The 144179-nt window shown below is 47.4% G+C and overlaps 8 protein-coding genes across 11 annotated transcripts in view; 3 read left to right on the top strand and 5 right to left on the bottom strand.

Annotated features, from left to right (window-relative positions):
• LOC122945742 (sulfotransferase 1C1-like) overlaps positions 1 to 13826 on the bottom strand; it is a 19318-nt gene extending 5492 nt beyond the window's left edge. Inside the window, exon 1 of the mRNA XM_044304911.1 lies at positions 13475 to 13826. The gene's annotated coding sequence lies outside the window, so the exon portion shown is untranslated. The remainder of the gene's footprint in view (positions 1 to 13474) is intronic.
• A 12374-nt stretch (positions 13827 to 26200) lies between these two features.
• On the bottom strand, positions 26201 to 31905 carry LOC122945741 (sulfotransferase 1C2-like). The gene is made up of 8 exons (XM_044304910.1): positions 31813 to 31905; positions 31510 to 31682; positions 30102 to 30227; positions 29898 to 29995; positions 29531 to 29657; positions 27150 to 27244; positions 26890 to 27070; positions 26201 to 26803 (listed from the first exon to the last, which is right to left on the bottom strand). Exons 2-8 carry the CDS (start codon positions 31679 to 31681, stop codon positions 26691 to 26693), a joined length of 912 nt encoding a protein of 303 aa, XP_044160845.1. The 5' UTR covers position 31682; positions 31813 to 31905; the 3' UTR covers positions 26201 to 26690.
• A 2486-nt stretch (positions 31906 to 34391) lies between these two features.
• LOC122944397 (sulfotransferase 1C1-like) lies at positions 34392 to 67443 on the top strand. 2 transcript variants are annotated; one of them, XM_044302607.1, is made up of 8 exons: positions 34392 to 34544; positions 38025 to 38205; positions 60524 to 60652; positions 61027 to 61124; positions 65757 to 65883; positions 66170 to 66264; positions 66347 to 66527; positions 66981 to 67443. In XM_044302607.1, exons 1-8 carry the CDS (start codon positions 34407 to 34409, stop codon positions 67091 to 67093), a joined length of 1062 nt encoding a protein of 353 aa, XP_044158542.1. In that variant the 5' UTR covers positions 34392 to 34406; the 3' UTR covers positions 67094 to 67443. The 2 variants fall into 2 exon arrangements, with proteins under 2 accessions (XP_044158542.1, XP_044158540.1); XM_044302605.1 differs by lacking the exons at positions 34392 to 34544; positions 38025 to 38205 and adding exons at positions 56591 to 56881; positions 57973 to 58153.
• Positions 40535 to 54000, bottom strand: LOC122944398 (sulfotransferase 1C2-like). 2 transcript variants are annotated; one of them, XM_044302609.1, is made up of 8 exons: positions 53909 to 54000; positions 53636 to 53811; positions 48073 to 48198; positions 47869 to 47966; positions 47454 to 47580; positions 41995 to 42089; positions 41735 to 41915; positions 40535 to 41648 (listed from the first exon to the last, which is right to left on the bottom strand). In XM_044302609.1, exons 2-8 carry the CDS (start codon positions 53805 to 53807, stop codon positions 41536 to 41538), a joined length of 912 nt encoding a protein of 303 aa, XP_044158544.1. In that variant the 5' UTR covers positions 53808 to 53811; positions 53909 to 54000; the 3' UTR covers positions 40535 to 41535. The 2 variants fall into 2 exon arrangements, with proteins under 2 accessions (XP_044158544.1, XP_044158543.1); XM_044302608.1 differs by having other exon boundaries at positions 53636 to 53959.
• A 12772-nt stretch (positions 67444 to 80215) lies between the features above and the next one.
• On the top strand, positions 80216 to 89479 carry LOC122944846 (phosphatidylinositol transfer protein beta isoform-like). The gene is made up of 12 exons (XM_044303527.1): positions 80216 to 80344; positions 80790 to 80820; positions 80982 to 81127; positions 81531 to 81622; positions 81731 to 81738; positions 87327 to 87401; positions 87486 to 87569; positions 87649 to 87726; positions 87959 to 88069; positions 88232 to 88354; positions 88444 to 88518; positions 88658 to 89479. Exons 1-11 carry the CDS (start codon positions 80325 to 80327, stop codon positions 88489 to 88491), a joined length of 816 nt encoding a protein of 271 aa, XP_044159462.1. The 5' UTR covers positions 80216 to 80324; the 3' UTR covers positions 88492 to 88518; positions 88658 to 89479.
• Positions 89304 to 102792, bottom strand: LOC122944845 (large neutral amino acids transporter small subunit 4-like). Its single transcript, XM_044303526.1, has 14 exons — positions 102076 to 102792; positions 101934 to 101999; positions 100572 to 100761; positions 100413 to 100468; positions 97198 to 97274; positions 94891 to 94983; positions 93705 to 93838; positions 93406 to 93566; positions 92967 to 93122; positions 92760 to 92886; positions 92563 to 92677; positions 92286 to 92359; positions 92090 to 92213; positions 89304 to 89657 (listed from the first exon to the last, which is right to left on the bottom strand). The coding sequence occupies exons 1-14, from the start codon at positions 102212 to 102214 to the stop codon at positions 89511 to 89513; spliced, it is 1659 nt and encodes a 552-aa protein (XP_044159461.1). The 5' UTR covers positions 102215 to 102792; the 3' UTR covers positions 89304 to 89510.
• A 31376-nt stretch (positions 102793 to 134168) lies between these two features.
• Positions 134169 to 144179, top strand: part of LOC122944670 (interleukin-27 subunit alpha-like) — a 15411-nt gene continuing 5400 nt past the window's right edge. Inside the window, exons 1-5 of one of the 2 annotated variants that reach the window (XM_044303205.1) lie at positions 134169 to 134227; positions 134970 to 135148; positions 135800 to 135898; positions 135986 to 136162; positions 136352 to 136483. In XM_044303205.1, coding sequence (XP_044159140.1) covers positions 134209 to 134227; positions 134970 to 135148; positions 135800 to 135898; positions 135986 to 136162; positions 136352 to 136483 — 606 coding nt within the window. In that variant the 5' untranslated portion in view covers positions 134169 to 134208. Of the gene's footprint in view, positions 134228 to 134969; positions 135149 to 135799; positions 135899 to 135985; positions 136163 to 136351; positions 136811 to 144179 lie in introns of those variants that run through there. The other variant, XM_044303204.1, reaches the window with a different exon arrangement.
• LOC122944669 overlaps positions 140655 to 144179 on the bottom strand; it is a 15242-nt gene continuing 11717 nt past the window's right edge. Inside the window, exons 4-6 of the mRNA XM_044303202.1 lie at positions 142285 to 144179; positions 141847 to 142154; positions 140655 to 140805 (exon numbers count right to left, since the gene is read on the bottom strand). The exon at positions 142285 to 144179 is cut by the window's right edge and continues 3738 nt beyond it. Of these exons, the coding sequence (XP_044159137.1) occupies positions 140733 to 140805; positions 141847 to 142154; positions 142285 to 144179 (2276 nt within the window). The 3' untranslated portion in view covers positions 140655 to 140732. The remainder of the gene's footprint in view (positions 140806 to 141846; positions 142155 to 142284) is intronic.

Raw genomic sequence — 144179 nt, 5'->3', positions numbered from 1 at the left:
CGCATCAATGCGCATTTCACCTGCACGGGAAAAAAAACGCAATCACAGACAAAACTCACTGAACTTGCTTGCGAAGTGGTACGAGTTTCCCTGAACGCATCCGGACCTAATCCGTCAGACTCGTGTGAAAGGGGCCTAACTGGAGAGAGCAGAGGACAGAGGACCACCGGATACAATGGCTGCTGTTCAAGGACTGAGGCGAAGCAAAGACCGTCAGGACTCCAAAACTAAACCAGTCACTGTTCTCAGCAAGACATATACATTACTTATCCCTGAGTTACATCCTGTATTATACTCCAGAGCTGCACTCATTATTCTGCTGGTGCAGTCACTGTGTACATACATTACTTATCCTGTACTGATCCTGAGTTACATCCTGTATTATACTCCAGAGCTGCACTCACTATTCTGCTGGTGTAGTCACTGTGTACATACATTACTTATCCTGTACTGATCCTGAGTGACATCCTGTATTATACTCCAGAGCTGCACTCACTATTCTGCTGGTGCAGTCACTGTGTACATACATTACTTATCCTGTACTGATCCTGAGTTACATCCTGTATTATACTCCAGAGCTGCACTCACTATTCTGCTGGTGCAGTCACTGTGTACATACATTACTTATCCTGTACTGATCCTGAGTTACATCCTGCATTATACTCCAGAGCTGCACTCACTATTCTGCTGGTGCAGTCACTGTGTACATACATTACTTATCCTGTACTGATCCTGAGTTACATCCTGTATTATACTCCAGAGCTGCACTCACTATTCTGCGGGTGCAGTCACTGTGTACATACATTACTTATCCTGTACTGATCCTGTATTATACTCCAGAGCTGCACTCACTATTCTGCTGGTGCAGTCACTGTGTACATACATTACTTATCCTGTACTGATCCTGAGTTACATCCTGTATTATACTCCAGAGCTGCACTCACTATTCTGCTGGTGCAGTCACTGTGTACATACATTACTTATCCTGTACTGATCCTGAGTTACATCCTGCATTATACTCCAGAGCTGCACTCACTATTCTGCTGGTGCAGTCACTGTGTACATACATTACTTATCCTGTACTGATCCTGAGTTACATCCTGTATTATACTCCAGAGCTGCACTCACTATTCTGCGGGTGCAGTCACTGTGTACATACATTACTTATCCTGTACTGATCCTGTATTATACTCCAGAGCTGCACTCACTATTCTGCTGGTGCAGTCACTGTGTACATACATTACTTATCCTGTACTGACCCTGAGTTACATCCTGTATTATACTCCAGAGCTGCACTCACTATTCTGCTGGTGCAGTCACTGTGTGATATGATTAGAGCTCATCAGACAGTATCACACAGGGCAGGATTAGATACACAGCTCAGCAGACAGTATCACACAGGATAGGATTAGATACACAGCTCAGCAGACAGTATCACACAGGACAGGATTAGATACACGGCTCAGCAGACAGTATCACACAGGACAGGATTAGATACACAGCTCAGCAGACAGTATCACACAGGACAGGATTAGATACACGGGTCAGGACACAGTATCACACAGGATAGGATTAGATATACAGCTCAGCAGACAGTATCACACAGGATAGGATTAGATACACAGCTCAGTAGACAGTATCACACAGGACAGGATTAGATACACAGCTCAGCAGACAGTATCACACAGGATAGGATTAGATACACAGCTCTGCAGATAGTATCACACAGGAGAGGATTAGATACACAGCTCAGCAGACAGTATCACACAGGAGAGGATTAGATACACAGCTCAGCAGACAGTATCACACAGGATAGGATTAGATACACAGCTCAGCAGACAGTATCACACAGGATAGGATTAGATACACAGCTCAGCAGACAGTATCACACAGGATAGGATTAGATACACAGCTCAGCAGACAGTATCACACAGGATAGGATTAGATACACAGCTCAGCAGACAGTATCACACAGGATAGGATTAGATACACAGCTCAGCAGACAGTATCACACAGGATAGGATTAGATACACAGCTCAGCAGACAGTATCACACAGGAGAGGATTAGATACACAGCTCAGCAGACAGTATCACACAGGAGAGGATTAGATACACAGCTCAGCAGACAGTATCACACAGGAGAGGATTAGATACACAGCTCAGCAGACAGTATCACACAGGAGAGGATTAGATACACAGCTCAGCAGACAGTATCACACAGGAGAGGATTAGATACACAGCTCAGCAGACAGTATCACACAGGAGAGGATTAGATACACAGCTCAGCAGACAGTATCACACAGGATAGGATTAGATACACAGCTCAGCAGATCAGTATCACACAGGAGAGGATTAGATACACAGCTCAGCAGACAGTATCACACAGGATAGGATTAGATACACAGCTCAGCAGACAGTATCACACAGGAGAGGATTAGATACACAGCTCAGCAGACAGTATCACACAGGATAGGATTAGATACACAGCTCAGCAGACAGTATCACACAGGATAGGATTAGATACACAGCTCAGCAGACAGTATCACACAGGATAGGATTAGATACACAGCTCAGCAGACAGTATCACACAGGATAGGATTAGATACACAGCTCAGCAGACAGTATCACACAGGATAGGATTAGATACACAGCTCAGCAGACAGTATCACACAGGAGAGGATTAGATACACAGCTCAGCAGACAGTATCACACAGGAGAGGATTAGATACACAGCTCAGCAGACAGTATCACACAGGATAGGATTAGATACACAGCTCAGCAGACAGTATCACACAGGATAGGATTAGATACACAGCTCAGCAGACAGTATCACACAGGATAGGATTAGATACACAGCTCAGCAGACAGTATCACACAGGAGAGGATTAGATACACAGCTCAGCAGACAGTATCACACAGGAGAGGATTAGATACACAGCTCAGCAGACAGTATCACACAGGAGAGGATTAGATACACAGCTCAGCAGACAGTATCACACAGGATAGGATTAGATACACAGCTCAGCAGACAGTATCACACAGGATAGGATTAGATACACAGCTCAGCAGACAGTATCACACAGGATAGGATTAGATACACAGCTCAGCAGACAGTATCACACAGGATAGGATTAGATACACAGCTCAGCAGACAGTATCACACAGGATAGGATTAGATACACAGCTCAGCAGACAGTATCACACAGGATAGGATTAGATACACAGCTCAGCAGACAGTATCACACAGGATAGGATTAGATACACAGCTCAGCAGACAGTATCACACAGGATAGGATTAGATACACAGCTCAGCAGACAGTATCACACAGGATAGGATTAGATACACAGCTCAGCAGACAGTATCACACAGGATAGGATTAGATACACAGCTCAGCAGACAGTATCACACAGGATAGGATTAGATACACAGCTCAGCAGACAGTATCACACAGGATAGGATTAGATACACAGCTCAGCAGACAGTATCACACAGGATAGGATTAGATACACAGCTCAGCAGACAGTATCACACAGGATAGGATTAGATACACAGCTCAGCAGACAGTATCACACAGGATAGGATTAGATACACAGCTCAGCAGACAGTATCACACAGGATAGGATTAGATACACAGCTCAGCAGACAGTATCACACAGGATAGGATTAGATACACAGCTCAGCAGACAGTATCACACAGGATAGGATTAGATACACAGCTCAGCAGACAGTATCACACAGGATAGGATTAGATACACAGCTCAGCAGACAGTATCACACAGGATAGGATTAGATACACAGCTCAGCAGACAGTATCACACAGGATAGGATTAGATACACAGCTCAGCAGACAGTATCACACAGGATAGGATTAGATACACAGCTCAGCAGACAGTATCACACAGGATAGGATTAGATACACAGCTCAGCAGACAGTATCACACAGGAGAGGATTAGATACACAGCTCAGCAGACAGTATCACACAGGATAGGATTAGATACACAGCTCAGCAGACAGTATCACACAGGATAGGATTAGATACACAGCTCAGCAGACAGTATCACACAGGAGAGGATTAGATACACAGCTCAGCAGACAGTATCACACAGGATAGGATTAGATACACAGCTCAGCAGACAGTATCACACAGGATAGGATTAGATACACAGCTCAGCAGACAGTATCACACAGGATAGGATTAGATACACAGCTCAGCAGACAGTATCACACAGGATAGGATTAGATACACAGCTCAGCAGACAGTATCACACAGGATAGGATTAGATACACGGCTCAGCAGACAGTATCACACAGGATAGGATTAGATACACAGCTCAGCAGACAGTATCACACAGGATAGGATTAGATACACAGCTCAGCAGACAGTATCACACAGGATAGGATTAGATACACAGCTCAGCAGACAGTATCACACAGGAGAGGATTAGATACACAGCTCAGCAGACAGTATCACACAGGATAGGATTAGATACACAGCTCAGCAGACAGTATCACACAGGATAGGATTAGATACACAGCTCAGCAGACAGTATCACACAGGAGAGGATTAGATACACAGCTCAGCAGACAGTATCACACAGGATAGGATTAGATACACAGCTCAGCAGACAGTATCACACAGGATAGGATTAGATACACAGCTCAGCAGACAGTATCACACAGGATAGGATTAGATACACAGCTCAGCAGACAGTATCACACAGGATAGGATTAGATACACAGCTCAGCAGACAGTATCACACAGGATAGGATTAGATACACAGCTCAGCAGACAGTATCACACAGGATAGGATTAGATACACAGCTCAGCAGACAGTATCACACAGGAGAGGATTAGATACACAGCTCAGCAGACAGTATCACACAGGATAGGATTAGATACACAGCTCAGCAGACAGTATCACACAGGATAGGATTAGATACACAGCTCAGCAGACAGTATCACACAGGATAGGATTAGATACACAGCTCAGCAGACAGTATCACACAGGATAGGATTAGATACACAGCTCAGCAGACAGTATCACACAGGAGAGGATTAGATACACAGCTCAGCAGACAGTATCACACAGGATAGGATTAGATACACAGCTCAGCAGACAGTATCACACAGGATAGGATTAGATACACAGCTCAGCAGACAGTATCACACAGGAGAGGATTAGATACACAGCTCAGCAGACAGTATCACACAGGAGAGGATTAGATACACAGCTCAGCAGACAGTATCACACAGGATAGGATTAGATACACAGCTCAGCAGACAGTATCACACAGGATAGGATTAGATACACAGCTCAGCAGACAGTATCACACAGGAGAGGATTAGATACACAGCTCAGCAGACAGTATCACACAGGATAGGATTAGATACACAGCTCAGCAGACAGTATCACACAGGAGAGGATTAGATACACAGCTCAGCAGACAGTATCACACAGGAGAGGATTAGATACACAGCTCAGCAGACAGTATCACACAGGAGAGGATTAGATACACGGCTCAGCAGACAGTATCACACAGGAGAGGATTAGATACACAGCTCAGCAGACAGTATCACACAGGATAGGATTAGATACACAGCTCAGCAGACAGTATCACACAGGCTAGGATTAGATACACAGCTCAGCAGACAGTATCACACAGGATAGGATTAGATACACAGCTCAGCAGACAGTATCACACAGGAGAGGATTAGATACACAGCTCAGCAGACAGTATCACACAGGATAGGATTAGATACACAGATCAGCAGACAGTATCACATAGGAGAGGATTAGATACACGGCTCAGCAGACAGTATCACACAGGAGAGGATTAGATACACAGCTCAGCAGACAGTATCACACAGGAGAGGATTAGATACACAGCTCAGCAGACAGTATCACACAGGAGAGGATTAGATACACGGCTCAGCAGACAGTATCACACAGGACAGGATTAGATACACAGCTCAGCAGACAGTATCACACAGGACAGGATTAGATACATACACAGCTCAGCAGACAGTATCACACAGGACAGGATTAGATACACAGCTCAGCAGACAGTATCACACAGGATAGGATTAGATACACAGCTCAGCAGACAGTATCACACAGGAGAGGATTAGATACACAGCTCAGCAGACTGTATCACACAGGACAGGATTAGATACACAGCTCAGCAGACAGTATCACACAGGAGAGGATTAGATACACAGATCAGCAGACAGTATCACACAGGATAGGATTAGATACACAGCTCAGCAGACAGTACCACACAGGAGAGGATTAGATACACAGCTCAGCAGACTGTATCACACACAAATGCGCCTAAAGCTCTTGTTTTTCCCTCTGGGGCCCTTTTCTTTGGTTGGGGCCCCTATCGCTCTTCATGTGTATGTGGATACAAGCAGTGTCGGACTGGGGTGCCCAGGGCCCACCGTACGGACACACACAGGAGCAAGATGCTACCAGATGACTGAATGTGAGAAGGTAGGTCGTGGGGAGAAGAGGACACTGGTGGCTTTCCTAGAAGTCGTCTCCGCTCTGAACACATGTATGTGGTGCCGTACACTGAACACATGTATGTGGTGCCGTACACTGAACACATGTATGTGGTGCCGTACACTGAACACATGTATGTGGTGCCGTACACTGAACACATGTATGTGGTGCCGTACACTGAACACATGTATGTGGTGCCGTACACTGAACACATGTATGTGGTGCCGTACACTGAACACATGTATGTGGCGCCGTACACTGAACACATGTATGTGGTGCCGTACACTGAACGCATGTATGTGGCGCCGTACACTGAACGCATGTATGAGGCGCCGTACACTAAACACATGTATGTGGCGCCGTACACTGAACACATGTATGTGGTGCCGTACACTGAACGCATGTATGAGGTGCCGTACACTGAACGCATGTATGAGGTGCCGTACACTGAACACATGTATGTGGTGCCGTACACTGAACGCATGTATGCGGTGCCGTACACTGAACACATGTATGAGGTGCCGTACACTGAACGCGTGTATGTGGCGCCGTACACTGAACACATGTATGTGGCGCCGTACACTGAACACATGTATGTGGTGCCGTACACTGAACACATGTATGTGGTGCCGTACACTGAACACATGTATGTGGTGCCGTACACTGAACACACGTATGTGGTGCCGTACACTGAACGCACGTATGTGGTGCCGTACACTGAACGCATGTATGTGGTGCCGTACACTGAACGCATGTATGAGGCGCCGTACACTGAACACATGTATGTGGTGCCGTACACTGAACGCATGTATGTAGTGCCGTACACTGAACGCATGTATGAGGCGCCGTACACTGAACACATGTATGTGGTGCCGTACACTGAACACAGGTATGTGGTGCCGTACACTGAACACACGTATGTGGTGCCGTACACTGAACACATGTATGTGGTGCCGTACACTGAACACAGGTATGTGGTGCCGTACACTGAACACACGTATGTGGTGCCGTACACTGAACGCATGTATGAGGTGCCGTACACTGAACGCATGTATGAGGTGCCGTACACTGAACGCATGTATGTAGTGCCGTACACTGAACGCATGTATGAGGTGCCGTACACTGAACGCATGTATGAGGTGCCGTACACTGAACGCATGTATGTGGTGCCGTACACTGAACGCATGTATGTAGTGCTGTACACTGAACGCATGTATGTGGTGCCGTACACTGAACACAGGTATGTGGTGCCGTACACTGAACACACGTATGTGGTGCCGTACACTGAACGCATGTATGAGGTGCCGTACACTGAACGCATGTATGAGGTGCCGTACACTGAACGCATGTATGTAGTGCCGTACACTGAACGCATGTATGAGGTGCCGTACACTGAACGCATGTATGAGGTGCCGTACACTGAACGCATGTATGTGGTGCTGTACACTGAACGCATGTATGTAGTGCCGTACACTGAACGCATGTATGAGGTGCCGTACACTGAACACATGTATGTGGCGCCGTACACTGAACGCATGTATGTAGTGCCTTACACTGAACTCATGTATGTGGTGCCGTACACTGAACACATGTATGTGGCGCCGTACACTGAACGCATGTATGTGGTGCCGTACACCGAACGCATGTATGTGGTGCCGTACACTGAACGCATGTATGAGGTGCCGTACACTGAACACACGTATGTGGTGCCGTACACTGAACACACGTATGTGGTGCCGTACACTGAACACATGTATGCGGTGCCGTACACTGAACACACGTATGTGGTGCCGTACACTGAACGCATGTATGAGGTGCCGTACACTGAACGCATGTATGTGGTGCCGTACACTGAACGCATGTATGAGGTGCCGTACACTGAACACACGTATGTGGTGCCGTACACTGAACGCATGTATGTGGTGCCGTACACTGAACTCATGTATATAGTGCAGTAAGTCTACTGTGTAACCTGCCACCTGTGCAGGGGGTGGGAGACTAGGGGCCCACCTTGCTCAGGGGCCCACCAGGGGATTCACCTGTGCCCCTATAGGCCAGTCTGAGCTTGGATACAAGCTCCTCAGGTATATAATCTGTGATACAGTCACCACCTGCATCCAGTGCTCTTAGATAAGGTGTTTTCAGCTCTGACTTCTGTCTATAATATCCCTGATCCATCATAAGCGTCCTAATAATGTCAGCCCGCGGTGCCCGCCATAGCACACTGCCAGCAGAGCGCCCCTTTACTACCAGCAGCTGCTGATCCCTTCCATTCTTGTTACCTGCAGCTGCCACCAGGTGGCGCTCACTACATTCCGGTCTTACCAGTTCCCATTGAAGTAAATGGTAATATTATAACGACATGTGCAGCAGCTCCCCCCAGTGGTGAATGCTGGCAGTGCGTGTGGGAGCTTTGCCAGTTCTTCCAGAAGGCAGTGGCGTGGCGTAGCGTGGCTGGAGGCCGTTGTCCCGGGCGCCAATTTTTTTAGGGGGCACCACAGGGCCGCACCACCAATTGGACAAAGTGCCTGCAGCCTATCAGAGGTCGATGCAGGTGGCGCGATGATGTCATCACACCGCCTGAGCCGTACAGCGCGGGACACAGGCCGGAAGAGGCTGCATCGCATCGCTGCCAAGGAGGTAAGTATAAGTGTTTATTTTTTTATATGGTACAATACTGGCTACTGGCACATGACTGGGGGCATCTACTGAGGCCACAAAGAAGGGGTATTTTATACTGGGGCACATTATGGTGGGTACTATGGAGAAGGGGGGACAGGAGCACTATGGGGTCATCTACGGGGGCACTGAGAAGGGGTATTTTATACCTTCAAATTATGGGGGACACTGAGGGCATCTACTGGGGCACTTTATACTGGTACATTATGGGGGCACTAGGAGGAAGAGGGGAGAGGAGCATTTACTGGGGGCACTATATAGGGGTATTTTATACTGGAACATTATGGGGGCACTATGGGGACATTAGCTCACTGTCACATTATAATGAGAATTATTACTACTGGGGGCATTATGGTGGGCTTTATTACTACTGGGGGTCTATGGGGAACATGACTACTAGTATGGGCGCTATGGGAGCATTATTACTTCTGGGGCACAGCGGGGACATGTCGGGGGCACTGTAGGAGCACTATTACTGTGGGGGCACCTGGCACAGTATCAGCTGACCACAGTTATTTTGGGGGACGTTATGTTTACACTATCAGTGTCGGGGGCGCTGTTTTCTGGGCGCAGTTACTTTAGGGCACCGTGTGCTGATAATTATTGGAGGGCACTATCTGCGTGGTACTACTATTACCAGGGGGTTTACCTGTTTCCGCAGTATAGTATTGGGGGGCACAGCGGCGCAGTATTGGGGGTGGTAGGAGGATTTGTTCAGAAGATGGGAGGATGATGGAAAGGTAGTAATCTAAGAATTTTTTTGTCAAACAGCAGAGACGAGAAATGGCTGAAAAATGGTCGTCTGTATTACCCTGGATGTAAGAGGTATGAGGCGCTGTATTACCCTGGATGTAAGAGGTATGAGGCGCTGTATTACCCTGGATGCAAGAGGTATGGGGCGCTGTATTACCCTGGATGTAAGAGGTATGAGGCGCTGTATTACCCTGGATGTAAGAGGTATGAGGCGCTGTATTACCCTGGATATAAGAGGTATGAGGCGCTGTATTACCCTGGATGTAAGAGGTATGGGGCGCTGTATTACCCTGGATGTAAGAGGTATGAGGCGCTGTATTACCCTGGATGTAAGAGGTATGGGGCGCTGTATTACCCTGGATGTAAGAGGTATGAGGCGCTGTATTACCCTGGATGTAAGAGGTATGGGGCGCTGTATTACCCTGGATGTAAGAGGTATGAGGCGCTGTATTACCCTGGATGTAAGAGGTATGAGGCGCTGTATTACCCTGGATGTAAGAGGTATGAGGTGCTGTATTACCCTGGATGTAAGAGGTATGAGGCGCTGTATTACCCTGGATGTAAGAGGTATGAGGCGCTGTATTACCCTGGATGTAAGAGGTATGAGGCGCTGTATTACCCTGGATGTAAGAGGTATGAGGCACTGTATTACCCTGGATGTAAGAGATATGAGGTGCTGTATTACCCTGGATGTAAGAGGTATGAGGCGCTGTATTAACCTGGATGTAGGAGGTATGAGGCGCTGTATTACCCTGGATGTAAGAGGTATGAGGCGCTGTATTAACCTGGATGTAGGAGGTATGAGGCGCTGTATTACCCTGGATGTAAGAGGTATGAGGTACTGTATTACCCTGGATGTAAGAGGTATGAGGCGCTGTATTACCCTGGATGTAAGAGGTATGGGGCGCTGTATTACCCTGGATGTAAGAGGTATGAGGCGCTGTATTACCCTGGATGTAAGAGATATGAGGTGCTGTATTACCCTGGATGTAAGAGGTATGAGGCGCTGTATTACCCTGGATGTAAGAGGTATGAGGCACTGTATTACCCTGGATGTAAGAGATATGAGGTGCTGTATTACCCTGGATGTAAGAGGTATGAGGCGCTGTATTAACCTGGATGTAGGAGGTATGAGGCGCTGTATTACCCTGGATGTAAGAGGTATGAGGCGCTGTATTACCCTGGATGTAAGAGGTATGAGGCGCTGTATTACCCTGTATGTAAGAGGTATGAGGTGCTGTATTACCCTGGATGTAAGAGGTATGAGGCGCTGTATTACCCTGGATGTAAGAGGTATGAGGCGCTGTATTACCCTGGATGTAAGAGGTATGGGGCGCTGTATGACCTTGTATGTAAGAGGTATGGGGTGCTGTATTACCCTGGATGTAGGAGGTATGAGGCGCTGTATTACCCTGGATGTAGGAGGTATGAGGCGCTGTATTACCCTGGATGTAAGAGGTATGGGGCGCTGTATGACCTTGCATGTAAGAGGTATGGGACGCTGTATTACCCTGGATGTAAGAGATATGAGGTGCTGTATGACCTTGTATGTAAGAGGTATGAGGCTCTGTATTACCCTGGATGTAAGAGGTATGGGGCGCTGTATTATCCTGGATGTAAGAGGTATGAGGCGCTGTATTAACCTGGATGTAGGAGGTATGAGGCGCTGTATTACCCTGGATGTAAGAGGTATGAGGCGCTGTATTACCCTGGATGTAAGAGGTATGAGGCGCTGTATTACCCTGGATGTAAGAGGTATGAGGCGCTGTATTACCCTGTATGTAAGAGGTATGAGGCGCTGTATTACCCTGGATGTAAGAGGTATGAGGCGCTGTATTACCCTGTATGTAAGAGGTATGAGGTGCTGTATTACCCTGGATGTAAGAGGTATGAGGCGCTGTATTACCCTGGATGTAGGAGGTATGAGGCGCTGTATTACCCTGGATGTAAGAGGTATGAGGCGCTGTATTACCCTGGATGTAAGAGGTATGGGGCGCTGTATGACCTTGTATGTAAGAGGTATGGGGTGCTGTATTACCCTGGATGTAGGAGGTATGAGGCGCTGTATTACCCTGGATGTAGGAGGTATGAGGCGCTGTATTACCCTGGATGTAAGAAGTATGGGGCGCTGTATGACCTTGCATGTAAGAGGTATGGGGCGCTGTATTACCCTGGATGTAAGAGATATGAGGTGCTGTATGACCTTGTATGTAAGAGGTATGAGGCTCTGTATTACCCTGGATGTAAGAGGTATGGGGCGCTGTATTACCCTGGATGTAAGAGGTATGGGGCGCTGTATGACCTTGTATGTAAGAGGTATGGGGTGCTGTATTACCCTGGATGTAAGAGGTATGGGGCGCTGTATTACCCTGGATGTAAGAGGTATGGGGCGCTGTATGACCTTGTATGTAAGAGGTATGAGGTGCTGTATTACCCTGGATGTAAGAGGTATGAGGCGCTGTATTACCCTGGATGTAAGAGGTATGAGGCTCTGTATTACCCTGGATGTAAGAGGTATGAGGCGCTGTATTACCCTGGATGTAAGAGGTATGAGGCGCTGTATTACCCTGGATGTAAGAGGTATGAGGTGCTGTATTACCCTGGATGTAAGCGGTATGGGGCGCTGTATGACCTTGTATGTAAGAGGTATGAGGTGCTGTATTACCCTGGATGTAAGAGGTATGGGGCGCTGTATTACCCTGGATGTAAGAGGTATGAGGCGCTGTATTACCCTGGATGTAAGAGGTATGAGGCGCTGTATTACCCTGGATGTAAGAGGTACGGGGCGCTGTATTACCCTGGATGTAAGAGGTATGAGGCGCTGTATTACCCTGGATGTAAGAGGTATGAGGCGCTGTATTACCCTGGATGTAAGAGGTATGACGCGCTGTATAACCCTGGATGTAAGAGGTATGAGGCGCTGTATTACCCTGGATGTAAGAGGTATGAGGCGCTGTATTACCCTGGATGTCAGAGGTATGGGGCGCTGTATTACCCTGGATGTAAGAGGTATGGGGCGCTGTATGACCTTGTATGTTCTGTAGTGATGGGTGGGGCGGATATAGAATTTGGCCCACACTGTAGCAGCTCTGTACTACATTATCTGCACTCAGAGAGTTATCACTGTGTTATCTGTGGTGTTACATAGGACTGCAGGTGACATCCACTACATTATCTGTACTCAGAGAGTTATCACCATGTTATCTGTGGTGTTACATAGGACTGCAGGTGACATCCACTACATTATCTGTACTCAGAGAGTTATCACCATGTTATCTGTGGTGTTACATAGGACTGCAGGTGACATCTACTACATTATCTGTACTCAGAGAGTTATCACTGTGTTATCTGTGGTGTTACATAGGACTGCAGGTGATCTGTACTACATTGTCTGTATAAAGGGGAGGCGCAGTACTTGGCTTCCTCCGGGTGCTGGTAACCCACGCGACGCCACTGCCAAGAAGCTCTGCTATTGTGAGGCTCCTGCAGAAATCTCTAGGACAGTACGGGGCCACTGCGGGGGCATCCACTTACCTGCAGCGGTTGGTCGTGTCTGGGTCCTGAGCTGTGAACGGTCCTGAGATCACAGAGAGATGGGCGTGGACTGAGTTACTTATGAATTCTGGACTGAGGTCAGTTTGAGGACGGCCTCCTGGGTGCGGGGGGGGGGGGGGGGGGGTTCTTTCTAGGAAGCTGAAGAAGACCAGCGTTCAGCAGAGTTCAGTCAGCGCACACACCGCGGTGCCTTAAATGATTTGGCGGATTCTTTTTCTCTTCCTTTTGTTGACTCCTGTAAACACATTCTCCTTCCCGGTGCTGGTGGAGAGGGTTGGATCCCCCGGTGGGATGCAGACGCTCGGTCTCCTCCAGCTGCTCCCTCCTCCCCTCTCACAGCAGGAAGCCTCACAGAGACTCTGCAGCTGCATCTCCCTCTTTATGTCTGAGGAGGTTTGTGAATGTCTCACTGGCCGGTGATAGGATGTATTACGAGATTGTATGTAGTCACATGCACGAATCAGGATCGGTTTGAAAGGGTGTGCCAGTATCTGATTGGGAGGGTCCGACACCCCGGACCCCCACCGATCAGCTGTTTGAGAAGGCAGCAGCACCAAGCACAGCGCCGTCCATTGTATAGTGGTTGTGCTTGGTATCGCGCTCAGCCTCATTCACTTCAATGGAGGCTACGAGACCGATGAACGTGGCGTCACTGGCCCAGGAGAAGCTGTGAGCACTGCTGCCTTCTCAAACAGATGATTGGCGGGGGTCCTGGGTGTCGGAGCCCATCCATCAGATACTGATGAACTATCCTAGGTTATCAGTAGTAAAATCCCGGAAAACCCCTTTAATAATGGCATCACCTGACTGGAGGCTGGACAAGGATAGGAGCACATGGAGAGGAGGGGCCACAGGGAGTGGAGGAGCCAGAGATAGAGGAGGAGCCACAGATAGAAGAGGGGTCACAGAGAGAGGAGGAGCCAGAGATAGGGGAGGAGCCACCGATAGCAGAGGGGTCACAGAGAGAGGAGGAGCCTGAGATAGGGTAAGAGCCACCGATAGCAGAGGGGTCACAGAGAGGAGGAGTCAGAGATAGGGGAGGGGCCACTCATAGAAGAGGGGCCACAGGAAGCGGAGGAGCCACAGATAGGGGAGGGGCCACTGATAGAAGAGGGGTCACAGAGAAAGGAGGAGCCAGAGATAGGGGAGGAGCCACCGATAGCAGAGGGGCCACAGAGAGAGGAGGAGCCCGACAGCGTCAGAGCCACAGGCAGAAGAGAAGCCACAAACAGAGGTGTCACAAATAGTGGAGCGGCCACAGAGGAAGGGCCATAGACAGAGATGGGGCAAAAGACAGAAGAAGATCCAAGGGCAGATGAAGAGCCAGAGATAGAGGAGGTGACAGAAACAGAGTATTCACAGACAGAGGAAAAACAGAGACAGAGGAGGAGCCACACATAGAGGAGGAGCCACTGATAGTGGTGGGGCCACAGAGAGAGGAAGAGCTAGAGACAAAAAAAGAACCACAGATAGAGGTGGAGCCACAGGTAGCAGATGGGCCACAGAGGAGGAGTCAGGGACAGAGGAAGGACCACAGACACAGAAGGGGCCAAAGACAGAGGTGAAGGCAGAGACAGAGAAGGGGAAACAGATCGAGGAGGAGGTGACAGAGGAGAAGTCAGTGGCAAAGGACAAGTCAGAAACAGAGGAGCAACAGTTAAAAAAAGAGTCAGAGAGGGGCGGAGCCTGACCACGCTGCGTGGCAGATGTGAGACGCCACTGCTGCCGGACGCCTAAATAAGTTATAAAATAGACCCCAGGGCAAAAATTCTGAAGAATTCTGGGAGAGAGAAGTATAGAGAGGGCCCGGGGACCCCCAAACCACTTCAGTTGCAGTAAAATATGGAGAAATAGGAGGTAGAGCGGAAAACCTGGAACAAGCGCAGCAGGCCTTACTCACCTACACAATGGCGGCCGGGGAGAAGTTCTCCATGCCAAATTAAACCAAGCATGTCTATCTCTGAAGGACCAGGAAACCCCAGGGATCCCCGAAACAGGGAACCCTGATACTATTCCAGAGACGCATATTTGAGGACTTGCTAGGCCCAGAACCAGTGGCTAAAGTTATTATCGAGCGGGCGCACACAGGACTTAAACCTAAGCCACCCTAGAGACATCATATGTGAGCTTTGAAGCCATCTAGACACTGGCTCTGTTCTTACTGCTGCTCCAGCACTCCACGACTTACATTTTCAGGTGGCCCGAGTCCAGTTGTTCCAAGATCTCGCCCCATCTACTCTCCAGAAGAGGCGCATACTTAAGCCAATCACGGACCAGGAAAACACCATATCGATGGCTCTTCCCGTTTGGCCTTCAATTTGTTGTCAACCGGAAAGCCAGAGGAGCTTGAATCCATATGGTCACTACTGCAGATGGATCCAATGCCTATTGATTCCTGGATGCCGTTCCTGGAAGGCCTGGACTTGACTGAACTACCAAGACCAGAAGCCTGGTCTCCAGTGAAGAAACAAAGATCGGCAAAGCCGAAGGGCCACCAGACCCTGGATTCACTTCAGTGACTCTATATTTAATACCCTTTTCTTGTTATGTACCTTTTTAGAGGGGATGACGGATGGTGGGAGCGGCCCACTAATATGACACGACCTTTCAGAAGCTTCCCAGATCAGGCGGTGCCCGTCATCCATCCCTCCTCCCATGGTTTCATGGGGTATTAACACATAATGTGAAAATTGTCACCATGAGGCGTTCTCCGATCGGGGCTACTATACCACCAAAAGAAATCCCCCCTCCACAATCCCTCGCGAGACCCTATACCTGTTGGTATTCAGTAACTTTTTTCATATTTAGAATTTACTAGCTGAAGGAGCCCCTGTCTGTGTGTGTCGTTAAAAGATATCAACACTATCCAATATAACAGTGACATCTACAGCACCCCACCCCCGAAACAGTGACCTCCACAGTGGCCTGCCCCCTTAACACTGACACCCCCCCCCCCCCACAGTGCCCAGTCCCTTAAAATTAGACCTCCACAGCAGCCCACCCCCTTAGCTTTGCCCTTTACAGCAGCCTTCCCCTTTACTAGTGAGTTTCACAGCACACCACCCCCAAAACAGTGACCTCCACAGTGGCCTTTACAGCAATCTGCCCCTTAACACTGACCTCTATAGCGGACCATCCCCTTAACTGTGACCTCCATAGCAGCCTGCCCCTAGGGTGGCCAGATGACCAGTTTTAGGGCGGACAGTCCGGCTTTCAGACTCCCTGTCCTGGGCCTGGACGGACACAAGGATGTCCTTTTGAACAGCTCACTCTCAGACAGCAGCACTGTGCTGTCTGAGTGTGAGCTGCAGGCAGAAAGTCACCCTCCCTCCCACCCCTGCAGCCGACAGAAGTAGATTTTTACCTTCATTTTTCTCAATCCCCGTCGGCTGAGAAGTGGAAGGGGGCGTGGCCCAACCGGATCAGGGGCGTGGATACGCGGGACCTGGGGGCGGGTTTTAAGTTAGTCTTTTGAGGGTGGACGCATTGTGGCAGGGGGCGTGTCTGGGCTCCTTCCTGCAAGAGTGACGCCCCTCTGGGCACCTTACTGGCTCATTTGCATACCAAATAAACTGGATTTTCAGAGGATAAAAACATCTATTGCTGGAACAAAGGCACATCTGGAAATAAGGTACTAAGTGCTATTAGGCCACGGCTTTACTGCAATAGCGATTATCCTGGTGACAGATTTCCTTTAAAGCTCTCCTACAGCAGTGAAGAGAAATGGCTGGGTTGTTATGGAAACCTGGAGTAAAACTGTGTATGTGGAGGCTGGAGGACCTGCGAGCTTCTATTGGCTGATAAGGGTCATGTGACCAGGCTTCTATTGGCTAATGCATTATTTTGGGAATATCTCAGGAACGGTATGTGCTAGAGAGCTGAGACCTGGTCTAAAACCTTCCCGGACACCTGATGTACCTGTGTGCCAAATTTCGTGATTGTAAATGCGACAGTGCGGATTCCTTTAGCGGACACACATACACTCAGCTTTATATATTAGATTATTTATATATGTCTTCACTTTAGTCTAATACCGGGGTCCCACTTATCAATTGGAGCTTTCATGCTGCTTGTGATCTTCTGAGCTGTCCTTTAATATACACGGGGGCAACTCGCCCGCTAAAAGGAGCCAGATATGGGCCGATATCCTGATGCTGCAGGAGACACACCTCCGGTCAGGGCATGTGCCATCTCTTTCCCGTGACTGCTACCGGTTGTGGTATCATGCCCCTATCCCCAGCGGAGCATCCAAAGGAGTTAGCATAGGCTTCCATAGTAAAGTGCCCTTTAAGTTGAGGGATATGATTGCTGATCCACAGGGCAGGTGCCTTCTGTTGAAGGGCTCCATAGGTTCTAGGATGTTTACCATATGTAATATTTACTCCCCCAACACTAAAACAGATCTTCCAAAACATATCCCTTTTCCAAAAGGGTCTCCTTCTGATTGGGGGGGGGGGGGGGGTTTAAATGTCTTTCGAAACCCTATTGTTGATTCCTCCTCCACTAAAAGCACTTCTCATACAGAGCACTAGATGGACTACACCGAGCTATAGAGGACCTTGGGATAGTAGATATCTGGAGATTGCTACAACCTGCTGAAAAAGATTATTCTTTCTACTGTCTGACCACAGACTAGACTTCTTCCTGGTTTCTCACCGAGGCATTCCCATGACACATAAAACATTTATAGGGCAGATCTCGGTCTCTGACCATGCCCCACCCAGTACACTTAGTACTGCAACTTTCCCATCGGAATTCTCTTGAATGGACTTGGAAACTCAACCCGATAGCCTCACGTTCAAGTTGAAAGGCATATTTTGACATTAATGCTAAGTGTAGTTGATCACTGGTCATCCATACCAGTGATCAACTAGATCCATCAGAAAGATGTTCCTCTCCAAGGTGAATGATTTCCCCTTAGTCGGACGTTAGGCAGTAGAAGGGGTCCTAGTGGTTGGGGTGGGGGGTCATTATTCCACCCGCCTAACACATGATAAAAACCTTTGTGTCAGTGCAGCCATTTTAGTTGTCTCAGCTCGGTGTAGAAGTTCAGCCTGCTCCCCTCCATCATCTTCTGGTATTCCTCATCAAATACAATATTTTGGGCCACCAAGAAATAATTCTTACAGTCTCCAACTTTACTTAAAATGAAAATTGAGACCACAAGGGGTTAATAACGAGCATTTAAAGGTATATCCATGTATAAAATGAAATAAAAATGGATAGAACAAAAATCTTACATTTCCTCATAAAGGGAGCGATGGACTGGTCAAATACATATGAGGACAGGAAACTGTAGTTGGCCATTGAGTTTTCCTTCGTGGAGCTGAATGACGTGTGGTGTTGGATGGTGTCCAAAACTTCTTCTCTCAGCTCCTTCCCCAGAAAATTGGATATTTTTCTTATTTCTGTGGGTTCTGATGACAGAATTCTGAGAAAACTATGAGACACTGAGCCAAGTGTCCATGTACAATGTGAGGAAGTCACTTTAAATATATCTTTGCAGAAGACATAGAGGATCTGCTGCTTGTCTTTTGTTTAACACTATCCAATGACATGGAAACATTAAGGAACATGGTAATGAAACATGGTGAGGAAAGTGCAAGGAATATGGTGAAGAAACACTGAGGAACATGATGAGAAAACACTGAGGAAAGTGGTAAGGAAACACTCAAGAACATTATGAAGAAACACTGAGTAAAATGGTGAAGAAACCCTGAGGAACATGGTGAATAAACACTGAAGAACATGGTGAGCAAACTCTGAAGAACATAGTGAGGTAACAGGAACATGGTGAGTAAACAGTGAGGAACATGGTGAAGAACAGTGGAACATTGTCAAGAAACAGAACACTTAAGACATAGTGCGGAAACACAGCGGAACATGGTAAGGAAAGAGTCAGGATCATGGTGAAGAAACACTGAGGAACATGATGAGAAAACACTGATGAGCGTGATGGAAAAACACTGAAGAACATGGGGAAATATGGAGGAACGTGGTGTGGAAACACAGAGGAACATGGTGAGGTAACACCGAGGTACATAGTGAGAAAAACTGAGAAATATAGTGAGAAACCATTGAGGATCATGGTGAAGAAACACAGAAGAATATGGTGAAGAAACAATGAGGAACATGGAGAGGAAATACAGAAACAGAAAGAAACAAGGTTAGGAAACAATGAGAAACATGGTGAGGAAATACTAAGGAACATGGAGAGGAAATTCTGAAGAAACACTGAGGAATATGATGAGGAAACACTGAGAAATGTGATGAGGAAACACTGAGAAATATGGCAAACAAAACTCTGAGGAACATAGTGAAGAAACACGAAAATCATGGGATGGGGAGGAAACAATGAGGGACATGGAGAGGAAATATTGAGGAACATGCTGAAGAAACACTGTGGAGTATGGAGAGGAAACAATGAGGAACATGGTGGGAATAAGCTGAAAAACATGGGGAAAAAACAGGAACATGCTGAGGGTATGGTGAGGAGTTTGTAGCGGAAATAGTGAGAGACATGGTAAGGAAATATTGAGGAACATGATGAGGAAACACTGAGGAACGTGGGGAAATACTGAGGAACTTGGTTAGGTAAGGGTGAAGAATATGGTGAGAAAAAACTGAGGAACATGGCTTTGAAACAATGAGGAACATGCTGGAGAAGCAAGAAAGAACATAGGACAATTTGTGAACATATTCCGTCTCTTTCACTATTTACAGCCATCAATATGGAGAAATATCTATTTCAGGTCCCCTTATTTATTTTCTGAAAAAAGAAGTAGGAGACCATACAGACTTTGGCACTCTGAACAACGGAAATTACCTGTTGGAAGGATGGTAATCCCTGAGTTAGAAACCAAGACAATACATTGCCCAAAAAGGACATCCTCAGGTCATTCCTTAGCTTCATTCCACTAATCTAGAAGGACATGTTAGAAAACCCATTTAAAGCCCCAAAACGAATGTAGTACACGGTGGAATCTTCAACCAGACTTGTTGGAATACCCCTTTAAAAGCTCTTTCTATTTTATTTTCAGATACTGGAGTCAGATCTGTGGAGTTCCCTTTAATTCTCACTATCTTTATGTTCACCTTGACGTTCTTCTCTCTAAAACTTGGTGGCAGAAGTTGTGTTGGTAAATTAGTTTTTAGGAGACATGGTGACTCCATGGCGTTCGTGGCCTTCACTCATGAGGTCAGAGAACAGTCATGTTTTAGTTGCAGTTTTGCAGCAATAGAACCTGCTCGCTTTATGTTCACAGCGTCTTACAGTGATGGCAGCGGCTTTGGATGGAGGTCTATGAACGGCCCCTTTACAAGGAAAGAACTTTTATACCATATCCTACATTTTCTTTTATTTATTTTTTTCAACTTTGTATTTATAATTTTTTTTGGGATATATATGTATAACCGTCTACATTACAATGTCTCCACGGTAGATATAAAGTACATAAAACAAAGAAAGAAAAAAAAAAAACGCAATAAAAAATAATCCTGCATCAGCTTATATAGCCAAAAAGTCTGGTATACATCGCGTGTAGATATCTAAGACTATGAGGAAAGGAACATAGTATCAAAGAAAAAAGGGTAGGGGAGAAGGAAAAGGGAAAAAGAAAAACAGATCTCTCCTTCGCTCTATATATGAAGATCAGTATGGTGAAGATCCCAAAGGGACCAGATCTTCAAGAACTTATCTACATTCCCCTGTGACAAAGCTGTATAGTATTCCAAAGAGCGTATGTCTTGAATACAGGAGTAATAATCCGCTTTGGATAGGGGAGCAGTTTTTTTCCAGAAAAGCGCTATAAGGCATTGCGCCGCAGTAAGTAAATGGAGGAGCAGCCTGGAGACATGACCACCCATGCCCCTAGGGGAAATATTTAGTAAATATGTGAGCGGGTCCAACGTCACCGAGCATCTCGGAACTTCCTGTACCACAGAAGCCAGCATAGTCCAGAATGGCAGTATGAAAGGACATTCCCCAAAAATATGGTACATCGAGGCACCACTAGCTGAACATCTCCAACATACATTAGGGATATTCCCGTTGAGGGTATGCAACATTTCCAGGGTACGGTACCAGTGCATCAGTAGTTTCAGTTGGTTTTCTTTATAGACTACACAAGAGGAACTAGCAAAAGCCCTTGACCATATCTTGTTCCCCTCCTACCAAATAAGTCTGGGAGGAAAGCAGGTCATAGATATCGGAGATAAGGCCTCTATCTGAGGGACCTCGTAAACATATTTTTCAAATGGGGTAAGAGGAGGTATGAGTCCGGAGGCAGTGACTGAGCGACAATAATGGGCTATTTGTTGGTTGTGGAATGCAGAGGATGAGGGGAGATTCTATTTACATTGTAATTCTGGAAAAGAGAGTAGGCGGTTGGTAAGGGGATCTCGCAAATAATGAAAGCGATGCAATCCCCTCTCCATCCAGGGCTGAGCCATGTATGCTCCACTGCTATTGTCTAAGTGCAGGGTGAATAGAAACGGAGTGAGAGAGGAATGTAGAGTGGAAAGGTTGAATTTAATCTTGCAGTTCAACCATAGGTTTATAGTGAATGCCATGGGGCCTAGTAAGTTCTGGGGGGAGATATCGACTGGGTGGCTCCAGATCATAGCGCCCATATGCACCAGAGTCGCTCAGTCTCAGTCCATTTATTAAAGGAACGTAATGTAGTCCAAGAAGCTAAATGTCTAGGATGTGTGGCAGAGTAGTAAAGGGCTATATCTGGGAGCGAAAGGCCGCCCTGGGATTTCTTGGAGGTCAGGACCGACCTAGCAATACGATGTCGATGGCGGAGAATCCCCGCAGGCACCCTGGCCGGAAGCGTCTCAAAGAGATATAGGAGTCTGGGCAGTATAGACATCTTAATTGCCGCTATTCTACCCAATAAAAAGATGTGTAGGGATCCCCATTTGCGGAAAAAAGCGTAGTGATATTGGTGAGCACCAATATTGGTGATATTGGTGAGCTCCATATAAAGTAGAGTAGGAAGAAGTGATCCGAACCCCTAAGCATTGTATAGAGCGGTTCCGCCAAGAGTAGTTATAAGAGTGTTGTAAGGCTTTTGGTGTTTGAGGTGGGATATTGAGGGGTAGCGCTTCTGTCTTTGTATTATTTATTTTATAGGCCGAGAAGGCCGAGAGCCTAATGTAACTGATGATGGTGGCATGGAGATTAGGGAGAGAGGTCATTGGGTTAGTTAACGTTAAGAGGACATCGTCAGCGAATAAGGATATGGTAAAAGACCGGTCTCGTGTTTGGATGCCCCGAATGTTCGGGTTCGCCCGGATCGGGGCGGCAAGGGGTTCTATGCTTTATAGATATAGAAGCGGCGATAGGGGCAACCCTGTCAGGTTCAGTTTCTAATATGAAGTACAGAAGAGCATGCGTGAGGCAGACTGACCTGTGCAGTTGGGGACGAGTAAAGACCTCTGAGTGCTTGCAGGAAGGGGCCTGTAAACCCAAATTTCTGTAGGACCAATTAAACCGGTCGAAAGCTTTTTCTTCATCAAGGCTAAGAATCAGAGCTTCAATCGACCCCTTATTAGCTGCGTCAATCAGGTCAATCACTCTCCTCGTATTGTCCCCCGCCTGTCGGAACCGGACAAACTCAACTTAATCTCTATGAATCAACTGAGGGAGCCAGCAATTTAACCGGTTGGCAAGAAGTTTAGTGAAGATCTTAAGATCCGAGTTCGATAGACTGATTGGAGGATAACTGGCACATTCTGAGGGATCTTCTTCTGGTTATAAAGGATTGAAGCATAGTCTCCGGTATAGGTTCTCCGAAAAGGAAGGAATTGAATAAGGGACCATATGTGGTGAGGCCATCAGGAGCTTTATTCCTCGGGAGATCCTGTATCACCTCCTTCATCTCCTCTATTGTGACCTGCTGGTTCACGTGTGACAGGGCCTCCGGAGGAAGAGTAGGTAGGTTACATCCAGCTAGATAATTATCAAGCATCTGAGATCTGGCCTCAGCATTAGTGGGAAGTTCGGAAGGAAGGGAGTAAAGAGATGCAAAGTAGGAGTGAAATTTGTCAGCAATCTGATCAGGACCAAAATGCCGAATACCAGTAGAGTCCTTAATAGCCTGAGGGGCAGAAGCGATTTCACGATTGCGTAACTGTCTGCTAATAATGTAGGAGGTTTATTACCAAATTCAAATAAACACTGTCTAGAGCAGTGTTTCCCAACCAGTGTGCCTCCAGCTGTTGCAAAACTACAACTCCCAGCATGCCCGCACAACCAAAGACTGTCCGGGCATGCTGGGAGTTGTAGTTTTGCAACAGCTGGAGGCACACTGGTTGGGAAACACTGGTCTAGAGAACCCAGAAGTGTCTTGATGGTCTCGAAGCCAATTCCTGTTCTGCACAATGTAGGTCCGTTAGACATCTACTATGATGACTCTCTCTCTCTTTTTTAACTCTAGAGGCTGTTGAGATACAACACCCTCGGAAGACTGCCCCATGGGCTTCCCACAATATCCCTAGAGAGGACACTGACGGTTTATTGATCTGAAAATAATTAGTTAGGAGAGAACGTAATTCTTCTCTCATGACAATATTAGTCAGGAAGGTTTCGTTTAAGCGCCAGTGGGTACGTTTCGGAGGTGAAGAAGCCAAATCAAAGTCTATATAAAGAGGGGCATGGTCCGACCAGGTAATGGGACCAGATGTTGCCGAAGACAAGTATAGTAGAGAATAATTAACCACAGTTTTATACACAAATGATTCTCTGGAACTGCCTCAAGGTGCAAACACTGCAAATGGGGTAAAAGTCGCAACAAGGATCTAGACATTTAAAGGGGATATAACTATGAACCGCATTATCTGTGGAAATCGTCTTCTGGCACCATAAAGTGCTCTACCGTCTAAACACCTCGCTAGTGACCAGAAGAACTGCCAGATATCCTTGGTTTATAGGTTTACACTCCAATCACAAGAGTGCAGAGGCTTCAACTATTGACAAACAGCATTTTATTTTATTTTCACTATATATGTTTTTATGTAACAATGTTTATGCAAGATTTGTCCCATATCTGAAATCAGATCGTGTCAACCAGCTTGTATCCATTTGCTCCGTACAGCACCAAGTGCGAGTGTGCCTTCACATGCAGTATATACTTACCTATGAAGTAAAGGGTATCTGACCATATTTCAAAATAGTAATGTCACAGCGCAGTTCACTGTGATGCAAAAGTGGGACAAAAAATAAAGTGAAAAAAAAAGTTGAAAAAATAAAGTTTTCCTCCCAAAAAATTAAAAGTTTGAAGTAAAAATAAACAAAAACACAATTTTCCCCAAAATAAAGTTAAAAAAATAGGTAAAAAATAGGAAAAAAAAAAGTATAGATATTAGGTATCGCCGCGTCCATATCGACCGGCTCTATAAACATATCACATGACCTAACCCCTCAGATGAACACCGTAAAAAATTAAAACTGTGCTAAATAAACAATTTTTTTGTCACCTTACATCACAAGTTTGCAAAATCAGTTTTGAATACCTTGAGGGGTGTACTATATAGAATGGGGTCATTTTTGGGTGGTTTCTATTATGTAAGCCTCGCAAAGTGACTTCAGACCTGAACTGGTCCCTAAAAATTGGGTTTTTGAAAATTTCTGAAAGTTTCAAGATTTGCTTCTAATCTTCTAAGCCTTGTAACAGCCCCAAAAAATAAAATACCATTCCCAAAATGATCCAAACATGAAGTAGACGTATGGGGAATGTAAAGTAATAACTATTTTTGGAGGTATTACTATGTATTATAGAAGTAGAGAAATTGAAACTTGGAGATTTGCAATTTTCTTACAAATTTTTTGGTAAATTTGGTATTTTTTATGCTAAAAAATTTACTTTTTTGACGTAATTTTAGCAGTGTCATGAATTACAATATGTGACGGAAAAACAATCTCAGAACGGCCTGGATAAGTCAAAGCGTTTAAAAGTTATCAGCGCTTAAAGTGACAGTGGTCAGGTTTGCAAAAAATGGCCAAGTCCTTAAGGGTTAAAGGGAACCTGTCACCGGGATTTTGTGTACAGAGCTGAGGACATGGGTTGCTAGATGGCCGCTAGCACATCCGCAATGCCCAGTCCCCATAGCTCTGTGTGCCTTTATTGTGTAAAAAAAACTATTTGATACATATGCAAATTAACTTGAGATGAGTCCTGTATGTGAGATGAGTCAGGGACAGGACTCATCTCAGGTTAATTTGCATTTGTATCAAATCGTTTTTTTTTACACAATAAAAGCACACAGAGCTATGGGGACTGGGTATTGGGGATGTGCTAGCGGCCATCTAGCAGCCCATGTCCTCAGCTCTATACACAAAATCCCGGTGACAGGTTCCCTTTAGGTGTTCCAGCAAAACAGATCCGGCTTTCCTGTCTGCGCATGCACAGACCTTTAAAAATGCAATAAAAAATTAAAAATACTGGATCCGTTTTTCCGGATGACACTGGAGAGACGGATCCGGTATTTCAGTGCATTTGTCAGACGGATCCGCATCCAGATCTGTCTGACAAATGCCATCCGTTTGCGTCCGGAATCCTCTGCCGCAAATGTGAAAGTACCGTTACCCGAGTGTGTATGATGTATGTACAAAGTGGCAACAAAGTTACACTGCAAGAATGTAAAAGACACCTGACAGAGGAATATAACAAATGGAGATAATAAACAGGACATCACAGGCGCTTTATGTCAACGGTTCTTTATGCAGCATGGTACACTGTTAGGACACAGTTATGATTCATGATGACTCCACCTTAGCTGTATTGTCTACTGGAGTCTGAGGTAGTCTACAACCATCCCACTATCCCTTCACCATGCTTTACACTGCAGCTCTGTTTGTTCAGAAGTCAGTGCATGAAGAGCTGCAAGGACAAAACCACCGGTGAGATCTGGAAACTGCATCACGTAGACTGAGGGGAGGGGCCTAATTAAAGGGAGTCTCTTTAAATAGGTGAAGAGACTCAATGAGGGGGAGGAGCCTGGAGATTGACTTTATGGTCAAACCTCCCAGTGATTAATTAATATCTATCATGTACATCTCCAAACCTGTCAATTCTCCCTCAGTCTTGAGACGGTGAGTGGGTCTACGTGGTCAAGGTAGGGGGGGGTCATTATCCCACCCGCCTCACATAAAAAAAAAAAACTTTGTGTCATGGCAGGCATTTTAGTTGTTTCATAGCTCGGTGCGGAAGTTCAGCCCAATCCCCTCCATCTTCTTCTGGTATTCCTCATCAAGCACAATATTTTGGGCCACCAAGAAATGATTCTTCCAGTCTCCAACTTTACCTGAAATTAAAATAGACACCACGAGGGGTTAATGATGAGCATTTATTCATGAATTAAAAAATAAAGCATCAGCATGGGAATCTCACCTTTCCTCAGGAAGGGGGAGATTTTCTGGTCAAATACATCTGAAGGCAGGATACTCATGTTGGTCATTGGGTTCTCCTTCATGGCACTGAACGATGTGTGGTGCTGGATGGTGTCCAGAACCTCCTCTCTCAGCTCCTTCCCCAGAAACTGTGATATTTTTCTTATTTCTCTCTTTGGGTCCTAATGACAGAATTCAGAGGAAACTATGAGACACTGAGCCAAGTGTCCATGGACCATGTGAGGAGGTCACTGTCCTCACCTCAATTATGTCCTCGTAGAAGACATAGAGGATCTGGCGCTTGTCTTTTGCTTTCCACCATCCGATAACATGGTCAAACCAGCTTCCCCAAGGAACTAAAAGATGGGTGCAAAAATAGGAACAGGTGAGAAAATGCTGAGGAAGATGGTGAGGAGATGGAAAGCACATGGTGAGAAAACACCAAGGAACATGGTGAAGAAACACTGAGGAAAATGGTGAGGTAGCATTGAGGAAAATGGTGAGGAAACACTGAAGAAAAAGGTGAAGAAACATTGAGAAACATTGTGAGGAAACATTGAGGAACATGGTGAAGAAACACTGAGTAAAATGGTGAGGAAACACTGAGGAAAATGGTGAGGAAACATTGCGAAACATGATGAGGAAACATTGAGAAACATGGTGAGGAAGTATTGAGGAAAATGGTGAGGAAACACTGAGGAAAATGGTGAGGAAACATTGTGAAACATGGTGAGGAAACATTGAGGAACATGGTGAAGAAACACTGAGGAACATGGTGAGGAAACACTGAGGAAAATGGTGAGGAAACACTGAGGAAAATGGTGAGGAAACATTGCGAAACATGGTGAGGAAACATTGAGGAACATGGTGAAGAAACACTGAGGAAAATGGTGAGGAAACACTGAGGAAAATGGTGAGGAAACATTGCGAAACATAGTGAGGAAACATTGAGGAACATGGTGAAGAAACACTGAGGAAAATGGTGAGGAAACACTGAGGAAAATGGTGACAAAACACTGAGGAAAATGGTGAGGAAACACTGAGGAAAATGGTGAGGAAACACTGAGGAAAATGGTGAGGAAACACTGAGGAAAATGGTGAGGAAACACTGAGGAAAATGGTGAGGAAACACTGAGGAAAATGGTGAGAAAACACTGAGGAAAATGGTGAGGAAACATTGAAGAACATGGTGAGGAAACATTGAAGAACATGGTGAGGAAACACCGAAGAACATGGTGAAGAAACACTGAGGAAAATGGTGAGGAACCACTGAGTAAAATGGTGAGGAAACATTGCGAAACATGGTGAGGAAACATTGAGGAACATGGTGAAGAAACACTGAGGAAAATGGTGACGAAACACTGAGGAAAATGGTGACGAAACACTGAGGAAAATGGTGACGAAACACTGAGGAAAATGGTGAGGAAGCATTGAGGAAAATGGCGAGGAAACATTGAGGAAAATGGTGAGGAAACATTGCGAAACATGGTGAGGAAACATTGAGAAACATGGTGAAGAAACACTGAGGAAAATGGTGAGGAAGTATTGAGGAAAATGGTGAGGAAACACTGAGGAAAATGGTGAGGAAACATTGTGAAACATGGTGAGGAAACATTGAGGAACATGGTGAAGAAACACTGAGGAAAATGGTGAGGAAACACTGAGGAAAATGGTGAGGAAACATTGCGAAACATAGTGAGGAAACATTGAGGAACATGGTGAAGAAACACTGAGGAAAATGGTGAGGAAACACTGAGGAAAATGGTGACAAAACACTGAGGAAAATGGTGACGAAACACTGAGGAAAATGGTGAGGAAGCATTGAGGAAAATGGCGAGGAAACATTGAGGAAAATGGTGAGGAAACATTGCGAAACATGGTGAGGAAACATTGAGGAACATGATGAAGAAACACTGAGGAAAATGGTGAGGAAACACTGAGGAAAATGGTGAGGAAACACTGAGGAAAATGGTGAGGAAACACTGAGGAAAATGGTGAGGAAACACTGAGGAAAATGGTGAGGAAACACTGAGGAAAATGGTGAGGAAACACTGAGGAAAATGGTGAGGAAACACTGAGGAAAATGGTGAGGAAACACTGAGGAAAATGGTGAGGAAACACTGAGGAAAATGGCGAGAAAACACTGAGTAAAATGGTGAGGAAACATTGCGAAACATGGTGAGGAAACATTGAAGAACATGGTGAGGAAACACAGAAGAACATGGTGAAGAAACACTGAGGAAAATGGTGAGGAAACATTGAGGAACATGGTGAAGAAACACCACATAGTGAAAAAAGGGAACATAGTGAAGAAATGAGGAGGAACATGGCAAAGAAACAAAGAGGAACATAGTGAGGAAACAGTGAGGAACATGGTGAGGAAAGGATGAGGAACATGCTGATGAAACAGTGATGAAAATGGAGAGAAAATGGTATTTGGCCCCATTGGCACGATCGTATTTTTGGTCTGCATCCGATCCACATTTTTGCGGATCGCAAAATCCATATGGTTGTGTGAATGCACACTTATGGCGAGGAAACACTGAGGATCATGATAAGGAAGCAAGGAAGAACATGGCGAAGAAACAAGAGGGAACACAGTTAGGAAAGGTTCAGGATCATATTATGTGTCTTTCACTCACCATTTCCAGCAGTGAATGTGGAGAAATATTCATTCCAGGTCCCTGGATCAGGCAGACCTTTATTCATCCTCTGGAAGTGGAAGTAGGAGACCATACAGTCTTTGACGTTCCGAGCAACGTAAATTACCTTTTGGAAGGAAAGAAAAACCTTAAGTTAGAAAGCCAGACCTTGCATTGTCCAAAGAAGACGCCCTGTGATCGTTTCAAAGCTTCACTCCATGAATGGTGGCAGGCCAACCCCTATGTTTTCTTTTTCTCTTGGACCTTTGGGGTCCACTATTGCATCACAGCTTTGGCCCTGGGAGGATCCTTTGGTAGTCTGGTTGGCCCCTCCAACCCTGGATGGTGGTGGAAACTTCATAATCACCTTGACATTCTTCTCCCAAAAAGATGGCGGCAGAAGTTGTATTGGTAAATGAGTTTTTAGGAGACGCGGTGACTCCATGGCGTTTGCGGCCTCCACACCTGAGGTCAGAAAACAGTCACGTTTTAGTTGCAGTTTTGCAGCAATAGAACCTGCTTGCTTTATGTTCACAGCGGCTTACAGTGATGGACCTGAGGTCTGCGTTACCTGACGGCATTGGCTTTGGATAGAGGTCTAAGAACGGCACCTTGACAAAGCACGGGGCCCGCATGCTCTTCTCCACATCTCCCTCTAGCATTATCAGGTCCACGATCTCCTGCATCCATGTAGTCCCTGGAACAAGATACACACCTCAGCTGACCACAGATCACTTTTATACCATGACCTAAATTTTCTGTCAAAGTGCATTTCCCCTTTAAATCTTAAAGTGACCGCAGCTATAATTCTCATATTTATTAATCGTGTTTGAAAACATTGAAGATGACGTTAGAGTCGCAACCACTGTCCCTTTAAGTACGTCTTTACCAGGTGGCGCGGTGCGGCTTCGGAATCTGTGTCCTCTGAACCCATAATTAAGATATTACCCGTATCAGGTTCCTGAGAACTCCAGCTGGGGGCAAAAGAAAACCCCAACGGGGGGAGCTGTGTATCTAATCCTATCCTGTGTGATACTGTCTGCTGAGCTGTGTATCTAATCCTATCCTGTGTGATACTGTCTGCTGAGCCGTGTATCTAATCCTCTCCTGTGTGATACTGTCTGCTGAGCTGATGTATCTAATCCTATCCTGTGTGATACTGGCTGCTGAGCCGTGTATCTAATCCTATCCTGTGTGATACTGGCTGCTGAGCCGTGTATCTAATCCTCTCCTGTGTGATACTGTCTGCTGAGCTGTGTATCTAATCCTATCCTGTGTGATACTGTCTGCTGAGCCGTGTATCTAATCCTATCCTGTGTGATACTGTCTGCTGAGCCGTGTATCTAATCCTATCCTGTGTGATACTGTCTGCTGAGCTGTGTATCTAATCCTATGCTGTGTGATACTGTCTGCTGAGCTGTGTATCTAATCCTATCCTGTGTGATACTGGCTGCTGAGCCGTGTATCTAATCCTATCCTGTGTGATACTGTCTGCTAAGCTGAGTATCTAATCCTATCCTGTGTGATACTGTCTGCTGAGCTGTGTATCTAATCCTATCCTGTGTGATACTGTCTGCTGAGCTGTGTATCTAATCCTATCCTGTGTGATACTGTCTGCTGAGCTGTGTATCTAATCCTATCCTGTGCGATACTGTCTGCTGAGCTGTGTATCTAATCCTATCCTGTGTGATACTGTCTGGTGAGCTGTGTATCTAATCCTATCCTGTGTGATACTGTCTGCTAAGCTGTGTATCTAATCCTATCCTGTGTGATACTGTCTGCTGAGCTGTGTATCTAATCCTATCCTGTGTGATACTGTCTGCTGAGCGGTGTATCTAATCCTCTCCTGTGTGATACTGTCTGCTGAGCTGTGTATCTAATCCCAGCTGTACACATCTCTATGTGCTGATATAAGATATTGGGCGCAGTGGGCGGAGCTGTCTGCGTGGGGGCGGGGCCTGCTGTATGACGTCACCCACCTGCTTTGGGGTAGGTAGCGATCAGGATGTCATCTTCTCGCGCCTGGAAGTTGTAGATCTGCTCCCAGATTTCGCAGCTGCTTTCGGGGAGGGGGACGCCTTGCACCTCCCCCACTTTATTGCCCGCAATCTTCAGCTCCTCTGAGAACTTGGCGAATAATTCTGGATTCATTCTGGAAGGACAGGAGCGGAGTTTAGTCCTAAGATTTATTTTTGGGTGATTTCACTTTAAATTGTGAATTCCTAACAAAAATTTGGTGAAGGGCCAGTTGTAGGCGTCGAGGGCCCGGGGCCCGATCTCACCTGCCGGCCGCCGCTCCTCCCGTCTTCTCCGGTCCTTTTCGCCTCTTTCTTCCGTCTTATCCCCGGACCCCTCTCGCCCCGCCCCCAGCCCCGCCCCTTCTGTACAAATCACAGCCTTGTCCTCCTCTTGCCCTGGACTTTCCTCTCTTGCACATTATTAACCCTTCAGTGACTGATATCCCCCCGATCAGTGTTTATACCCCTAGCGACAACTACATTAGAAGCCAGCAGAATGGTGAATGTGCAGCTCTGGATACAAGCCATAATGGTGGCCATATTGGTTGTCACCCAGCTTTCCCAGGAACAGCCGGATAACCAAGGGCGACAACATCAGGACTGATTCTTATTGGGAACTTATAAACCCCCCTACATGGGAGCAGCTGAGGTGTGAGGCACATCGTACCTCGGGTTGGGTTCTGGGTGTTCGGCGATTGCTGGATGTGTGTTCTAGTTGTCACCGCCGTCATGCATGTAAGGCGCTATCGACACTGGAAAAATGTAACGCAGCGACATTCCACCTCGTGCGCCACGTCGGCTCTGCTACATCACTCCCCTGTGCAAACGTCTCAGCTCTGCTACATCACTAACCTGTGCAGACGTCTCGGCCTGCTACATCACTCACCTGTGCAGACGTCTCGGCTCTGCTACATCACTCACCTGTGCAGACGTCTCGGCTCTGCTACATCACTCACCTGTGCAGACGTCTCAGCTCTGCTACATAACTCACCTGTGCAGACGTCTCGGCTCTGCTACATCACTCACCTGTGCAGACGTCTCGGCTCTGCTACATCACTCACCTGTGCAGACGTCTCGGCTCTGCTACATCACTCACCTGTGCAGACGTCTCGGCTCTGCTACATCACTAACCTGTGCAGACGTCTCGGCTCTGCTACATCACTCACCTGTACAGACGTCTCGGCACCGCTACATCACTCACCTGTGCAGACGTCTCGGCTCTGCTACATCACTCACCTGTGCAAACGTCTCAGCTCTGCTACATCACTAACCTGTGCAGACGTCTCGGCTCTGCTACATCACTAACCTGTGCAGACGTCTCGGCTTTGCTACATCACTCACCTGTGCAGACGTCTCGGCTCTGCTACATCACTAACCTGTGCAGACGTCTCGGCTCTGCTACATCACTCACCTGTGCAGACGTCTCGGCTCTGCTACATCACTCACCTGTGCAGACGTCTCGGCTCTGCTACATCACTCACCTGTGCAGACGTCTCAGCTCTGCTACATAACTCACCTGTGCAGACGTCTCGGCTCTGCTACATCACTCACCTGTGCAGACGTCTCGGCTCTGCTACATCACTCACCTGTGCAGACGTCTCGGCTCTGCTACATCACTCACCTGTGCAGACGTCTCGGCTCTGCTACATCACTAACCTGTGCAGACGTCTCGGCTCTGCTACATCACTCACCTGTACAGACGTCTCGGCACCGCTACATCACTCACCTGTGCAGACGTCTCGGCTCTGCTACATCACTCACCTGTGCAAACGTCTCAGCTCTGCTACATCACTAACCTGTGCAGACGTCTCGGCTCTGCTACATCACTAACCTGTGCAGACGTCTCGGCTTTGCTACATCACTCACCTGTGCAGACGTCTCGGCTCTGCTACATCACTCACCTGTGCAGACGTCTCGGCTCTGCTACATCACTCACCTGTGCAGACGTCTCGGCTCTGCTACATCACTCACCTGTGCAGACGTCTCGGCTCTGCTACATCACTCACCTGTGCAGACGTCTCGGCTCTGCTACATCACTCACCTGTGCAGACGTCTCGGCTCTGCTACATCACTCACCTGTGCAGACGTCTCGGCTCTGCTACATCACTCACCTGTGCAGACGTCTCGGCTCTGCTACATCACTCACCTGTGCAGACGTCTCGGCTCTGCTACATCACTCACCTGTGCAGACGTCTCGGCTCTGCTACATCACTCACCTGTACAGACGTCTCGGCTCTGGTCTTGCTTCTCTGCACAGGAGCAGCACAAACCTCTCTCCTGTCCTGGACTCCAGGCTGACAGATCTTACCTGCGCTGACACAGTGTTACAAACCTTCTGAATGTAGACAGAACTGTTTCCGCTCACTGACAGCAAACAGGGATATTGACATGTGTTACCTTCAGAGGCTGAAAGCCCATCTTGACCTAGTCTTGCCCTCACAGCTGATGGGTGTTTTGAGAACTATCAGTTCAGGATCGGTTTTGGATGTGAACATTAATGTTTCCATGAGCTGACTGCAAGCAGAGATATTGAAAATGCTGAAAACTCTGCGTGAACCTGAGATGTTGGATTTAAGGTTCTAGCGCTTAAAATAACAGGAAGAGCCGAGGAGTCGGGGGGGGGGGGGGGGTTCTTGGAACTCGAGTGTTATCCTTGTCATTGTTCCTCTATAAGAGTCAACTGTACACAGATGTAGCAGAGCTGAACTTGTGCTGTGATTTCAGTGGTGTTACATAGGACTGCAGGTCTGCTTTATCTGATCTGTATGTAGCTCCTGTATATCTGTATACCCAGGTTTTGCTGCCAGCTCTGCTACATCTGTATACCCAGGTTTTGCTGCCAGCTCTGCTACATCTGTATGGACATGTTTCGCTGCCAGCTCTGGCCGCGCTCTCGGGGGCACGCCCTCTGTGACGTCACCGGATTGTACCTTTACCCTATTTGCTTGGGACGCGGCGCTGAGAGCGGAGAGAAGATCAGGATGGAGAAGCCACATGTGAGTAATGCGAGGTGACAAGTAGCAGTGTGCCAGCCCGGACCGGTAGGTGACAGGTAGCAGTGTGCCAGCCCTGGCCGGTAGGTGACAGGTAGCAGTGTGCCAGCCCTGGCCGGTAGGTGACAGGTAGCAGTGTGCCAGATTTGGCCGGTAGGTGACAGGTAGCAGTGTGCCATCCCTGGCCGGTAGGTGACAGGTAGCAGTGTGCCATCCCTGACCGGTAGGTGACAGGTAGCAGAGTGCCAGCCTTGGCCGGTAGGTGACAGGTAGCAGAGTGCCAGCCTTGGCCGGTAGGTGACAAGTAGCAGTGTGCCAGCCTTGGCCGGTAGATGACAGGTAGCAGTGTGCCAGCCCTGGCCGGTAGGTGACAGGTAGCAGTATGCCAGCCCTGGCCGGTAGGTGAAAGGTAGCAGTGTGCCAGCCCTGGCCGGTAGATGACAGGTAGCAGTGTGTCAGCCCTGGCCGGTAGGTGACAGGTAGCAGAGTGCCAGCCTTGGCCGGTAGGTGACAGGTAGCAGAGTGCCAGCCTTGGCCGGCAGGTGACAGGTAGCAGTGTGCCAGCCCTGGCCGGTAGGTGACAGGTAGCAGTGTGCCAGCCCTGGCCGGTAGGTGACAGGTAGCAGTGTGCCAGCCCTGGCCAGAAGGTGACTGGTAGCAGTGTGCCAGCCCTGGCCGGTAGGTGACAGGTAGCAGTGTGCCATCCCTGACTGGTAGGTGACAGGTAGCAGTGTGCCAGCCCTGACTGGTAGGTGACAGGTAGCAGTGTGCCATCCCTGACTGGTAGGTGACAGGTAGCAGTGTGCCAGCCCTGGCCGGTAGGTGACAGGTAGCAGTGTGCCAGCCCTGGCCGGTAGGTGACAGGTAGCAGGGTGCCAGCCCTGGCCGGTAGGTGACAAGTAGCAGTGTGCCAGCCCTGGCCGGTAGGTGACAGGTAGCAGGGTGCCAGCCCTGGCCGGTAGGTGACAGGTAGCAGTGTGCCAGCCCTGGCCGGTAGGTGACAGGTAGCAGTGTGCCAGCCCTGGCCGGTAGGTGACAGGTAGCAGTGTGCCAGCCCTGGCCGGTAGGTGACAGGTAGCAGTGTGCCAGCCCTGGCCGGTAGATGACAGGTAGCAGTGTGCCATCCCTGACTGGTAGGTGACAGGTAGCAGTGTGCCAGCCCTGACTGGTAGGTGACAGGTAGCAGTGTGCCATCCCTGACTGGTAGGTGACAGGTAGCAGTGTGCCAGCCCTGGCCGGTAGGTGACAGGTAGCAGTGTGCCATCCCTGGCCGGTAGGTGACAGGTAGCAGTGTGCCAGCCCTGACTGGTAGGTGACAGGTAGCAGTGTGCCAGCCTTGGCCGGTAGGTGACAGGTAGCAGTGTGACAGCCCTGGCCGGTAGGTGACTGCACAGGTAGGTGACAGGTGGCAGCCCAGTGTTGGTAGCTGACAGGTAGCAGTGTGGCAGTCCTTCACAGGTAGGTGACAGGTATCAGTGAGGCAGCCCTGCACAGGTAGGTAATTGCACAGGTAGCTGACAGGTAGGTGACAGGTAGCAGTGTGGCAGTCCTGCACAGGTAGGTGACTGCACAGGTAGGTGACAGGTAGCAGTCCTGCACAGGTAGGTGACAGGTAGCAGTGTGGCAGCCCTTCACAGGTAGGTGACTGCACAGGTAGGTGACAGGTAGCAGTCCTGCACAGGTAGGTGACTATGGGGGTAGGTGGCAGGTGCAGTGTGGCAGCCCTGTGCCGGTAGGTGACTACACAGGTTGGTGACGGGTAGCAGTGAGGCAAACCTGCACAGGTAGGTGACTGCACAGGTAGGTGACAGGTAGCAGTCCTGCACAGGTAGGTGACTGCACTGGTAGCTGACAGGTAGGTGACTGCACAGGTAGGTGACAGGTGGCAGTCCTGCACAGGTAGGTGACAGGTAGGTGACTGCACATGTAGGTGACAGATAGCAGTCCTGCACAGGTAGGTGACAGGTAGCAGTCCTGCACAGGTAGGTGACTGCACATGTAGGTGACAGGTAGCAGTCCTGCACAGGTAGGTGACAGGTAGGTGACTGCACAGGTAGGTGACAGGTAGGTGACTGCACAGGTAGGTGACAGGTGGCAGTCCTGCACAGGTAGGTGACAGGTAGCAGTCCTGCACAGGTAGGTGACATGTAGGTGACTGCACAGGTAGGTGACAGGTGGCAGTCCTGCACAGGTAGGTGACAGGTAGCAGTCCTGCACAAATAGCTGACAGGTAGGTGACTGCACAGGTAGCTGACAGGTAGCAGTCCTGCACAGGTAGCTGACAGGTAGGTGACTGCACAGGTAGCTGACAGGTGGCAGTCCTGCACATGGAGCTGACAGGTAGGTGACTGCACAGGTAGCTGACAGGTAGGTGACTGCACAGGTAGCTGACAGCACAGGTAGGTGACAGGTAGCAGTCCTGCACAGGTAGGTGACAGGTAGCAGTCCTGCACAGGTAGGTGACAGGTAGGTGACTGCACAGGTAGGTGACAGGTGGCAGTCTTGCACAGGTAGGTGACTGCACAGGTAGCTGACAGGTAGGTGACTGCACAGGTAGGTGACAGGTAGCAGTCCTGCACAGGTAGGTGACAGGTAGCAGTCCTGCACAGGTAGGTGACAGGTAGCAGTCCTGCACAGGTAGGTGACAGGTAGCAGTCCTGCACAGGTAGGTGACTGCACAGGTAGCTGACAGGTAGGTGACTGCACAGGTAGGTGACAGGTGGCAGTCTTGCACAGGTAGGTGACTGCACAGGTAGGTGACAGGTAGCAGTCCTGCACAGATAGCTGACAGGTATGAAGACAGGTAGCAGTCCTGCACAGGTAGGTGACAGGTAGCAGTCCTGCCCAGGTAGGTGACAGGTAGCAGTCCTGCCCAGGTAGGTGACAGGTAGCAGTCCTGCACAGGTAGGTGACAGGTGGCAGTCCTGCACTGGGCCATATGTTAATCACTAAGCCTTCCACAGACCTTGAATGGCAGAACGATCCGCGCTGTAATAGATATGAGAATCCGGTCACATTGCCCCTCTGTGTGTCAGTCTCCACCGCAGCTCTAGCATTCTGTTCCGGATGGAGCGGGGGGTGCGGCTGCATACTTGGAGGGCTGCTGTGCTCGGCCTGTGGCCGGGAGGAGAGGAAATTCCTATCTACAAGGCAAGTAAGTCGCGGGGAAAGAGGCGCTCCGTGGGGTGACGGGGCTGGAGCTGTATGCTCATCCTGTGCATTCTTGTGAATACAATGCCAGAACTGCAGTAAAGACTGACACAGGAAGAAGAGCAGGGTCTCTGGACACGTAGTCATCTCCGATCACATCCCCAGATTAGCGGAGGGCAGCCTTGCGGCGGATCTGATACATACTGTATATGATCCTGTAACCATAGAGACACGTGAGGCATGAAGAAGACAAGGGCCCCCAGGTGGCGATGAGAGCTGAGCATTCCTATGTAGCTGTGACATATCCGTTCCCGGGAAAGCTGGGTGAGGCAGGCCGTCTCCCCGGATTACTCGGACATCCTGCAGCAGGTCCCGGAGGGCACGTTCTACAGGTTCCCCCTGATCCCAGTCCATGGCGTTCCCCTCATGCAACCGATCGCAACTTCCTGGGAGAAAATCGAGAAATTCAAAGCCCGGCCGGACGACCTCCTGATCGCCACCTACCCCAAAGCAGGTAACCGCCACGATGGCCGCTGCCTGCGCCATCACAAGGGTTTGTTACAGTGTGTCAGTCCAGACAACCCATCAGCGGCACAAACCTCTACTGTTTGTTACAATATATCAGTCTGGAGGTTTATCACAGCGGATTCTGGGCAGAAGTCTAGACCAATCACAGCCAGCTTCTCACACAGCAAGAGTTTTCACCAATCACAGCCAGCCTCACACACAGCCTGTCTGGGAATTCCCCCAGCTCCTGCTGCTAGAGTCATTATTCACCAGAGACAGGAGCTGAAGAGACTTTCACTCCACTGAGAGCTGCGTTTTATGGGAACAAGAGGCCAAAATAGGTATTTAGAACATTTCTATAATGTTCCTATTGTTAGTATTGTGTTTAGAACTGTATACTGAGCTAGATATATATGTGTTTACTTACAGTTCCACCAAAACCAATTGCAAATACAAATTGCAAGCATTCAGATTCCATATTGCAATCCAAATTGCACACAACCATTCCAGATCACACTCAACCAATCTGCAAATAGTCACTGCTAACTGCATACTGCAAGTAGTACTATTAGCTAGACCTCCGATATACCTCTCAGAGATCATAAAGTGCTTAAATAACTTAAAGTGACAGCACAGCTACTGAAGAGAGAAATATATCCATCATCTTATGCATACCGCCATTTTGTGATATCTTTTCAACACATGTTATGTACATGGACTATCTGCTGCGGAGGCGGCAGTGTTATATATGAAGAAAAGTTGAAATTAATAAAGAAGTTATTTCTAGCATTTGGCGTGCTCTTTACACCTACTGTTTCCATAGAACGGCTCTAGAGGAATTACACAGTAACAGACAGTCGGGTTAGACTAAAAGTCAGAGATATAAAAATTCTTCTAATGCCACAGCGCACAAGGCACTTCATAGTGCTGCGCCTGCCACACAGCGCCCCCATAACGGTGACATCCACAGCGCCCCCCATAACAGTAACATGCACAGTGCTCCCATAAGGTCTATGCGGCGCATTGCTTAATGATCTGTCACTTACCAGTAGGAGGAGCGCCCGGCCGGTCACAGACGGCGCAGCAGGTAAGTATGATGCTTCTAATATTGCTAAGTAACCATGGCAACCAGGACTGCAGTAGCGTCCTGGTTGCCATGGTAACCGATCGGTGCCCCAGTGATTAAACTGGGACTCCGATCGGAACTCTCCGCTGCCACCAATGATGGGGGGGGGGGGGGGGAGAGGGGAGGCCGCACACTGGCCACCAATGAAATTTAAACTGGGGAGGGAGGGGGGTCTGCCCCCTGCTGCCTGGCAGCCCCCTGATCTCTTACAAGGGGCTATGATACGCACAATTAACCCCTCAGGTGCGGCACCTGAGGGGTTAATTGTGCTGATCACGGCCCCCTGTAAGAGATCAGGGGCTGCCAGGCAGCAGGTAGTCATGTACACAGTTCGTAGGATATTCTAACTAGAAGCGTCCTCATCACTATGGGAATGCCTCTGTGTTAGAATATACTGTCGGATATGAGTTTCATGAAGTGAAAACTTAGATCTGAAAAATCTTTTATGCAGACGGATCTTCGGATCCGTCTGTATGAAAGTAGCCTACGGCCACGGATCACGGACGCGGTAGTCAATCTTGTGTGCATCCGTGTTTTTTCACGGACCCATTGACTTGAATGGGTCCGTGAACCGTTGTCCGTCAAAAAAATAGGACAGGTCATATTTTTTTGACAGACAGGAAACACGGATCATGGACGCGGATGAACAACGGTGCATTTTCTGAGTTTTTAACGGACCCATTGAAAGTCAATGGGTCCGCAGAAAATCACGGAAAACGGCACAACGGACACGGATGCACACAACGGTCGTGTGCATGAGGCCTTACCCTTGTCCCTCTATATACCTGCGGTATCGCAGCAGAACCGCACACGACTGCCGCACCATACAAATGCTCTATAATATACCGTCTATGTTATATCTCACCTATCGATAGCACACCTATACCAGTCCGTAAAAGGACTCTTGTGGCCCTATTAGCCAGCGTTTGGTGCCCCTAACACCCTGTCCTGCTCCACACAGCAACCTCTCCCGACACTGGCAAAAGACTGAATGTAAAATGGCGGCCAGATCGGGTTTATTTATAAGGTAGGGGGTATGTCCATGTGCTGAAACGTCTCCATTGGCTGTCCTGTACCACCTGACGGACGTGTCATGGGTCATATGGTCGTATTTCTGGTCAGGAATGAACCTTTACACTGGACGTCCCTGATTCCTGGGCATTAATTAACCCTTTATGTAACGATGTGCAGGATCAATGGCGCAAACAGGAAATCCCAGGCGCTTTATGTCAACGGTTGTTTATGCGGCACGGTACACTAGGCCTCATATCATTAATGAGGTGGACATTAGGACACAGTTATGAGTCACGATGACGCCGCCTTAGACCCCTTTCACACTTGCGTTGTTGGATTCCAGCAGGCGGTTCCGTTGCCGGAAACCCGTGTGCAAACGGATTGCATTTGTGTACGGATCCGGATCCGTCTGACGAATGCATTGAAATACCAGACCCGTCTCTCCGCTGTCACCCGGAAAAACGGATCCGGTATTTATCTTTTTCGAATTTTGAAAGGTTTGCGCATGCGCAGACCGGATCCGTCAATGCGGTAATTTTAATGCACTAATACATTTCAATGGAAATGAATGCCGTTCCGGAATTTTGTCCGGAGAAAAAAATGCAGCATGCTGCAGTATTTTCTCCTGCCAAATACCGTAAAGGGACGGAACAGAAGACATCCTGAGCGGATTGCTTTCCATTCAGAATGCATTATGACAAACTGATGCATTTTTTTTCCGGTATTGAGCCCCTATGACGGAACTTATTACCGAAAAACTTTAACGCTAGTGTGAAAGTACCCTTAGCTGTATTGTCTACTGGAGTCTGAGGTAGTTTACAACCCTCCCACTATCTCTTCACCATGCTTTACACTGCAGCTCTGTTTGTTCAGAAGTCAGTGCATGAAGAGCTGCAAGGACAAAACCACCGGTGAGATCTGGAAACTGCATCACGTAGACTGAGGGGAGGGGCCTAATTAAAGGGAGTCTCAATAATTAGGAAAAGAGACTCAATGAGGGGGAGGAGCCTGGAGATTGACTTTATGGTCAAACCTCCCAGTGATTAATATCTATCAGGTACATCTCCAAACCTGTCAATTCTCCCTCAGTCTTGAGACGGTAAGAGGGTCTACGTGGTCGGGGTGGGGTCATTATTCCACCCGCCTCACATAAAAAAAATAAAAAAAAATTGTGTCATGGCAGGCATTTTAGTTGTTTCATAGCTCAGTGCGGAAGTTCAGCCCAATCCCCTCCATCTTCTTCTGGTATTCCTCATCAAGCACAATATTTTGGGCCACCAAGAAATGATTCTTCCAGTCTCCAACTTTACCTGAAATTAAAATAGACACCACGAGGGGTTAATGATGAGCATTTATTAATGAATTAAAAATCAAAGCATCAGCATGGGAATCTCACCTTTCCTCATGAAGGGGGAGACGTTCTGGTCAAATACATATGAGGGCAGGATACTGTAGTTGGTCATTGGGTTCTCCTTCATGGCACTGAACGATGTGTGGTGCTGGATGGTGTCCAGAACCTCCTCTCTCAGCTCCTTCCCCAGAAACTGTGATATTTTTCTTATTTCTCTCTTTGGGTCCTGATGACAGAATTCAGAGGAAACTATGAGACACTGAGCCAAGTGTCCATGGACCATGTGAGGAGGTCACTGTCCTCACCTCAATTATGTCCTCGTAGAAGACATAGAGGATCTGGCACTTGTCTTTTGCTTTCCACCATCCGATAACATGGTCAAACCAGCTTCCCCAAGGAACTAAAAGATGGGTGCAAAAATAGGAACAGGTGAGAAAATGGTGAGGAGACGGAAAGCACATGGTGAGGAAACATTGAGGAACATGGTGAGGAAACATTGAGGAACATGGTGAGGAAACATTGAGGAACATGGTGAGGAAACATTGAGGAACATGGTGAGGAAACATTGAGGAACATGGTGAGGAAACATTGAGGAACATGGTGAGGAAACATTGAGGAACATGGTGAGGAAACATTGAGGAACATGGTGAGGAAACATTGAGGAACATGGTGAGGAAACATTGAGGAACATGGTGAGGAAACATTGAGGAACATGGTGAGGAAACATTGAGGAACATGGTGAGGAAACATTGAGGAACATGGTGAGGAAACATTGAGGAACATGGTGAGGAAACATTGAGGAACATGGTGAGGAAACATTGAGGAACATGGTGAGGAAACATTGAGGAACATGGTGAGGAAACATTGAGGAACATGGTGAGGAAACATTGAGGAACATGGTGAGGAAACATTGAGGAACATGGTGAGGAAACATTGAGGAACATGGTGAGGAAACATTGAGGAACATGGTGAGGAAACATTGAGGAACATGGTGAGGAAACATTGAGGAACATGGTGAGGAAACATTGAGGAACATGGTGAGGAAACATTGAGGAACATGGTGAGGAAACACTGAGGAAAATGGTGAGGAAACACTGAGGAAAATAGTGAGGAAACACTGAGGAAAATAGTGAGGAAACACCACATAGTGAAGAAAGGAAACATAGTAAAGAAATGAGGAGGAACATGGCAAAGAAACAAAGAGGAACATGGTGAGGATACACTGAGGAACATGGTGAGGAAAGGATGAGGAACATGGTCAAACCAGCTTCCCCAAGGAACTAAAAGACGGGTGCAAAAATAGGAACAGGTGAGAAAATGCTGATGAAGATGGTGAGGAGATGGAAAGCACATGGTGAGGAACATGGTGAGGAAACATTGAGGAACATGGTGAGGAATCGTTAATTTCTAACGATAATTTGTTTTCCCTTAGTCCTAACAGTGGCACAGATGGGGTATTCTGCCCCCGTGGACTGGTTGGGACAGGTGGAAATTTTATTGACAAGTGAAAGTAATTAAACAATTAACAAGACCCTCCCACCCCAATAAAGAGAGGGATCAACCTCAGTCCCATTGTGTAGTTACAAGCAGAAAAAAAGGCAACACTAAAGTATAACTAAGGGGGGATATTTGTGTGCTACTTTTAGGACTAAGGGAAAACAAATTATCGTTAGAAAATAACGATTCCCTTATGTCCTAACCAGTGGTACAGATGGGGATTAGCAAGTAGAAACCCCCATGGGAGTGCTTTCATACCTGGCGGAAGATAATACTGTCCGGCCAATCTATCTATCCTAGAATCCACTCTATAGTGTGAGATAAAAGTGGAGTGAGAACTCAAAGAAGCCAACTTACAGATGACATCTACCGGAATCGAGCTTCTTTCTGCAAAGGAAGTAGCCACCGCTCAAGTAGGGTGGGCCTTCACAAACTCAGGTGGCTCCGAACCTTGAGACACATAAGACTCCCGAATTGCCTCTTTGATCCATCGACTGATGGAGGGTTTAGAGGCTTTCCTATCCTTGTGGGTACCGGAAAAAAGGATAAGGAGGTTTTCATCCTGCCTAAATACCTGAGACATCTCGAAACGTTGAGGGTATGGAGCCTCCTTTCTTCTGAGGAGGGGAGAGGAGCCAAAACTGGAAGAGAAACCACCTGGTATATGTTGCTGAACGTAGGCACCTTTGGAATAAAGGTAGGTAAAAACTTGAGCAGCACCCAGTCTTGCAGGAACTTGGTGTATGGCTCAAAAGCCGAAAAAACTTGGAGTTAAATGCCATACCAGAATAGGTTTAATTATTGTAGGCTTTAACCTTGAAGCTCCCCTAAGGAACCTCTTGATAAGGGGTTCTTGAGAAATGGACCTTTTGAGACAGGCAGAGATCGCAGAAGTTTGCACTCTGAGGGTCGAAGGTGACAACCCTATATCCAGACCATCCTGCAGGAACTGTAGGATGGTAGGAATGGACACATCAGTGGATGACCGTTGGCGACTGGAACAAGACGTTGAAAAAATCTTCCAAATTCTTGAATAAGATCTGCTGGTAGCCTCAGATCTGGAGATCTGTGTGTAGCCTCAGATCTGGAGTAGTCTATGGCTCTCAAGACAGACCCTGATAGCCCTTCTATTCTTGGAAGGGACTGATCAACCTCCAGGCTGTCAGGTTGAACATTTGAGGAGGTCTAAGTGTCCCCCGACACCAGTACTCTCTCTGGGGGAAGCCTCCAAAATTGCCCCCGACTCATTTGAATGAGTTGGGTAAACCAAGCTCTTTTCGGCCAGTATGGAATTATGGCGATGACTGATGCTTGGTCCTGCCTGATTTTCATCAATACCCTCGGAATCAAGAAAATTGGAGGGAAGATATAGAACAGCCCGAACCTCCATGGGATTGACAGTGCATCTATTGCCACCGGGTTGTCCTCCCTGTAAAGGGAGCAATACCTCTCCACCTTGGTGTTGAACCTCGTTGCCATGAGATCGATCTCTGGCATTCCCCACATGAGCGTTATCTCCTTGAAGATGTCTGGATGGAGAGACCATTCCCCGGTTGGAAGACCTCGGCTTAGGCGTTCTGCTATCATATTGTGAACTTCACGAATGTGGACGGCTGATAAGTCGGTGAGGTTCAATTCTGCCCAATCCAATATCACACCTATCTCTCTCAGGAGACTTTGTGACTTTGTGCCTCCCTGCTTGTTGATGTACATTACAGCGGTCATGCTGTCTGACTGTACTCTCACCGCTTTGCCTTGAATGGAGGGAGCGAAATAAAAATAAGGGCTAGCTTGATCAACCTGATTTCTAGGAGATTTGATGATAATAACTTCTCCTGAGGTGTCCAGATTCCTTGGACTGTCTTGTCTAGAAGATGTGCTCCCCAGCCTACTAGGGATGCAGCTGTGATAAGTATGATACATGAGGGTTGGATCAGGGACTTGCCATCCTTGAGATGGATCCACCATCTTAGGGAGGACCGGGCACGATAAGACAGGGAGTGCACGGAATTTAGTCCCAAGGGACTGTGATTCCACGTGGCTAGACCTCAGATTGTAGCGGACGTAGATGCCATAATGCCCAAGGAACCGCCTCTGCGGTTGATGACATTAGTCCCAACATTCTCATCAAAGTACGAATGGTTACCTTCCGAGGTACTGAGAGAGAGCGGATTAAGTTCTGAACAGATAGCCTTCTTTTGGGAGTAAGATGAATAGTCATTTCCACTGAATCCACCAGGAATCCCAGGAACTTCACTGAGGTAGCTGGTAGGAGCTGGGACTTGTCCAAGTTGATTATCCATCCTAACTGGTGGAGGAGGGCTACAGCCCGCTGAATGTGTTGGGACAGGATCGCTTGGGAAGGGGCTCTGAAGAGCCAGTCGTCCAAATAAGGAATTATGCTCAGACCCTGAAGTCTTAGAGCTGCCACCACAGAAACCACCACCTTGGTAAATGTGTGTGGGGCCGAAGAAATTCCAAACGGGAGGGCCACAAACTGAAAGTGTTTTAGGACTCCCCTGATTTGCACCGCGATCCTTAAGAATCTTCTTGACCCAGGATGAATGAGAATATGGAGGTAGGCATCCTTGAGGTCCAAGGTTGCCAGGAAATCCCCTGGCAAGAGAAGGTTGGTCACTTACTGGATAGTTTCCATCCGGAAATGCTTGCGTCTGATGAACTGATTAAGGTATCTCAGATCTATGATCATCCGCCAGTTTCCGGTCACCTTGGGCACCAGAAAAACTGGGGAATAGATACCTGCTCCCTGATCTTGAAGAGGCACCTCCTCTAGTGCCCCTTTCCAAAGATACTCCAGAACGTAGTTCTCCAAAATTCTCTGTTTGCTGGATGGAAGCAATTTTATTTGAACAAACTTGTCTAAGGGGGGACGGTCCAAGTCTACCAGGTATCCCTGAGATATAATACGGAGAACCCACGGGTCTTGGATATGAGTCTGCCAAGACTCTAGAAAACGTTGTAGGCGACCGCCTACAGGAATATGGGGAGCAGGGAGTTCTGGAAATCCAGTCAGACTGGCAGGGTACCAAGAGCCTCGAGGAGGCCCGCAATCAAAGCGTCGGGGACTTCTTGGGGGACTTAGAGACTCTGGAGGATCTTCCCCCTCTACGGGAGCCCCAATCTCTTTGGCCTCTAGGCTGAGGTCTCGAACTGGACCCATACCTCTTGCCCCGACCACGAGAGGACTGTTGGGGAAAAGATTTGCCCTTCTTGTCCGACAATCCCTCCATTATTTGGTCAAGCTCTGTTCCAAACAGTCTGCTGGGTTCATACGCCATGGCACAAAGATTGTGTTTGGAAGTAGTATCCGCCTTCCATGGTTTTAGCCAAAGCGTACGCCTGCCCGCAGTAGAGAGCGCCATGGACCAATTTTAGTTGTTGTGGAGCTGAGTCACGCAAAAAATCAATGGCTAGGTCGGCCGTCTTACAAGGGGACTGGGGTTGATCCCCCTCTTTATTGAGGTGGGAGGGCCTTGTTAATTGTTTAATTACTTTCACTTGTCAATAAAATTTCCACCTGTACTAACCAGTCCACGGGGGCAGAATACCCCATCTGTGCCACTGGTTAGGACGTAAGGGAAACATTGAGGAACATGGTGAGGAAACATTGAGGAACATGGTGAGGAAACATTGAGGAACATGGTGAGGAAACATTGAGGAACATGGTGAGGAAACATTGAGGAACATGGTGAGGAAACATTGAGGAACATGGTGAGGAAACATTGAGGAACATGGTGAGGAAACATTGAGGAACATGGTGAGGAAACATTGAGGAACATGGTGAGGAAACATTGAGGAACATGGTGAGGAAACATTGAGGAACATGGTGAGGAAACATTGAGGAACATGGTGAGGAAACATTGAGGAACATGGTGAGGAAACATTGAGGAACATGGTGAGGAAACATTGAGGAACATGGTGAGGAAACATTGAGGAACATGGTGAGGAAACATTGAGGAACATGGTGAGGAAGCAAGGAGGAACATGGCGAAGAAACAAGAGGGAACACAGTAAAGGAAAGGTTCAGGATTAGTGTTGAGTGAACTTGTGTTTAAAGTACTGCATCCAAAGTTCGGGTTCGGGTTATCGAAGAATCCCGTTATGGATTCCAAATTCCGTTATGGTCCAAGGTAGCAGAATCCATAACGGGATTCTTCAATAACCCGAACCCGAACTTTGGACGCAGAACTTAAAACACAAAGTCGCTCAACACTATTCAGGATCATATTATGTGTCTTTCACTCACCATTTCCAGCCGTGAACTTGGAGAAATATTCATTCCAGGTCCCTGGATGTGGCAGACTTTTATTCATCCTCTGGAAGTGGAAGTAGGAGACCATACAGTCTTTGATGTTCCGAGCAACGTAAATTACCTTTTGGAAGGAAAGAAAAACCTTAAGTTAGAAAGCCAGGCCATACATTGTCCAAAGGAGACGTCCTGTAAACATTCCAAAGCTTCATTCCATGGATGGTGGCAGTGTGGGACTGGGGTTTCTTAGGCCCACCAGAGGACTTTAATCTTGTAGGCCAACCCCTATGTTTTCTTTTTCTCTTGGACCTTTGGGGTCCATTATTGCATCACAGCTTTGGCCCTGGGAGGATCCTTTGGTAGTCTGGTTGGCCCCTCCAACCCTGGATGGTGGTGGAAACTTCATAATCACCTTGACATTCTTCTCCCAAAAAGATGGCGGCAGAAGTTGTGTTGGTAAATGAGTTTTTAGGAGACGCGGTGACTCCATGGCGTTTGCGGCCTCCACACCTGAGGTCAGAAAACAGTCACGTTTTAGTTGCAGCTTTGCAGCAATAGAACCTGCTTGCTTTATGTTCACAGCGACTTACAGTGATGGACCTGAGGTCTGCGTTACCTGACGGCATTGGCTTTGGATAGAGGTCTATGAACGGCACCTTGATAAAGCACGGGGCCCGCATGCTCTTCTCCACGTCTCCCTCTAGCATTATCAGGTCCACGATCTCCTGCACCCATGTAGTTCCTGGAACGACACACACACCTCAGCTGATCACAGATCACTTTTATACCATGACCTAAATTTTCTGTCAAAGTGCATTTCCCCTTTAAATCTTAAAGTGACCGCAGCTATAATTCTCATATTTATTAATCGTGTTTGAAAACATTGAAGATTACGTTAGAGTCGCAACCACTGTCCCTTTAAGTACGTCTTTACCAGGTGGCGCGGTGCGGCTTCGGAATCTGTGTCCTCTGAACCCATAATTAAGATATTACCCGTATCAGGTTCCTGAGAACTCCAGCTGGGGGCAAAAGAAAACCACAACGGGGGGGGGGGGGGGGGGGGATCACATACTTCTCTCCGGATTCTAAGATTGCGCTGATTACAGTTCACTGTTTTACAACAGCTTTCCAAGCCTCCTGGCAGAAACGTATACTGGAAAGCTGGGTGACTGACTACCCTGGGGTAGGGCTGTGGGGGCTGTAATGCCCGGCACAACGGTTGTCACCCAGCTTTCCTTGATAGCATTTTGAACGACCTGACAGGATGACTGCTCCTTCCCGGACGAGGTCTCTTTAAAGGGGTTGTCAGAGTTATTTTTTTCATCTTTGTATGTTTCTAACTAATCAAATGTAAGGGCTTTGCAATTCACTCACTTTATCTGCAGTTGCTGCTTTCTCAGATCTCACTGCGGGTCACATGACCTGTGATGTCAGCTTCTCTCCCTGCTCTCATCATGTTAGTGCACAAACCTGAGAGATCTGTACAGGAGACTGTGCTGGCCACGCCCCCCTGCACTGCCCGCTGCTGCTTATTGCTCTCTCCCAGGATTCTTAACTCCTTCAGCTGCACAGACTCAGGGCTGGAAGCTTTACTGTGTAGCTGCAGGCAGTGAGGAGACAAATGCTGGGAACAGGAGCTGAAAGAGAAGTTCTGCAGAGCATTGCAGATAGGGGGAAGATCCTGTGTGTATCAGCAGTGTCATTGTACAGCTGGGACTTGTAGTCCTACACGTACAACATGCTGCTGAGTCTCCCAGCAGTCAGACATGTCACCCAGGGCAGCACTTGTATTCACTTCTTTGCAGAGCGGGGGGGATGAGGGGGGGGCAGAGATTGTTGTTATTGCAGGTAAACAAAGGGCCAGAAGAGAACCAGGGAAATTAGGAAATAGATATTTTTTTGCCTAAAACTTAGCTTAGTTATATATCACTGACCATCAGATTTACAGTGCTATATATATTTTTTCTATAACTCAGACAACCCCTTTAACTCCTCTCCACTGTCTGCTCTGAAGTCTATGTATCATATTAGCAGAAATAATTGGTTCAAGTCTGTAACCTCCGACCTCTGACCCCCCAATCCCAGCATTGCTACCCGTTATCTAATCCTGTCCTGTGTGATACTGTCTGCTGAGCCGTGTATCTAATTCTGTCCTGTGTGATACTGTCTGCTGAGCTGTGTATCTAATCCTATCCTGTGTGATACTGTCTGCTGAGCTGTGTATCTAATTCTGTCCTGTGTGATACTGTCTGCTGAGCTGTGTATCTAATCCTATCCTGTGTGATACTGTCTGCTGAGCTGTGTATCTAATCCTATCCTGTGTGATACTGTCTGCTGAGCTGTGTATCTAATTCTGTCCTGTGTGATACTGTCTGCTGAGCTGTGTATCTAATCCTATCCTGTGTGATACAGTCTGCTGAGCTGTGTATCTAATCCTGTCCTGTGTGATACTGTCTGCTGAGCTGTGTATCTAATCCTATTCTGTGTGATACTGTCTGCTGAGTTGTGTATCTAATCCTATCCTATGTGATACTGTCTGCTGAGCTGTGTATCTAATCCTATCCTGTGTGATACTGTCTGCTGAGCTGTGTATCTAATCCTCTCCTGTGTGATACTGTCTGCTGAGTTGTGTATCTAATCCTATCCTATGTGATACTGTCTGCTGAGCTGTGTATCTAATCCTATCCTGTGTGATACTGTCTGCTGAGCCGTGTATCTAATCCTATCCTGTGTGATACTGTCTGCTGAGCTGTGTATCTAATCCTATCCTGTGTGATACTGTCTGCTGAGTTGTGTATCTAATCCTGTCCTGTGTGATACTGTCTGCTGAGCTGTGTATCTAATCCTATTCTGTGTGATACTGACTGCTGAGCTGTGTATCTAATCCTATCCTGTGTGATACTGTCTGCTGAGCTGTGTATCTAATCCTATCCTGTGTGATACTGTCTGCTGAGCTGTGTATCTAATCCTGTCCTGTGTGATACTGTCTGCTGAGCTGTGTATCTAATCCTCTCCTGTGTGATACTGTCTGCTGAGCTGTGTATCTAATCCTATCCTGTGTGATACTGTCTGCTGAGCTGTGTATCTACTCCTATCCTGTGTGATACTGTCTGCTGAGCTGTGTATCTAATCCTGTCCTGTGTGATACTGTCTGCTGAGCTGTGTATCTAATCCTATCCTGTGTGATACTGTCTGCTGAGCTGTGTATCTAATCCTATCCTGTGTGATACTGTCTGCTGAGCTGTGTATCTAATCCTCTCCTGTGTGATACTGTCTGCTGAGCTGTGTATCTAATCCCATCCTGTGTGATACAGTCTGCTGAGCCGTGTATCTAATCCTATCCTGTGTGATACTGTCTGCTGAGCCGTGTATCTAATCCTCTCCTGTGTGATACTGTCTGCTGAGCTGTGTATCTAATCCCATCCTGTGTGATACAGTCTGCTGAGCTGTGTATCTAATCCTATCCTGTGTGATACAGTCTGCTGAGCTGTGTATCTAATCCTATCCTGTGTGATACTGTCTGCTGAGCTGTGTATCTAATCCTATCCTGTGTGATACTGTCTGCTGAGCTGTGTATCTAATCCTATCCTGTGTGATACTGTCTGCTGAGCTGTGTATCTAATCCTGTCCTGTGTGATACTGTCTGCTGAGCTGTGTATCTAATCCTATCCTGTGTGATACAGTCTGCTGAGCTGTGTATCTACTCCTATCCTGTGTGATACTGTCTGCTGAGCTGTGTATCTAATCCTGTCCTGTGTGATACTGTCTGCTGAGCTGTGTATCTAATCCTCTCCTGTGTGATACTGTCTGCTGAGCTGTGTATCTAATCCTATCCTGTGTGATACTGTCTGCTGAGCTGTGTATCTACTCCTATCCTGTGTGATACTGTCTGCTGAGCCGTGTATCTAATCCTATCCTGTGTGATACTGTCTGCTGAGCTGTGTATCTAATCCTGTCCTGTGTGATACTGTCTGCTGAGCTGTGTATCTAATCCTATCCTGTGTGATACTGTCTGCTGAGCTGTGTATCTAATCCTATCCTGTGTGATACTGTCTGCTGAGCTGTGTATCTAATCCTATCCTGTGTGATACTGTCTGCTGAGCTGTGTATCTAATCCTCTCCTGTGTGATACTGTCTGCTGAGCTGTGTATCTAATCCTGCCCTGTGCGATACTGTCTGCTGAGCTGTGTATCTAATCCTATCCTGTGTGATACAGTCTGCTGAGCTGTGTATCTAATCCTCTCCTGTGCGATACTGTCTGCTGAGCTGTGTATCTAATCCTGCCCTGTGTGATACAGTCTGCTGAGCTGTGTATCTAATCCTATCAGTGTGATACTGTCTGCTGAGCTGTGTATCTAATCCTGTCCTGTGTGATACTGTCTGCTGAGCTGTGTATCTAATACTATCCTGTGTGATACTGACTGCTGAGCTGTGTATCTAATCCTATCCTGTGTGATACTGTCTGCTGAGCTGTGTATCTAATCCTCTCCTGTGTGATACTGTCTGCTGAGCTGTGTATCTAATCCTATCCTGTGTGATACTGTCTGCTGAGCTGTGTATCTAATCCTATCCTGTGTGATACTGTCTGCTGAGCTGTGTATCTAATCCTATTCTGTGTGATACTGTCTGCTGAGCTGTGTATCTAATCCTGTCCTGTGTGATACTGTCTGCTGAGCTGTGTATCTAATCCTATTCTGTGTGATACTGACTGCTGAGCTGTGTATCTAATCCTATCCTGTGTGATACTGTCTGCTGAGCTGTGTATCTAATCCTATCCTGTGTGATACTGTCTGCTGAGCTGTGTATCTAATCCTGTCCTGTGTGATACTGTCTGCTGAGCTGTGTATCTAATCCTCTCCTGTGTGATACTGTCTGCTGAGCTGTGTATCTAATCCTATCCTGTGTGATACTGTCTGCTGAGCTGTGTATCTAATCCTATCCTGTGTGATACTGTCTGCTGAGCTGTGTATCTAATCCTCTCCTGTGTGATACTGTCTGCTGAGCTGTGTATCTAATCCTGTCCTGTGTGATACTGTCTGCTGAGCTGTGTATCTAATCCTCTCCTGTGTGATACTGTCTGCTGAGCTGTGTATCTAATCCTATCCTGTGTGATACTGTCTGCTGAGCGGTGTATCTAATCCCATCATGTGTGATACTGTCTGCTGAGCTGTGTATCTACTCCTATCCTGTGTGATACTGTCTGCTGAGCCGTGTATCTAATCCTATCCTGTGTGATACTGTCTGCTGAGCTGTGTATCTAATCCTGTCCTGTGTGATACTGTCTGCTGAGCTGTGTATCTAATCCTATCCTGTGTGATACTGTCTGCTGAGCTGTGTATCTAATCCTATCCTGTGTGATACTGTCTGCTGAGCTGTGTATCTAATCCTATCCTGTGTGATACTGTCTGCTGAGCTGTGTATCTAATCCTCTCCTGTGTGATACGGTCTGCTGAGCTGTGTATCTAATCCTGCCCTGTGTGATACAGTCTGCTGAGCTGTGTATCTAATCCTCTCCTGTGCGATACTGTCTGCTGAGCTGTGTATCTAATCCTGCCCTGTGTGATACAGTCTGCTGAGCTGTGTATCTAATCCTATCAGTGTGATACTGTCTGCTGAGCTGTGTATCTAATCCTGTCCTGTGTGATACTGTCTGCTGAGCTGTGTATCTAATCCTATCCTGTGTGATAATGTCTGCTGAGCTGTGTATCTAATACTATCCTGTGTGATACTGACTGCTGAGCTGTGTATCTAATCCTATCCTGTGTGATACTGTCTGCTGAGCTGTGTATCTAATCCTCTCCTGTGTGATACTGTCTGCTGAGCTGTGTATCTAATCCTATCCTGTGTGATACTGTCTGCTGAGCTGTGTATCTAATCCTATCCTGTGTGATACTGTCTGCTGAGCTGTGTATCTAATCCTATCCTGTGTGATACTGTCTGCTGAGCGGTGTATCTAATCCTATCCTGTGTGATACTGTCTGCTGAGCTGTGTATCTAATCCTCTCCTGTGTGATACTGTCTGCTGAGCGGTGTATCTAATCCTCTCCTGTGTGATACTGTCTGCTGATCCGTGTATCTAATCCCAGCTGTACACATCTCTATGTGCTGATATAAGATATTGGGCGCAGTGGGCGGAGCTGTCTGCGCGGGGGCGGGGCCTGCTGTATGACATCACCCACCTGCTTTGGGGTAGGTAGCGATCAGGATGTCATCTTCTCGCGCCTGGAAGTTGTAGATCTGCTCCCAGATTTCGCAGCTGGCTTCGGGGAGGGGGACGCCTTGCACCTCCCCCATTGTATTGTCCACAATCTTCAGCTCCTCGGACAATATGTCGCATAATTCTGGATTCATTCTGGAAGGACAGGAGCAGAGTTTAGTCCTAAGATAAATTTTTGGGTGATTTCACTTTAAATAGTGAATTCCTAACAAAAAGTTTGGCAAAGGGCCAGTTGCAGGCAGCCGCTCCTCCCGTCTTCTCCGGTCCTTTTCGCCTCTTTCTTCCGTCTTATCCCCGGACACCTCTGGCCCCGCCCCCAGCCCCGCCCCTTCTGTACAAATCACAGCCTTGTCCTCCTCTTGCCCTGGACTTTCCTCTATTGCACATTATTAACCCTTCAGTGACCGATATCTTCCTGGACGCCGCGTTACATTTTTTTTCTATATAAACATATTATACATATAACATGTCTCCAGTTATACCCAAAGCTGCATCCAGAATTCCTCCCAGGCTCCAGTTCTTCGTATCTCGCTGCCCCCCGGATCAGTGTTTTAGTTAACGCCACTGCATATAGCGAGGGCGTTTTTGACTGCAGATACTGTGGGCAGCTCATGGGTTAAATCCCTCATGTCTCCTGCATTGTAGTTTTTCCTAATGGGGGGGTTATTCCTTCAGCACTGTGTAGGCCTGTTTGAGTATTTGGTTTTCTCCCTTATCCCCCCCCCCCCATCCTTATGGTCTCTCCTGTGGCCCCCCCCCCCCCCCCCCTTCCCCCCCTGTGACTGATCCTCACTCCACAAAACATGTGGTTTTTAGTTGTCTGCAGTCACACCACTAGGGACAAGGGTAAAAAACATGCAGCTCATTAGAATCCAGCAGAATGGTGAATGCAGCTCTGGATACAAGCCATAATGGTGGCCATATTGGTTGTCACCCAGCTTTCCCAGGAACAGCCGGATAACCAAGGGCGACAACATCGGGACTGATTCTTATTGGGAACTTATAAACCCCCCTACATGGGAGCAGCTGAGGTGTGAGGCACATCGTACCTCGGTGATCGGGTTGGGTTCTGGGTGTTCGGCGATTGCTGGATGTGTGTTCTAGTTGTCGCCGCCGTCATGCATGTAAGGCGCTATCGACACTGGAAAAATGTAACGCAGCGACATTCCACCTCGTGCGCCACGTCGGCTCTGCTACATCACTCCCCTGTGCAAACGTCTCAGCTCTGCTACATCACTAACCTGTGCAGACGTCTCGGCTCTACTACATCACTCACCTGTGCAGACGTCTCGGCTCTGCTACATCACTCACCTGTGCAGACGTCTCGGCTCTGCTACATCACTAACCTGTGCAGACGTCTCGGCTCTGCTACATCACTCACCTGTGGAGACGTCTCGGCTCTGCTACATCACTCACCTGTGCAAACGTCTCAGCTCTGCTACATCACTAACCTGTGCAGACGTCTCGGCTCTACTACATCACTCACCTGTGCAGACGTCTCGGCTCTGCTACATCACTCACCTGTGCAAACGTCTCAGCTCTGCTACATCACTAACCTGTGCAGACGTCTCGGCTCTGCTACATCACTCACCTGTGCAGACGTCTCGGCTCTGCTACATCACTCACCTGTGCAGACGTCTCGGCTCTGCTACATCACTCACCTGTGCAGACGTCTCGGCTCTGCTACATCACTCACCTATGCAGATGTCTCGGCTCTGCTACATCACTAACCTGTGCAGACGTCTCGGCTCTGCTACATCACTCACCTGTGCAGACGTCTCGGCTCTGCTACATCACTCACCTGTGCAGACGTCTCGGCTCTGCTACATCACTCACCTGTGCAGACGTCTCGGCTCTGCTACATCACTCACCTATGCAGACGTCTCGGCCCTGCTACATCACTCACCTGTGCAGACGTCTCGGCTCTGCTACATCACTCACCTGTGCAGACATCTCGGCACTGCTACATCACTCACCTGTGCAGACGTCTCGGCTCTGCTACATCACTCACCTGTGCAGACGTCTCGGCTCTGCTACATCACTCACCTGTCCAGACGTCTCGGCTCTGCTACATCACTCACCTATGCAGACGTCTCTCGGCCCTGCTACATCACTCACCTATGCAGACGTCTCGGCTCTGCTACATCACTCACCTGTGCAGACATCTCTCGGCCCTGCTACATCACTCACCTATGCAGACGTCTCGGCTCTGCTACATCACTCACCTGTGCAGACTTCTCGGCTCTGCTACATCACTCACCTGTGCAGACGTCTCGGCTCTGCTACATCACTCACCTGTGCAGACGTCTCGGCTCTGCTATATCACTCACCTGTGCAGACGTCTCGGCTCTGCTACATCACTCACCTGTGCAGACGTCTCGGCTCTGCTACATCACTCACCTGTGCAGACGTCTCGGCTCTGCTACATCACTCACCTGTGCAGACGTCTCGGCTCTGGTCTTGCTTCTCTGCACAGGAGCAGCACAAACCTCTCTCCTGTCCTGGACTCCAGGCTGACAGCTCTTACCTGCGCTGACACAGTGTTACAAACCTTCTGAATGTAGACAGAACTGTTTCCGCTCACTGACAGCAAACAGGGATACTGACATGTGTTACCTTCAGAGGCTGAAAGCCCATCTTGACCTAGTCTTGCCCTCACAGCTGATGGGTGTGTTGAGAACTGTCAGTTCAGGATCGGTTTTGGATGTGAACATTAATGTTTCCATGCCCTGACTGAAAGCAGAGATATTGAAAATGCTGAAAACTCTGCGTGAACCCGAGATGTTGGATTTTGTTTCTAGCGCTTAAAATAACAGGAAGAGTCGAGGAGTCGGGGGGGGGGGGGGGGGGGGGGGGGGGGGGGGGTTCTTGGAAATTGTGTTTTTCTTGTCATTGTTCCTCTGTTCTGCACAAAGAGCAAAGAGTCAACTGTACACAGATGTAGCAGAGCTGAACTTGTCATGTGCTGTGATTTAAGTGGTGTCACATAGGACTGCAGGTCTGCTATATCTGTATGTAGCTCCTGTATATCTGTATACCCAGGTTTTGCTGCCAGCTCTGCTACATCTGGATGGACATGTTTCGCTGCCAGCTCTGGCCGCGCTCTCGGGGGCACGCCCTCTGTGACGTCACCGGATTGTACCTTTACCCTATTTGCTTGGGACGCGGCGCTGAGAGCGGAGAGAAGATCAGGATGGAGAAGCCACATGTGAGTAATGCAAGGTGACAGGTAGCAGTGTGCCAGCCCTGGCCGGTAGGTGACAGGTAGCAGTGTGCCAGCCCTGGCCGGTAGGTGACAGGTAGCAGTGTGCCAGCCCTGGCCGGTAGGTGACAGGTAGCAGTGTGCCAGCCCTGGCCGGTAGGTGACGTGCAGCAGTGTGCCAGCCCTGGCCGGTAGGTGACAGGTAGCAGTGTGCCAGCCTTGGCCGGTAGGTGACAGGTAGCAGTGTGCCAGCCTTGGCCGGTAGGTGACAGGTAGCAGTGTGCCAGCCTTGGCCGGTAGGTGACAGGTAGCAGTGTGCCAGCCCTGGCCGGTAGGTGACAGGTAGCAGTGTGCCAGCCCTGGCCGGTAGGTGACAGGTAGCAGTGTGCCAGCCTTGGCCGGTAGGTGACAGGTAGCAGTGTGCCAGCCCTGGCCGGTAGGTGACAGGCAGCAGTGTGCCAGCCCTGCACAGGTAGCTGACAGGTAGCAGTTCTGCACAGGTAGCTGACAGGTAGGTGACTGCACAGGTATGTGACAGGTGGCAGAACGATTTGTGCTGTAATAGATATGAGAATCCGGTCACATTGCCCCTGTGTGTGTCAGTCTACACCGCAGCTCTAGCATTCTGTTCCGGATGGAGCGGGGGGTGCGGCTGCATACTTGGAGGGCTGCTGTGCTCGGCCTGTGGCGGGAGGAGAGGAAATTCTTATCTACAAGGCAAGTAAGTCGCGGGGAAAGAGGCGCTCGATGGGGTGACGGGGCTGGAGCTGTATCTCATCCTGTGCATTCTTGTGAATACAATGCCAGAACTGCAGGAAAGACTGACACAGGAAGAAGAGCAGGGTCTCTGGACACGTAGTCATCTCCGATCACATCCCCAGATTAGCGGAGGGCAGCCTTGTGGCGGATCTGATACATACATGATCCTGTAACCATAGAGACACGTGAGGCATGAAGAAGACAAGGGCCACCAGGTGGCGATGAGAGCTGAGCATTCCTATGTAGCTGTGACTTATCTGTTCCTGGGAAAGCTGGGTGACACCTGCAGGGACTGATCCTACTACTGAGGAGTGAAGACCCGCTGTCGCCCCCTGCAGGCCGTCTCCCCGGATTACTCGGACATCCTGCAGCAGGTCCCCGAGGGCACGTTCTACAGGTTCCCCCTGATCCCAGTCCATGGCGTTCCCCTCATGCAACCGATCGCAACTTCCTGGGAGAAAATCGAGAAATTCCAGGCCCGGCCGGACGACCTCCTGATCGCCACCTACCCCAAAGCAGGTAACCGCCACGATGGCCGCTGCCTGCGCCATCACAAGGGTTTGTTACAGTGTGTCAGTCCAGACAACCCATCAGCGGCACAAACCTCTACTGTTTGTTACAATGTATCAGTCTGGAGGTTTACCTCACAGCGGATTGTCTAGGCCGGATACACTGTAACAAACCCTCAGTAGCAAAAGTTTAAGGTTTGAATGGGGTTTCAGCCCCTAGATGTAAAATGGACTGCTTCCATTCATTGACAGCAAGCAGACATCTTGAAAACAGTGAGGTATTGAAACCCAGTTATATTAGGCTACTTTCACACTTGCGTTTGGGGTTCTGCTTGTGAGATCCGTTCATCCCCAATGCATTTTGAATGGATAAGGATCCGCTCAGAATGCATCAGTTTGGCTCCGTTCCGCTCTGGAGGCAGCTTGCAGCGTTTTGGTGTCCGCCTGGCCGTGCGGAGCCAAACGGATCCGTCCTGAATTACAATGCAAGTCAATGGGGACGGATCCGTTTGACGTTGACACAATATGGTGCAATTGCAAACGGATCCGTCCCCCATTGACTTTCAATGTAAAGTCAGGAGTCCCTATAAATATACCATCGGATTGGAGTTTTCTCCAATCCGATGGTATATTTTAACTTGAAGCGTCCCCATCACTATGGGAACGCCTCTATGTTAGAATATTCTATCGGATTTGAGTTAGATCGTGAAAACTCAGATCCGACAGTATTTCTAACACAGAGGCGTTCCCATAGTGATGGGGACGCTTCAAGTTAGAATATACTACGAACTGTGTACATGACTCCCCCCTGCTGCCTGGCAGTACCCGATCTCTTATAGGGGGTCGTGATCAGCACTATTAACCCCTCAGGTGCTGCACCTGAGGGGTCAATTGTGCGGCTCTCAGCCCCCTGATCGGGTGCTGCCAGGCAGCAGGGGCCAGACCCCCTCCCTCCCCAGTATTAAAAGCATTGGTGGCAGTGACCACAGGCTAACAACCCCCCTCCCCCCCCCCCCCATTATTGGTGGCAGCGGAGCGGCATTTCCGATCGGAGTCCCAGTTTAATCGCTGGGGCTCCGATCGGTTACCATGGCAGCCAGGACGCTACTGCAGTCCTGGCTGCCATGGTTACTTAGCTTATACTTACCTGCGCTGTCTGCTCGACGGCCGGCGCTCCTCCTACTGGTAAGTGACAGGTCTGTGCGGCACATCGCACAGACCTGTCACTTACCAGTAGGAAGAGCGCAGGTAAGTATAAGCTAAGTAACCATGGCAGCCAGGACTGCAGTAGCGTCCTGGCTGCCATGGTAACCGATCGAAGCCCCAGCGATTAAACTGGGACTTCGATCAGAAATGCTGCTCCGCTGCCACCAATAATGGGGGGGGGGTTGTTAGCCTGTGTCCACTGCCACCAATGCTTTTAATACTGGGGAGGGAGGGGAGGTCGCACTGGCCACCAATGAATGTAATACAGGGGAGGGGGGGGCCGCACTGACCACCAATGAATGTAATACATGGGAGGGGGGGGCCGCACTGGCCACCAATGAATGTAATACATGGGAGGGGGGGCCGCACAGGCCACCAATGAATGTAATACAGGGGAGGGGGGGCCGCACTGGCCACCAATGAATGTAATACAGGGGAGGGGGGGCCGCACTGGCCACCAATGAATGTAATACATGGGAGGAGGGGGGCCGCACTGGCCACCAATGAATGTAATACAGGGGAGGGGGGGCCGCACTGGCCACCAATGAATGTAATACATGGGAGGAGGGGGGGCCGCACTGGCCACCAATGAATGTAATACAGGGGAGGGGGGGCCGCACTGGCCACCAATGAATGTAATACAAGGGAGGGGGGGGGCAGCACTGGCTTTCAATGCTTTTAATACTGGGGAGGGAGGGGGTCTGGCTCCTGCTGCCTGGCAGCACCCGATCAGGGGGCTGAGAGGCGCACAATTAACCCCTCAGGTGCGGCACTTGAGGGGTTAATTGTGCGGATCACAGCCCCTTGTAAGAGATCGGGTGCTGCCAGGCAGCAGGGGGGAGTCATGTACACAGTTTGTAGTATATTGTAACTTGAAGCGTCCCCATCACCATGGGAACGCCTCTGTGTTAGAATATACTGTCGGATCTGAGTTTTCACAATCGTGAAAACTCAGATCTGAAAACGCTGTTATGCAGACGGATCCGAACTGAACGTATACATTCGTTTGCATTTATAGGTGCGGATCTGTCTGTGCAGATACCAGACGGATCCGCACCTAACACAGGTGTGAAAGTAGCCTTAGCGTGCGTTAGACTGGAGCGCCCCCTTCAGGCGGAGGATGGGGTTACGTTGACGGATCACCCGCTGCTCTGTGACATTCCGGTTCTTCCAGGGACCACGTGGATGCAGGAGATCATCGACTCCATAATGAATGACGGGGAAGTGGAGAAGACCAGACGGGGCCCCACACATGTCCGCTCCCCCTTCCTGGAGATCTGCTCCCCTCCCCCGGTGCCGTCCGGTAGGTACACAGTGACCTGGGTGGTGGCGCCTCTGGTGGGCACCGAATAACCCGGGGTTCCCAGCTGTACTTGTGACACGTACGCCGGTCGTATCCAGAGCTGCATTCACAATTCTGCTAAATGCTGGTTATAATCCTAAAATCCTGCTGCAATGCATTGTGGGACTTGTAGTTCGTCTTCTTTCACTGACCACTTACTGTACAATCTCCCATAATGCACCACAGCAGGTCACGCTCTGTATCAACCGAGGAGGGAAGCCGTGAAATTGAAGCCCTGCGACCTATTAGTCAATAGGGAAAAAAGCAGAATAATGAATGCAGCTCCGGATGTGACTAGAGTTTATGTCTAGAATTGATGACTTATTTTTCTATAGGCATTGACATGTTGGAGGAGACCCCGTCCCCCCGACTGGTGAAGACCCATCTGCCGTATGATCTGGTGCCCCAGTCCTTCTGGGAGCAGAAGTGTAAGGTGGGTGCAAAGTGTCACATGTAACACAGCGCCCCCATAACGGTGACATCCACAGTGCCCCCATAACAGCGACATCCACAGTGCCCCCATAACAGTGACATCCTCAGTGCCCCCATAACAGTGACATCCACAATACCCCCAATACAGTGACATCCACAGTGCCCCCATAACAGCGACATCCACAGTGCCCCCATAACAGTGACATCCACAGTGCCCCCAATACAGTGACATCCACAGTGCCCCCATAACAGTGACATCCACAGTGCCCCATAACAGTGACATCCACAATTCCCCCAATACAGTGACATCCACAGTGCCCCCATAACAGTGACATCCACACCCCCCATACAGTGACATCCACAGTGCCCCCATAACAGTGACATCCACAGTGCCCCCATAACAGTGACTCCACATCCCCATACAGTGACATCCACAGTGCCCCCATAACAGTGACATCACAGTGCCCCCATAACAGTGACATCCACAGTGCCCCCATAACAGTGACATCCACAGTGCCCCCATAACAGTGACATCCACAGTGCCCCATAACAGTGACATCCACATCCCCATACAGTGACATCCACAGTGCCCCATAACAGTGACATCCACATCCCCCATACAGTGACATCCACAGTGCCCCATAACAGTGACATCCACAGTGCCCCATAACAGTGACTCCACATACCCCCATAACAGTGACATCCACAGTGCCCCCATAACAGTGACTCCACATACCCCCATAACAGTGACATCCACAACCCCATACAGTGACATCCACAGTGCCCCCATAACAGTGACATCCAACCCCATAACAGTGACATCCACAGTGCCCCCATAACAGTGACATCCACAGTGCCCCCATAACAGTGACATCCACAGTGCCCCATAACAGTGACATCCACAGTGCCCCCATAACAGTGACATCCACAGTGCCCCATAACAGTGACATCCACATGCCCCCATAACAGTGACATCCACAGTGCCCCCATAACAGTGACATCCACAGTCCCCATAACAGTGACATCCACAGTGCCCCATAACAGTGACATCCACAGTGCCCCATAACAGTGACATCCACAGTGCCCCCATAACAGTGACATCCACAGTGCCCCCATAACAGTGACATCCACAGTCCCCCATAACAGTGACATCCACAGTGCCCCCATAACAGTGACATCCACAGTGCCCCATAACAGTGACTCCACAGTGCCCCCATAACAGTGACATCCACAGTGCCCCATAACAGTGACATCCACAGTGCCCCATAACAGTGACATCCACAGTGCCCCATAACAGTGACATCCACAGTGCCCCATAACAGTGACATCCACAGTGCCCCATAACAGTGACATCCACAGCCCCCATAACAGTGACATCCACAGTGCCCCATAACAGTGACATCCACAGTGCCCCCATAACAGTGACATCCACAGTGCCCCCATAACAGTGACTCCACAGTGCCCCCATAACAGTGACTCCACAGTGCCCCCATAACAGTGCCATCCACAGTGCCCCCATAACAGTGACTCCACAGTGCCCCATAACAGTGACATCCACAGTGCCCCCATAACAGTGACATCCACAGTGCCCCATAACAGTGACTCCACAGTGCCCCCATAACAGTGACATCCACAGTGCCCCATAACAGTGACATCCACAGTGCCCCCATAACAGTGACATCCACAGTGCCCCATAACAGTGTCATCCACAGTGCCCCCATAACAGTGACCTCCACAGTGCCCCCATAACAGTGACCATCCACAGTGCCCCATAACAGTGACCTCAACAGTGCCCCCCATACACAGTGACATCCACAGTGCCCCCATAACAGTGACATCCACAGTGCCCCTCATAACAGTGACCTCCACAGTGCCCCCATAACAGTGACATCCACAGTGCCCCCATAACAGTGACATCCACAGTGCCCCCATAACAGTGAATCCACAGTGCCCCCATAACAGTGACATCCACAGTGCCCCCATAACAGTGACCTCCACAGTGCCCCCATAACAGTGACCTCCACAGTGCCCCCATAACAGTGACCTCCACAGTGCCCCCATAACAGTGACCTCCACAGTGCCCCATAACAGTGACATCCACAGTGCCCCATAACAGTGACCTCCACAGTGCCCCCATAACAGTGACCTCCACAGTGCCCCCATAACAGTGACATCCACAGTGCCCCATATAAGTGACCTCCACAGTGCCCCCCATAACAGTGACATCCACAGTCCCCCCTAACAGTGACATCCACAGTGCCCCCATAACAGTGACATCCACAGTGCCCCCATAATAGTGACCTCCACAGTGCCCCCATAACAGTGACATCCACAGTGCCCCATAACAGTGACATCCACAGGCCCCCATAACAGTGACATCCACAGTGCCCCCATAACAGTGACATACACAGTGCCCCCCATAACAGTGACACCACATTGCCCCCATAACAGTGACATCCACAGCGCCCCCATAACAGGACCTCCACAGTGCCCCCATAACAGTGACATCCACAGTGCCCCCCATAACAGTGACATCCACAGCACCCCCCCTAACAGTGACATCCACAGTGCCCCCATAACAGTGACATCCACAGTGCCCCCATAACAGTGACATCCACAGTGCCCCATAACAGTGACCTCCACAGCGCCCCATAACAGTGCATCCACAGTGCCCCATAACAGTGACTCCACAGTGCCCCCATAACATTGACCTCCACAGTGCCCCATAACAGTGACATTCCACAGTGCCCCCATAACAGTGACATCCACCAGTGCCCCATAACAGTGACATCCACAGTGCCCCATAACAGTGACTCCACAGTGCCCCCATAACAGTGACCTCCACAGTGCCCCCATAACAGTGACATCCACAGTGCCCCCATAACAGTGACACACAGTGCCATGCCCATAACAGTGCCACAGTGAACAGTGCCCCATAACAGTGACACAGTGCCCATAACAGTGACATCCACAGTGCCCCATAACAGTGACATCCACAGTGCCCCATAACAGTGACATCCACAGTGCCCCATAACAGTGACATCCACAGCGCCCCCATAACAGTGACTCCACAGTGCCCCCATAACAGTGACATCCACAGTGCCCCCATAACAGTGACATCCACACCCCCATAACAGTGACATCCACAGTGCCCCCATAACAGTGACTCCACAGTGCCCCATAACAGTGACTCCACAGTGCCCCATAACAGTGACATCCACAGTGCCCCCATAACAGTGACATCCACAGCGCCCCATAACAGTGACATCCACAGCGCCCCCATAACAGTGACATCCACAGTGCCCCCATAACAGTGACATCCACAGTGCACCCATAACAGTGACATCCACAGTGCCCCCATAACAGTGACATCCACAGCGCCCCCATAACAGTGACCTCCACAGGCCCCCATAACAGTGAATCTACAGTGCCCCCTATAACAGGGACATCCACAGTGCCCCCATAACGGTGACATCCACAGTGCCCCCCATAACGGTGACATCCACAGTGCCCCCATAACGGTGACATCCACAGGCCCCCATAACAGTGACATCCACAGTGCCCCCATAACAGTGACCTCCACAGTGCCCCCATAACAGTGACCCTCCACAGCGCCCCCATAACAGTGACCTCCACAGCGCCCCATAACAGTGACATCCACAGCGCCCCCATAACGGTGACCTCCACAGTGCCCCCATAACGGTGACCCCACAGTGCCCCCATAACGGGACATCTACAGTGCCCTATAACAGTGACATCCACAGTGTCCATAACAGTGACATCCACAGTGCCCCATAAACAGTGACATCCACAAGTCGCCCCCATAACAGTGACCTCCACAGCGCCCCCATAACAGTGACCTCCACAGTCGCCCCCATAACAGTGACCTCCACAGTGCCCCCATAACAGTGACCTCCACAGTGCCCCCATAACAGTGACATCCACAGTGCCCCCATAACAGTGACCTCCACAGTGCCCCCATAACAGTGACCTCCACAGTGCCCCCATAACAGTGACCTCCACAGCTGCCCCCATAACAGTGACCCCCACAGTGCCCCCATAACAGTGACCTCCACAGCGCCCCCATAACAGTGACCTCCACAGCGCCCCATAACAGTGACCTCCACAGTGCCCCCATAACAGTGACCTCCACAGTGCCCCCATAACAGTGACCTCCCACAGTGCCCCCATAACAGTGACCCTCCACAGTGCCCCCATAACAGTGACCTCCAACAGCGCCCCCATAACAGTGACCTCCACAGTGCCCCCATAACAGTGACATCCACAGTGCCCCCATAACAGTGACATCCACAGTGCCCCCATAACAGTGACATCCACAGTGCCCCCATAACAGTGACCTCCACAGTGCCCCCATAACAGTGACATCCACAGTGCCCCATAACAGTGACATCCACAGTGCCCCCATAACAGTGACATCCACAGTGCCCCCCCATAACAGTGACATCCACAGTGCCCCCATAACAGTGACATCCACAGTGCCCCCATAACAGTGACCTCCACAGCGCCCCCATAACAGCGACATCCACAGCGCCCCCATAACGGTAACCTCCACAGCGCCCCCATAACAGTGACATCCACAGTGCCCCCATAACAGTGACCTCTCTTGTTTCAGACGATCTACGTCGCTCGTAACGCTAAGGACAACGCGGTTTCGTATTACTTCTTTGATAAGATGAACAAGACGCAGCCGGACCCCGGGACGTGGGATGAATATGTGCAGAAGTTTCTGAAGGGCGATGGTGGGTGAGCACGTTACACCTGCAGTCACTGCTGGGCAGCTTTACTTTACTCCAGAGCTGCATTCGTGGTCGCGCCTGATACTGACACGATGCATGATGGGAGTTGTAGTGCTCTCCCGCTCTGCGCTGCCTGATGCAAACACTGCATCTCCTACAATGCATGAAAGCGGCACCAGCAGGGGGCAGCAGACTGGCAGCGGCACCAGCAGGGGGCAGCAGACTGGCAGCGGCACCAGCAGGGGGCAGCAGACTGGCAGCGGCTAACGTCCCGGCCTTCTCCTGACAGTGGCCTGGGGGAGCTGGTTCGACCACGTCCTTGGATGGTGGACGGCCAGAGACAAGCACGACGTCCTGTACGTGTTCTATGAAGACATGAAGGAGGTGAGGCCGCGGCGGACACCAGAGGAAGGTAGCGGGGGACAACCTGCCGCAGGACCATCAGTGATTGTCGCTTTCTCCGCAGGACCCCAAGAGGGAGATCAGGAAGGTGATGAGATTCTTAGGGAAGGAGCTGCCTGAAGACGCCGTGGAGAAGATCTACCAGCACACCTCCTTCAGCGCCATGAAGGAGAACCCGATGGCCAACTACTCCAGCATGCCCTCCAGCGTGCTGGACCAGACGCTGTCCCCCTTCATGAGGAAAGGTGCGCAGTTCACATAGCGGCCACTAGAGGCCAGCACACAGCAGTTGAAGGTCAGCTCACTTTGTGGCATGCTGTGATTTTTCTGGTCTTGTCCATTCATCATCAGTGGTGGATGAAGGTGGAGACTGACTGCCTGTAGAGCCCACCGCCCCTGTGCCCCGCCGCCCGTATACCCCACAGCCCCCGCCCCTGAGCCCCGCCGCCCGTATACCCCACAGCCCCCGCCCCTGTGCCCCGCCGCCCGTATACCCCACAGCCCCCGCCCCTGTGCCCCGCCACCCGTATACCCCACAGCCCCCGCCCCTATGCCCCGCTGCTCGTATACCCCACAGCCCCCGCCCCTGTGCCCCGCCTCCCGTATACCCCACAGCCCCCGCCCCTGTGCCCCGCCGCCCGTATACCCCACAGCCCCCGCCCCTGTATGAGTGATAACCCATCTTCATCCTATTTTAGGGCAAGTTGCCGACTGGATGAATCACTTCACCGAGTCTCAGAATAAGATTTTCGATGAGGAGTATCGGCGGAGGATGGAGGGCTCCACCCTGACGTTCCGCTGCATTCTCTGAGGCCGCACGCGAGGCATCCTACTCGGCCTCCTCCACCTCTCCAGCGGGATGAAACCTCAACTACTCCCCCCTTCTAAAGACAGAAGCAATACTCCGGACATTGTCCCTGCACTGATACATTGTAACGAAGTGGAACCGAGCTGCTGATGTGTTGTCTTGAATTCATACATTGTATGAGAGAAGTTTTCTCTCTGTTTTCAGTCCCTGGACATAAACAAGAATGTCCCCATTCAATGACAGCAAGCATAGATCCCGAGACCTCCTGTCTATTGGGAAAGAGGTGTTTATGGCATAAAGAAATCTTATGGAAATAAAAAAAAAGTTTGAAATAAAAGCTTCTCCCTCTGAGCTCAATAATGGGGCGTCATGTAAATCACAGCGCCACCTAGTGCACAAATCTGTACCAGGCTTATGTGGCAGAGGTGTGATGCCCCCCCGAACTTTGACCAACTTTTGTTCTCTGCACTTTGGTTGACTGGCGCAGGCAGATACCGCCTTCTGTAAGATACCGCCTTTTAGACTCTACACCTTATTTGAGGCAGTTCAGTGGCCTCCCCCATGCTTTACACTGCAGCTCTGCTTGCTCTGATTGGCTCCGCCCATGGGGACATGATTATAAATAGAGTTGAGCGAATCGAAGTTGACGAAGTGGAATTGGATCAGAATTTCAGGAAAAATTTGATTCGCACCGAATCCGAATTTCCTCAAGCTTCGTGGTAACGAATCACAATTTTTCCCTAAAATGGCTGCTGCACGTGTGAGGACATGGAGCAAGGAACTCTGGGAAGGCGGGATCACCCATAATGCCATGCATGCAGCCAATCAGCAGCCAGCCCTGTGATGTCACAGCCCTGTAAATAGCCTCAGCAGCCATCTTGGATTCTGCCATTGCCAGTGCACTTAGTGCAGGGAGAGGCGCTAGGGACAGTGCGAGAAAAGAGTTTAAAACTTTTATTTTTCTGTATAGCAGTTCAGGAAAAGGATCGGGAGGAATCATCCACAGCATTTATGTAGCACAGGGCTCAGTCGGGGGAACAGGAACAATCCTATTACACCCTGCTGCACTGACTGCGCATCCACACTGCAGTATACAGCTCTGTAATTCCAGCAAACCGCCCTTGTTATTGGGGGGCACCGGCATTAGCAGGGTTATTACAGGGGAATATTTCTACCTCTTGTGCGGTGCAGTTTTCTGTTCTAAAGCAGTTTTTTTTACTTGTATTAGTGGGAAAAAAGGGCTTATTAGTCGTGCGGTGAAGTGAGAAAATTACAGACTTTTTTGTGGTGTTTTAATTTCCTTTTTATTTATGTATTTGATCTAACAGAATGTCAGACAGAGAAGTGGCCGGCCCTGCACAGAGTAAGGGCCGTGGCCGCAGAGGTCGCAGCAGAGTAAGGGGCCGTGGCCGCAGAGGTCGCAGCAGAGTAAGGGCCGTGGTCGCAGTAGAGTAAGGGGCCGTGGCCGCAGAGGTCGCAGCAGAGTAAGGGCCGTGGCTGCAGAGGTCGCAGCAGAGTAAGGGCCGTGGCTGCAGAGGTCGCAGCAGAGTAAGGGCCGTGGCCGCAGAGGTCGCAGCAGAGTAAGGGGCCGTGGCCGCAGAGGTCGCAGCAGAGTAAGGGCCGTGGTCGCAGTAGAGTAAGGGGCCGTGGCCGCAGAGGTCGCAGCAGAGTAAGGGCCGTGGCTGCAGAGGTCGCAGCAGAGTAAGGGCCGTGGCTGCAGAGGTCGCAGCAGAGTAAGGGCCGTGGCCGCAGAGGTCGCAGCAGAGTAAGGGGCCGTGGCCGCAGAGGTCGCAGCAGAGTAAGGGCCATGGCCGCAGAGGTCGCAGCAGAGTAAGGGCCGTGGCCGCAGAGGTCGCAGCAGAGTAAGAGTCGTGGCCGCAGAGGTCGCAGCAGAGTAAGGGCCGTGGCCGCAGAGGTCGCAGCAGAGTAAGAGCCGTGGCCGCAGAGGTCGCAGCAGAGTAAGGGCCGTGGCCGCAGAGGTCGCAGCAGAGTAAGCGCCGTGGCCGCAGAGGTCGCAGCAGAGTAAGGGCCGTGGCTGCAGAGGTCGCAGCAGAGTAAGGGCCTTCGCCGCAGAGGTCGCAGCAGAGTAAGGGCCGTCGCCGCAGAGGTCGCAGCAGAGTAAGGGCCGTGGCCGCAGAGGTCGCAGCAGAGTAAGGGGCCGTGGCCGCAGAGGTCGCAGCAGAGTAAGGGCCGTGGCCGCAGAGGTCCCAGCAGAGTAAGGGCCGAGGTCGCAGCAGAGTAAGGGGCCGTGGTCGCAGAGGTCACAGCAGAGTAAAGGCCGTGGCCGCAGAGGTCACTTCGAGAGGCCTGAGCTCCCGGTGTCATCTAGCGGTCGTGTCTTGACCAGCAACCCAGCGGTTCTTGAATGGTTGACTCCAAGAGTCGGTGGGTTCCTCAGACACCACCCTTAGTGGGCACGGCCCGGGAGCAGGCCCTGTGCCCTCACCTGCCCTCACCCTGCCTCTGTCCTTCTCTGTTCCCTCAGGCAGAGAAGTATTATACGCTGCGGGCTCAGCCCCACCGTACAGCGAGGACGAGCTACTAGAGGACAGTCAGCGGCTACTGCCCAGCCAAGATGTGGAGGAGACATCCGCCGCTTCCTCCGCTAGGCGGGCAAGTAGTGACGAGGAGAGTGGCGCGGGAGCTGGAGTTGCGAGCGGTCAGACCCAGAGACGATTGAGGAGGACATCAGTGACGTGCAGACACTACTCGGTGATGAAGCCAATCGCACTTGGGTGAAGAAGGGGCTTCACCATCAGGAGAAGACGGCGGCAGCAAGTCACTAGTGTGGCCGGGAGCCAGCAGGGGGAGGTCCCCAGCCAAACGTGCCCGCAGGAGCCCACCTGCCCGGGAAGTAGTGGCGCACGGGTCCACGGCGGCAGCAGTCACTCAGTTGGCGCTAACATGGACCTGTAAGGCTGAGTTCACACTTGAGTTATTTGGTCAGTTTTGCGCAGTGATTGTCAGAGCGGCGCCCGTCATCTGCGTGTCGTACGGACTCACTACCACAGCAGGCTCCCGATGCGTGTGTTAGGCTACATGCACACGAACCTTGTTTATTTCCGTGTCCGTTCCGTTTTTTTTCTTGCGGATAGGATGCGGACCCATTCATTTCAATGGGTCCGTAAAAAACGCGGACAGCACACGGTGTACTGTCCGCATCAGTATGTCCGTTCCGTTGCCCTGCAAAAAAAAAAGTACATGTCCTATTACAGGCATTATTACCATGGATCGGCAGAAAAAAAGGAAAGTCATACTTTTTTTTTTGCGGATCCACAATTTGCGGTCCGCAAAACCCATGGGGTCGTGTGCATGTAGCCTTACTGCAAGGCACGGTGTTCTACACCCCTTATAAGGCTCTCTGCAGCCCGGAAATAGCCGTTTTTTAACACAATTCGCCGCAAATAAATTCGTATTGAACCGAGTTCTTTCAAAAGATTCAGCAAACTGGACAAATCACATTTTTTTTAAATTTGCGCATCTCTTATTATAAACATCTCTCATCATCAGCCTCAGGAAATCGATAGACACACATTAGGGGAGGGGCCTCATTACGGGGAGCGGTCTCATGGAGGGGTCTCAATAAGAGGAGGGGCGGAGTGTCCCTTTAAGTGCTTGTTCATGAGAAATGTGAGAATCGGTCCTATCCCTCCCCGAGATCTGGAAGAGCGTTATCGCTGGACACGCCGCCGCCATCGGACTGTGTGTACTCCGACCCCCCTCTGATAAGGATGGTGGCGGCACTTGGATGAGATTTGCTTACACTGCTGTTCATCCTGAGCTCAGTGGTTCATTAATGGAATGACAGAGCCACAGTGCAGACTGACACAGGCAGTGACCTGAGTGAGCAGGAATTAACTGCATATAATAAAGCAGGGTTCAGCAACCTTCCACACACCAGCTGCTGTGCAACTACAACTCTCAGCATGCACACTCAGTTGGAGGTAACTCCCATAGTTGTAGTCCAGTACAGATCCCTGTAACATTCCCCTCCCCCCCCGGGGTCCATTGTACTGGACTCTGCTGACACTGACCTCATGGTACCAGGTAGTATTGATAGAGGGGACGTTCTGGACTATTGGACCCGACACCTCCCACCCGGGGCTCCCACTCCGGCCCTGACTTATCATATCGTCACTTCTGGCATCAAAAAGTCACATAAATACGACACTCGCTCGAACAAAAGTTTGCAACTTTCTGCATTATTACACCTCTCACTCCAGTTTTATAATGTGGGCGGGGAAGTGGGTGTGGTCAGTTATGGTAATGAGTTTCACTCCAGATTCATCATTGCAACTTTTTTAAAAACAAAACGCTGCAAAAAAAGTTGCGATCTCACTCCGGGGGGAGGAGTGATGTCAGTGCTCTCCTGATGTCATATATTACAGGAGTGATGTCACTGCCCTCCTGATGTCATATATTACAGGAGTGATGTCACTGCTCTCCTGATGTCATATATTACAGGAGTGATGTCACTGCCCTCCTGATGTGTCATATATTACAGGAGTGATGTCACTGCTCTCCTGATGTCATATATTACAGGAGTGATGTCACTGCTCTCCTGATGTGTCATATATTACAGGAGTGATGTCACTGCTCTCCTGATGTCATATATTACAGGAGTGATGTCACTGCTCTCCTGATGTGTCATATATTACAGGAGTGATGTCACTGCTCTCCTGATGTGTCATATATTACAGGAGTGATGTCACTGCTCTCCTGATGTGTCATATATTACAGGAGTGACGTCACTGCTCTCCTGACGTGTCCATATATTACAGGAGTGATGTCACTGCTCTCCTGATGTGTGTATATATTACAGGAAGTGATGTCACTGCTCTCCTGATGTGTCATATAATACAGGAGTGATGTCACTGCCCTCCTGATGTGTCATATATTACAGGAGTGATGTCACTGCTCTCCTGATGTGTCATAGATGTCATTATAGTACAGGAGTGATGTCACTGCTCTCCTGATGTGTCATATATTACAGGAGTGACGTCCACTGCTCTCCTGATATGTCATATATTACAGAGTGATGTCACTGCCCCCTGATGTGTCATATATTACAGAAGCGACGTCACTGCCCTCCTGATGTGTCATATATTACAGGAGTGATGTCACTGCCCTCCTGATGTGTCATATATTACAGGAGCGACGTCACTGCCCTCCTGATGTCATATATTACAGGAGTGATGTCACTGCTCTCCTGATGTGTCATATATTACAGGAGTGACGTCACTGCTCTCCTGATATGTCATATATTACAGGAGTGATGTCACTGCCCTCCTGATGTGTCATATATTACAGAAGCGACGTCACTGCCCTCCTGATGTGTCATATATTACAGGAGTGATGTCACTGCTCTCCTGATGTGTCATATATTACAGGAGTGATGTCACTGCTCACCTGATGTGTCATATAATACAGGAGTGATGTCACTGCTCTCCTGATGTGTCATATAATACAGGAGTGATGTCACTGCTCTCCTGATGTCATATATTACAGGAGTGATGTCACTGCTCTCCTGATGTGTCATATATTACAGGAGTGATGTCACTGCTCACCTGATGTGTCATATAATACAGGAGTGATGTCACTGCTCTCCTGATGTGTCATATATTACAGGAGTGACGTCACTGCTCTCCTGATGTCATATATTACAGGAGTGATGTCACTGCTCTCCTGATGTGTCATATATTACAGGAGTGATGTCACTGCCCTCCTGATGTCATATATTACAGGAGTGATGTCACTGCTCTCCTGATGTGTCATATATTACAGGAGTGATGTCACTGCTCTCCTGATGTGTCATATATTACAGGAGTGATGTCACTGCTCTCCTGATGTGTCATATATTACAGAGTGATGTCACTGCTCTCCTGATGTCATATATTACAGGAGTGATGTCACTGCTCTCCTGATGTGTCATATATTACAGGAGTGATGTCACTGCTCTCCTGATGTGTCATATATTACAGGAGTGACGTCACTGCTCTTCTGATGTGTCATATATTACAGGAGTGATGTCACTGCTCTCCTGATGTCATATATTACAGGAGTGATGTCACTGCTCTCCTGATGTGTCATATATTACAGGAGTGATGTCACTGCTCTCCTGATGTGTCATATATTACAGGAGTGACGTCACTGCTCTTCTGATGTGTCATATATTACAGGAGTGATGTCACTGCTCTCCTGATGTCATATTACAGGAGTGATGTCACTGCTCTCCTGATGTGTCATATATTACAGGAGTGATGTCACTGCTCTCCTGATGTCATATATTACAGGAGTGATGTCACTGCTCTCCTGATGTGTCATATATTACAGGAGTGATGTCTCTGCTCTCCTGATGTCATATATTACAGGAGTGACGTCACTGCTCTCCTGATGTTTCATATATTACAGAGTGATGTCACTGCTCTCCTGATGTGTCATATATTACAGAGTGATGTCACTGCTCTCCTGATGTCATATATTACAGGAGTGACGTCACTGCTCTCCTGATGTGTCATATATTACAGGAGTGATGTCACTGCTCTCCTGATGTGTCATATAATACAGGAGTGATGTCACTGCTCTCCTGATGTGTCATATAATACAGGAGTGATGTCACTGCTCTCCTGATGTCATATATTACAGGAGTGATGTCACTGCTCTCCTGATGTGTCATATATTACAGGAGTGACGTCACTGCTCTTCTGATGTGTCATATATTACAGGAGTGATGTCACTGCTCTCCTGATGTGTCATATATTACAGGAGTGATGTCACTGCTCTCCTGATGTGTCATATATTACAGGAGTGATGTCACTGCTCTCCTGATGTGTCATATATTACAGAGTGATGTCCCTGCTCTCCTGATGTCATATATTACAGGAGTGATGTCACTGCTCTCCTGATGTGTCATATATTACAGGAGTGACGTCACTGCTCTCCTGATGTGTCATATATTACAGGAGTGATGTCACTGCTCTCCTGATGTGTCATATATTACAGGAGTGATGTCACTGCTCTCCTGATGTCATATATTACAGGAGTGACGTCACTGCTCTCCTGATGTGTCATATATTACAGGAGTGATGTCACTGCTCTCCTGATGTGTCATATATTACAGGAGTGATGTCACTGCTCTCCTGATGTGTCATATATTACAGGAGTGATGTCACTGCTCTCCTGATGTCATATATTACAGGAGTGATGTCACTGCTCTCCTGATGTGTCATATAATACAGGAGTGATGTCACTGCTCTCCTGATGTGTCATATATTACAGGAGTGACGTCACTGCTCTCCTGATGTGATATATTACAGGAGTGATGTCACTGCTCTCCTGATGTGTCATATAATACAGGAGTGATGTCACTGCTCTCCTGATGTGTCATATATTACAGGAGTGACGTCACTGCTCTCCTGATGTGTCATATATTACAGAGTGATGTCACTGCTCTCCTGATGTCATATATTACAGGAGTGATGTCACTGCTCTCCTGATGTGTCATATATTACAGAGTGATGTCACTGCTCTCCTGATGTGTCATATATTACAGGAGTGACGTCACTGCTCTCCTGATGTGTCATATATTACAGGAGTGATGTCACTGCTCTCCTGATGTGTCATATATTACAGAGTGACGTCACTGCTCTCCTGATGTGTCATATATTACAGGAGTGATGTCACTGCTCTCCTGATGTGTCATATATTACAGGAGCGATGTCACTGCTCTCCTGATGTGTCATATATTACAGGAGCGATGTCACTGCTCTCCTGATGTGTCATATATTACAGGAGTGATGTCACTGCTCTCCTGATGTGTCATATATTACAGAGTGATGTCACTGCTCTCCTGATGTGTCATATATTACAGAGTGATGTCACTGCTCTCCTGATGTCATATATTACAGGAGTGATGTCACTGCTCTCCTGATGTGTCATATATTACAGAGTGATGTCACTGCTCTCCTGATGTCATATATTACAGGAGTGATGTCACTGCCCTCCTGATGTGTCATATATTACAGGAGTGATGACATTGCTCTCCTGATGTGTCATATATTACAGGAGTGACGTCACTGCTCTCCTGATGTCATATATTACAGGAGTGACGTCACTGCTCTCCTGATGTGTCATATATTACAGGAGTGATGTCACTGCTCTCCTGATGTGTCATATATTACAGGAGTGATGTCACTGCTCTCCTGATGTGTCATATATTACAGGAGTGACGTCACTGCTCTCCTGATGTGTCATATATTACAGCAGTGACGTCACTGCTCTCCTGATGTCATATATTACAGGAGTGACGTCACTGCTCTCCTGATGTGTCATATAATACAGGAGTGATGTCACTGCCCTCCTGATGTGTCATATATTACAGGAGTGATGTCACTGCTCTCCTGATGTGTCATATATTACAGAGTGACGTCACTGCTCTCCTGATGTGTCATATATTACAGGAGTGATGTCACTGCCCTCCTGATGTGTCATATATTACAGGAGTGATGTCACTGCTCTCCTGATGTGTCATATATTACAGGAGCGATGTCACTGCTCTCCTGATGTGTCATATATTACAGGAGCGATGTCACTGCTCTCCTGATGTGTCATATATTACAGGAGTGATGTCACTGCTCTCCTGATGTGTCATATATTACAGGAGTGACGTCACTGCTCTCCTGATGTCATATATTACAGGAGTGATGTCACTGCTCTCCTGATGTGTCATATATTACAGGAGTGACGTCACTGCTCTCCTGATATGTCATATATTACAGGAGTGATGTCACTGCCCTCCTGATGTGTCATATATTACAGAAGCGACGTCACTGCCCTCCTGATGTGTCATATATTACAGGAGTGATGTCACTGCTCTCCTGATGTGTCATATATTACAGGAGTGATGTCACTGCTCACCTGATGTGTCATATAATACAGGAGTGATGTCACTGCTCTCCTGATGTGTCATATAATACAGGAGTGATGTCACTGCTCTCCTGATGTGTCATATATTACAGGAGTGACGTCACTGCTCTCCTGATGTCATATATTACAGGAGTGATGTCACTGCTCTCCTGATGTGTCATATATTACAGGAGTGATGTCACTGCTCTCCTGATGTGTCATATATTACAGGAGTGATGTCACTGCTCTCCTGATGTTTCATATATTACAGAGTGATGTCACTGCTCTCCTGATGTGTCATATATTACAGGAGTGACGTCACTGCTCTTCTGATGTGTCATATATTACAGGAGTGATGTCACTGCTCTCCTGATGTCATATATTACAGGAGTGATGTCACTGCTCTCCTGATGTGTCATATATTACAGGAGTGATGTCACTGCTCTCCTGATGTGTCATATATTACAGGAGTGACGTCACTGCTCTTCTGATGTGTCATATATTACAGGAGTGATGTCACTGCTCTCCTGATGTCATATATTACAGGAGTGATGTCACTGCTCTCCTGATGTGTCATATATTACAGGAGTGATGTCACTGCTCTCCTGATGTCATATATTACAGGAGTGATGTCACTGCTCTCCTGATGTGTCATATATTACAGAGTGATGTCACTGCTCTCCTGATGTGTCATATATTACAGAGTGATGTCACTGCTCTCCTGATGTGTCATATATTACAGAGTGATGTCACTGCTCTCCTGATGTCATATATTACAGGAGTGACGTCACTGCTCTCCTGATGTGTCATATATTACAGGAGTGACGTCACTGCTCTCCTGATGTGTCATATATTACAGGAGTGATGTCACTGCTCTCCTGATGTGTCATATAATACAGGAGTGATGTCACTGCTCTCCTGATGTGTCATATAATACAGGAGTGATGTCACTGCTCTCCTGATGTCATATATTACAGGAGTGATGTCACTGCTCTCCTGATGTGTCATATATTACAGGAGTGACGTCACTGCTCTTCTGATGTGTCATATATTACAGGAGTGATGTCACTGCTCTCCTGATGTGTCATATATTACAGGAGTGATGTCACTGCTCTCCTGATGTGTCATATATTACAGAGTGATGTCACTGCTCTCCTGATGTCATATATTACAGGAGTGATGTCACTGCTCTCCTGATGTGTCATATATTACAGGAGTGACGTCACTGCTCTCCTGATGTGTCATATATTACAGGAGTGATGTCACTGCTCTCCTGATGTGTCATATATTACAGGAGTGATGTCACTGCTCTCCTGATGTCATATATTACAGGAGTGACGTCACTGCTCTCCTGATGTGTCATATATTACAGGAGTGATGTCACTGCTCTCCTGATGTGTCATATATTACAGGAGTGATGTCACTGCTCTCCTGATGTGTCATATATTACAGGAGTGATGTCACTGCTCTCCTGATGTCATATATTACAGGAGTGATGTCACTGCTCTCCTGATGTGTCATATAATACAGGAGTGATGTCACTGCTCTCCTGATGTGTCATATATTACAGGAGTGACGTCACTGCTCTCCTGATGTGATATATTACAGGAGTGATGTCACTGCTCTCCTGATGTGTCATATAATACAGGAGTGATGTCACTGCTCTCCTGATGTGTCATATATTACAGGAGTGACGTCACTGCTCTCCTGATGTGTCATATATTACAGAGTGATGTCACTGCTCTCCTGATGTCATATATTACAGGAGTGATGTCACTGCTCTCCTGATGTGTCATATATTACAGAGTGATGTCACTGCTCTCCTGATGTGTCATATATTACAGGAGTGATGTCACTGCTCTCCTGATGTGTCATATATTACAGAGTGATGTCACTGCTCTCCTGATGTCATATATTACAGGAGTGACGTCACTGCTCTCCTGATGTGTCATATATTACAGGAGTGACGTCACTGCTCTCCTGATGTGTCATATATTACAGGAGTGATGTCACTGCTCTCCTGATGTGTCATATATTACAGGAGTGATGTCACTGCTCTCCTGATGTCATATATTACAGGAGTGATGTCACTGCTCTCCTGATGTGTCATATAATACAGGAGTGATGTCACTGCTCTCCTGATGTGTCATATATTACAGGAGTGATGTCACTGCTCTCCTGATGTGTCATATATTACAGGAGTGATGTCACTGCTCTCCTGATGTGTCATATAATACAGGAGTGATGTCACTGCTCTCCTGATGTGTCATATATTACAAGAGTGATGTCACTGCTCTCCTGATGTGTCATATATTACAGGAGTTACGTCACTGCCCTCCTGATGTGTCATATATTACAGGAGTGATGTCACTGCTCTCCTGATGTGTCATATATTACAGAGTGATGTCACTGCTCTCCTGATGTCATATATTACAGGAGTGATGTCACTGCTCTCCTGATGTGTCATATATTACAGGAGTGATGTCACTGCCCTCCTGATGTGTCATATATTACAGGAGTGATGTCACTGCTCTCCTGATGTGTCATATATTACAGGAGTGATGTCACTGCTCTCCTGATGTGTCATATATTACAGGAGTGATGTCACTGCTCTCCTGATGTGTCATATATTACAGGAGCGATGTCACTGCTCTCCTGATGTGTCATATATTACAGGAGCGATGTCACTGCTCTCCTGATGTGTCATATATTACAGGAGTGATGTCACTGCTCTCCTGATGTGTCATATGTTACAGAGTGATGTCACTGCTCTCCTGATGTGTCATATATTACAGAGTGATGTCACTGCTCTCCTGATGTCATATATTACAGGAGTGATGTCACTGCTCTCCTGATGTGTCATATATTACAGAGTGATGTCACTGCTCTCCTGATGTCATATATTACAGGAGTGATGTCACTGCCCTCCTGATGTGTCATATATTACAGGAGTGATGACATTGCTCTCCTGATGTGTCATATATTACAGGAGTGACGTCACTGCTCTCCTGATGTCATATATTACAGGAGTGACGTCACTGCTCTCCTGATGTGTCATATATTACAGGAGTGATGTCACTGCTCTCCTGATGTGTCATATATTACAGGAGTGATGTCACTGCTCTCCTGATGTGTCATATATTACAGGAGTGACGTCACTGCTCTCCTGATGTGTCATATATTACAGGAGTGACGTCACTGCTCTCCTGATGTGTCATATATTACAGAGTGATGTCACTGCTCTCCTGATGTCATATATTACAGGAGTGATGTCACTGCCCTCCTGATGTGTCATATATTACAGGAGTGATGACATTGCTCTCCTGATGTGTCATATATTACAGGAGTGACGTCACTGCTCTCCTGATGTCATATATTACAGGAGTGATGTCACTGCTCTCCTGATGTCATATATTACAGGAGTGATGTCACTGCTCTCCTGATGTGTCATATATTACAGGAGTGATGTCACTGCTCTCCTGATGTGTCATATATTACAGGAGTGATGTCACTGCTCTCCTGATGTGTCATATATTACAGGAGTGTTGTCACTGCTCTCCTGATGTGTCATATATTACAGGAGTGACGTCACTGCTCTCCTGATGTCATATATTACAGGAGTGATGTCACTGCTCTCCTGATGTGTCATATATTACAGGAGTGACGTCACTGCTCTCCTGATGTGTCATATATTACAGGAGTGATGTCATTGCTCTCCTGATGTGTCATATATTACAGGAGTGATTTCACTGCTCTCCTGATGTCATATATTACAGGAGTGACGTCACTGCTCTCCTGATGTGTCATATATTACAGGAGTGATGTCACTGCTCTCCTGATGTGTCATATATTACAGGAGTGACGTCACTGCTCTCCTGATGTGTCATATATTACAGGAGTGATGTCACTGCTCTCCTGATGTGTCAAATATTACAGAAGTGACGTCACTGCTCTCCTGATATGACAGCCCGGAATCCCCTCTCCTTCCTGACAGCGCTGTTCTCCTCTCCTGATACGTCATATGTTACAGGAGTGACGTCACTGCACGACCTTTCCCGTTTTGCACACGCCCCGTCTCCTCCCATTGGCCCAACCCTCTCAGCTGCCGCTCGCTAGCACACTCCTCCCTTAGCAACCGATTAGCCACCTAGCAACCCGCGCCGCAGCGGCCGCATACACCGCTTTCAAATTGTGCGTCGCTGGGGAATGACGTCACGCGTCCGCCGGCTCCCTCAGAGCAGAAGCATGTGTCCCTCCCTCCAGCCTGGGCGGCCTGGCTTCCGGTTTCCGGCCTGTGTTGCAGGGGCTGGTGAAGCGGAGGGACGAGAGGATGGTCCTGATTAAGGAATTGTGAGTTACCGGCGCCCGCGGGACCGGCCTTATGAGGCGGGGGCCCCTTTATTGGACGGTTGGGGTCCCCTGCAGCGGGGTTGGGGGTGTCTGTGAAGGGGGCAGCAGTGTGCGGGTGGGGCTGCTGTCAGGAGAGGTCTGGGGGCTGGTGTGAGGGGGGCTGTGCCATGAGCTGCCAGGGTGGGGCCCCAGGGGCCCCTGTGGGTCTTTACTTTCTCTTTCTGGGTCTTCTAGCTGTTATAGAGCCACAGGTGTCTGGGCATGCTGGTGCTTGTAGTCCTTCACGGTGACCGCAGGTCCTGGGTTCCGTGTCTGTGAGGGCGGCGGGGTTCCCTCGGATTCGTCCATTATCTTATGCGGGGGTGGGGCCGCGCAGCGTGTCATGTGACACTGGCAGGTCACATGACCCCCGGATTGCTCTGACCGCCTGTCGTCTCTCTTGCAGCCGCGTCTGCCTGCCCATCTCGGTGGAGGAGGTGAGTACCGCGTTGTCCGCTTCCACTGTCCTATCTGCTCGTGGAAAAGCTGGGTGACTGCTGTCCAGGACCCGGGCCGTATTGCTGTCACCCAGCTTTCCCAGGTGCTGACATAGCCCCGCCCCCTGCGTCCCGGTAACCTGTGCGGCCTCTCCCTCCAGTACCAGGTCGGGCAGCTCTTCTCGGTGGCGGAGGCCAGTAAGGACAACACGGGCGGCGGAGAAGGCATCGAGGTCCTGAAGAACGAGCCGTACGAGCGGGACGGAGAGAAGGGGCAGTACACCCACAAGATCTACCACCTCCAGAGGTGAGGGACCACCACCCCCATCATCCACTGCCGTCTTCTTACAGACTTCATGCTTCCTGAAGTGAATGAGACCTGAGGCTGAAAACCCGTCCTGGCCGAACGCTGCTCACAGCTGAGGGTTTGTTACAGTCAGGCGGCCCAAGTCTCCCTCCTGCCCTGTTTGTTGCAGTGTGTCAGCCTGGATACAAGTGTAACAGACCCTCAGCTGTGAGAGGTATGAGGCCTGTGCAGGGTTTCGGCCAATGGCTGTGAGTCGGGCTCCGTTCCCCTCTTGTCCGGGCCCTTGTGTACAGATGCTCAGCCTGGTGGAAGCCCAGGGGCCCCGCTTTATCTGTAGACGGCAGGACACCGGCCCTTTAAGTATCATGCTCCGGGTGACGCTTGTGTTGCTCTTGTCTTGCAGTAAGGTCCCCAGTTTCGTGAAGCTGTTGGCCCCCGAGGGATCGCTGGTGTTTCACGAGAAAGCCTGGAACGCGTATCCGTACTGCCGCACCAGTGAGTGTCCGCACCGCGCTCCGGAGGAGGCTGATAATAGTGTTATAATGTGATGATGTAATAACGCGCTGTCTCTTCTCTCCTCTCACGCTGCTCCCCGGACATCAGTTGTCACTGTGAGTATATACACGGTATCAGTCTGTCCCCCCCCCCTCTCTGTGCGCCCCCTCTCTTAGTCCTGCCCTGTGTGTGCGCCCCCTCTCTTAGTCCTGCCCTGTGTGTGCGCCCTCTCTTAGTCCTGCCCTGTGTGCGCGCCCTCTCTTAGTCCTGCCCTGTGTGCGCGCCCTCTCTTAGTCCTGCCCTGTGTGCGCGCCCTCTCTTAGTCCTGCCCTGTGTGCGCGCCCTCTCTTAGTCCTGCCCTGTGTGCGCGCCCTCTCTTAGTCCTGCCCTGTGTGCGCGCCCTCTCTTAGTCCTGCCCTGTGTGCGCGCCCTCTCTTAGTCCTGCCCTGTGTGCGCGCCCTCTCTTAGTCCTGCCCTGTGTGCGCGCCCTCTCTTAGTCCTGCCCTGTGTGCGCGCCCTCTCTTAGTCCTGCCCTGTGTGCGCGCCCTCTCTTAGTCCTGCCCTGTGTGCGCGCCCTCTCTTAGTCCTGCCCTGTGTGCGCGCCCTCTCTTAGTCCTGCCCTGTGTGCGCGCCCTCTCTTAGTCCTGCCCTGTGTGCGCGCCCTCTCTTAGTCCTGCCCTGTGTGCGCGCCCTCTCTTAGTCCTGCCCTGTGTGCGCGCCCTCTCTTAGTCCTGCCCTGTGTGCGCGCCCTCTCTTAGTCCTGCCCTGTGTGCGCGCCCTCTCTTAGTCCTGCCCTGTGTGCGCGCCCTCTCTTAGTCCTGCCTGTGTGCGCGCCCTCTCTTAGTCCTGCCCTGTGTGCGCGCCCTCTCTTAGTCCTGCCCTGTGTGCGCGCCCTCTCTTAGTCCTGCCCTGTGTGCGCGCCCTCTCTTAGTCCTGCCCTGTGTGCGCGCCCTCTCTTAGTCCTGCCCTGTGTGCGCGCCCTCTCTTAGTCCTGCCCTGTGTGCGCGCCCTCTTAGTCCTGCCCTGTGTGCGTGCCCTTCTTAGTCCTGCCCTGTGTGCGTGCCCTCTCTTAGTCCTGCCCTGTGTGCGTGCCCTCTCTTAGTCCTGCCCTGTGTGCGTGCCCTCTCTTAGTCCTGCCCTGTGTGCGCGCCCTCTTAGTCCTGCCCTGTGTGCGCGCCCTCTTAGTCCTGCCCTGTGTGCGCGCCCTCTTAGTCCTGCCCTGTGTGCGCGCCCTCTTAGTCCTGCCCTGTGTGCGCGCCCTCTCTTAGTCCTGCCCTGTGTGCGCGCCTCTCTTAGTCCTGCCCTGTGTGCGCGCCCTCTCTTAGTCCTGCCCTGTGTGCGCGCCCTCTCTTAGTCCTGCCCTGTGTGCGCGCCCTCTCTTAGTCCTGCCCTGTGTGCGCGCCCTCTCTTAGTCCTGCCCTGTGTGCGCGCCCTCTCTTAGTCCTGCCCTGTGTGCGCGCCCTCTCTTAGTCCTGCCCTGTGTGCGCGCCCTCTCTTAGTCCTGCCCTGTGTGCGCGCCCTCTCTTAGTCCTGCCCTGTGTGCGCGCCCTCTCTTAGTCCTGCCCTGTGTGCGCGCCCTCTCTTAGTCCTGCCCTGTGTGCGCGCCCTCTCTTAGTCCTGCCCTGTGTGCGCGCCCTCTCTTAGTCCTGCCCTGTGTGCGCGCCCTCTCTTAGTCCTGCCCTGTGTGCGCGCCCTCTCTTAGTCCTGCCCTGTGTGCGCGCCCTCTCTTAGTCCTGCCCTGTGTGCGCGCCCTCTCTTAGTCCTGCCCTGTGTGCGCGCCCTCTCTTAGTCCTGCCCTGTGTGCGCGCCCTCTCTTAGTCCTGCCCTGTGTGCGCGCCCTCTCTTAGTCCTGCCCTGTGTGCGCGCCCTCTCTTAGTCCTGCCCTGTGTGCGCGCCCTCTCTTAGTCCTGCCCTGTGTGCGCGCCCTCTCTTAGTCCTGCCCTGTGTGCGCGCCCTCTCTTAGTCCTGCCCTGTGTGCGCGCCCTCTCTTAGTCCTGCCCTGTGTGCGCGCCCTCTCTTAGTCCTGCCCTGTGTGCGCGCCCTCTTAGTCCTGCCCTGTGTGCGCGCCCTCTTAGTCCTGCCCTGTGTGCGCGCCCTCTCTTAGTCCTGCCCTGTGTGCGCGCCCTCTCTTAGTCCTGCCCTGTGTGCGCGCCCTCTCTTAGTCCTGCCCTGTGTGCGCGCCCTCTCTTAGTCCTGCCCTGTGTGCGCGCCCTCTCTTAGTCCTGCCCTGTGTGCGCGCCCTCTCTTAGTCCTGCCCTGTGTGCGCGCCCTCTCTTAGTCCTGCCCTGTGTGCGCGCCCTCTCTTAGTCCTGCCCTGTGTGCGCGCCCTCTCTTAGTCCTGCCCTGTGTGCGCGCCCTCTCTTAGTCCTGCCCTGTGTGCGCGCCCTCTCTTAGTCCTGCCCTGTGTGCGCGCCCTCTCTTAGTCCTGCCCTGTGTGCGCGCCCTCTCTTAGTCCTGCCCTGTGTGCGCGCCCTCTCTTAGTCCTGCCCTGTGTGCGCGCCCTCTTAGTCCTGCCCTGTGTGCGTGCCCTCTCTTAGTCCTGCCCTGTGTGCGTGCCCTCTCTTAGTCCTGCCCTGTGTGCGTGCCCTCTCTTAGTCCTGCCCTGTGTGCGTGCCCTCTCTTAGTCCTGCCCTGTGTGCGCGCCCTCTTAGTCCTGCCCTGTGTGCGCGCCCTCTTAGTCCTGCCCTGTGTGCGCGCCCTCTTAGTCCTGCCCTGTGTGCGCGCCCTCTTAGTCCTGCCCTGTGTGCGCGCCCTCTCTTAGTCCTGCCCTGTGTGCGCGCCCTCTCTTAGTCCTGCCCTGTGTGCGCGCCCTCTCTTAGTCCTGCCCTGTGTGCGCGCCCTCTCTTAGTCCTGCCCTGTGTGCGCGCCCTCTCTTAGTCCTGCCCTGTGTGCGCGCCCTCTCTTAGTCCTGCCCTGTGTGCGCGCCCTCTCTTAGTCCTGCCCTGTGTGCGCGCCCTCTCTTAGTCCTGCCCTGTGTGCGCGCCCTCTCTTAGTCCTGCCCTGTGTGCGCGCCCTCTCTTAGTCCTGCCCTGTGTGCGCGCCCTCTCTTAGTCCTGCCCTGTGTGCGCGCCCTCTCTTAGTCCTGCCCTGTGTGCGCGCCCTCTCTTAGTCCTGCCCTGTGTGCGCGCCCTCTCTTAGTCCTGCCCTGTGTGCGCGCCCTCTCTTAGTCCTGCCCTGTGTGCGCGCCCTCTCTTAGTCCTGCCCTGTGTGCGCGCCCTCTCTTAGTCCTGCCCTGTGTGCGCGCCCTCTCTTAGTCCTGCCCTGTGTGCGCGCCCTCTTAGTCCTGCCCTGTGTGCGCGCCCTCTTAGTCCTGCCCTGTGTGCGCGCCCTCTCTTAGTCCTGCCCTGTGTGCGCGCCCTCTCTTAGTCCTGCCCTGTGTGCGCGCCCTCTTAGTCCTGCCCTGTGTGCGCGCCCTCTTAGTCCTGCCCTGTGTGCGCGCCCTCTCTTAGTCCTGCCCTGTGTGCGCGCCCTCTCTTAGTCCTGCCCTGTGTGCGCGCCCTCTCTTAGTCCTGCCCTGTGTGCGCGCCCTCTCTTAGTCCTGCCCTGTGTGCGCGCCCTCTCTTAGTCCTGCCCTGTGTGCGCGCCCTCTCTTAGTCCTGCCCTGTGTGCGCGCCCTCTCTTAGTCCTGCCCTGTGTGCGCGCCCTCTCTTAGTCCTGCCCTGTGTGCGCGCCCTCTCTTAGTCCTGCCCTGTGTGCGCGCCCTCTCTTAGTCCTGCCCTGTGTGCGCGCCCTCTCTTAGTCCTGCCCTGTGTGCGCGCCCTCTCTTAGTCCTGCCCTGTGTGCGCGCCCTCTCTTAGTCCTGCCCTGTGTGCGCGCCCTCTCTTAGTCCTGCCCTGTGTGCGCGCCCTCTCTTAGTCCTGCCCTGTGTGCGCGCCCTCTCTTAGTCCTGCCCTGTGTGCGCGCCCTCTCTTAGTCCTGCCCTGTGTGCGCGCCCTCTCTTAGTCCTGCCCTGTGTGCGCGCCCTCTCTTAGTTCTGCCCTGTGTGTGCGCGCCCTCTCTTAGTTCTGCCCTGTGTGTGCGCGCGCCCTCTTAGTTCTGCCCTGTGTGTGCGCGCGCCCTCTCTTAGTCCTCCTGCCCTGTGTGTGCGCGCGCCCTCTCTTAGTCCTCCTGCCCTGTGTGTGCGCGCGCCCTCTCTTAGTCCTGCCCTGTGTGTGCGCGCGCCCTCTCTTAGTCCTCCTGCCCTCTGTGTGCGCGCCCTCTCTTAGTCGTCCTGCCCTGTGTGCGCGCGCCCTCTCTTAGTCGTCCTGCCCTGTGTGCGCGCGCCCTCTCTTAGTCGTCCTGCCCTGTGTGCGCGCGCCCTCTCTTAGTCGTCCTGCCCTGTGTGCGCGCGCCCTCTCTTAGTCGTCCTGCCCTGTGTGCGCGCGCCCTCTCTTAGTCGTCCTGCCCTGTGTGCGCGCGCCCTCTCTTAGTCGTCCTGCCCTGTGTGCGCGCGCCCTCTCTTAGTCGTCCTGCCCTGTGTGCGCGCGCCCTCTCTTAGTCGTCCTGCCCTGTGTGCGCGCGCCCTCTCTTAGTCGTCCTGCCCTGTGTGCGCGCGCCCTCTCTTAGTCGTCCTGCCCTGTGTGCGCGCGCCCTCTCTTAGTCGTCCTGCCCTGTGTGCGCGCGCCCTCTCTTAGTCGTCCTGCCCTGTGTGCGCGCGCCCTCTCTTAGTCGTCCTGCCCTGTGTGCGCGCGCCCCCTCTCTTAGTCGTCCTGCCCTGTGTGCGCGCGCGCCCCCTCTCTTAGTCGTCCTGCCCTGTGGGTGTGTGCGCGCGCGCCCCCTCTCTTAGTCGTCCTGCCCTGTGTGCGCGCGCGCGCGCCCCCTCTCTTAGTCGTCCTGCCCTGTGTGCGCGCGCGCGCCCCCTCTCTTAGTCGTCCTGCCCTGTGGAAACATTGCATTGTATTTGTTTCTGAGATGTTCTGGCGTCAGACAGTGCGGAGCCCTCCCTATGTTGGGGATTGTAGTACAGTGATGAGGAAGTAGTCACTGCAGCCTGTCCTGGAGACCTCATGGGTCGGTAAAGCCGTGACCTCTGTGCCCCCCCCATGTGACTGACAGAAATCACCGTTTGCATTGTCTGGAATTTTAATTCCAAATTATTGGCATTTGGATCGATAATCATTTTTTAGTTTTTAAAAAACTTGCTGCTTGCTGTCAGTGAATGGGATAGTTGATGGAGAATCTGAAACCGCCATCCAGACCTGCTACGTCTCACAGCTGAGGGGTTGTTGCAGTGTTCCAGTCTAGGCAATCCTCTGTGAGCCAGGTAGCGCACGGCTCTCGCCTGTCCTGATTAGTTTGTTACAATGTATCAGTGCAGGCTGAGAAGCTCACAGAAGATTGCCTCGACTGGATACAACTGTAACAAACCCTCAGCTGTGAGAATTTGCAGGTCAGAATCGGCAACTTTTGTATGGAAACCAGAAAATTCAGTTCAGGAAGCGGAGATCATGATGAGGAAGTCTTCACTACACATTGATGGCTGGCAGTGAGTGGCGCCTCCTATCAGGTGCCGCTTCTCAGATGTGGTGATTTTCGGCCGTTGGCATCTGCAGCGCTTGCGTTCAGACCGTCCAGTGCGCAGTGATGTCGTTTCCTGGCCACTTCCCCTTTAAGCAGCAGTTTCCCTCTTGCGCGCTGACATGGCCGGGCCAGCAGGTGGCGCTGTTCTATTGAAGTCTATGGAGAATCACCGGTATCTTGTAACGTCTCATGGATTTCCTTCCAGAACGAATACATGAAAGACGACTTCTTCATCAAGATCGAGACCTGGCATAAACCGGACTTCGGAAATCTGGAAAATGTGAGTCTTACCGCGCCGCGCTGTGTGCCGGTGTAAAACGCGCTGGTGCCCCATGTCCGTAATTCACGCACTTCCATCCCGCAGGTCCATGGACTGGATGCAGAGACCTGGAAGGAGGTGGAGGTCGTGCCCATCGACATTGCAGACCGCTCCGAGATTTCCGAAGACGTGAGTACCATGGCGAGCGCCAGTGTGTCCGCCTGACATGGGACTGCGCGTTTACCCGGCTCTGCTTGATTCTCCACAGGACTACAAACCTGAAGAAGATCCTGCAGCCTTCAGGTCGGAGAAGACGGGGAGAGGCCCCTTAAATAAGGACTGGATGGTATGATCCTTAAAGGGGCAGTGCATGTCCTACAATCTGCTGTGACCACTCCCCATCCTGTCCCGATCATGGGGACCCTTCTCCTAGCCCTTACCCCATGAATTCATCTTCCTACAGCAGTGCTCATCCTGTGCCTCCTGATTCATGAATAGAATGCCAGAACCGCGGTTAAAGACTGACACTTGCCGCTGAGGGTTTGTAGAAAGCTGACCGACTTCATGTTTGTTTGTAGAAAGAAGTGCAGAACAACCCCTCGTGCCCTCACATGTGTGCCTACAAGCTGGTGACGGTCAAGTTCCGGTGGTGGGGTCTTCAGGGCAGAATGGAGAAATTTATCCACAAGGTAAGAGCCCCTCCATAAGGATGACGTTATCACGCGCCCACCGCTATAGCATTCCCTACACCTCCCACCATGAGCCAGCAGAAGCCACAAGTTGAGGACAGCATGGCTGCAGCTTTGGATGTGACAGGAGTATAAAGCTTTTTTTTTCCCTTTATGTCCCAGCAAGAAAAACGCCTCTTCACAAACTTTCACCGTCAGCTCTTCTGCTCACTAGACCGGTGGGTGGACCTGAGCATGGACGACATCCGCCGCATGGAAGACGAGACACAGAGAGAACTTGACGAGGTGAGGCGCGAGGTTTAACTGTGTTTATTGGGGGGGGGGTAGAACATGTGCGATTTCTGGGACTGACGCATCGTCCTCCTTCTCACCAGATGAGGCAGAAAGGAACAGTCAGAGGGATGACTGCCAAAGATGAATAAAGCCTGGGGTCTTCATGGACTAAACAGGTAAGAAAAGGTTAAATCTGCTGCGCAGTGCAGTACCGGCGGTGACCACAGGGTGGCATCCCTAAACACCAAAGAGCTGGTAAGAACAATGTCTCCATCTACAGGCAGAACTGGTAACTGCGCCTCTGCTCTCTTCTAGATCCCTCGTGTGCGGAGTCTGGATCATCTTCCTCTCATTGGCTGATCTGCGCTGGGGAGGGGCGCGCGGCTGAGAGTGGCGATGAATGGCGAGGAGGAGCTGCTGACCCCTCCCCGGCGGATTCCTCCCCGCCCGCTCCTTTGACGTCTCAACTCTTTGGCCTTTTCTCATTTTTAATATTTTTCTTATTTTTATTTTTTTCCTGCCTGCCCCCTGCTGGCTGTCCGTGGCATTACCAGGCTGTGTTAACCTCTTCGCTGCCGCTGGTCTACACTGCCCTCCAGCTTTATATTAGTAGCGTGGTATGACAGCACGGTTAACCCCTTGCTGGAAACGGACATTGAGGGCAGAGAATTCCCAGCCTCCAGCGCCACTTACGTGCATTGAACGGTTTTCAGAGATCATCGTAAGAACAGGACAGAGATTTATTATATGGCGCCCGGTGCAGCTACATCCACTATTGGCCAGCAGTGGAGTGGTTAATGCGCTCTAGTCCAGCAGGGCAGGGGTTAACGGGATGCCCTTTTATCCTCAAGTGTCATTTTGTATAATTTTTTCTTTTTTTTTCTTACGGACTGTTCCATGTTAGGGAATGGGGGTGTGCGTGCGTGGATCAGTCTATTCCAGTGCTGTCCAATGGTAGAGAGGCCGGTGGGTGGAGCTTCAGGTGCCACTTACTGTTCGTAGGGTCCAGAAGTGACGAGACGCGGGACCAGAAGGGATGCTCACAGGGGCAGTGGGCGGGGCTTTAGTAACTTTTTTTTTTTTTTTTAAAGGTATCATGTCACCGCATTTATGGAAATAAAAAAAATAAAAATTCCAGATGGCGTCTGTGATTGGTGGTGGATTTGGGTCAGGCCTCGGTTGTGGTTGGAGGGGTTACCTTGCGGAGGTGTATGGGGCGAGAGACTGGACGGCGGTGCCTCTGATTATATGTGACCATCCGGTGGATCGGCAGAGCGACCGCAGCAAGAGACAGAGCCAGGAACGTGCCGTGAATCTGCAGGAAGAGGGGAGAATGGACATAGAATGAATCTGCTTCAGAGCTGAAATCTCCCAGCATCCCCTGCTTGTTCAGTGTCTGCTTTCCAGACATGCCATCTCGTCACCAGGCGCTGTACAAGACGTTAAAGGGGTTGTCTGCTCTCAGACATGGATGGCAGAACGCTAAGATATACCATCCATGTCTGATAGGAGCGGGTCCCAGAGACGGGACCCCCACCTATCTGTAGAGCGACGGCGCAAGCGCTGTCACCCTCCATTCACTGCTATGGGAGCTCTGAAAATAGCCGAGCGGTGACTGGAGGCTGGCCACATGTGCGCGGCGTGCTCTTCTTCACTTCAGGGGCCCCGTTCTGTAGATAGGAGCAGGTCCCAGAGACGAGACCCCCCACCTATCAGACATGGATGGCATATCGCTAAGATCTACCATCAATGTGTGAGATGAGACAACCCCTTTAAGTAAAATACAGTACAGACCAAAAGTTTGGACACAACTTCTCATTCAAAGAGTTTTCTTTATTTTCATGACTATGACAATTGTAGATTCACACTGAAGGCATCAAAACTATGAATTATCACATGTGGAATTATATACATCACAAAAAAGTGTGAAACAACTGAAAATCTGTCATATTCTAGGTTCTTCAAAGTAGCCATCTTTTGCTTTGATTACTGCTTTGCACACTCTTGGCATTCTCTTGATTAGCTCCAAGAGGTAGTCACCTGAGATGGTCTTCACTTCACAGGTGTGCCCTGTCAGGTTTAATAAGTGGGATTTCTTGCCTTATAGATGGGGTTGGGACCATCAGTTGCGTTGTGGAGAAGTCAGGTGGATACACAGCTGATAGTCCTACTGAATAGACTGTTAGAATTTGTATTATGGCAAGAAAAAAGCAGCTAAGTAAAGAAAAACGAGTGGCCATCATTACTTTAAGAAATGGTCAGTCAGTCCGAAAAATTGGGAAAACTTTGAAAGTGTCCCCAAGTGCAGTCACAAAAACCATCAAGCGCTACAAAGAAACTGTCTCACATGCGGACCGCCCCAGGAAAGGAAGACCAAGAGTCACCTCTGCTGCGGAGGATAAGTCCATCCGAGTCACCAGCCTCAGAAATCACAGGTTAACAGCAGCTCAGATTAGAGACCAGGTCAATGCCACACAGAGTTCTAGCAGCAGACACATCTCTAGAACCACTGTTAGGAGGAGACTGTGTGAATCAGGCCTTCATGGTAGAATATCTGCTAGGAAACCACTGCTAAGGACAGGCAACAAGCAGAAGAGACTTGTTTGGGCTAAAGAACACAAGGAATGGACATTAGACCAGTGGAAATCTGTGCTTTGGTCTGATGAGTCCAAATGTGAGATCTTTGGTTCCAACCACCGTGTCTTTGTGCGACGCAGAAAAGGTGAACGGATGGACTTTACATGCCTGGTTCCCACCGTGAAGCATGGAGGAGGAGGTGTGATGGTGTGGGGGGGGGTGATTTGCTGGTGACACTGTTGGGGATTTATTCAAAATTGAAGGCATACTGAACCAGCATGGCTACCACAGCATCTTGCAGCGGCATGCTATTCCATCCGGTTTGCGTTTAGTTGGACCATCATTTATTTTTCAACAGGACAATGACCCCAAACACACCTCCAGGCTGTGTAAGGGCTATCTGACCATGAAGGAGAGTGATGGGGTGCTGCGCCAGATGACCTGGCCTCCACAGTCACCGGACCTGAACCCAATCGAGATGGTTTGGGGTGAGCTGGACCGCAGAGTGAAGGCAAAAGGGCCAACAAGTGCTAAGCATCTCTGGGAACTCCTTCAAGACTGTTGGAAGACCATGTCAGGTGACTACCTCTTGAAGCTCCTCAAGAGAATGCCAAGAGTGTGCAAAGCAGTAATCAAAGCAAAAGGTGGCTACTGTGAAGAACCTAGAATATGACATATTTTCAGTTGTTTCACACTTTTTTGTTATGTATATAATTCCACATGTGATAATTCATAGTTTTGATGCCTTCAGTGTGAATCTACAATTGTCATAGTCATGAAAATAAAGAAAACTATTTGAATGAGAAGGTGTGTCCAAACTTTTGGTCTGTACTGTACATTTTCCTATTAGGTGAATATCACGTCAGCAGAATTGTGAATATAGCTCTGGAGTATAATCCAGGCAGTAGGATATTGCTCGGAGCCGGACATGTGCATTTTGTTCTCCAGTCCCCTCCAGAGCTGCTTTTCTGCAGTGCATTGTGGGAGCTCAGGAGAAGGGTCGGAAATTGTTGGACCACGTGATACATTCCAAGGAGGAGTCAGCAGAATTGTGAATGCAGCTCTGGAGACGACTGGGTTTCAGCAAAATTATGCATTCATTTTTATTTATTTTTTTATTTTTAACTTTATGGCACTTGAATGCTTGAAACAAGACAGGCAGGCCCTCACCCAGAAGGGGTCCCCACGCAGGGGCCCCATGAGCAGCAGGAAGATCGGATATTGGACAAGGGACAGGATTGAAGAGATGAACGTGTTAATTCCCAGCAGAGCTCCAAAGTGCTGTCCGGGGAACCTGAGGGACAGAGAGGACATGGTAACTCCCGATTCCTTCTATCATGTCTGACGCGTTCTGCGTTATACTCACACGCTGAGATAGAGAGTGGAGCTGACGAGGAACATGGACGCTCTAATGGCCACATGGAGGATGAAGGTGACAACCTTGAGGGGGGGCAAAGAGAAAAGCGACAAGTCAGGTTCAGGGAAGGGCATTTTCCCAGAGCTTCCCTCCACCTCAGGTAGTGATATGTGTAGTACCAGTCACAGCCTGCAGGGGGCGAGGCAGCGCCATCTGCTGGCCCTGAGGTGGTACAGCACCCAACCTGAAAGTCAAGTTAAACTTTCGTATTATCAGGATCACTTACCTGGAGTTGCAGAGAAGGTATAAGACAGCTTATTCCAAAGCCAATGACGAGAAGACTCCTGAGGGCGTAGACGGCGGACAGTCTCTTCATGCTGCACGCTTGTTTGTAAGAATTCCTGCAAAACATCACATCATGTGGTTTAGGCAGCGGCCCTATAACGCGGTGGATGACGGTATTATCAGAAACCATGGGAGGACCTCGCCGCGGTCTGGCCCGTCTTTCTGGGTCTTTTTCGGAGTCGGTGGTTATGGAGTAAGATGGAGATCAGCGGCGCAGCAAACAGGCCGAGCATCTGCAGAGCCCCAAATACCGAGGAGTAGACATCTAGGTGGAGAAGACACTGTTAATTGGAAGAGCACCAGGTCTAATGATGACGCTGGCGGGAAATGGTTGAGGGCGCTCACCTGACTGACTCCAACGACCCTCCTCCTGACTCTGAAGATGGGAGTTCACCGAGGAGATGTAGAAGTAGATCCAGGTGAGCAGCGTGGAGTCGGACAGCAGGTGGAGCAGGAACGTGGGGCTGACGAGACTTTCCAGCAGAGGTGACGGGGCAGGAGCTGGGTGGAACAGAAGCAGGTCAGCGTGTGGTTCATGATGGAGCAGGACCCCCACCCCCTAAATGCCTAGTCCTCATGGTGTTGTCTTCTTCTGGTCCTCTTTGGCTCCTTGCACCAAGGCCCATTCTGGCGTCAGAACCTGGTTGGCCATAGTTGCTGTCCCCGGGACAGATCTCTCTATGATACAGCTGGTGCCTTGGTTTTTAGATGAAGCTCTTCTGTCAGAAGAGACCTCACCCTGGTCCTGGCCTGAAGGTGACTAGTAGATGATGGTGGTGGTTACCGTCAGGCCTCTTGAAGCTCAGCGTCCTCCTGAAGCTCAGGATTCTTTCTCTGTCCTTTAGAGAGTTCTGGAACTTGCGATTCAGAGACTTCTGGCACCACTCATCCTCCTGGGGCTTCTTCTTGTTCACGGCCTCGTAGCAGTTCAGCCGCAGACTGACACTGAGGAGACACAGCAAGCTTGTTGTGACCATCTGCACCAATCACTACTACTCTCAACATCTTCAGATACAGTAAGTTACTTGGGACAAAACTACTACAGGCGGGATAGTGCGACCCACCAGAACCCGGAGCCCTCACCTGTACATGGTGTCCTCTTTCTCTCCAGGTGGGCTGAGGCACCAGCAAAGAGTACTGTTCAGGACCATCGCACAGGACATGGTCCCGTATCCTAAGATTATGGGGACAATGGGGATCCCCGAAAAATAAATGACCTAAACAAAGAGAGGGAGCGAAACTGTAAGGCTGAAATCTTACATCACCATAAAGATATACCACTGGATCAGGGACTGAGCGCTATGTATACCACTGGACCACCAGGGACTGAGCGCTATGTATACCACTGGACCACCAGGGACTGAGCTCTATATATATATATATATATATACCACTGGACCACGAGGAACAGAGCGCTATATATACCACTGGACCACCAGGGACTGAGCGCTATGTATACCACTGGACCACCAGGGACTGAGAACTATATATACCACTGGACCACCAGGGACTGAGCGCTATATATACCACTGGACCACCAGGGACTGAGCGCTATATATACCACTGGACCACCAGGGACTGAGCGCTATGTATACCACTGGACCACCAGGGACTGAGAACTATATATACCACTGGACCACCAGGGACTGAGCGCTATATATACCACTGGACCACCAGGGACTGAGCGCTATGTATACCACTGGACCACCAGGGACTGAGCGCTATATATACCACTGGACCACCAGGAACAGAGAGCTATATATACCACTGGACCACCAGGAACAGAGCGCTATATATACCACTGGACCCCCACGGACTGAGGTCTATATAAACCCCTGGACCACCAGGAACAGAGCGCTATATATACCACTGGACCCCCACGGACTGAGGTCTATATAAACCCCTGGACCACCAGGTTCTTAGTTCTATACAAGTGATGAGATATGAACTGTCCATGGACGTGTCGGGGAATAGTGACCTCTTTAGGCCTCATGCACTCGGCTGTTGTTTTGTCCACATCCGGGCCGCAGTTTTGGCGGCTCGGATGCGGACCCATTCACTTCAATGGGGCCACAAAAGATGGCCCCGCAAAAAAAATATAACCTGTCCTATTCTTATCCGCGCTTTGCGGAGAAGAATAGGCAGTTATATTAAAGGCTGTCCGTGCCGTTGCGGAACGCACATAGACGCCATCCGTGTTTTTTGCGGGCCGCAAAACACAACGGTCGTGTGCATGTAGCCTGACTCTGGGCAGCACATTATGTCTTACCTTAATGATGGTGAAGATTGTCGCTGAGGCTGAGAAGCTTGCAATCACCAGGGAAGAGAAGAGAGGCCCAACGTCCTCCAAGATGTGTGGGAGCTGAAGAAGACACGAGGCACAGGTAATAATCATGTGTGACTGACGGCAGGTCTGGTTAGAGGGCATAACAGTGCATCCCCCACTGCCCTATAAAGAGGCTCCCAGGGGCTACTTAAGGGTAGTGTACCTCTTGGTAAGAGATTGACTGCTAGAGAAGTCTCTACAATGCACTAAAAGACAATGAGGGACGTTTATCAAGACGGCAGCCATGATCCCTCTGCACCGGAGTGGAATGGTCCGAATCTATTCAGGCAGATGAGTCTTAAATTAGTCGCATCTCTGGCAACCTGTGCCCCAGAAAGTGAAGTCTGCGCCAGCCGAGGCCGTATCTCATCTGGTATCCGGGCTAGAGGCCGTATCTCATCTGGTATCCGGGCTAGAGGCCGTATCTCATCTGGTATCCGGGCTAGAGGCCGTATCTCATCTTGTATCCGGGCTAGAGGCCGTATCTCATCTTGTATCCGGGCTGGAGGCCGTATCTCATCTTCTATCCGGGCTAGAGGCCGTATCCCATCCTGTATCCGGGCTAGAGGCCGTATCTCATCTGATATCCGGGATAGAGGCCGTATCTCATCTTCTATCCGGGCTAGAGGCCGTATCCCATCCTGTATCCGGGCTAGAGGCCGTATCCCATCCTGTATCCGGGCTAGAGGCCGTATCCCATCCTGTATCCGGGCTAGAGGCCGTATCCCATCCTGTATCCGGGCTAGAGGCCGTATCCCATCCTGTATCCGGGCTAGAGGCCGTATCCCATCCTGTATCCGGGCTAGAGGCCGTATCTCATCTTGTATCTGCACTGGAGGCCATATTCCATCCTGTATCCGGGCTAGAGGCCGTATCTCATCTGGTATCCGGGCTAGAGGCCGTATCTCATCTGGTATCCGGGCTAGAGGCCGTATCTCATCTGGTATCCGGGCTAGAGGCCGTATCTCATCTGGTATCCGGGCTAGAGGCCGTATCTCATCTGGTATCCGGGCTAGAGGCCGTATCTCATCTGGTATCCGGGCTAGAGGCCGTATCTCATCTGGTATCCGGGCTAGAGGCCGTATCTCATCTGGTATCCGGGATAGAGGCCGTATCTCATCAGGTATCCGGGCTAGAGGCCGTATCTCATCTGGTATCCGGGATAGAGGCCGTATCTCATCTTCTATCCGGGCTAGAGGCCATATCTCATCTTCTATCCGGGCTAGAGGCCATATCTCATCTTCTATCCGGGCTGGAGGCCGTATCTCATCCTGTATCCGGGCTAGAGGCCGTATCTCATCCTGTATCCGGGCTAGAGGCCGTATCTCATCCTGTATCCGGGCTAGAGGCCGTATCTCATCCTGTATCCGGGCTAGAGGCCGTATCTCATCCTGTATCCGGGCTAGAGGCCGTATCTCATCCTGTATCCGGGCTAGAGGCCGTATCTCATCCTGTATCCGGGCTAGAGGCCGTATCTCATCCTGTATCCGGGCTAGAGGCCGTATCTCATCCTGTATCCGGGCTAGAGGCCGTATCTCATCCTGTATCCGGGCTAGAGGCCGTATCTCACCTTGTATCCGGGCTAGAGGCCGTATCTCATCCTGTATCCGGGCTAGAGGCCGTATCTCATCCTGTATCCGGGCTAGAGGCCGTATCTCATCCTGTATCCGGGCTAGAGGCCGTATCTCATCCTGTATCCGGGCTAGAGGCCGTATCTCATCCTGTATCCGGGCTAGAGGCCGTATCTCATCCTGTATCCGGGCTAGAGGCCGTATCTCATCCTGTATCCGGGCTAGAGGCCGTATCTCATCCTGTATCCGGGCTAGAGGCCGTATCTCATCCGGTATCCGGGCTAGAGGCCGTATCTCATCTTGTATCCGGGCTGGAGGCCGTATCATAGAGGCTGTACATAGATCCATTCACACACACAAGCTTCATCCCGACATCTTGGTGCAGGATTTTTTTTTTGTCAATGAGTTTAGATTTATTTGGCCACTACCTCCAAGTTGTTCTGTATCACATGTGACCGGATTAGATACACTGGTATAATATCTTATGTCTCCTGCTGTCAGCAGCTGAGGTCAGGGTTCTTGGGTGTGATCTGTTGTGTAAATATTTGGGGTGTTTGTAGGCGACACATCAGACGTCAGGGACAGTTCACATAAAAACACAATAAATCGGTCACTGATAAGAAGATTTATATCTGTCATTTAAGGTAAATCTCCCACAGCAATAACACCTAATCCTTACCATGAGAGAGGAGAAGAGGACACAGCTTCCGCCGAGGCCCTGCGCGATCAGCGCAAACGGCAGGAACAGGGACAGGGCTGAGGGACAATAGAAGCATCACATGTAAAAGGATACTACTATAATACTGCTCTATGTACAAGAATATAACTACTATAATACTGCTCTATGTACAAGAATATAACTACTATAATACTGCTCTATGTACAAGAATATAACTACTATAATACTGCCTCCTATGTACAAGAATATAACTACTATAATACTGCTCCTATGTACAAGAATATAACTACTATAATACTGCTCCTATGTACAAGAATATAACTACTATAATACTGCTCTATGTACAAGAATATAACTACTATAATACTGCTCCTATGTACAAGAATATAACTACTATAATACTGCTCTATGTACAAGAATATAACTACTATAATACTGCTCCTATGTGCAAGAATATAACTACTATAATACTGCTCTATGTACAAGAATATAACTACTATAATACTGCTCCTATGTACAAGAATATAACTACTATAATACTGCTCCTATGTACAAGAATATAACTACTATAATACTGCTCTATGTACAAGAATATAACTACTATAATACTGCTCCTATGTGCAAGAATATAACTACTATAATACTGCCTCCTATGTACAAGAATATAACTGCTATAATACTGCTCCTATATACAAGAATATAACTATTATAATACTGCTCCTATGTACAAGAATATAACTACTATAATACTGCTCCTATGTACAAGAATATAACTACTATAATACTGCCTCCTATGTACAAGAATATAACTACTATAATACTGCCTCCTATGTACAAGAATATAACTACTATAATACTGCTCCTATGTACAAGAATATAACTACTATAATACTGCTACTATGTACAAGAATATAACTACTATAATACTGCTCCTGTGTACAAGAATATAACTACTATAATACTGCTCCTGTGTACAAGAATATAACTGCTATAATACTGCCCCCTATGTACAAGAATATAACTGCTATAATACTGTACCTATGTACAAGAATATAACTACTATAATACTGCCTCCTATGTACAAGAATATAACTACTATAATACTGCCTCCTATGTACAAGAATATAACTACTATAATACCGCTCCTATGTACAAGAATATAACTACTATAATACTGCCTCCTATGTACAAGAATATAACTACTATAATACCGCTCCTATGTACAAGAATATAACTACTATAATACTGCTCCTATGTACAAGAATATAACTACTATAATACTGCTCCTGTGTACAAGAATATAACTACTATAATACTGCTCCTGTGTACAAGAATATAACTACTATAATACTGCCTCCTATGTACAGGAATATAACTACTATAATACTGCTCCTATGTACAAGAATATAACGACTATAATACTGCTCCTATGTACAAGAATATAACTACTATAATACTGCCTCCTATGTACAAGAATATAACTACTATAATACTGCTCCTATGTACAGGAATATAACTGCTATAATACTGCTCCTATGTACAAGAATATAACTACTATAATACTGCCTCCTATGTACAAGAATATAACTACTATAATACTGCCTCCTATGTACAACAATATAACTACTATAATACTGCCTCCTATGTACAAGAATATAACTACTATAATACTGCTCCTATGTACAAGAATATAACTACTATAATACTGCCTCCTATGTACAAGAATATAACTACTATAATTCTTCTCCTATGTACAAGAATATAACTACTATAATGCTGCCTCCTATGTACAAGAATATAACTACTATAATGCTGCCTCCTATGTACAAGAATATAACTACTATAATACTGCCTCTATGTACAAGAATATAACTACTATAATACTGCCTCTATGTACAAGAATATAACTACTATAATACTACTCCTATGTACAAGAATATAACTACTATAATACTGCCTCCTATGTACAAGAATATAACTACTATAATGCTGCCTCCTATGTACAAGAATATAACTACTATAATACTGCTCCTATGTACAAGAATATAACTACTATAATACTGCCTCCTATGTACAAGAATATAACTACTATAATACTGCTCCTATGTACAAGAATATAACTACTATAATACTGCCTCCTATGTACAAGAATATAACTACTATAATACTGCCTCCTATGTACAAGAATATAACTACTATAATACTGCTCCCATGTACGAGAATATAACTACTATAATACTGCCCCTATGTACGAGAATATAACTACTATAATACTGCCTCCTATGTACAAGAATATAACTACTATAATACTGCTCCTATGTACAGGAATATAACTACTATAATACTGCTCCTATGTACAAGAATATAACTACTATAATACTGCCTCCTATGTACAAGAATATAACTACTACAATACTGCTCCAATGTACAAGAATATAACTACTATAATACTGCTTCCTATGTACAAGGATATAACTACTATAATACTGCTTCCTATGTACAAGAATATAACTACTATAATACTGCCTCCTATGTACAGGAATATAACTACTATAATACTGCCTCCTATGTACAAGAATATAACTACTATAATACTGCCTCCTATGTACAAGAATATAACTACTATAATACTGCCTCCTATGTACAAGAATATAACTACTATAATACTGCTCCTATGTACAAGAATATAACTACTATAATACTGCCTCCTATGTACAAGGACATGACTACTATAATACTGCTCCTATGTACAAGAATATAACTACTATAATACTGCTCCTATGTACAAGAATATAACTACTATAATACTGCTCCTATGTACAGGAATATAACTACTATAATACTGCCCCTATGTACAGGAATATAACTACCATAATACTGCTCCTATGTACAAGAATATAACTACTATAATACTGCTCCTATGTACAGGAATATAACTACTATAATACTGCCCCTATGTACAGGAATATAACTACTATAATACTGCTCCTATGTGCAAGAATATAACTGCTATAATACTGCCTCCTACGTACAAGAATATAACTACTATAATACTGCTCCTATGTACAAGAATATAACTACTATAATACTGCCTCCTATGTACAAGAATATAACTACCATAATACTGCTCCTATGTACAGGAATATAACTACTATAATACTGCCTCCTATGTACAAGAATATAACTACTATAATACTGCCACTATGGATACTCACTTTGTGGCCTAACAAGGCAGTACACGAGCATCAGGCAGGAGACGGACACCAGGGCTCTGTGGGTGCAGAGTGGGGAGATGGGTGGTGATGAGTGGCAGACAGTAGACTATATTGCGGCTATACTGAGGGTCACAGATGTGCGGTCTATATATTTCTCACCCTCCAATCTGGCGCAGTGACCTGATGTGGACGTATCCCAAAAGCAGCTGGAGGGGCAGAAAGGCCCCCCAGATGAAGAATGTCCCCACTGTGAACCCTAAGGTGAGGCTTTGCTCTTGAGATGTGCAGGGATCTTGGGGTTTATTGCTCCTGGACCCCAATATTAACTCCGCCATGGAAGACACCGTCTCTGGATGCGGGAAATCAGAACGAGGAGACGTCAGAAAACGGATGTAACACAGAGTCCTGCAGGGCGTGCAATATACCGTCATCCCGCAGGGTCACTAGCTGTATACCGCAGGCTATATATAGTGTCTATGGGGACGTGTGATATACAGTATATTACAGGCGGTATATAATAGTCTATGAAGATGTGGGATATACAGTATATTACAGGCGGTATATAATAGTCTATAAAGATGTGTGATATACAGTATATTACAGGCGGTATATAATAGTCTATGAAGATGTGTGATATACAGTATATTACAGGCGGTATATAATAGTCTATAAAGATGTGTGATATACAGTATATTACAGGCGCTATATAATAGTCTATGAAGATGTGTGATATACAGTATATTACAGGCGCTATATAATAGTCTATGAAGATGTGTGATATACAGTATATTACAGGCGGTATATAATAGACTATAAAGATGTGTGATATACAGTATATTACAGGCGGTATATAATAGTCTATAAAGATGTGTGATATACAGTATATTACAGGCGGTATATAATAGTCTATAAAGATGTGTGATATACAGTATATTACAGGCGGTATATAATAGTCTATAAAGATGTGTGATATACAGTATATTACAGGCGGTATATAATAGTCTATAAAGATGTGTGATATACAGTATATTACAAGCGGTATATAATAGTCTATAAAGATGTGTGATATACAGTATATTACAGGCGGTATATAATAGTCTATGAAGATGTGTGATATACAGTATATTACAAGCAGTATATAATAGTCTATGAAGATGTGTGATATACAGTATATTACAGGCGGTATATAATAGTCTATGAAGATGTGTGATATACAGTATATTACAGGCGGTATATAATAGTCTATGAAGATGTGTGATATACAGTATATTACAGGCGGTATATAATAGTCTATGAAGATGTGTGATATACAGTATATTACAGGCGGTATATAATAGTCTATGAAGATGTGTGATATACAGTATATTACAGGCGGTATATAATAGTCTATAAAGATGTGTGATATACAGTATATTACAGGCGGTATATAATAGTCCATGGGGATCTCTGATGTAGGTGGATGTAACCCCTTATGATCGGCCTCTGCAGGTAACGACGCTTTGTTACTCCTCATGCTCTCACCTGCACGTCCAGTATGCTCGGCTCCAGCAGAGCTTCCATTACTCCGCTCTTCTGACCGCTCCAGATCTGGGAGACACAATAAGAGACATTTTATATGACAAAACGTAAAGGGAGAGAGAACGAGGGACGAGCGGATACCGACCTGAGTGACAGTCCTGAGACAGCACCCCCACATCTGTCAGGATGGGACTCAGCGAATTCCAGCCAAGAAGACACCCTGAAAATAGCAGAGTCTCCACTAGAGCCGAGCTCAGTATCCACCGCCTCATGATTGGCCCCATAATTCAGCAGGCAGAGGACATGGGAAAAGTGCAGTATATGGCAGGACTTCTGGCCGTCTGTCACAGGCGGTATATAGTTCTGCTCCTTGTATAGCTGGCTGTATATAGTTCTGCTCCTTGTATTGCAGGCTGTATATCGCAGGCGGTATATAATTCTGCTCCTTGTGTAGCAGGCGGTATATAGTTCTGCTCCTTGTGTAGCAGGCGGTATATAGTTCTGCTCCTTGTATAGCCGGCTGTATATCGCAGGCGGTATATAATGCTGCTCCTTGTGTAGCTGGCTGTATATAGTTCTGCTCCTTGTATAGCCGGCTGTATATCGCAGGCGGTATATAATGCTGCTCCTTGTATTGCAGGCGGTATATAATTCTGCTCCTTGTATAGCTGGCTGTATATCGCAGGCGGTATATAATGCTGCTCCTTGTGTAGCTGGCTGTATATAGTTCTGCTCCTTGTATCGCAGGCGGTATATAGTTCTGCTCCTTGTATTGCAGGCGGTATATAATGCTGCTCCTTGTATTGCAGGCGGTATATAATGCGGCTCCTTGTATTGCAGACGTGTAGACCCGGTCGGGGTATTGAGTGCAGACTGGTTCCTGGGCCGGGGCGTTGCACGCTCACTGGTGACCCTGTGTTTACAGACGACACATCTGCAATCCTGACCCACAACTAAAAAATCCAATCATGGCAGATGGAAGAGAAGGAAGGAGTGTGTACAATACAGGCGCAGCACAAGCGCACACAAACAGCCGCACAATCGCCTCTCTATAGCCTCAATATCAGAGCAAGGTGGACGCGGACAGTGCACCTCTCCCACCGCTGGGACCCTACGGGGTGAGGGAAGGGCAATCCATAACTCAGACCCCAACGGCCGTAGAGCGCCCATCACTGCAGGAGGTTCACCCGACGGGCCCCAGGGCACCAGAAGATGACCTTTATGGGGGAAGATGTAGCTTGTCCTCAGTTTAGTGATGTCATCCTACCTCCATATGATGTATGGAACGGGAGGGGCCGCACCAACCCCAATAGCAGGGCCGTATATTATCCCTTCAATAAACTGGATCCATCTGGTCCCTTAGGTTTTCCTACGGAAAAAGGGTCTGATCCCCAGACACACAGAAAATGGCGCATTTTGTAATTGTAATTTGAACCATTTTCTTCCGAAGAATAATTCGTCAGCTTGTGGTTCCTGTACATTGTGTAATGGAGCAGAAGTATCTGCCGTTCAGCAGCTGTCTCCGACACGAGCGCCGTCAGCAGTTTCTACTGGACGACCACACATTTAAATAAAGTTCAAAGATGAAGTTTCTCCCCATTTTGTGAGTTTCAACATAAATGAAAAAATAAATATGTAAATAAATATAAAAATGAAAATAAATAAATACAATAAGGACAGGAACTAAAAATCTTGAAATATATCCAACCAAATAACTGAACCTAATAAAAATAACATAAATAATAACACGGTCATAGAATAATAGATGAAATAAAATATATAAAAAAATCATGAAATGACACAATGTTCATATAAATCTAATAAAGCGATTGTCAAATGTATAAATGATCCAACATCGATCTTAATAAGATACAACAATCAACTAAAACAGATGAAAAATACACAAATATCCAAATAAAGCAATAAAGCAAATAAATACTGTTCTGTAAATATAAAGAAATCGTAAAAAAAATGTCGCCTGACTTTATAGAGTGACAGGGAATAGTGAACCCATCACAGGCTACAATATATAATACGTGCGTCCTACATCTGGGGGAGCGATTCCAGCATGGAGGATAGAGCGCACAGGCCCCCGAGAAGTGTGAACAGAGGATGGAGCGCGCAGGCCCCCGAGAAGTGTGAACAGAGGATAGAGCGCACAGGCCCCCGAGAAGTGTGAACAGAGGATAGAGCGCACAGGCCCCCGAGAAGTGTGAACAGAGGATAGAGCGCACAGGCCCCCGAGAAGTGTGAACAGAGGATAGAGCGCACAGGCCCCCGAGAAGTGTGAACAGAGGATAGAGCGCGGCGCCTCCGAGAAGTGTGAACAGAGGATGGAGCGCGGCGCCTCCTGACCAAACATCCCGCTCCAAGAAGGAGGAGCTGTCAGAGTGAAGCTTCTATATGTGACTGTAATTATGATAAACGTACAGCCTCTAGCCCGGATACAGGATGAGATACGGCCTCTAGCCCGGATACAAGATGAGATACGGCCTCTAGCCCGGATACAAGGTGAGATACAGCCTCTAGCCTGGATACAAGGTGAGATACGGCCTCTAGCCTGGATACAAGGTGAGATACAGCCTCTAGCCTGGATACAAGGTGAGATACGGCCTCTAGCCCGGATACAAGATGAGATACGGCCTCTAGCCCGGATACAAGGTGAGATACAGCCTCTAGCCTGGATACAAGATGAGATACGGCCTCTAGCCTGGATACAAGGTGAGATACGGCCTCTAGCCTGGATACAAGGTGAGATACGGCCTCTAGCCTGGATACAAGGTGAGATACGGCCTCTAGCCTGGATACAAGGTGAGATACGGCCTCTAGCCTGGATACAAGGTGAGATACGGCCTCTAGCCCGGATACAAGGTGAGATACAGCCTCTAGCCCGGATACAAGATGAGATACGGCCTCTAGCCTGGATACAAGGTGAGATACGGCCTCTAGCCTGGATACAAGGTGAGATACGGCCTCTAGCCTGGATACAAGGTGAGATACGGCCTCTAGCCTGGATACAAGGTGAGATACGGCCTCTAGCCTGGATACAAGATAAGATACGGCCTCTAGCCTGGATACAAGATGAGATACAGCCTCTAGCCCGGATACAAGATGAGATACGGCCTCTAGCCTGGATACAAGGTGAGATACAGCCTCTAGCCCGGATACAAGGTGAGATACAGCCGCTAGCCCGGATACAAGGTGAGATACGGCCTCTAGCCTGGATACAAGATGAGATACGGCCTCTAGCCTGGATACAAGGTGAGATGCGGCCTCTAGCCTGGATACAGGGTGAGATACGGCCTCTAGCCTGGATACAAGGTGAGATACGGCCTCTAGCCTGGATACAAGATAAGATACGGCCTCTAGCCTGGATACAAGATGAGATACGGCCTCTAGCCCGGATACAAGATGAGATACGGCCTCTAGCCCGGATACAAGATGAGATACGGCCTCTAGCCCGGATACAAGATGAGATACGGCCTCTAGCCTGGATACAAGGTGAGATACGGCCTCTAGCCTGGATACAAGGTGAGATACGGCCTCTAGCCTGGATACAAGGTGAGATACGGCCTCTAGCCTGGATACAAGATAAGATACGGCCTCTAGCCTGGATACAAGATGAGATACAGCCTCTAGCCCGGATACAAGATGAGATACGGCCTCTAGCCTGGATACAAGGTGAGGTACAGCCTCTAGCCCGGATACAAGGTGAGATACAGCCGCTAGCCTGGATACAAGGTGAGATATGGCCTCTAGCCCGGATACAAGATGAGATACGGCCTCTAGCCTGGATACAAGATGAGATACAGCCTCTAGCCCGGATACAAGATGAGATACGGCCTCTAGCCTGGATACAAGGTGAGATACGACCTCTAGCCTGGATACAAGATGAGATACGGCCTCTAGCCTGGATACAAGATGAGATACGGCCTCTAGCCTGGATACAAGATGAGATACGGCCTCTAGCCTGGATACAAGATGAGATACGGCCTCTAGCCTGGATACAAGGTGAGATACAGCCTCTAGCCCGGATACAAGATGAGATACAGCCTCTAGCCCGGATACAAGATGAGATACGGCCTCTAGCCTAGATACAAGATGAGATACGGCCTGTAGCCTGGATACAAGATGAGATACGGCCTGTAGCCTGGATACAAGATGAGATACGGCCTCTAGCCTGGATACAAGATGAGATACGTCCTCTAGCCCGGATAGAAGGTGAGATACGGCCTCTAGCCCGGATACAGGATGAGATACGGCCTCTAGCCCGGATACAAGGTGAGATACGGCCTCTAGCCCGGATACAAGATGAGATACGGCCTCTAGCCCGGATACAAGATGAGATACGGCCTCTAGCCCGGATACAAGATGAGATACGGCCTCTAGCCTGGATACTAGATGAGATACAGCCTCTAGCCTGGATACTAGATGAGATACAGCCTCTAGCCTGGATACTAGATGAGATACAGCCTCTAGCCTGGATACTAGATGAGATACAGCCTCTAGCCTGGATACTAGGTGAGATACGGCCTCTAGCCCGGATACAAGGTGAGATACGGCCTCTAGCCCGGATACAAGGTGAGATACGGCCTCTAGCCCGGATACCAGATGAGATACGGCCTCTAGCCCGGATACAAGGTGAGATATGGCCTCTAGCCCGGATACAAGGTGAGATACGGCCTCTAGCCCGGATACAAGATGAGATACGGCCTCTAGCCCGGATACAAGATGAGATACGGCCTCTAGCCTAGATACTAGATGAGATACAGCCTCTAGCCTGGATACTAGATGAGATACAGCCTCTAGCCTGGATACTAGATGAGATACAGCCTCTAGCCCGGATACTAGATGAGATACAGCCTCTAGCCTGGATACTAGATGAGATACAGCCTCTAGCCCGGATACAAGATGAGATACAGCCTCTAGCCTGGATACAAGATGAGATACGGCCTCTAGCCCGGATACTAGATGACAGGAGGAGACATTCCTGGGAAACCCTTCTGTGTGTGGTGAGCTTTGTCCTGCTGATGAATGAAGAACCTGCCATGACATTTGACATTTCGGGTGTGCGGTATTTTTGGTGAGTGCACATCTATAACATATCGCACATAATATCCTCAGTTCTCTATTAGGCCTTGATTTCCCTTCTCTTTTACTGAAACACTCCTGCAGAGACGGGGCGCTCAGCTCAGGAGAAGTTTCATCGGTGCGGACTCTGATGATATTTACTACTTCCCTACGAGACAACGGACAGGATCCTTGCGGTCTGCGGCCGGGGGCGGATGGTTTGACTAGTATCTGACAGAAACCAGAAGGTTTTCCCAGTGTGAACAGAGCGCTGATATTTTTCACAATATGGCAGTATTATTTCTGTCCTGTTTGGCAGTATTTTCTACTTACTGTATGGCAGTATTATTTATATATTATTCACTGTATCGCAGTATTTATTTACTGTATGGCAGTATTATTTATATATTCACTGTATCGCAGTATTTATTTACTGTAAGCTGTATTATTAGGCAGGATTATTTATTTACTATATGGTGGTATTTATGGATAATTTACCCAGTGTATGGCAGTATTATTCATATATTGTATGTCGGTAATATTTGAGAAGTGCGTGGTGTTATTATTTATCCATTGTTAAGCAAAATTATTTGAAGAATGTATTGCGGTATTACTTGAGGTAAGAGGTGCGGACAAATGCTGACATTGTTCTGGGATTAGATAGATGATAGATAGAGATATAGAGAGATACATTAGATTTATGATAGATTAGATTTGAGATCTGGATTTGTGCCCTGGAAGGGCTTGTTTCTGACTTTATCCCTATGGAGAAGCTGTGGACGACCTGCATGGAGAAATGCTCCACAATTCCTCCTCAGCGTTGTGTTGCGTTGTTGTGTTGCGTTGCGTTGTTGTGTTGTTGCGTTGCGTTGCGTTGTTGCGTTGTGTTGTGTTGTAGCGTTGTGTTGCGTTGTTGTGTTGTAGCGTTGTGTTGCGTTGTTGTGTTGTAGCGTTGTGTTGCGTTGTTGTGTTGTAGCGTTGTGTTGCGTTGTGTTGCGTTGTGTTGCGTTGTGTTGCGTTGTGTTGCGTTGCATTGTTGTGTTGCGTTGTATTGCGTTGTGTTGTGTTGTTGTGTTGCGTTGCGTTGTTGTGTTGCGTTGCGTTGTGTTGCGTTTTGTGTTGTGTTGCGTTGCGTTGTTGTGTTGCGTTGTGTTGCGTTGTGTTGCGTTGTGTTGTTTTGTGTTGCGTTGTGTTGTTTTGTGTTGCGTTGTATTGCGTTCACTGAGGCTGCTGCTCTCAGTGATGTAAATCCCGGAGGTAAGTGGCGACCAGGGATGTGATCGCTGAGTTTGTGGTAGCTGGAATTTGGGTCCGGGATTTAGGAGAGACTGAAGAGTTTGGGTGGGAAGGTCGCTCCCGTACTCCGTCTCCTGTGTTACCACCTCACCCAGCTGGAAGCTCATTTATTAGACCCTCGGTGTGTGGCGGGTGTTGGTCTGCAGAGGACCTGGGAGCGCAGAGCTCTCCTCTCCACAGAGCTCCAGAGAAGGGAAAAGACTCTGCACAAAGGTGACGCCTGTATTTTTGCCTGTTTAAAAAATGGAGCTGTTCTATGACACGTGAGCGCTTTGTGTGACGGGACTGTGACGGAGCTGTGACGGAGCTGTGACGGAGCTGTGAGGGAGCTGTGACGGAGCTGTGACGGAGCTGTGACGGAGCTGTGACGGAGCTGTGACGGGCTGAAGCCAAGATCCTGTTGGAACAAATCTGCGTTGTGTTTTCTTCCCAATAAAACCCTTATGTTGCATCCAGTCCTGCCGGCCGCCTACCGTTTGTACAGCTGCAGGAAATCTTTTGGCGGAGGTGATTTCTGCCGAAGGGGATCTATAGGTCGTTGAATTCAAGGGTTCACTTACTTTCTGCCCCTGCGCTGCGGAGATCTCCCCGGCGCGCTCACGGAGCGGTATCGGGGCTTGTCGTGATTAGATACATTGTGTTTGTCTCTGTGACCGAGATATAATCAGTCCTGAGATCCAGGTACTCGGAGGGGGTTCACTTACTTTTTCTTGTAACTGTAGTGCGCACACGTATCGGGGTGCGGTATGTTTTATGACATCATTTTCTCGATATAAGTTGCAGTTTATTTATACAGAGAAAGAGAAACTGGAACTGGTGACGTCTGATAAATACATAACTGTTTTATATCGGGCCGGGGCTCTGAATGTGCCGCGTCTGCAAAACCCACGAGCAGGAACAGTAACACAAGCAGTTTACCGTAATCCCCCATAATCCAGAAATTGCCATGTATACCGCATGTGATGTCACCACTGTATAGAAGCCACCGCTATGGAATAAAGCAGCTTGAGGTCTGGAAACACTATGTGGCAGTATTATGTAGGCACTCTGTGGCAGTATTATGTAGGCGCTATGTGGCAGTATTATATAGACACTATGTGGCAGTATTATGTAGGCACTCTGTGGCAGTATTATGTAGGCACTATGTGGCAGTATTATGTAGGCAGTATGTGGCAGTATTATGTAGGCAGTATGTGGCAGTATTATATAGGCACTATGTGGCAGTATTATGTAGGCACTATGTGGCAGTATTATGTAGGCGCTATGTGGCAGTATTATGTAGGCGCTATGTGGCAGTATTATGTAGGCGCTATGTGGCAGTATTATGTAGGCGCTATGTGGCAGTATTATGTAGGCGCTATGTGGCAGTATTATGTAGGCGCTATGTGGCAGTATTATGTAGGCGCTATGTGGCAGTATTATGTAGGCGCTATGTGGCAGTATTATGTAGGCGCTATGTGGCAGTATTATGTACGTACTATGTGGCAGTATTATGTAGGCAGTATGTGGCAGTATTATATAGGCACTATGTAGCAGTATTATGTAGGTATTGTACAGTTGTGTAATGTATTCACTATATGGTGCTATTAGGTAAGCACTCTATTGCAGGATTATCTAGGCATGGTATGCTTGTTATGTTTTCATTATATGGTACTATTGTGCAAGTGCTTTTTGGCAGTATTATGTAGGCAGTATGTGGCAGTATTATGTAGGCAGTATGTGGCAGTATTATGTAGGCAGTATGTGGCAGTATTATGTAGGCAGTATGTGGCAGTATTATGTACGTACTATGTGGCAGTATTATGTAGGCGCTATGTGGCAGTATTATGTAGGCAGTATGTGGCAGTATTATGTAGGCACTATGTGGCAGTATTATGTAGGCAGTATGTGGCAGTATTATGTAGGCAGTATGTGGCAGTATTATGTAGGCAGTATGTGGCAGTATTATGTAGGCAGTATGTGGCAGTATTATGTAGGCACTCTGTGGCAGTATTATGTAGGCACTCTGTGGCAGTATTATGTAGGCACTCTGTGGCAGTATTATGTAGGCACTATGTGGCAGTATTATGTAGGCAGTATGTGGCAGTATTATGTAGGCAGTATGTGGCAGTATTATGTAGGCACTCTGTGGCAGTATTATGTAGGCACTCTGTGGCAGTATTATGTAGGCACTATGTGGCAGTATTATGTAGGCACTCTGTGGCAGTATTATGTAGGCACTACGTGGCAGTATTATGTACGTACTATGTGGCAGTATTATATAGGCAGTATGTGGCAGTATTATGTAGGCACTATGTAGCAGTATTATATAGGCACTATGTGGCAGTATTATGTAGGCAGTATGTGGCAGTATTATGTAGGCACTCCGTGGCAGTATTATGTAGGCACTCTGTGGCAGTATTATGTAGGCACTCTGTGGCAGTATTATGTAGGCACTCTGTGGCAGTATTATGTAGGCACTATGTGGCAGTATTATGTAGGCACTATGTGGCAGTATTATGTAGGCACTATGTGGCAGTATTATGTACGTACTATGTGGCAGTATTATGTAGGCAGTATGTGGCAGTATTATATAGGCACTATGTAGCAGTATTATGTAGGTATTGTACAGTTGTGTAATGTATTCACTATATGGTGCTATTAGGTAAGCACTCTATTGCAGGATTATCTAGGCATGGTATGCTTGTTATGTTTTCATTATATGGTGCTATTGTGCAAGTGCTTTTTGGCAGTATTATGTAGGCACTCTGTGGCAGTATTATGTAGGCACTCTGTGGCAGTATTATGTAGGCAGTATGTGGCAGTATTATGTAGGCAGTATGTGGCAGTATTATGTAGGCACTATGTAGCAGTATTATGTAGGCAGTATGTGGCAGTATTATGTAGGCAGTATGTGGCAGTATTATGTACGTACTATGTGGCAGTATTATGTAGGCACTATGTGGCAGTATTATGTAGGCACTATGTGGCAATATTATGTAGGCACTATGTGTCAGTATTATGTAGGCACTATGTGGCAGTATTATATTGGCAGTATGTGGCAGTATTATATAGGCACTATGTAGCAGTATTATGTAGGTATTGTACAGTTGTGTAATGTATTCACTATATGGTGCTATTAGGTAAGCACTCTATTGCAGGATTATCTAGGCATGGTATGCTTGTTATGTTTTCATTATATGGTACTATTGTGCAAGTGCTTTTTGGCAGTATTATGTAGGTAGTGGGTGGTTCTGTTCTGAGTTCACTATATGGTACTATTATTGCTGCATAGATGACGTATGGATGGTGCCTTCACTATCCTAGACCACCAGGTGTGCTGGCATAAACCCCTTCACTACCCAAGGTCACTGGGAATGCTGATATTAACCCCTTTAATACCTCAGACCACCACGGATTTTAGCATTAACTTCTTCACTATTCCAGACCAGCAAGGATGCCTGACTTAACCCATTCACTACTTTAGAACAGCAAAGATGCTGACATAAGCTTCTTCACTACCTCAAACCATAATGGTTCCTTGCATTCACCTCTTCACTGTCGCTAACCACCACGGATGCAGGATAACCCTTCTAATACCACATGGAATCTACCATTAACTTCTTGACTAATCTAGGCCACCGGGGATGCTGACCCCTTTCACTAGCCTAGGCCACCTGGGTTATTACTATTACCTCCTTAGTTATATATCTTATTCAGGGTGAAATATATGTATTTGTGCGTTACTGTAGACGACCATGGATATAATTAGCCAACTAAGATGCTACCAGCAATATGCAGTATTAACCACCAGCTGTATCGGACCGACGAGGTTCCTGAAGCTGCAGCAGAGGGATCAGCGATGAAGGGCGTCCTCCCTCATTCCTGGGCCCAGTACCTGTCCTCATTACACTTCTTCTGTCTACTGGCATTATTCATCCGATTTTCCTCTAAAGTACATTCAGGCAGACAATATTCAGAAGACGTTTCTTGAGCAAGAGCAGCCAACTAGACTCAAGTGATTACGACTTCTCTATTGGGTAACCTGTGAATGCAACCGGAGGTCCACCTCAAATATCTGCCATGTTGTAAGTATGGAAGATCTTCTACAAGAAAAGTGATGTGCACCAGACAGGTTTACTATGATGAGACATGACAACAACTATAGTAGAATATAACTATTATAATACTGCCTCCTATGTACAAGAATATAACTACTATAATACTGCTCCTATGTACAATAATATAACTACTAGAATACTGCTCCTATGTACAAGAATATAACTACTATAATACTGTCTCCTATGTACAAGAATATAACTACTATAATACTGCTCCTATGTACAAGGATATAACTACTATAATACTGCCCCTATGTACAGGAATATAACTACTATAATACTGCTCCTATGTACAAGAATATAACTACTATAATACTGCCCCTCTGTACAAGAATATAACTACTATAATACTGCCTCCTATGTACAAGAATATAACTACTATAATACTGCCTCCTATGTACAAGAATATAACTGCTATAATACTGCCTCCTATGTACAAGGTTATAACTACTATAATACTGCTCCTATGTACAAGAATATAACTACTATAATACTGCCTCCTATGTACAAGGTTATAACTATTATAATACTGCCTCCTATGTACAGGAATATAACTACTATAATACTGCCTCCTATATACAAGAATATAACTACTATAATACTGCCTCCTATGTATAAGAATATAACTACTATAATACTGCCTCCTATATACAAGAATATAACTACTATAATACCGCTCCTATGTACAAGAATATAACTACTATAATACTGCTCCTATGTACAAGAATATAACTGCTATAATACTGCTCCTATGTACAAGAATATAACTACTATAATACTGCTCCTATGTACAAGAATATAACTACTATAATACTGCTCCTATGTACATGAATATAACTACTATAATACTGCTCCTATGTACAAGAATATAACTACTATAATGCTGCTCCTATGTACAAGAATATAGCTACTATAATACTGCTCCTATGTACAAGAATATAACTACTATAATACTGCTCCTATGTACAAGAATATAACTACTATAATACTGCTCCTATGTACAAGAATATAACTACTATAATACTGCTCCTATGTACAAGAATATAACTACTATAATACTGCCTCCTATGTACAAGAATATAACTACTATAATACTGCTCCTATGTACAAGAATATACTACTATAATACTGCTCCTATGTACAAGAATATACTACTATAATACTGCTCCTATGTACAAGAATATAACTACTATAATACTGCTCCTATGTACAAGAATATAACTACTATAATACTGCCTCCTATGTACAAGAATATAACTACTATAATACTGCCTCCTATGTACAGGAATATAACTACTATAATACTGCCTCCTATGTACAAGAATATAACTACTATAATACTGCCTCCTATGTACAAGGATTATAACTACTATAATACTGCTCCTATGTACAAGAATATAACTACTATAATACTGCTCCTATGTACAAGAATATAACTACTATAATACTGCCTCCTATGTACAAGAATATAACTACTATAATACTGCCTCCTCTGTACAAGAATATAACCTACTATAATACTGCCTCCTATGTACAAGGAATATAACTACTATAATACTGCCTCCTATGTACAGAATATAACTACTATAATACTGCCTCCTATGATACAAGAATATAACTACTATAATACTGCCTCCTATGTATAAGAATATAATACTATAATACTGCCTCCTATGTACAAGAATATAACTACTATAATACTGCTCCTATGTACAAGAATATAACTACTATAATACTGCTCCTATGTACAAGAATATAACTACTATAATACTGCTCCTATGTACAAGAATATAACTACTATAATACTGCCTCCTATGTACAAGAATATAACTACTATAATACTGCCTCCTATGTACAAGAATATAACTACTATAATACTGCCTTCCTATGTACAGGATATATAACTACTATAATACTGCCTCCTATGTACAAGAATCTAACTACTATAATACTGCCTCCTATATACAAGAATATAACTACTATAATACTGCTCCTATGTATCAGAATATAAAAAACTACTATAATACTGCCTCCTATATACAAGAATATAACTACTACTAATACTGCCTCCTATGTATAAGAATATAACTACTATAATACTGCCTCCTATGTACAAGAATAAACTACTATAATACTGCCTCCTATGTACAAGAATATAACTACTGTAATACGATCCTATGTACAAGAATATAACTATATAATACTGCCTCCTATATACAAGAATATAACTACTCATAATACTGCCTCCTATGTAAAGATATAACCTACTATAATACGCCTCCTATGTACAAGAATATACTACTATAATACTGCCTCCTATGTACAAGATATAACTATCTGTAATACGCCTCCTATGTACAGAATATAACTACTATAATACTGCCTCCTATGTACAGAATATAACTACATAATACTGCCTCCTCTGTATCAGAATATAACTACATAATACTGCCTCCTATGTACAAGAATATACCTACTATAATACTGCTCCTATGTACAAGATATAACCTACTGTAATACGCTCCTATGTACAAGAATATAACTACTATAATACGCTCCTATGTACAAGAATATAACTACTATAATACTGCCTTCTATGTACAAGGATATAACTATTATATACTGCCTCCTATGTACAAGAATATAACTACTATAATACTGCTCCTATGTACAAGAATATAACTACTATAATACTGCTCCTATGTACAAGAATATAACTGCTATAATACTGCTCCTATGTACAGGAATATAACTACTATAATACTGCCTCCTGTGTACAAGAATATAACTACTATAATACTGCTCCTATGTACAAGAATATAACTACTATACTACTGCCCCTCTGTACAAGAATATAACTACTATAATACTGCCTCCTATGTACAAGAATATAACTACTATAATACTGCTCCTATGTACAAGAATATAACTACTATAATTACTGCCTCCTATGTACAAGAATATAACTACTATAATACTACCTCCTATGTACAAGAATAAACTACTATAATACTGCCTCCTATGTACAAGAATATAACTGCCTATAATACTGCTCCTATGTACAAGGTTATAACTACTATAATACTGCTCCTATGTACAAGAATATAACTACTATAATACTGCTCCTGTGTACAAGAATATAACTACTATAATACTGCGTCCTATGTACAAGGTTATAACTACTATAATACTGCCTCCTATGTACAAGGTTATAACTACTATAATACTGCTCCTATGTACAAGAATATAACTACTATAATACTGCTCCTATGTACAAGAATATAACTACTATAATACTGCTCCTATGGACAAGAATATAACTACTATAATACTGCTCCTATGTACAGGAATATAACTACTATAATACTGCCTCCTAGCTGTGAGGACGTGTGTGAGTAGCTCTCCTGAGCCTGTGGATGTCTGTCCAGAGCCCAGGGTGTGGCCAGCCCGGGCGGGGAACTTCCCTCAGCAAGGCCCAGGCTTCCAGGCCTACACTGGGAGAAAACTCCCAAACCATTTCTAAAGTGGATACTAATCCCAAAGTTTCCAGTCAGCAGCAGAATGAAGGGAATATTGTTGTCCTGAAGAAAGAAGAAGAGAGGAAAGTGAGTGCAGTGAAGATGCAAGCGGATCCCAAGTCCGGCCAGCAAGGTGCAGGGGTGATGAGCACAGGCCGTGCAGCAGGTGAGCAGCTCCCCTCTCCTGCACACAGACAGAGACGGACATCACTGGAGAAACAAACATTGCAAGAAAACCTGAAACAGCAAGTTGTGGCTTCCAGCATGGCCTGTCAGGGCCGCACCAGATCTGCAGCAATGCCTCTGCAGGTAACCAGGAATGCCATGTCTACAAACACTGCAAAGTGTGAACAGGCCTCAGCAGATGCAACCGCAAGTACTAGCAGTAAAGCTGGGAAGGCAAAGCTGCAGGAGACCGGTGAATCCAAACAGCCTGGACCCCGACCAGGACAGCAGGTGAAGGAGACCACGAGAGCGCCTGAGCTGCAGATGGCGGAGGAGATCCCGGCACTGGTAAGGAGAATGGGGGAGTTAAAGCATCACAAACAACTGCTACAGATGCAGATAGACTGTATATATAACCTGAAAACTGCACACCCCGATAGTAACACCTTATACGATACCAAGCTGCACTCACTGAGCATAGAGCTGGCACAGGTGGTGAAGGAGATGGACTGTGTCCTGGAGAGGATGGGGCCCCTGGCCGAGTCCTACGGGAACCAGGAACGCTTCTCACAGCAGAGACAGAACAGTGACTCTGGATCCCGCTCCTCTAGAGCACAATCAGGGTCCGTGTCCCCAGATGAGGCCCGGCGAGTGACACAACCAATACTGAAGCCTGCAAGTTTCTCTTTCCAGAAGGGAGGTGGGCAAGTGCAGCAGCAAGAACCTTCAGCTGTCCCTGAGCAACATCCTGGATATGTGGCACCACAAGTCCCAGCAGAGCCAGCCCAACAGCAGGACAGTGGACATGTATCCATGGGTCAGGGTGATGCGGAGACGCAGGAGAGCTCTGTTACTGGGGCACAGACCGGGGACATTGATATTGTACCTGAGGGGTTGGGGGCTGGGGATACTGTACAGTCTGTGTGGGATATAGAGGTGGATGGTGGTCAGGAGGGTGTACGGAATGATGTCTGTAATTTCCCCCCCTTAACACAACCCACGTCGGATGAGACTGTCCCTTCTAGTGCAGACGCGCGGCCCAATACTCAAGGTAGTGAGCCCCGTCAGGATCCTCCCAGAAATGCCTGGAGCCGCGGCGCTCCATCCTTCACCTCCAGTGCAGGCTATACGGGCCAGGCGTTTAAGAGGAGGAACGTGGTAAGGTTTAAGCACCGAGGCACCAAAGAAGACCTCCCCGATAGGAGGTTTGTGGTGAGGGAACTCCTGTGCCACCAGATGGGGTTTGCTCCAGAGGACATCCTGGCGGTGATAAATCTACCAGACAGGCAGGGCTATGATGTCAGCTTTAAGCTTATGTCTAGTCTGGATAGGTTCTGGGCAAACTTTGCCAGGGTTAGGGACACCGAGGGCTGGAATAAGTTCATTTTCATTCCCATTTCCAAGCCAGACACTGTTATTGTGAATGTCATCTTCTGGAATGAATCTGTTCCTCCCCAGGACATTGTGGTGTGGCTCCGGAGGCACTGTGACCTCGTGTCCGATCTCACTAAGAACAGGGACGATGATGGTGTCTGGACTGGAGGGTGGAAGGTGCTGGTGAAGCTGCGCCAGCACAATAACATCACCTTACATCTCCCTAACTCCTTCTTTATCGGTAGAGAGAAGGGCGTCTGTTTTTATCCTGGGCAACCTAGAAAGTGCTTCAAGTGTGGCAAAGTCGGTCATGTGGCAAATGTGTGCACAGTGGTCAAGTGCAACCTGTGTGGTGAGCTCGGCCATCTGAGTGCCACGTGTAAGAACGTTAGGTGCAATCTCTGCGGACAGATTGGCCACTCACATAAGGATTGCCCAGATGCCTGGCATAACGTATGCAGGGAGCTTCCAGATGAGGAGTTAGCGGAGGCCGCAGACGCTATAGAGGAGGAGGCTTTGATGTCAGGGACCATACTGACGAGGCACGAGGTACAACAGGGGTCAGGTGAGACAACACCCGAACCTCAGCCTTCAGAGAGCACACAGGGCACCATGGAGGTGGTCACTCAGGACCAGTCTCAGGCAGCCGCCTCTGTATCACCGTCTGTATATGAAGAGGCCAAGAGGAACAAAAGGAGGAAAAAAGATAAGTCTTCCCGTAAGTCTGAGGAGGAACATAACCTGGGCCAAAACACCAGGAAAAAAGTCAGTACCGGTGCAGGCGTCATGGTCCTATCAAACAGATATGAGGCGTTATCAGAGTCTGATGGGGATTATGAGGAAGAGCAACAGAGAATAGATAATGAGTGTGAGGCAGACACAGGGGACCCCCCAACAAAGAAGAAGCCCCCTCCTGTAGAAGCCCTTGTAGAGTCAGATATGGAGACCGGTGGTAGGCAGGAAGCCTCTGATCCTGACCTATGTTGATGGGAGTCACTTATCTGCTCTTTCTATGTTGTCTTGTGATGGCTGGGTTTTTTCTAAAAGTTGCTTCGAGCAATGTGAACAGCATCAAAGTAAGAAGGACCAGACACGCGGTATACGATCACCTCAGATACCTGGATGCAGATGTCATCTTTCTGCAGGAGACACGTTTGAACACCTTGGGGCATCTACGTGAGGCTGAGAGTGAATGGCGGTCTGGTCCTTCTTGCTGGTCGCTGGCTGTGGAGCCTTATGCCGGGGTGGCCATATTGTTTAACACCAATGACGTGACTGTGCACAGGTTAACGGAGGTAGCTATGGGAAGGTGCCTGGTGCTGGAAGTGACCATCCATGGTAGACGGCTCCGCTTTATTAACATCTACGGCCCACAGACAGTGGCTGAGAGAATCCAGCTGTTTAATGATGTGAAGCAGTATCTTTTCACCTCTATACCTGTAGTAATGGCGGGGGACTTTAATGTCACTTTGTCATCAGGTGACCGGTCCTCGGGCAGGGCGGTGGTCAGAGACTCCAGAGTCTTAAGTAATATAATATCGCAGGCTGGCCTAAGTGATGTCTTCACATGGGGTGGCAGGAAGCCAAACTTCACATATTCTTGTGCTGACAGAAGCAGTAGAATTGACATGGCGTTTGTGAACCCCACAGAGACTGTTAGCGGGATAAGTGAGAAGGTCGTCCCCTACTCTGACCACCTGGCTTTGTTTTTTTGCTTGGGAGCCACTAGACGCTCTGATATTGGTAGAGGGCTATGGAGGCTTAATTCTAGCCTCCTGGATGATGTCTATGTCCAGGATTGTGTCCACTCTCTTTTCCAGGTTCAGCTTCAGAGAGTGGACTTTTATAACAACGTGGCCGACTGGTGGGAGGATGTCAAGGTGGAGATCAGATCCCTCTTACAGGGACTGTCAATTAAAAGAGGGAAGAGTAAGTATAGCCAGTATCTCAGGCTGCGGAAAGAATTGGAGTCACTGTATTCGGCGGGTGGGGATGAAAAACAAAAGATCGACCAACTGAAATCTGAGATAAGTCAGTATCAGTACAGCAGGTACACCTCCCTGGTTCCGGAACGGGATTATGGGACCTTAGGGGCTCCTGATCCCTTTGAGAATTGCAGGGAACGTGTGGCTAATAGATCGGTGGCAGGTCTCACTGACTCCCAGGGTGTTTTGCAGGAATCTCGGGAGGGTATCCTGGGGGTGGTGAGATCTTACTATGCTGGCTTATTTCAGAAGAAGGTTTTGGATAAAGAGAAGATGACTCAATTCTTGGAGGCAACTCCAGGTCCTGATACTAATGATGTGGACTTTTCTCCTTTGACAGCAGAATTAACGGTGGAGGAAGTTAAAGTGGCCATTGATCAGTTACATCTGAAGAAGGCACCAGGTCCAGATGGTATAACAGCAGAATTCTATAAGAAGTTCGTAGACCACTTGGCCCCAATCCTCGTGGACGTGTACAAAAATTGTCTAGAAAATCACCTGATGCCTCCGTCCATGAGGGTGTCCTCGCTAATTCTGCTGTCTAAAGGTAAGGAGCCTAGTGACATCAAGAACTGGAGGCCGATTGCCCTCTTGAATGTTGACAGGAAGATTCTGGCAAAAATCATGTTCTCTAGGTTAGTCTGTTTGTCCCGGGCACTGTTGGCAGGCTGTCAGTTTGGCACAGTAAAAGGGCGGAACATCTCTGGAGCAGTCATCTCGATAAGGGAGATGTTTGAGAGATGTAAAGCTCTGAGGTGTGGGAGATATGTTGTAGGTCTGGACCAGGCTAAAGCTTTTGACAGAGTGGATCACGAGTATCTATGGGCCACTTTGTCAAAGTACGGTATTCCAGGACAATTTGTAGATTGGCTGAAAACTTTATATTGTGAGGCGAAGAGCTTTCCTCTAATCAATGGTTGGCAAGGGGACACTTTTGAAGTAGAGGCAGGGGTGAGACAGGGTTGCCCTTTGAGTCCACTGCTGTATGTGTTTGCCTTGGACCCGTTCCTGAGGTCACTGCAGGAGTGCGATTTTCAGGGGGTGCCGGTCCCCCACTGCTTGCCTTTGAAAGTAGTTGCCTATGCGGATGATGTGACTGTGGTGATATCTGAGCCTCGTGAGGTGCAGATGTTGTCTGCAGCCATCAGAAGCTACTCGGAGGCCTCGGGGTCTCTAGTCAACCTTGAGAAGAGTCAAGCTCTCTGGACTTTAAGTACTGATCCAGACTTTGATCTGCCACAATTTGCAAAGGCCTCCACCTATATTAAAATCCTTGGGGTCAAATTTGGGAGGGAAGATAATGCCAAACTAAATTGGGAAGAAAAGTTGGATTCCGGAAATGCAAAGGTTCAGCGATGGAAGAACTGGAGGCTGACCTATAGAGAAAGGGTTACTATGTTGAAGACTTACCTGGTCCCCGTCTTCTTGTACGTCTCTGTTGTCTTTCCTTTGCCAGAACCTTTCTCGGCTAGGCTCTTTAGCCTGTTCTTCCAACTTTTGTGGGGGAACAGGTTGAACCCAATAAAAAGAGGGATCACCTACCTACAGAGGAGAGAGGGTGGGCTGGATATGTTAAATCCAAGGGTGTTCTTTGACTCCATGTTTCTGAAAGTTAATTTTGGTTGCCTGGACTCAAACAGCAGCTCCCTGTGGGCGAACAGTGTCAGGGACTGGATATTGCCTTTTGCAGAGTCTTGGGTGCGAGGCGGCAGTCTCAAGAGGGGTCGGTTTACTCGTGGCTTCCTCCCCCAGTACCTGGAATATGGTCTAAAGTGTGTGAAGAAATGGGGAATAGACAAGGTGTATCTGGAGACTAAGACCAGGAAGGATCTCTATATAAAGATCTGTAGGGCCTTCTATAACTTGCAGCCAGCACTGAGAGACTGTACAACGGCCACCTTGCAGGAAAGTCTTAGGTTCCTCAACGGACCAAGGCTTCCTGCAAAGTTGTTTGACATTGCCTGGCTGTCATTCCATGGGAAGCTTTTTGTCAGAGGCAATTTAAAGTTCCTGAGTGTTCTAGATCGCATGTGTCCCTTGGGCTGTCAGCAGGAGGAGACTATGGAACATTTTATAACCGAGTGCTGGGGAGGGCGACAGATATGGCAGGAGATAGCCAGCAAGCTAAAAATCCCAAGGCTGCAGTCTCTGGCCTACCCAGACATTGTATATGGTGTGACATCACAGGTAGCTGACATTGACCGGGGGACCTTGCATTTGATTATTACCATCATTAAATACTATCACTGGCAGACAAGAACAAGAGTGTCCATCCACAGTGAGCCCTTCAACCATGAGAAAGCCGTAAACCTCATCCTGTCGGAGCTAAGGTGGGTCAGATCTATAGAAGTTAGGAGAAAGGGCGGGAATGAAAAATTATGGAAGAATGTATATTTGGAGTAATTTCTGGTTCATGTATCCTGGAATTATGTTTATTTATTCATCTTTTCTCCCATTTATTTGCAATGGACTCTTAAGTTAAAGTTATTATAAACTTATTATTTTGATGATATGTATGATTTCAGTTTAATAATTGTTTGTTCATTCTCATTTCGGAATGTACTATTGTATTTTTGCTTGTTTTATACTAATAAAAATTGCCTCCTATGTACAAGGTTATAACTACTATAATACTGCCTCCTATGTACAGGAATATAACTACTATAATACTGCCTCCTATATACAAGAATATAACTACTATAATACTGCCTCCTATGTATAAGAATATAACTACTATAATACTGCCTCCTATGTATAAGAATATAACTACTATAATGCTGCTCCTATGTACAAGAATATAGCTACTATAATACTGCTCCTATGTACAAGAATATAACTACTATAATACTGCTCCTATGTACAAGAATATAACTACTATAATACTGCCTCCTATGTACAAGAATATAACTACTATAATACTGCCTCCTATGTACAAGAATATAACTACTATAATACTGCCTCCTATGTACAAGGTTATAACTATTATAATACTGCCTCCTATGTACAGGAATATAACTACTATAATACTGCCTCCTATATACAAGAATATAACTACTATAATACTGCCTCCTATGTATAAGAATATAACTACTATAATACTGCCTCCTATGTACAAGAATATAACTACTATAATACTGCCTCCTATGTACAAGAATATAACTACTGTAATACCGCTCCTATGTACAAGAATATAACTACTATAATACCGCTCCTATGTACAAGAATATAACTACTATAATACTGCCTTCTATGTACAAGGATATAACTATTATAATACTGCCTCCTATGTACAAGAATATAACTACTATAATACTGCTCCTATGTACAAGAATATAACTACTATAATACTGCTCCTATGTACAAGAATATAACTGCTATAATACTGCTCCTATGTACAGGAATATAACTACTATAATACTGCCTCCTGTGTACAAGAATATAACTACTATAATACTGCTCCTATGTACAAGAATATAACTACTATAATACTGCCCCTCTGTACAAGAATATAACTACTATAATACTGCCTCCTATGTACAAGAATATAACTACTATAATACTGCTCCTATGTACAAGAATATAACTACTATAATACTGCCTCCTATGTACAAGAATATAACTACTATAATACTACCTCCTATGTACAAGAATATAACTACTATAATACTGCCTCCTATGTACAAGAATATAACTGCTATAATACTGCCTCCTATGTACAAGGTTATAACTACTATAATACTGCTCCTATGTACAAGAATATAACTACTATAATACTGCTCCTGTGTACAAGAATATAACTACTATAATACTGCGTCCTATGTACAAGGTTATAACTACTATAATACTGCCTCCTATGTACAAGGTTATAACTACTATAATACTGCCTCCTATGTACAGGAATATAACTACTATAATACTGCCTCCTATATACAAGAATATAACTACTATAATACTGCCTCCTATGTATAAGAATATAACTACTATAATACTGCCTCCTATGTATAAGAATATAACTACTATAATGCTGCTCCTATGTACAAGAATATAGCTACTATAATACTGCTCCTATGTACAAGAATATAACTACTATAATACTGCTCCTATGTACAAGAATATAACTACTATAATACTGCCTCCTATGTACAAGAATATAACTACTATAATACTGCCTCCTATGTACAAGAATATAACTACTATAATACTGCCTCCTATGTACAAGGTTATAACTATTATAATACTGCCTCCTATGTACAGGAATATAACTACTATAATACTGCCTCCTATATACAAGAATATAACTACTATAATACTGCCTCCTATGTATAAGAATATAACTACTATAATACTGCCTCCTATGTACAAGAATATAACTACTATAATACTGCCTCCTATGTACAAGAATATAACTACTGTAATACCGCTCCTATGTACAAGAATATAACTACTATAATACCGCTCCTATGTACAAGAATATAACTACTATAATACTGCCTTCTATGTACAAGGATATAACTATTATAATACTGCCTCCTATGTACAAGAATATAACTACTATAATACTGCTCCTATGTACAAGAATATAACTACTATAATACTGCTCCTATGTACAAGAATATAACTGCTATAATACTGCTCCTATGTACAGGAATATAACTACTATAATACTGCCTCCTGTGTACAAGAATATAGCTACTATAATACTGCTCCTATGTACAAGAATATAACTACTATAATACTGCTCCTATGTACAAGAATATAACTACTATAATACTGCCTCCTATGTACAAGAATATAACTACTATAATACTGCCTCCTATGTACAAGAATATAACTACTATAATACTGCCTCCTATGTACAAGGTTATAACTATTATAATACTGCCTCCTATGTACAGGAATATAACTACTATAATACTGCCTCCTATATACAAGAATATAACTACTATAATACTGCCTCCTATGTATAAGAATATAACTACTATAATACTGCCTCCTATGTACAAGAATATAACTACTATAATACTGCCTCCTATGTACAAGAATATAACTACTGTAATACCGCTCCTATGTACAAGAATATAACTACTATAATACCGCTCCTATGTACAAGAATATAACTACTATAATACTGCCTTCTATGTACAAGAATATAACTACTATAATACTGCCTCCTATGTACAAGAATATAACTACTATAATACTGCTCCCTCTGTACAAGAATATAACTACTATAATACTGCCTCCTATGTACAAGAATATAACTACTATAATACTGCCTCCTATGTACAAGAATATAACTACTATAATACTGCCTCCTATGTACAAGAATATAACTACTATAATACTACCTCCTATGTACAAGAATATAACTACTATAATACTGCCTCCTATGTACAAGAATATAACTGCTATAATACTGCCTCCTATGTACAAGAATATAACTACTATAATACTGCTCCTATGTACACGAATATAACTACTATAATACTACCTCCTATGTACAAGAATATAACTACTATAATACTGCCTCCTATGTACAAGAATATAACTGCTATAATACTGCCTCCTATGTACAAGGTTATAACTACTATAATACTGCCTCCTATGTACAAGAATATAACTACTATAACTACTATAATACTGCTCCTGTGTACAGGAATATAACTACTATAATACTGCTCCTATGTACAGGAATATAACTACTATAATACTGCTCCTATGTACAAGAATATAACTACTATAATACTGCTCCTATGTACAAGAATATAACTACTATAATACTGCCTCCTATGTACAAGAATATAACTACTATAATACTGCCTCCTATGTACAAGGTTATAACTATTATAATACTGCCTCCTATGTACAGGAATATAACTACTATAATACTGCCTCCTATGTACAAGAATATAACTACTATAATACTGCCTCCTATGTACAAGAATATAACTGCTATAATACTGCCTCCTATGTACAAGGTTATAACTGCTATAATACTGCCTCCTATGTACAAGAATATAACTACTATAATACTGCTCCTGTGTACAGGAATATAACTACTATAATACTGCTCCTATGTACAGGAATATAACTACTATAATACTGCTCCTATGTACAAGAATATAACTACTATAATACTGCTCCTATGTACAAGAATATAACTACTATAATACTGCTCCTGTGTACAAGAATATAACTACTATAATACTTCCTCCTATGTACAAGGTTATAACTACTATAATACTGCCTCCTATGTACAAGAATATAACTACTATAATACTGCCTCCTATGTACAGGAATATAACTACTATAATACTGCCTCCTATATACAAGAATATAACTACTATAATACTGCCTCCTATGTATAAGAATATAACTACTATAATACTGCCTCCTATGTATAAGAATATAACTACTATAATACTGCCTCCTATGTACAAGAATATAACTACTATAATACTGCCTCCTATGTACATATAACTACTATAGGGGGCGGAGCCCCACAAACAAGATCAGGGAGCCTCCGATATGGAGAAATACTTCAACAAGAAAGCGGCAGCTCCGGCATATGAACAAACCAAGATGGCGCCGCCGGACCCTGATGAGGGGACAGAAGACGCTGATAGAGCCTACAGCCCGCTCGCTGGGATTGCAAAGTGATACCCTAGAACCTATTTCTAAGAGGTTCCTACAGGAAGCTTTGTCTTCAGCTTTGATTCCGGTGCTACAAGAGCTCTCAGAGACTAAGAGTGACATTAAACAAATCGGACATCGAGCTGAGAGGCTTAAAAACACGCAAGGGGCCATCTTGGACTACGCTCGCACGGTCGGTGATAATTGCTCCGCATACCTCTCCTCTTTGGACCATGCATACGGCTTCATTGAGGATCAGGAGAACCGGAGCAGGCGTAAGAACATACGCCTCAGAGGCTTACCGGAAACCGTGCTCCATGAGGAGCTGCCTGAGGCGACCCCCCCGCGAGACGTGGTTTGCGGCCTGCTAAGATATATCGATACCACAGCACTCTTCAAAATGGCTAGAGATCATGGGGACTTGTGCCACGGCGGGGCTAAGATATTAATATTCCAAGATTTGGCACCCTCGACCCTCAACAAGAGAAGGGTTTTACGTCCGCTCACGGAACTGTTGCGCCTAAACAAAACCCCTTTCAAGTGTCTGTTTCCGTTCGGCCTCACGCTCACAAGAGAGGGCAATATATGCACGATTCGGACCCCCAACGACTTGTGTCATAGCCTTGCTGCGGGGCCTACATCTCACCTCTTGTGCCCATCCCAGTGGTCAGCTCTCCGGTACCGGCCAGAGCGACCCGCACAGGATATATGCTGTGTAATTCAGTATTTTCCTTCATATGTGAAAGTTCCTAGTTGAGAGATTGTGTTTATACCTTCTACAGCTCTTTTAGGGCTGTTGTTATGACTAGATGTGAAATACATTGCCACACTTTGCGAGGGCATGGGGTCCCGGTTCCTGGCTCCAGTGCATTCTACTGACTGGCCTTACGAAAGCCGGTTCGCTCCCACTCAGCCACCGGAGGACCCCATGTCCCATCATGGTATACTTGCACTCTCTTTGAACCCTCCTTGCTTCTCAGGATGTACACAGTCACTGAATCGGAAGATCTGGCAGGGGGTTCCAATGTCCTTGCATGTAGCAAGGGTTTTTGTTTTATCCAAGTTGTTATATTACCCCTATGTTCATGTCCATCTCCTCACACAACTACTGCCACTCTCCTACCGCACTGCACTGATGGCATCGGTTCACTGCACCTCATTCAATGTCCGGGGTTTTAATACCCTCCAAAAGCGCTCACAAGTCATACGGCGCCCGAAAAAGTCTCACACTGACATCTGTTTCTTCCAGGAACTTTACTTTAAATTAGGGCATATCCCCAAAATCTCTCAACATTGGTTCGTCAGAGCCCAGGCTAAAGCATACAGTGGGCAGGGAATTGCCATTTCTAAACGGGTACCCTTCACCCTCATTGCATCCCAAACGGATCCAGAGGGTCGTTACGTTTTTGTGAAAGGGAAACTGGGGACTGTTTTAGTGACCTTGGCAAGTCTTTACAGCCCCAACTGAGGTCAGGGTTCTTGGTTAGCTACTACACTTTCGAAACTGTCCTCATTTGCTGAAGGAGTCTGGTTAGTAGGTGGGGACCTCAACGTTATGATGAACCCTCTTCTGGACGCCTCGGACCAATCCTCACAGCTGACTCAGTCAGGATTGGGTAGAATAAACACATTTCGGACACCCGCTTGGTAGACACATGGCGCTTGACTCACCCTACAGACCGTGATTACACGTTCTTTTCGGCCCCCCATAAAGTATATAAAAGGCTAGACTACATCTTTGTTTCTAGTAAACATATTGACATAGTGGAAAGGTCCACCACTGTCAGGATTCGAACCCATGACCGGCCATGTCCCAGGCGGTAGCTCTAGCCACTAGACTACCAACCCTTTTGGACTTTTCCTTCTACTGAACTCTTTGATCTACCTTGTTCCAGCCTTGCCTTGTTAATCTCTGTGATTCCTTGCACCTGCTACTTCCTCTTTATAAGCCCAGCCTCTTGCACCAGATCCCTGCTGGTTATTGTTCTTCTGGACTTGATCCTGCTGCATCTACTGCTGTTCCTCTGTTGCTACTGCTACCAACTCGACTGCTGCCGACCTCGGAATTGTCCCCGACTACTCTTCTGCTTGTCCCTACCAACTGAACTGCTACCACCGTACCCGATCCGGATTGTCTGACCACGCTCATTGCCGCCTGCCCTGACCCACCGCCTGCCAACCGATTACGCCTCTGCCTGACTTCCTGCAACTACAACCTGCCTGCGGTCCTTGCCACTGGGCTCCCACCTCCAGCCAGCTGTCCTCTGACTCAGGTGAGCCTGTAGGATTGTAACAACCATAGACCCTATGACGGTTTCCGATCATGCCCCGGTCACGACATCCGTGAGGTTCTCTAACTTACCTCAACACTCCCGGCAGTGGAGACTGAATGAGACTCTATTGGATAGCGCGGAGGCGGTGAGAGACCTTGAGTCCAAATTGCAATGGTTCTTCAAGGAGAACACCACGGATGACGTGTCTATAACCACCATTTGGGAAACACACAAGGCGGTCATTCGAAGGGAACTTATAGCGTTAGGCAGTAAAATCAAAAAGGACAGACAAAGAAGCTTCCACTCACTGACTGAACAAAACAAATTACAGCTCTGGAATCCTTACATAAGAAGTCCAAAGCAATAGCCGCCCAAACAGAACTATCCCTGTTACGGAAAACATTAAAAAACCACCTTTATACCTGTCACGCGAAGGCATACCAATACGCCCAATTTCGATTCTATGCCCATGGAGACAAAGGTACAAGGCTTATGTCTTCACTTATTAAACCGAAAAAGGATTCCTCCTATATATCGGGGATCACCACGAAAGACGGACATCTAGTGCACAAAACCTCAGATATTGCAAAATAATTCCAACAGTTTTATAGCCAGCTCCTGTAGACTAATTTCGGCCATGCAGTTGGCCAAGAAGAGAGGTGCTTCATTAGTTTTGCTGGGTGTGGATGCGGAAAAAGCCTTTGACGGAGTGAGCTGGAGCTACATGAGGAAAACTCTGCATAAATTCGGCATAGCGGAACAATTCCAAACAGCCATTATGTCCCTTTACCACGAACCTAGTGCCCGTATACGGGTGAATGGTACGCTGTCCCAACCATTCCCGATCTCAAACGGGACTCGTCAGAGATGTCCCCTGTCACCTACCCTATATGTATTGGTCATGGAGACGTTGTTGCAAGACATCAGAGAACACCCTAGCATAAGAGGAATACAACTTAAGGAAAACTCTCCTGAATTCATAAATGCCGCTTATGCAGACGACCTTCTGGTTATGCTCACAAACCCTGTCGAGGCCTTTCCACAATATGGGAGACTCTCTAATTTTAAAGTGAACTACACGAAATCGGAAGCTATGAACGTCTCAGCCCCAAACAAGGTGATCTCCCTGCTTAAAACCACCACCCCGTTCACTTGGCAAAATTCCCATCTCTTGTACTTGGGGATTAAACTACCTGCTAATCTAGACCAAATCTACCATCTGAGTTACGAACCCCTGGTGAAAGACGTTCAACGCCAGCTCCATTCCCTTAGGATCCCGTATGTCTCGTGGATGGTCAGGAGAAATCTGTTGAAGGCTTCTATTATGCCAAAGATTCTATACGTTCTACAGATGTTACCTATCTTTCTCCCTTTGTCCTTCTTCTCTCAAGTTAAACGGCTATTCAGCACATTCTTGTGGGGAGGTAGGAGGGCCAGGCTAGCCCATAGCAGATTAATACAACGGAGGAACATGGGAGGTTTTGGGTTACCAGACGCGCACTCATACTATCAAGCTATACATCTGAAAAGATGGATCCAGCTCCATGTCCAATTTTCAAACCTGGTGAAATGAACTAGAATTGGCACAACTCTGTTATGTTCAAAGGGCGGGCTTGTGGGGTCTAAATCTCTCTAATCTCAGATCTCAAACCTTGCTTAGAGGAACAGCCTCGGTCATTCACCAGCTTAATAATAAACTGAGTCTTTTAAATAACCCCCCCCCCTTCTATGCCAGCGGACCTACTCCCCTTCTCGATGCGCCCAAATACAACACAAGTGGCCCCGACCTGGAATAAACTGCGCAAATGCACAGCAGCGGAGTTCCTGGGGGCGACCTCAGGGGAACTTTCTGACCAACACCCACTTCAGCTCCTTATAAACTCCTGCAACTTTATGGAGCTCATTGAGTTTAACTCAATTAGCAAACCACTGGTAGATAGCAAGAGACATAAACCTCAACTGACCTGGTTTTGGGGAGGGGGGGGGGGCAGTAATCACTAAATATCACGCTTTACTCAGCAGTGTAACCTTTTGTAGGAAGCATTGAATTGTCCACGAGTGCAGAGACTCTACTGAGACTTCTGATCGAAGTGTTACTCACTTGGAAATTATTACTTTCTTTTTTAGTTTTTGCTGCTCTCACGTGTCCTATTTTTCAGGGTTTTGATTTGAGGTTCCTCTTATTGAATTTTCCTGAGTGTGAATACCCAGGAGTTATATAGAAAGTTTAATAAATATCTGTGTTACTGGTACTATTTGGTTTCCCCTCCCTGAACATTGTCTCATCAGACTGCTTCCTGTGCTTGCCATCTACAAACATAAGCGATGAGCTCCCCCTGGTGGTGGCTACAGGTAGCCAGAATAGGGTCCTAGTAGGCAGAGCTCTCAGTTGGTACCCTTTGTGAGTCCCACTTTGCCGTTTGGTTGATTTCTTTATGTACCTGCTAATGGACACCTGGGTAGCAAAGGTTTATTGCCATTGTGTGATGGAGATATGAATTGCTACAGTGTAGAAACCACACTGTGACAGTATGGCAGTGAAAACACACTTGTCACGGTGGAGGTCGTCTGAGTTGTAAGAGTATTTTACATAATAAAGTACTGACTGGTTTTGTCCCCTTTAATTACTATATCACCTTTTATATTCTTTATAATGTAGTGAGTTAGGGATTGTCACGGATGGTGTTGCAGAAAGCTGGAACTTATAAATAAACATCCGACTGGCTTGATCCCAAACTAAGGAGCATATGGGTGAGCCCTATAAAACCCCTAGAGCTCTCCCTGACTGCTATGCCCATGCAAAGGTCTTTATGGTAGACGATTGCATGTCCACGTACCTAATACTATGCGACACCTGAAAACCCTATAATGGTGAGGGGACACGTCCACCGGCTCCCTTTACTTAATACGGACGGAGTCAGGGTCACCTAGAGTCAAGCCAGCAAGGAAACACAAATAAAGGAAACAGACTTATCTGAGGAATCAGGAGAAGCAGCCTCCAGCAGTGAACACAATCCAGGAAGAAGTATAAACCGCAAAGTGAGGCAGTATGGGAGGGAATATAAAGGGAGACAATCGGTGCAAATAGGTGACAGCTGGGAGAAGGAAAGGAGATGACAAAGTGAAACCAAAACAAAGAACTTCATGCAGGTAGAGAAGAACATCGAACAGACCTTCTCACAGAAGTGGCGGTGACAGGGATGGATAGATAATATATACAGTTCAGACCAAAAGTTTGGACACACCTTCTCATTCGAAGAGTTTTCTTTATTTTCATGACTATGACAATTGTAGATTCACACTGAAGGCATCAAAACTATGAATTAACACATGTGGAATTATATACATAACAAAAAAGTGTGAAACAACTGAAAATATGTCATATTCTAGGTTCTTCAAAGTAGCCACCTTTTTGCTTTGATTACTGCTTTGCACACTCTTGGCATTCTCTTGATGAGCTTCAAGATGTAGTCACCTGAAATGGTCTTCACTTCACAGGTGTGCCCTGTCAGGTGTAATAAGTGGGATTTCTTGCCTTATAAATGGGGTTGGGACCATCAGTTGCGTTGTGGAGAAGTCAGGTGGATACACAGCTGATAGTCCTACTGAATAGACTGTTAGAATTTGTATTATGGCAAGAAAAAAGCAGCTAAGTAAAGAAAAACAAGTGGCCATCATTACTTTAAGAAATGAAGGTCAGTCAGTCCGAAAAATTAGGAAAACTTTGAAAGTGTCCCCAAGTGCCGTCACAAAAACCATCAGGCGCTACAAAGAAACTGGCTCACATGCGGACTGCCCCAGGAAAGGAAGACCAAGAGTCACCTCTGCTGCGGAGGAAATCGCAGGTTAACAGCAGCTCAGATTAGAGACCAGGTCAATGCCACCCAGAGTTCTAGCAGCAGACACATCTCTAGAACAACTGTTAGGAGGAGACTGTGTGAATCAGGCCTTCATGGTAGAATATCTGCTAGGAAACCACTGCTAAGGACAGGCAACAAGCAGAAGAGACTTGTTTGGGCTAAAGAACACAAGGAATGGACATTAGACCAGTGGAAATCTGTGCTTTGGTCTGATGAGTCCAAATTTGAGATCTTTGGTTCCAACCACTGTGTCTTTGTGCGACGCAGAAAAGGTGAACGGATGGACTCTACATGCCTGGTTCCCACCGTGAAGCATGGAGGAGGAGGTGTGATGGCGGGGGGGGGGCTTTGCTGGTGACACTGTTGGGGATTCATTCAAAATTGAAGGCATACTGAACCAGCATGGCTACCACAGCATCTTGCAGCGGCATGCTATTCCATCCGGTTTGCGTTTAGTTGGACCATCATTTATTTTTCAACAGGACAATGACCCCAAACACACCTCCAGGCTGTGTAAGGGCTATTTGAACATGAAGGAGAGTGATGGGGTGCTGCACCAGATGACCTGGCCTCCACAGTCACCGGACCTCAACCCAATCGAGATGGTTTGGGGTGAGCTGGACCGCAGAGTGAAGGCAAAAGGGCCAACAAGTGCTAAGCATCTCTGGGAACTCCTTCAAGACTGTTGGAAGACCATTTCAGGTGACTACCTCTTGAAGCTCATCAAGAGAATGCCAAGAGTGTGCAAAGCAGTAATCAAAGCAAAAGGTGGCAACTTCGAAGAACCTAGAATATGACATATTTTCAGTTGTTTCACACTTTTTTGTTATGTATATAATTGCCCCTCCACCGGCAACAAGGCCAGCCTCTGCAAGCTGGAGAGCTTTGGCGTAGTGATGTCAAGGGGTCAGGGGACGCAGCCAGCGTCCAGTAGCGTAGTTGCCTGTGATTGTTTTATCTTCAGATCGCTACGCTAGCCTTACTAATCAGCTCTAGACTATTGGATTATGGACTTCTGCTTTGGATTCTGACGCTGACCCTTTGCTTGATGATTTGGACCCTCACATGACTTCCTGATATCGACTTCTGGCTTGGTATTGTTTCTGGTTATTTTTCTGTAATTGTGCCCTATCTTGTTTCTCTTGGTATTGACTTAGACGCGATTTGGTTACTGATTTGTGTCTCCTGATTCAGTGCATTTTTGCCTCTCCTGGTCTGACCCGGCTTGTCTGTTTCTGATTTGATACTAGTCCGTTTTGGCCGATCTGTCACTAGTGTATTTTTGTCTCCACCTCATCCTTCCCATATAGGCCCCGACACTTAAGTCACGGAGGGACTGTCGACCAGTTGTGGGCCGACATCTAGGACGCATCATGCAAGTAGGTAGGGACAGTAATTGGGGTAGCTCAGGATATCATTAGTCCCCACGTGACAATTATATGGCAACTGTCACAGGAAACCATTCCACATTAAGCAGAGGCCTGATATACGTGATGTGAACATGGTCTTAATATGAGAAGATGTAAGCTGCCAGTATGCTGCTTGAAAGAGTCCACATACCGTTTACACAGGGGGTCTTTTTTGGTGTGTCCACCCCTGACTCCAAACATATGCTGCTCTCTTTCATGACAGAACGTAAAAGCTATCTTGGACCATTTCTACAGATCTCCATCCCATGGTGCTGAGGTTAATGGTCTCCTGGTGTAGAAAGACCACAGAGTGATGGGTCCTGGGATCATGACTAAATAATAATAGTGTCAAGTGTGGTGTCTTTTCAAACTTCCCAAATTGTGAGCACTTTTATTACAAGATGATCTAATTTTTTGTTAAGGAAACTCACGTGTGAGAAATGAAGAAGAAGGGAATCCCCTTGTCCTTCATCTGAGAGAAGATAAGTTCTAGTAGCTCTAAAATGAAAGTCTGCAGGGTATAAAATCCCAGAGATGGAGATTTCTGAGCACAGACACACAAGGAGTAGATCCTGGGGCACAATCTACACTCAAGATGAACACAATGATTGCAGGTACGAAGTTCAAATATTGAGTGCAGAAGACACAGCTATAGAACTACTTAAATATCACTGGTTCCTCTACGTAAGAATATCTGGTCTTAGAAGAATAGGTAGAAGTATAGGCAACATCCAACCGAAAATGTCCAGTCATGGAGAATGCCGGTCATTCCACCACACTCCATTATTATCTGACCTGATCCCCACCAAAAGAGATTGTGATGAATGGTAACTTTCTTCTCTACAAGTACAGCAAACCACTCGAATCAGGTTAGGGGTAGGAGGCAGTTTTTGTAAATTCAATCCTTGAAAGAGAATATAAAAATCCTTGACCTTGGCTCATAAAGTTTAATATTTGTTTAGCATATATATGAGGACGTAGATAAGTAGACAGACCGACCTACTTCTCTCGATGGTCACAAACTAACTGTTTCTTGCTCAAAGGGAAGGAAATTGGCAGCTTCTAAAAACTGCCCTATAGACGATTGTGGAAGGAGATGAGAAAATTTAGAGAAGGGGAAGGGAGTGCAAAGAGTATTCAGAATAGAAAGAAGGGGGTGGTGGTGTTTAAGAGATAGCTAAGAGAAGGGAAGGAGAAAAGCTGCAAAGACCAATGTGCCTTCTAGCACACCGGGAAAAAACTCATTATAAGGTAAATAGGAGAAGGTGACGAGGAGGAGAAGAGGTCACAAAGCTTTGTTGTATAGACAGGAAAATTGTTGTGTCTTATCACAGAAACCTTCTTTTATCTTTGCAGGTCATTTCTGGCTGCCCATAATATTTTCTGGCATTGTCTTGAGGTGGCCGGTGGAAGGACGTCCTATAAGTAACACCACTACAACAACGAAAAGTGTCAGCCTTGGCCATGACTTCAGAAAGACGTTAACATTGTCCAGGAAACTCTTACAAGAGAGCAGACTGTTGACCCATGACTATGTAAGTGACCAATATCAGCTGTAGCTTTCTGTATTATCATTCTGTATATTGTATTATGTGACTTGTATTACAACTTCCCCATATTCCGCAATGGTTTCTCTTTAATCTATACTATAAATCACAAGTGCAAGGGATTATCCTGTTTGTGCAAACCCTTGTCTTTTTTCCCCTTGAGTAAAGTTGTCCACATGGGTCTTGATGTAATGTCTCTACACTTCATAGTTCCTTTCAAAACCAGTGGGCGTCTGTGGATTTCAGTAGATGTCACGGGTAATCCAGGGTCATGCTCTAATCGTAGACCCATAGACCTTGTAACCTAAGACCTAAGATTTTCTGGCAATTTTTGACTTGACTATGTTCATCCTATCTAACTAAGCCATTATCTTCAAAGTTCTTTATATCAGCTGTCTTTACTTAAAGCCTTCTTGTCTCAAATCTTACCTTCCTAAAGAATTGGAGTTTACACCACAATGTTTTTACCAGGCTCCTTGCCTAAAATTTTATTTTCTATGATAAAATTTTTATCTTCCATTCTGTCTCCAAGCTTGAGCATTGATGTTCTACTGTTTTTGCCTGTTTAATGTCTTCTTGCTTTGCTACCACTTGAGATCTTCTGACAAATGTCCTAATAGCAATGCTGTTTCTCTTTAGCGTATGTGGAAATTGCCTGGGTCACACTTGGATTTCACAGGATCTTTCCTAAACCTGACCTCAGTAGCTATTAACATCACTACTTGGCTGAAGCTACAGGTAAGTTTCTGATGTTCTCCAACCATTCCTTACTTTATGACCCTTACTTTTTTCTCTAGACCTCCTAACAAATTTTACTTTCTTCAGCCAAGTGAGCGGCTCCGATTCCTCAGTGACACTCTTCAGGTTTACCCTGTATATTTGGGTGAGCTAGAGAAATGGGAGAAGGAGGAGACTAAGGAGGGCTCGCCATCACCTCTCAAGAGTAGCGTCACTCATGTACGTCTAGACCTTCGAGATCTGCTACATCACATCCACAGACAGGTAAGTGACTAATCACAATTATAGAAATGACTACACAGGGCCAGGTAAAATGAAGAGGGCCATCTTATGATTATTGATGACCTCCATTCAAGGGTGGAGAAGAAATAAGTGAATTAATGTGGAGGGGGTCTAGCATATCACTCTGTAGTAGAGCTGAGGAAATGTTTATTAATTCTTCTTTCTTTTTAGATGTCGTTACTTGGACTCAATCACACAAAAGTTTCATCCCAAGAGCACCCATGGGGTGGGGCCAGAAACTGGTCCACCCATCTGAAGATGTACCAAGTTCTTCGAACCATGGAACAAACTCTACTTCGGGCGGTGAGGGAGTACACCATACTTCAACGTTTTCATGGTTGAAAATGAGGACAATTTTAAGTGTCTGTGTGTGTGTGTGGAGGGGTGGTGCTCATATTATGTGGGTACATCCTCCCCATAAATAATACTGCTGACTTATACACTATTACACTCTCGTACTGTAAGCTGCAGAAGACGAGAGGGGAACTTAGCTGGGAAAAAGCGTGAAAAACTCCGATAAACCCAAGTGTACCATTGCTCTATACCTCATGTCCTCGTCTCATGCCCCAAGTCTCAGTGTGTCCTTGTCCCAAGTGTCTGTGTCCTTGCCCCAAGTGTCAGTGTGTCCTTGTCCCATGCCCCAAGTGTCAGTGTGTCCTTGTCCCATGCCCCAAGTGTCAGTGTGTCCTTGTCCCATGCCCCAAGTGTCAGTGTGTCCTTGTCCCATTCCCCAAGTGTCAGTGTGTCCTTGTCCCATTCCCCAAGTGTCAGTGTGTCCTTGTCCCATTCCCCAAGTGTCAGTGTGTCCTTGTCCCATTCCCCAAGTGTCAGTGGGTCCTTGTCCCATGCCCCAAGTGTCAGTGTGTCCTTGTCCCATTCCCCAAGTGTCATTATGTCATTGTCCTGCACCCAAAGGACTATTGTTTAGTGACAGAGACCTAGTTTGCCAGTTTCCCAGTTGATGATCTCCCCTGTCCTCTTGCCTCTTCCGTTATCTGCTGTGATAATATTTATGGTTTTATTATATGTGATTATTTATTATTATTTATTACGTTCTGGATATTGCACTGACATGCTGACAGTCACTGAGTCTTCTGTGATGAGTAACGAACAGTAACACTGTGTTCAGGGCATTTACTGGATGTGTTACTTGTACGTGATACCTGATAATTTATGCTCACATCACTAGAAATCCTGGACAGAACTGTGAAGCTTTTGTTACTTTTATAGGATATATATATTTTTTTACTTTTATATTTATATAATTTTATTTGGCAGCTAATATGCTTGTATGAGAAAGCTTATTTGTGTCCTTGCTGTGTGCTGCTATACTGTCACCTACCAGGCTCCACCAACGTGTCCTCCTAACCATGCTGCAGGACATCCATCATTTCACACACACACCAACTGAGCAGGCACTTATTGGGAAGGACCCATGCCTGCTTGTCATAGGTGGTGAGAGCTGCATGTACATGCAGCAATCACCTTGGCTGTGTGGGGACAATCGCTCCTGCAATGTCGTCCTCATACAGATTCATTGTTTCTGGGAAACAGATGCTATTCACACAGCACAATCTGCTGCCTAGAAACAATGATTTTGATGCTCATTCCTTGGGTGATCGGAGGAGCCTTTACATGGGCCAATTCTCGGGAACGAATGTTCATACAAACATTTGTTCCCAATAATCTTCTTGTGGAATGGGACCTTAACTCATCCCAGTCTGCCGCCCTCATTTCCATAATGAATCACATTAGGCTACTGCCGTAGACTGTTAAACCCTTTCCCCGTGCTTCCTGGACTACCACACTCTTCCACCATTCCTTACACATTCACTTTACTTTGCCAAGTTCTAACTGGTCACCTCTTCCCACATGTTGTCTCAATATCGACTGGTCTTATAGAAATCTCTTTTCAAATTCTCCTTTGGAGATGAAACCTTTACCAACGTAGTCTAGACTCTTACACCCTACTCCAAAGTTTTCTAGTCTAGACCATACTAGTAGTACTAGTAGCCTGATTAAGGCTCGTAGAGTCTCTAACATGTCCCAGTCTCTAAGATCCTTCATCAGACATCAGTTATGTTGTTTGCTCTTTGGCATGTCCTTTAATTTTGAAAACAACTGCGCTCCCCACCACGTCCATTTCCTCAACATGTCCTAGATTCATCTTTCAAAACATCTCCTAGTTTACAACAACCTTCTTGATAATGTCCTGGTTGTCCAATTCATCCTCATCATGTCCTACAATCACAACTTTAACAAATTTCAAAGAGTATTCACCAATATGTTCTAGTCCTGGATTGTTACTCCAAGTCATGGACTGATAGACTTTTCGAAATCATTTCATAGTCTGCAACCCTCCTTATCTACGTGTCCTAGTTGGCGAAACCTTTGTAAACCTCCTCCGAAACTTCCAGACATGATGTGGATCACCAATCCCACCACTATTACACGAGTCTTTAAGGGGACCCAGCCTCTTGGAGTTGTCTTCTACTCATGTTTCATCCACCCGGTTTTAAAAAGGATTCCAAGTCGGTGGTAATTTAAAGCCACCTGATTGCACAATTCTGTTACAGTAAGTCACAGCCTAATTTTGTGGAAGTGTTTTTCTGTTAGGAAATTTGCTGACTACACGTTGGAGAAACCAGTTGAGGTCTTGTTCTACAACTCAGGTCTTCATCCCATGCCTTGAGATTCAGTATTACTATTCAGAAATGTGTGAGAATAGTTTATGTTAATTTATGTTCTTGTTACATTTTGTGAACATTGTTACTATTTTTTATATTTGCATCTTGTTTTTATTTATCATTTAAATAAAAAAAATCTGAATTTGGGAATTTTTGAAGTTTTTTTTTAACGGGTAAAAGACCCAAAATGTCATGGATGGTTGTGAAAGTCCCTCAATTACAGGGACATCTAACCCTTATACCCTTACATCTCCAAAACATGGTCCATATTCCTTTTCCTTAAAAGGAAGGAGGCAATGAGAACTCGGAAGATCCCTGCTAGGGGTGCTCAGAAAGCCATTTGTTATTGAGTCATAATAATAGGGGGAAATCCTGGGTCTGACCGAAAACAAAAGTTGTAAGCCCCCCCCCCCCCCCCCCCGACAAGGATTATACTAAACAAAACAACCTGCAAACAGCTGCCCATCCCCCATTGTGTTTACGTATTCTGTTATATCACACTGTTGATAAGCATATACATATGTTCCGTATACACTATATAGTCAGTGGGTAGCACGGGGTGGATTCCATGGGACTGGTCTGGATTCTGCACACAGATGATTTCTGTAAGGCTGGAGATTTCAGTATCACATTATACAGTTTCTATCTGTATGGGGGATCTATGGCTGACAACAGGGGCTTCAGCACTCGTTTTATTAGGACTCTGTCTGGCACTGTTATGGGGGGTCTGTGGTTGGCACTTCATGGGGTCTAGGAGGTTGGGACAGAATGGGGCTCTGGAATTGGCACTATCTTGGGTCTTCGTGATGAGATTATATGGTAGCATTGTAGTTGTAGTATGGGATCTCCAGGGCTGGCACTGTATGGGGTCTCTGTAGTTAGCACGATATGGGGTATCTGGGACTGGCACTGTTATGGGGCTCTGTAGTTAGGACTGTATGGGGTCTGTGTGACCGTCACTATATGGAGCTTCAAGGGCACTATATGGACACTGTTATGTGGGCTCTGTAGCTAGTTCTCTATGAGGGCACTGTATGTATTCTTTCTGGGCTGGCACAGTTATGGAGGCTCTGTGCTTGGTACTGTATAGGGGTTCCCGTTCCTGGGACTGACTAACACTGTTATGGAGGCTTTGTGAGGTCTGTGTGGTGGGTACAATATGGGTGGCTCTCTGGTTCGCACTGTATGTAGGTGGCACTCTTAAGGTGGCTCTATAGCTAGTTCTCCGTGAGGGCTATGTCATTGGCACGGTATGAGAGCTCTGTTGTTGGCACTATATGAAGGCGGCACTGACTGTAATGGGGGGGTCTATAGTTAGCACTGTATAGTGTCTGTGTATTTGGCTTTGTTATGGGGCACACAGGATTAGATTGGGGTTCCTTGGGCCCACCAGAGAAAATTATTCTTGGGGCCCAACCTCCATATCATCAATAAAATCCAACAGGCTTTGATTCGAAGAAAAAGTCTCTTGTGGCAATTTATTGTCTGCAAAGGAAGCTCCAAATGTTCTTTTCTCCTGGGTCTGTGAGGCCCACTATGGTATCAGATCCTTGGCCTACCAGAGAATGCTCTGGTACTCTGGTGGACCAGTCTGAAGGGAGGCACGCACTGCACTGACCATGACTGACAACGTTATGGGGTCACTGAGCATGGTGTATGTCTATAAACCCTCCTTGACCAAATCCTTCAAATAACCCCCCACCCTCCCTATAGTGAACTCAGTGGGGTTTCCTGTCTGATGTGATGGCCATATGCCAGGCAGTGATGGATGTCGTCTGGTCTCATCGTACATTTTATAGACAATCTTTATTAATTTTTTGTATTTACAATACATTATGTGCATTAACCAGGATCCCCCCCTCTGGTCACTTATTTGGCTTCTTCTTCTTCAGGCGCGCCTGTAACTCCTGCATCATCTGAGGATGTGGGATCCCAAACCTGTTCATACAGAGAGGGATAGTAACAGAGAGCATTACTAATAGACAAGAGGACTACATTTCCAGTGTTATTAACAATAACTCCTATCATATTTTCATTGGGGAACGTCACATGGTCTATACGTTATTGGGTCGCCTGGCTGGGGGGATGGTGGAGTTTATGCCGTAGTCAGATCCCACTAGGGTTTCCCCGATTAGTAGTGATTGCTGGAAGTTCGTGTAGGGAATTTCACAGCCCTCAATGTCTTTACAGAAGTTACAGTTTTCACTGTTTGTCACCATCCAGTAAAGAATGTGAAATTGTCTTCTGCTCCATTGTGGGCAGAGACGTGCAGACCCCCGACAAGAGATGGGGGATTTAAAAATCAGAACGATAATGGAGAAGACCACAAAGTCATTGCTTCCTTTTTATGGTTCCTTTGCATTACAAGGGTTTTCTGAGGATAGGTCACCAGTATCTGATCATGGGGGTCCGACACCTGGGACCCCCGCTGATCAGCTGTTTTGAGAAGGCATCGGTGCTCCTGTGAGCGCATTTTGGTATTGCGCTCAGCCCCATTCACTTCTATGAGGTTGAGCTGCTCGTCAATGGCCTAAGAAAAGCATTGATGTGTCGTCAATGGCCTAAGAAAAGCAGAGAGAAGGCCACAACGCTCACAGGAGCCCCTGTGCCTACTCAAACCACTGATCGCCAGGGGTCCTAGGTGTCTGACCCCCACCAATCAGATACTGCTGACCGATCCCGAGGATAGATCATCAGTATTAAAATCTCGGAAAACCCCTATAACTACATATACTGATAATGGATGGAGTACGTACCACCCATGAGACCTGGCCTCAGATATCATGACGTCTTATACTGGAACCATTGCTGTATTAAGCTTGCCCTGCTGTTCTGCCCGTCATGGTCATAGCCCACAAACACTGGCATTATATCCACAAACCAGAAAGCTCAGGCTGAGCAGGACTTTAGTTCCCTTTGTGATGCCCCTGGAATAGATCTTTCCAAGAATCTATAATGAAAATTGCTCATAATCCTTACCCAGCATGCTTTGGTATCCCCTTCTTGGGTTTTATAAGGAACTCCTCCTCTGCAGGCTTCGCTTCCTTGGGTTCTTCTGGAGGATGTGATGCAACAGATGTCATGGCAGAAGCCACTGGAAATACCGGCAAGTCTCCTGGAAATATGGCTACTCCCATCGGCCGAGGCCTGCTGACTGGCTGTGGTGGTTCAACGAGTTCACTGTCAGGTGTAACTTGGCGCTGCCCCTGTTTACGGCGAATAGAGGTTTTTCTACGTAACTGGACACGACTCTTCTGGGCACTGATGTCCAATGTGTTATGAGGGAGCTACAGACAAAACAATATATGACAGTTACATTATTTCCAAACTCCATATTGGAAATCTGTCTAACATCCTCACTTTACAGCATGCTGTGAACATTATGTAGCCATAGCAGATGAATAGCCAGACACTTACCAGATTGTTGTCAATGTCGTCTTCTTCTTCTACACTTGGTTCCATCAATGATCCTTTCTGATCCACTACAGATCTCTCTTGGTCTTCGCTTTTTTCTATATGGGTTGGTGGCTCTGTTAATTGTAGAGGTTCTTCGGTGTGGATTGTGATTACAGGCTTTTTTTGACCCAAACACAAGGCTTCTTCATTATAAATATTTTCCTTACCTTCCCCTTCCATTCCTGTTTGCTTAGTATGATCCATACTTGGAAGTAGCTGGATTTCCAAGCCTGATGACCCAAAATAATCAGTTGTTTCTAAGGATTTATTGTTCTCAGAACCAGTGATGTCTTCTGTAGGATGGGTGCCAGTGGTCGAAACTGTTGAGTAATCTTGTTCATTAAGCTTCTTCTCTGGTTCCTCACTAAGTTTTGAACAAGCTAATTCTTGAGTGGTTTCCTCAGAACCTTCCTTTTCTGACTCAGCAGCTTCATCCGATGCAATAACCTTGACAGTAGACGTACTTGTTGTGAATCCTACTAAGTAATCTAAAGTAATTCCAGAATGGATTTCATATAAAAGATCCATGTCTTTGTGTTTTTGATCTTCTAGTAGAACAGGTACATTTTCTTCTACACTATTGACAATGTCTGAACCAGTGAGAGATTCTTCTCTGGAAACTGGAAATGAAGGACTGTGTTCATATTCCCCCAGTTTTTGGCTAGGTTCAAGACTGGATCCAAGTTCTTCTGAAGAAGAAATAGCTAAGACATTATAAGTGATCTTCTCCTGATCATCTGAAATAGCAGTATCTGGAAGGATATCTACTCGAACAGCTGATTCATCTATTACTTCACATACTTTAATTGTATCTGATATGTCTTCTTCAACAGTAGTAGTGACAAGGCTAATGACTTCTGTTCTGTGATCTGTCATCTTAGCAGATAGATCATCCTCACCCTGAGAAAGTTTTGAGGTGGATCCAAAAATGACATCAATATCTTCAACATGATATTCCATCTCCAAAGGAATCACAGGCTCATTGACTTTAAGCTCTCCAAATTCTCTTCTAGATGCATCATCTAGCTTTTCTGATGGTTGACTTTCTTCTTCTTTACTTTCCGATATCATCTCCACTGTGTGGTCTGTGATAAGACTACAGTGAGTTTCTGCTGAAGGATCCATTTCTTTGTCCTCTTGATCTTCAAGTAGAACTTTGCCATTTCCTTCTGAAGTACTGATAATGTCAAAACCAATGCATGATTCTTCACTTGAGACTTGAGATGAAGAATTGTGTTGATTTTCCTCAAGTTTTTGGCTGGGCTGAAGACTGGATACAATTTCTTCAGAGACATTATTATGGATCTTCTCCTGTTCATCTGGGACAGTATCTGAAAGGATATCAGCTTGAACAGCGGATTCATGATGTATCTCTCTTGCTTTACTTAGGTCCAATATGTTTTCTTCACAAGTCGAGACAGTCCTAATGACTTCTGTTGGGTGACTATTTACCTTGACAGAATTAATGTCTGATAAGAGATCACCCTTATCTTGAACTGCTGAGGTGAATCTTAAAACTAAATCAATATCTTCAACAAGGGTTACATTTTCCAAAGGAACAACAGACTTGTTAACTTTAAGATCTTCAAATTGCCTTGTAGATGCATGATCTAGAGTTTTGGACGATTGACTTTCTGTTTTACTTTGTGAGAGCTTCTCCAGTATATAGTCTTGAATAAGATTATTGTGAGTTTCTAGTGAAGGATCAGTTTCAGTCATTTTGAAGTCATTATTGATGTAACCAGCTTCTACCTCAGTCTCAATGACAACATTGGAAGAATAACGATGTTCTTCAAATGTATACTCATGCTCTGTGTTGGATTCAAGTTCTTCTGAAAGACACACCTTGGGGTAAT

This window comes from Bufo gargarizans, chromosome 8 (genome assembly GCF_014858855.1).
Source record: "Bufo gargarizans isolate SCDJY-AF-19 chromosome 8, ASM1485885v1, whole genome shotgun sequence".
In the NCBI taxonomy this organism is placed as follows: domain Eukaryota; kingdom Metazoa; phylum Chordata; class Amphibia; order Anura; family Bufonidae; genus Bufo; species Bufo gargarizans.
This window is presented reverse-complemented; position numbering and strand designations above follow the sequence as displayed.

Bases quoted from the DNA above. Each gene is read 5' to 3' on its own strand.
- LOC122944846 (XM_044303527.1), top strand. From the start codon at position 80,325: ATGGTCCTGATTAAGGAATT. The intron at 80,821-80,981 runs GTGAGTACCGCG...CTCTCCCTCCAG, and splicing joins TGCCCATCTCGGTGGAGGAG to TACCAGGTCGGGCAGCTCTT. The intron at 81,128-81,530 runs GTGAGGGACCAC...CTTGTCTTGCAG, and splicing joins AAGATCTACCACCTCCAGAG to TAAGGTCCCCAGTTTCGTGA.
- LOC122944845 (XM_044303526.1), bottom strand. From the start codon at position 102,214: ATGGGGCCAATCATGAGGCGGTGGATACTGAGCTCGGCTCTAGTGGAG. The intron at 92,214-92,285 runs GTGAGTATAACG...TCTGTCCCTCAG, and splicing joins TCCACTCTCTATCTCAGCGT to GTTCCCCGGACAGCACTTTG. The intron at 89,658-92,089 runs GTGAGGGCCTGC...CTCTTCCTGCAG, and splicing joins TGCGTGGGGACCCCTTCTGG to ATTCACGGCACGTTCCTGGC.
- LOC122945741 (XM_044304910.1), bottom strand. From the start codon at position 31,681: ATGAATCCAGAATTATTCGCCAAGTTCTCAGAGGAGCTGAAGATTGCG. The intron at 27,245-29,530 runs GTGAGTGAAAGA...CCCATCTTTTAG, and splicing joins CACATTCACTGCTGGAAATG to TTCCTTGGGGAAGCTGGTTT. The intron at 27,071-27,149 runs GTGAGGACAGTG...TTCTGTCATTAG, and splicing joins TCTACGAGGACATAATTGAG to GACCCAAAGAGAGAAATAAG.
- LOC122944397 (XM_044302607.1), top strand. From the start codon at position 34,407: ATGGACATGTTTCGCTGCCAGCTCTGGCCGCGCTCTCGGGGGCACGCC. The intron at 34,545-38,024 runs GTGAGTAATGCG...TGGGTGAGGCAG, and splicing joins TCAGGATGGAGAAGCCACAT to GCCGTCTCCCCGGATTACTC. The intron at 60,653-61,026 runs GTAGGTACACAG...ATTTTTCTATAG, and splicing joins CCCTCCCCCGGTGCCGTCCG to GCATTGACATGTTGGAGGAG.
- LOC122944398 (XM_044302609.1), bottom strand. From the start codon at position 53,807: ATGAATCCAGAATTATGCGACATATTGTCCGAGGAGCTGAAGATTGTG. The intron at 48,199-53,635 runs GTGGGTGATGTC...GTGTCGTTCCAG, and splicing joins CGCTACCTACCCCAAAGCAG to GAACTACATGGGTGCAGGAG. The intron at 47,967-48,072 runs GTAACGCAGACC...TTCTGACCTCAG, and splicing joins TCCAAAGCCAATGCCGTCAG to GTGTGGAGGCCGCAAACGCC.